This window comes from Nomascus leucogenys, chromosome 22a (assembly GCF_006542625.1).
Source record: "Nomascus leucogenys isolate Asia chromosome 22a, Asia_NLE_v1, whole genome shotgun sequence".
NCBI lineage: Eukaryota > Metazoa > Chordata > Mammalia > Primates > Hylobatidae > Nomascus > Nomascus leucogenys.
The window spans coordinates 137889438-138011333 of record NC_044402.1 but is presented as its reverse complement, the minus strand read 5'-3'; the positions used below and the strand labels follow the sequence as shown (position 1 = coordinate 138011333).

Genomic DNA, 121896 nt, shown 5'->3' with positions numbered 1-121896 from the left:
AGCCCCCCACTCCCACAGGGCGGAGGAACCACTGTGATGGCGGAGTTTATTTCCCAGCAGCCCCGTGGGATGGGACCCAGACTAGAAGTTAGGGTGAGTTTGGAGGACATAAAGTGAGCTGGCTTCCCATATACTGGCTGTGTGGAGTGATGTTCACGGCAACAGATTTCCATCTCCTCAGCCTCAGGCCCAACCCTGCTACCCCAGCCGTACTCAGAGGCTCTGGAACTCTTACCTGGAGGAGACTCTTCCGTTACCACCAAGCCAGGACATTTCGTGACTAGAGTCTCCTGAGGAATTTGGGAAGACGAAGAGGAAGTCCACCTCCCTCTCTCCTGCACCTGGAGCGTCCTATGTCCACGGAGGCCACGCCCACCCCGCCCTCAGGTGGCGTCAGCCCGGGATCTGACCCCGGACTGGCTCACACCGAGTTGCCTCTGGCCAGTGCAGGGCTCAGCCAGGGTTGGCTTCCAGCTGACAGTGGGAGGAATTAATTCATCTGACGGAAATATTCTTTTCTCTTCTGGGCTGTTGGTTTTTCAAGTGCAACAAAGATTCAATACAGCTCCAAGGAAAGAGCCAAGAAAAACATTCCGTGCCAAAGTGAGACCCTGGAAGTGAAACCCCGGAACAAAGCTGAAAAACGGGCTCCAGTTGGGTGCCAGCAAACGCAGGACTGGAATGTAACTTCCTGCAGCACGCAGGTGCTCCCGGGTCACCTGCTTTGTGGTCCAGCCTCCTGCCCTGCCCCAGGTGACCACATGACCACTGTGGACTTTACCCTGACACCTTCTGGGAGGAGAAGAGGCCTGACCTTGGGGCTGGGGTCCAGTGGGCATTGCCCTGGTCCAAGGCTGCTGCTCTTGACCTCTGCTCTGCGGCTGTTTTCCATTGGAGCAGAGGCTCCTCCTGTCCTGCCTGTGGAGGGAAGCAAACCTTCCCCTGGACCAGAGAGAGGAGAGAGCGGAGACAGGTAGCAACGCTGTGGACTGGTGATGGCAGGCTCTTCAGCTCCCTGCAAGTGACCGGGCCTGGGGAACAGGTGAGTCACTGTTTAAACCTCCGTGCACTTTGCGGAGTGCCTGCCTCTGTGTGTGTGTGTCTGCTTCTCTGTGTGTGTGTCTCTGTGTGTCTGTGTGTGTGCTCACGTGTTTGTACCCATGTCTGTATTTGTTTGTGTCTGTGCATGTGCCCATGTGTGTATAATCAAAGGACAAAGCTGGGGCGGAGACTTCCTAGTTCAGATTTCTGATGGCTCACCAAGTCAGATTCCCAGAAGGAGATTCTTATTTGAATTTTTCTTCGGGAAAGTTCCAGTTTTAAGGTCTTGGAAAAAAGAAAAAAAAAAAACTTCTGGTAATAAGAACTCTTCAAGGAATCCATTTCAAATGACATCAGAATTTCCAATTTAATACCCAGTGATATCTAGGAAGCTTGTCAGGTTTTCTTGTAAACTCCGTTTTACAATCTACATTGTGTTTTCTGTATCAGATGGCTGCATTCTGAATGCAATGTACTGGTGTACCTCTCGTAATCTCAATATTCTTCACAGGCCCAGGCAAGGGTGACACAGGAGCACAGTTGGCAATAGGTTCATCAACCAGACCCTTCCCTGGAATGGCCCCTTCCCCACAAAAAAAACTAATGTGGGATTTGCTCTCCGTTTTTTTCCTTTAGTGGAAGGGAGGTGCAAGAGATTAAAAAGCCCCAAGTTAAGATTACTGGAGAAGCTCCAATCTTGAATATGGTGTTCCTGAAAACATCTTTGTCTTCAATAACCTAATAACGTCTTTGACTGCTAATAACCCCATCTTGATTAAATTCTGGAGGTGGGGGTCAGGTGCCACACTTTTAATTTTCTCTTTGGACAGAAGGCTCCAACCTTTCATTATTGAAAGCTTACAACACTCAATCACACAAAAAGTTATATAAGAAAATGTTTACTGCAGTCTTATTACAGAGAAAAAATTAAAACTAAGTAAAAATCCAGTATTAGGAAAATGGTTCAGCAAGTTGAGATAGTTGTAGAAATGTTATATGTCCATTAAACATGATTTTGAAGCAATGTGTGAGACTGCCTTTGGTATTATTTTTTACACATAGGATAATAATTTTATGTTAAAACTATGGGTTTTGGTTTGTTTTTAGGAGTCATAGAAAAAAACTAGAAGTAGGCAAAAATACCATTTGTGGTTGTATTGGGGGGTGGAGTTATGGGTAGCTTCTTCTTTTGTATTGACACTTGTACGTTTATAGTAAAATAACTTTTTTTTGTTTTGTTTTTTGGAGACAGAGTCTCGCTCTGTCACCCAGGCTGGAGTGCAATGGTGGGATTTTGATTCACTGCAACCTCTGCCTCCTGGGTTCAAGTGATTTTCCTGCCTCAGCCTCCCGAGTAGCTGGGATTACAAGCGTGCACCACCACACCCAGCTAATTTTTGTATTTTTAGTAGAGATGGGGTTTCACCGTGTTGGACAGGCTGGTCTCCAACTCCTGACCTCAAGTGATCCACCCGCCTCGGCTTCTCAAAGTGCCTTTACAGGCATGAGCCACTGTGCCCAGCCCAAAAATAAAATAACTTTATTAAACAAAGAGACATATCATTGTCAAAGGAATGAGACGCTGGCATCCCAGTAGTCACAGTGCATTCCTTCAGAGTCCACCTGTTTCAGTTAATTCAGACATGTTTCAGGCCACAGATTTTTTGACTTAGGAAAGGTTTTATTAACCTGTGCAAATAAATAGCAAAGAGAACTTGAAGGGTTATCTCTGTTTATTTTTAATTATTTTTTTATTTCAATAGATTTTAGGGGAACAGGTGGTATTTGGTTACAGGGATATGTTCTTTAGTGATTTCTGAGATTTTGTTGCACCCCTATACCAGAGCAGTGTACACTGTAGCCATTGAGTAGTCTTTTTTCCCTCACCCCGCCCCCGCTACCCTTTCCCCTTCCACCAAAGAGTGGAAAGTCTGGGCTGTGCCTTGACCTCTGAGAGCCTGTCCCCAGCTGACTTGAGCGGATCATCTGCTGGACTAAGTTCCCACCCCAGGCACTCTCACTTTGCCTCAGATGCTGTCTTAGTCTGTTTGTGCTGCTTTAACAGAATTCCTGAGACAGAAATGTATAAAGAACAAAGATTTGTTTCTTATGGTTCTGGAGGCTGAGAAGTCCAAGGCCAAGGGGTCTACATCTGTTGAGGGCCTTCTTGCTGTGTCATCTCACCGTGGAAGGTGAAAGGGCAAGAGAACACGCAGGCTCGTGGACGTGCAAGACTGCAGCAGTGTTAATCTGTGCTGGGCGTGGATTAACGAGGGCAGAGTCCTTATGACCCAACCACCTTCCATTAGGCCCCACCTCCCAGCACGGTTGCACTGGGGACTAAGTTTCCAAATCTGCTTTTTGGAGGATCCATGCAAACCATAGCTGGCCCCAAGAAGTCATCCTCAATCCAGGTGGAAATTTCAAAGCACAGGTGCTGTGTTATGTGCTCTTCATGCTTGGCCTCATTCATTCATTTCTTAGGAATCTATTGAGTACTTACTATGTGCTAGATACTGTTCCCAGCTCTAAGGAAAACAGAATTCTAGCAGTGATTCCTTGTCTTGGCTGCATACTGAAATCACCTGGGGAGCTCTTCTTTCTCTTTCTTTCTTTCTTTCTTTCTTTCTTTTTTTAAGGAACACAGATAGAAAACTTAATGTTATGTTTTTTATCCATCTCTGAAGCCAGCATCATACTTGATGGTGAAACTTGAGTATTTCCATCTAAGATGGGGTTCCAGGCATGTTTGGGATAACCACCCGAGACTACTATGTGGAACCCTTCTTCTCTGACAGGTAGAGAGCCCTAAACCCTCCTGTTCTGGACTCCATGATTCTCAGTCACTTTCTGTCTGGAACGATCTTCTTGGTATCTAGGACTCAGTCCTATTTGTTTTGAGATTGATTCCAAACTTGATTCCCTCCCCTCTTATCCCTGCAGGGCAGACCAGACCAGTCTGTGGCCGTGGCTCCTTACTGGGGGCAGTGAGGGCATGTGGGCTGCTTCCAACCACTCCTGCTTTTCTTCTTTCCTTTTCAAAATTCCTCCCCTTCCCCGTTTAGGGAGCCCCCCTCTTGCCCACTGTGGTGAGGAAGGGAGATGAGACTCTGATCCCAGGACCAGCTACCCCTGATGGGTTTCATATTGACTGTGGGGAGCTTCTCTTCCTAGATAATAAACACAAAGTGATAACATTAGAACATTATTAGAATGTCACCATTTTGCAACCCCCTAGTGAAATAGTGGGTCGAAGTAATAGTCTTCAATGACTGCCAACATCACAGAGACAACTGGACATTATTTGCCTTCTGCGGGAAGTGCACACACACTCTCATGGCAATCTTGCCAAAAAATAGCCTGTGTCTAATCAGGTTTATGTCCTGAACCACCGTGGTATCAAAAATACAGAGTTCACAGGACTCTATTCAATAACATAGGAGTGCAATCAGCAACATCCGTACTGGAAATCTACAAGACAACCTGATTTCTTCAACACGTGAACTGCAAAGAAAAAAAAAAACCTGTATCTATACTGAGATTTGCAGATGATAGGATGCCTGGGATCTGCTTTACACAATACCCTGCTGGGGGGAGGTTTGGGAGTATGAGTGATACAAATGGCTGAGCTGATTACCGGGGAAGTGGGAGGTGGGTCCATCGGCCCATCAGACCATTCTCTCTATTGTGGTGTGTACATGAAAGTTTCTATGATGAAAAGATACATAGGGGTCGCCCACATTTATTTTGATCACAAAGTTGGTTTTCTCTGGGGCATACTACTGTGGGTTCTGAGGCTTTAGACACAATGGGAATGTGTCTACGATGTTTTGAGATCATTGAGACACCAACCTTTTTTTAGGTAGATTTTTTCTGAAGCACAAACTTTAATCCATGAACAACCACCCAAGAAATGCTCAGATGCTTTTTACCTCTCCTTGCATTAGATACTTTGGGGACAAGTAATAGATTTGTAAAAATTGAAAGTAATGGAAGGAGGACAATAAGCCCTGAGACCGTCACATGTAATCATTGCTTTTCAGGGTCTGCAATGACCTGTGCCTGGAGCTTTCCAAGCAAAGCTCCTTTTGTTCCTTACCCCAGACCTAAAAATGGACCTAAAAATTGCAGATGGGGAGATGGGGCATGGGGTGCAGAGGGGAGCGGGAGTGTGGACCCAGGTGGCCTCTGAGTTGGGAGCTCTGTATCGGGCCATCTGCTCCTGACTGAGAAGCAGCCCCGGGTTGAGCTTGCTGAGATGATGTGGCTCAGATGTTCCACTTGCTTCAGACGGTTGTGATTCTTTGCAGGGCATGGCGCAGGCACACAGGACCCCCCAGCCCAGGGCTGCCCCCAGCCAGCCCCGTGCGTTCAAGCTGGTTCTCCTGGGAAGTGGCTCCGTGGGTAAGTCCAGCTTGGCTCTTCGGTACGTGAAGAATGACTTCAAGAGTATCCTGCCTACAGTGGGCTGTAAGTGAGGGCAGAGCACCCCTTTGTTGGTCTTCGGTGCAGAAGTCTGGGCTGCTGACCCACACCTGGGGCAGATGGGGACGAGGCCCGCCTAGGAATCCCCATGCTGGGACCTTGAGCTGCCTGTGTCCAGTGCGTGAGGGGAGGGGGTGAGGTCCGTGAGGGGAGCCACAGAATCTACAAAGACAGGAGGTGCCCTTGGCTCTGGGTCAGGTTTCAGCTCAGCTGGAGTCTGCAGGGGGTGGGGATTCTGGGGTAGGACCTCTGGCCCCGAAGGGTTGGGCTGGGTGCGAGGGATTGTGCTGGTGGCAGGGAGAGCCCGGAAGAAGCCTCCTGGGCCCTGGGCACTCAGCGGCCTAACCCAGCTGTCCTCTCCCAGCACCCAGGCCGCCCTCCTGCTAACACTGCTCCCTTGCTTTATTTACCCCACCAGCATCTTCCTTCCTGCCTGGACTTGGTTTACCAGCCTGGCCTGATTGGGGGTGGGAGGGTCATTGTTGGGGGTGGGCAGGGAGGGAGACCTTCTCGCTGTGTTTCTTAAAAAGTCTGACCTGTCATGAAGCTCAGGAGTAACTGTATGGGGCATCTGCAGGCTGCTGGCCTCCTTCCCATCCTGCTGTGGGCACAGCCTGCCTAGGCAGTGAAACCCAGTTTTCACCTGACATGGGGAAAGCCAGCGTGTTCTTTATGCCCATCCCCCCTGGGGAAGCACATGTAGAATCAGGGCCTCGGTTTCAAATTTGGACTCTGACATGGATAAGCTGCGCATCTCCAAATTCACTCATTCATTTACTCATGTAACAGGCATCTGTTGAGCATGAACCCTTTTGCAGGCCTGCGTTAAGTGGGATGGATTCTATAACCGGCTAAACAGATGCACCAAACACAGAAACACAATTGCAAGATGTGGCGCATGATGTTAGCTATTAGGGAGCCCTTCCATTTTCTCAGGGGGGTGGTTCCTGAAGGATCCCCAGGGGATACAGGGGAATTGGCAGGAGTCTGCCTGGCCCGACTCCCAGTGCTAGTGGTGAGAAGGGCCAGAGTGACAGTGAGAGGCTGTCTGCAGAGGGGGATCCTGGGGAGAGAGTCAAGTTTAGCCTGGGGTGAGCAGTACAATCCTCTTCTCCATTAGCAAGGAGATCTGTACCCCTCATGCCCCAAGTCCTGATATTGGACTTGGCTCCCTTTACAAATACATCAAAGTGCCAAGGCTGGCCTGAGGGTGGCCTCAGTTGAGAATAGAGAACACAGATGGGGGCCTCACCAGGCCTGGATGTCGAGAGCTTTGTACCTGGGTGGCTGGTATTCAAGATGCAGAGAGAGGCAGCCGGTGTCAGGCCAGGTGAGCTGGACTAGGGATGGATCTCACTCTGAGACGGAGGTCTGCACACTGTGGCTCTCTGGCTGTTCTGGTTGTTTTGTGAGTAAGGTTCTGTGGAGACACAACTCTACCTTACATTACAGGTTCTTACCCTCTGTAAATGATATTCTTGCTGTTCCTCCTCCTCTATTCACTCTAAAATGGCAGCAGGGTTGAGTGGTTGCAGCAGTGACCCCACGGCCAGTAAAACCTAAAGTATTTGCTACAGGGCCTTTTACAGAAGGACTCCGTGACGGTGCCCTAGCAGAGCCTTCAGGTGCCAGTGCCCACAGGCACTCACTGGGTGAGCGCAAGCAGGGCTGAGAGATTCCGAGATGCCCGGTTGGAGTGTAGGAGGGTGCTTTGGATTCATTGAGACGCGCTTGGATGTGCTCAGCCCACAGACAACTGTACCCACAGAGCACCCACCTTCCTTGGGTGGGGGTTGGGGGGGTGATGTGTGGGGTCCGTGGAGCTTCAAGGTGGTGCTGGGCATTCTGTATTTTACAGGTGAGGGGGATGGAGGCCCCGACAGTGAGGGGCGAGGCCCTAGTTCCTCTCATTCCAGCAAGCCAGGGTCCAAGCATCCCCCTCACACCTGCCCTGCCTGTCCCAATTGCCCGCCCTCTCTTCAGGGGGCCTACCAGGATCAGTGGGGTGAACAAAGCTGGGCTGGCTGGGGAGTCCTAGGCCAGGTTGGGGGTCTTTGCTTGGGGGGCAGGCCTGTACGTCTCACTCTACTCCTGGTCCTCTGCCTGGCCCCTGAGGGGCCATCCCCCTGCCGGCAGCTTTCACATGAAAGCCAGGGCCTCCCTTCCTCCAAGCCCCTCTCTTTCAGGCCCGAGTTTGTCTCCTCTCTCCGAGGGGAAGGACCGTTCTATAGGCTGGGCTCTGCCTTTCACCCAGAACTGGTGTGTGGAGTCTTTGTTCCCACTCTGGGTCTCTGTGATGGGGCAGGGGTGGGAGGCTGTGGGCTGTGGCCCGTGGCACAACGGGGAGAGGAGGAGAACAGCCGGATTAGGTTAGCCTATGGCTCACAAGCTGCTTTCATCCCATCAGCCTCCAACCCTGGGGTCCGCACTTTTGTGTTGAGCACCTCTGTGTGTGGGCAGCCGTGCCAGGTTGCGGGGGCAGAAATGTGGAAGCTCCTTCCTTTGCTGTTGGCTGAGTCCCCTGTGGGAATGACGGTCTCCTCTGCTTCCATCCGAGTGTCTGCGTCACACCTTGGGATAATATTACAGCTTTTGGAGGTAGATATTACTATAACTATGGATACATGTCATGCAATTTATTATTAAAATTATGTTAATTTTTTTGAGACAGAGTCTTGCTCTGTCACCCAGGCTGGAGTGCAGTGGCTCATTGGAACCTCTGCCTCCTGGGCTCAAGCCATCCTCCCACCTTAGCCTCCAGAGTAGCTGCGATCACAGGTGCACACCACCATAGCCGGCTAATTTTTATATTTTTTGTAGAGATAGGGTTTTGCCATGGTGTGCACCACCACACCCAGCCTATGTTAATTATTTTATTTTATTTTATTTTGAGACAGAGTCTCACTCTGTCGCCAGGCTGGAGTGCAGTGGTGCGACCTTGGCTCACTGCAACCTCCGCCTCCTGGGTTCAAGTGATTCTCCTGCCTCAGCCTCCTGAGTGGCTGGGATTACAGTTGCGTACCACCATGCTGAATTTTGTATTTTTAGTAAAGATGGGGTTTCACCATGTTGGTCAGGCTGGTTTCGAACTCCTGACCTCAAGCAATCCACCAGCCTTGGCCCCCCAAAGTGTATGTTAATTATTAATCATCATCATAATCATTACATGATCATATATTATAAATGTGGGTATCGCCACTTTTAGGATGAAGAGATGGGATGTGCTCATTCCTTTAACTTATGTGCTTTGGGGGAAGAGTGATCTGTGTTGCACGAAAACCCTTTGAGAGCAGACACTCCTGCTTCTTTTGTCACGTGTGGCTTCAGCTTTTATCAAGAACACTGGGCTCCTGCCCAGGGGAGAGGGTGGGCCAGGAGCAGAGCCTCAGAGGAGAATGGGAGCGCTGTCCTCACAGGCAGCCTGGAAATGCAGGAGGCAGCACGCCCAGTGCTTGGCTGCAGGAACCCCGAGGGAGGGACGGGATGGATGGCCGCAGGCATGCCGCTCCTTCCCTCCCTCTGGATTTTTTCCCTGTGAAATGGGAGTGTAAACGCCTCCCTGGAGGGGGCTCTCCATGAAAGGTTGCTGTTACCCTGGGTGGCTTAAGGTCACCAAGGCTGGCCCTGTCCGAGGGGTCAGCCTTCAGGAGGACTGCCTCAGGTCCCTGGGGCCCTCCCGAGGGTCTGGTTCAGTTGACAGGTGTGTGGGGTAGGGCCCACAGCAGGACATGACACAGGCGGTGGGCTCAGCTCCTGGCAAGACACCACCCATCCAGAGGAAGCAGGAAGCAGAGCCAGAAAGGGACACAGACTCAAGCTCTGAAACTGGAAAACCAACGTGCTGGCCGGTGCCACAAGAGCAGGCAGGAGCAGAGGCAGAGGGGACGGGAGTCCAAGTGAGCGCAGCCTCCCGCCCACCCCTGCCAGGGCCTGTTGCGGAGGTGGCAGCTTCAGGAGCCCCTGCTGTGTCAGGGATGGGGGCTGGCGCTCCCCATGGACTGCCCCCACCGTCCTAACGGGCCACAGCAGGGGAGATTCTGGGTGCTGCTGACTTTCTGCATGACATCTTTTGGAAGGATGGTGACATCTAGTGCTTGTGTGCACATTTGCCAGCTGAAGCCACGACTAACCCCAGACTTGTTGGGCTTTTTGTAGGAAGGGGATGGTGACAAACTGGTACTGAGCACATTCAACTTGGCACCAGCTGACTTCCCTTCTAAACTGAGAACGTGGCTGGTGTCCTAGATCCCCTAGAAAATAAGTTTCCATTTCATGTTCCTTTCAATGTGTCATCAGCTCACTATCTTTACAAAAAAGCCAAGTGCTACAGAGAGGGCTTCAATGAGCAGAATCGGCTGTTTATTTAAATTAAAAGGTAAAAAAGCAAAACCACTTATATCATGTTAACATTCAGTAGAGCAGCTGGGTGCAGTGGCTCATGCCTGTAATCTCAGCACTTTGGGAGGCCGAGGTGGGCAGATTGCCCGAGCTCAGGAGTTTGATACCAGCCTGGGCAACATGGTGAAACTGCGTCTCTATTAAAAAAAAGATTAAAATTAAAAAAATAAAATTTAGTAGAGGAACTTTTTTTTTTTTTAAAGATGGAGTGTCATTCTGTTGCCCAGGCTGGAGTGCAGTGGTATGATCACAGCTCACTGTAGCCTCAACCACCTGGGCTCAAGCAATCCTCCACCTCCGTCTCTTTGTAGCTGGGACCACAGGTGTGTGCCACCGTACCCAGCTAATTTTTGCATTGTTTGTAGAGACAAGGTTTCACTACGTTGCCCAGACTGGTCTTGAACTCCTGGGCTAGAGTGATCTTCCCTCCTTTGCCTCCCAAAATGCTGGGATTACAGGCATGAGCCAGTGGACCCAGTCAAAACTTTATTTTTTAATTACATTTTGGCTTTAGCCATGGAGATATAGAAAATGTGGTTAGTGGGTTTCTGAAAAAGGATATGGCAATAAATTCATGCTGTCTTCTGGGTCAGAGCCAAGGAGTGCACGAGACTAGGTTGCCTCAGATACCTGTCCAGGGGCCCACCTGAGGGCCTTACATCTCTGCAGGGAAGGGAAGGGTCTGTGTTCTGTAAATAGCCAAACATTGACTATTATTACGCATTACCATTGCTTGGACTAAAACCCATGCCCTCCTTGGGAATTCGCTGGGATTTTACATTAGTGTCAATTCAACCACCAGCCATCATTTTCTTTTCTTTCCTTCCCCTCCTCTCCCCTCCCCTCCCCATCCGTTCCCTTCCCTCTTCTTTCCTCTTCTTTTTTTGAGGCAGAGTCTCACTCTGTCTCCTGCTGCCCAGGCTGGAGTGCAGTGGCACAATCTCGGCTCGCTGCAACCTCCACCTCCGGGGTTCAAGTGATTCTCCTGCCTCGGCCTCCTGAGTAGCTGGGACTACAGGGGTGCACCAGCACACCTGGCTAATTTTTGTATTTTTTGTAGAGACAGGGTTTCACCATGTTGGTCAGGCTGGTCTCAAACTCGACCTCAAGTGATCCACCCACCTCGGCCTCCCAAAGTGCCGGGATTACAGGCATGAGCCACTGTGCCCGGCCTCCAGCCATCATTTTCAACATGGAAAAGGAAAATATGAGAGGCTAAGATTGGTAAATGGAGGGAGCAAACCTGAGTTTTATGCTCACGTGTCACCCTGCGCCAGCTTTTAAGATAAAACCAAATTCAAACTGAGAAATGTGATCTGAAGTGATGGGAAACAGAAAGATGTTGATAAAAGGCCCACGTTTTAAGACAAGTCCACAAAGAGCAAAGAGGACAGAAAGAAGAAGCAAAATTAATGTGCCCTTTCTCTCCTTGCCCAGGCGATTTAACAGCCACCCTGGGTGAAGGGCACCATTACCTCCTGCTATGATGAGGAAGCTGACTTAGAAAGTTTAAGCAAGCTGCCATCAGATCAGCTGATGGGTCTCCATTTATGGCCTGGGCACGGTCTTCCTTCTGGCACCATTGTCAATCCACTGGAGCATCTGGTGTGTTCAGAGGTTTATAGCCAGTTCAGTCCTGACAGTTGCCCCATCCAAGCTGGAAATCACTGGTCCTACTGTGTGGATGGAGACTGCAGCTTTGTTTGACCCGGGGAGTTGGTCTGACTTCAAGTTCCTGGACCTGCAGGGAACTGCAGGACGTGTGGGCAGAAGAGCCCAGGCAGTGGCTTCCGTTTCGGAAGAGGTTGTCTCATGAGAGAGAAGCATGGTCTTGCTGCATCATGCTGGAAAGCTCTGTCTAGCCTCCAGTTCTCTGTCTAGTGGGTGAAATTGTGTTTTTCCCACCCGTAAAGAGGCGATTAAGTCTTAATCCCCGGAATCCGTGAGCGCGACCTTATTTGGGCGAGGGTCTTTGCAGATGTAATTAATTAAGGCCAACAAGCTGGAACTTAGGATGGCCCTTAAGTCCAGTGACTGACGTCCTTATAAGAAGGGGAGAGGACACAGCTACAGAGGGGCAGCCACATGAAGACAGAGCCAGAGATGGGGGTGATGCGGCCACCAGGAACACCGGGGTTGCCAGCAGCCCCTGAAGCTGGAGGAGGCCTGGAACGGATTCTCCTTCAGTCTCCGGAAGGAATCAACCCAGCCAACGCATCAGTTTTGGACCTCTGGCCTCCAGAACTGCAGGAAGAAATCTGCTAATTTGAGCCACCAGGCTCATGGGACTTTGTTTTGGCAGCCGCAGGACACCCATGTGCTGTCCTTGGAGTGAAATTTTTTATTTTAAACATGTGGCTCCATTTGCCAGAATCTCCCCAACAGACTCCAAACCCAACCCAGGGTCTAGGCAGGGTAGCGGCTTTGACAGGAGCCTGTCGGTGCCGGTGGCTCCTCCATGCCCCAGACACCTTGTCTTCCCCCGCCCCGTCTGTGTATAACACATCCCTGGCAAGCCACACACGATGGGACAAAACATTTTGGAGATCTATAAAATAATCATTTTAAAATCATATCACTTTGGAAAGCAAAGGGTAGAAAATCTTTAAATGAACAGTGCATTGCCCAATATGTTAAAGTGCTTGGGGGTACTTTTGTGTGTGTGCATGCGTGTGTGTGTTAAGCAGGTACATGGCTGAGTAAGACAAAGGCCCTGCCTTCCTGGGGGAGACAGGCGGAGAACACAGGAGGCCTCGCCTCTGGGTGTGTATGGGGTGCAGGGAGGCTTCCGTGGAGGCACGGACCCAGCAGCCCTTCCGGGGTTGCCACTGGAAGATCTCAGAGGACGCCGAAGAGTTTTCTAGGTGAAGAAGAGGAGGGACACCATGCAGAGGGGACAGTAGAGAAGGGGGTTGGTGGGGAGCAGCATTGGGAAAGTGGGGAGGTTAGCAGGAGGCGAGGAAGGCCCTGGAGGAGCCTGTGCAATCGTGACTGTCTCTGTGCTAGATGGGTCTGGCAGGTGAGGGGCCAGTGGGCTGGGGGTACCCAGGGCTCTAGGGGTCCCCAGAACCCAGCTGCATCGCTGGAAGCCGGCAGGGACGCGTCGGACTCCCGGTAAGTGGAGATCCCTTCCACGGCATATGTAGCCCAGAGCTTTTGTGTTAGGTCCTGGAGAGATTTATCTTCCCATCCAAAGCCTCTCCAAAGACCCCATAGCAATCACTCCCAACACTTTGCTGGATGTGGAAGGCTCCATCTCCCAGAAGAACTGTTTGCTCAACCTCCCGGCCATGCGGGCATAGGAGATGCGTGGCCAGCTGTCCCTCTGAGCCCATTGCTGTGCCTGCGGCTTGCCGTGGCCCCACCTGAGCTGCACGTGGCAACCTCGTCCTCTGAGTAAGCCCTCCGGGCCTCCCCGTTTCAGGTGCGTTCTTCACAAAGGTGGTGGATGTGGGCGCCACCTCTCTGAAGCTTGAGATCTGGGACACAGCTGGCCAGGAGAAGTACCACAGCGTCTGCCACCTCTACTTCAGGGGCGCCAACGCTGCGCTTCTGGTGTATGACATCACCAGGAAGGTAGGGCCCACCTTGAGGCACATCCCACCCTCCTTCCCAAGCACCTGCCTTCTTGTTTCTCCAGTGCAATGATGCCATGGTGTAATCACAAGGAACAGAGACCCCATTAGTGAGCACCAGTCACCTCCTCCAGGATGGCCTCCTGACAACCCCCCATCCTCCTCCACAGTGGGGTTCTGCTCCTCCATGGTCCACAAAGAACATGCCGCTGCCATCTGCCACTCAGTAGTTCCTAGTGCTGCATTAGGGTCAGGGTTTGGGGTGGTGGCCTGTCCCCCAGACTCTCTTGCACAAAGTGGTCCTTTGAGGACATCGAGGGATGGAAGATTCAGGAGCTCAAGGCCTGACCTGAAATACCCCATGGCTGGCAGTCTCTGGGCCTGGTCAGGGTGAAGGATCTGATGTGTGTCGCAGCAGTTTTCTGCCTGGCCGCACAGGTCACCCAGGACAGGACTGTGCCCTCCTCAGAGGAACGGAGCAGCCCTGCAGGTGTGTCCATGGCCAGTTGGAGTCTGTGACATTTTACACCACGTGACCGACAACACTGGCTTCCCCCCCAGAATAGCTAATGACCGCCTATAAGTTTTGTTTGACGTGACGTTTTTTTCTTATTTTCCAGGATTCCTTCCTCAAGGCTCAGCAGTGGCTGAAGGACCTGGAGAAGGAGCTGCACCCAGGAGAAGTCCTGGTGATGCTGGTGGGCAACAAGACGGACCTCAGCGAGGAGCGGGAGGTGACCTTCCAGGTACCGCCCAGGAGACCCTGCTCTTCTCTTCCACAGGAGGAGAGAGCCCTGCCTGCCTGTGTCAAGACCTTGGCACTCACACTTTCACACACGCACACCCACACCCGCACACACTTACACATGTGCACACACACCTCTACACGCCCACATGCATTTGCATACACGCACACCCCCCACATTCACTCTCACTTGCACCCACACACATTTACAAGCGAATACACACACACATGCACACACACACACACAACCTTCCACCTGAGTTTCTCTTTTAGTCAAAGATTTCTGGTCTTTCCTGAAAAACTCAGGCCCAGCGCAATGGCATTTCAAGCCCAGTGGCAGAGGAGCAGGCACAGGGTGGCCGGCAGAGGGAAGGGCAGGGCGGCGGCTGCAGGGTGGGCTCGGCTGGAATGAGAAAAGTGATCTAGTTCCTCAGCAGGGCTCCCTTCCCCACACAGTTTCCAGAAGGGGCTTCTGTGCAAATGTAGCCTCCCTCAGCTGAGTTTTGTCAGTCCTCCTTCCAGGCAGAGGCAGCGGTCACCCAGGTGTCGCTGCTGTCTCTCTTCCACGGCATCCCACCTCCCCCACCACATTTAGGACGAAGACCATGTAAACAGCTGCAGACAAGTGGCCGATGGGGAGACCCCACACACACTAGAGGCTGGCACAGGGGAAGACCCAACTCAGGGCTTAGACCGACGGGCGCGCCTCCCAAAGAGAACAGGCCCCAGCTTCAATGGAGGCTGTGCAGAGATGGAGAAGCGGGGTGACGATTTTCGAGAATCTCGGGGGAGAGCAAGGGGAGCAAAGGGAGACAGCGTCAGTCTGACCCCTCGTTGCAAGCTGGGGTGGGGGAGGAGAGGGTCCTGGCAGCAGAGCTGTGCCCTCTGAGAGTGGCTAGATGGGCTGCGTGCTCAGGCAGGCACAAAAACACGGGCGCGAGGTTACTCAAAGCCTGGAGGGGCAGCTGGCGGCCAGGGTGGGTTTGGAGCGTCTGTCTGGGGAGCTGGCTGAGGGGCTCAGTGGGGACAAATGCAGGGCCGGCCGAGGGATCTGTGGACCAGGACAGGAGGAGTGCATTCATGCTGGTGGATGGTACAAGAGCTGGGGGCATGGCCGGCCACACCTGCTGCCAGCTCCATGTCCCGCTGGAGAGTCAGGAGCCTGAGCTGTGCCCTCTGGGATCCACCACAGGCTCCTCTTCCCGGGAGAGTCCCGGAGGCTGGGGGAGGGGCCTGCACAGCAAGGCCCCCAATCCTCGACCACCCCCGACTCCTGGGCAAGGCTGTGGCCTTCCATGAATGCTTCTCTCCTGGTCACCCGTTGCAAGCCTACTGTTTTCCAGTTTGCCTTTGCTCTGGGATATCCATTTCTCCCCAGAGGAGAGCTGTGTTGGAAAATGAGGGTTCCCCAGAAGAAGGCCCACGTGGGTGCCGTCCAGGGGCCTCCCTCTGCCTCTTATGTTTCCTGGGTTCTCAGTTGGTTCTTTGCCCAGCATCAAAGCCCACAGGTGCCAACAGGCATGGTGGGAGGGGAGCCTGGGGGTGGGGACTTGGCTTTCCCGGCCCTGCAGGAGGGGGAAGGCCGCCCCTGGCCAGCTAGAGGAAGGGCCTCTTCCAGGGAGCACACCCGCCCCTCCCCAGTCCTGGCTGCTCAGGACTGCCAAGAAACACAACTTGGACACGAAACGTGGAGGAGTGCGGGCTCCACGGCTGCGGCTTTCTCAGGTCTTACTGTTGGAAGTGAACCAGGTGTCCTTAGGAAACTCTCTTATAAACAACGCTGGATTTTGTGGCTGTTTCCTTCAGGAAGGGAAGGAGTTTGCCGACAGCCAGAAGTTGCTGTTCATGGAAACTTCAGCCAAACTGAACCAGCAGGTGCGGGAGGTGTTCAACTCCGTGGGTGAGTGGCGTCCCCGTGGGCCAGACAAGGGGGACGTGCTTGTCCCTGACCAACTTCTCTGGGTCCCTGTTGCTGGTGATGCGGGATCCCATAGAATGTGTCTAGGGACTGGATGGTGACCAGGAGGGACAGGAGGCCCTTGTTCTATGGTTCTGGGTAAACACAGGAGAGGTGGGTCCCGGGGGCGCTGGTCTGCAGGGCTGTGCTGGGCTGGGTGACTTCCCTCTCTAGCCAGCCCCCTCCTCTTGCTGTTCACAGCCCAAGAGCTACTGCAGAGAGACGACGGGGAGGGCCAGGCCCCGCGGGGGGACGCAGCTGTGGCTCTGAACGAGGGGCCCGCGAGGCAGGCCAAATGCTGTGCCCACTAGGTGCAGCCACTCCAGGGGGCTGTGGGGGGACGCCCCCTGCCTGGGCCATGGCCAGCTCCAGGTGGATTCTGATTCACTGTCAATGCTGGGTTGCTCCTGAGCCCTAGATGTTCCTGGAAGTTGGCCCCCTTTATAAAAACCACTTCCCATAGCCAGTGGGAACCGCCAGAGGAAGATCTGGCGTCAGATGGCTCCCAGGAAAGTGCTGTGTCCCATCCCCACTGATACCATCTGATTCCCCGATGCCTGTGCCTATCCCACCTGGACGGTGGCCCCCTCAGCCAGGCAGCCTCTGGACAGAGAGGAAGGAAGGATTGCAAAAGTCCCCGGAGCACAGCGACAGTGGGAAGATGCCTTACGCCTGATCTGGGTGGGGGCACTGGCCCGGAGCCTGGGCCCACCTGCTTCTGGGGAGTTGGGGAGCAGGCCCAGATGGAGGTGGTGGTGCCAGGAAGAAACGGAGCAATGACTGTGGGGTGGGCCCAGGATTTCCGCATCTTGGTGAAGTTGCCCCTGGGAAGGGGCAGTGGCGCCAGTTCCCTTCCATGGTTTCCTGGCTGGCAATGTGGTGAAGCTGAGTTTCTGTCCAATGAGTAGGAAGATTCTGAGACATTTCGCCTGAAATGTAAGTTGTACTGCGTATGCATTTTTTTCTCCAAAAATTAAATTGCTTTTGACAATCTGGCTTTTCGAAGTTTCTGAGGACAAGGCAGGGCACTGCGCCTGGTGGATGGTCGTAGGTATTTCTGTATAGATTCTGGGAAGGCTCCTGTTAAGTAAATAAGGAAGCAGGCCCACACGGCAGCCTGTGACTAACGTGGGCCTGGCCCAGCTCTGGATGGGATGCATTCCCAGCTGGCGACACTTCTTCATCCTGCCTGCCTCCCTTTCCAGAGAAACCCATGTCTGAGTCTGTTTTTGTGTTGCTGTAAAGGGATACCCGAGGCTGGGTGATTTATGAAGAAAGAGGTTTATTGGGCTCACGGTTCTGCAGGCTGCATAAGATGCACGGGGGCCACTAACTGTTTCTGGTGAGGCCTCAGGCTGCTTCCACTCATGGCAGAAGGCAGTGAGAGCTGGCGCGCAGAGGTCACACGGGGAGAGGAAGTAGGAGAGGGGAGCAGGGAGGTCCCACTCCTTTTATCAACCAGCTCTGGGGGAACTCTTACAGGAGCTATGGAGTAAGAGCTCCTTATTACTGCTAGGATGGCACCAAGCCATTGATGAGGGACCTACCCCCATGGCCCAACACCTCCCATTAGGCCCCACCTCTCACACTGGGGGTCAGATTTCTTCTTTTTCTCTTCTTTTTTTTTTTGGAGATGGAGTGTCACTCTGTCATCCAGTCTGGAGTGCAGTGGCACGACCTCAGCTCACTGCAATTTCTGCCTCCCAGGTTCGAGCGATTCTCTTGCCTCAGCCTCCTGAGTAGCTGGGACTACAGGCGTGCGCCACCACACCCATCTAATTTTTGTGTTTTTTAGTAGAGATGGGGTGTCATCATGTCGGCCAGGCTGGTCTCCAACTCCTGGCCTCGGGTGATCCGCCCGCCTCCGCCTCCCAAAGTGCAGGGATGACAGGCATGAGCCACTGCGTCCGGCCCTGGGGGTCAGATTTCACCATGAGGTTTGGAAGGGACAAATATCCAAACTGCAGCAACCCAGACCCTGTTTTGGGAGGTAAACCCCACGTGATGTTTTCCTGTTGGGTCTCTATCTGGACACCTGATGTGGTTATCTCAAAGGTGGCCACTTTTTGGAAGGTGATACTGGTTTTCATCCTTGCCCCTGGGACTATGATAAGCAGGTGTAAGTTTTAAACGATAAGACATTGTTATCCACCTGGAAAAGGTGGCATCACTGTATTGGCTGCTGTAAGGATCAAGGAAGGAGAAAGCAGAGTACTTCCCGTTGGACGCTGAGCTTCTCATCACGCAAAAGGGGAAAGGTCTGTGTGCCTGGAGCTTCCCCGGCTCCTCCGGGCTTCCTTCTGCCCTCATTCGCTTTGCGTAGAGATGCCAGGCCTTGACCTTCAGTGGGGCCCAGACCATGGGAAGCCCTGGCAGGGGATGGGGGAGGGGCACGGAGGCCAGCCATTGCCTAGGGCCTGTCTGGTGAGGCTGGCTGTGTCCTGGCCAGAAGCCACTGCCCCCGGCCAAGAGGCCTCTTCCTCCTGCAGGTTCTGGTGACTGCTCCCTCCCCTCATCCAGTGGGCCTAGGGTGGGCATAGCCCTTCCTTGCCAGCCTGGGTTTCTCAGTGTTCCAACCACAGCTTCTTAATGGCTCCTCCCTCGTGATCTCTGGATTTGTTTTCCTAACTGGAGGAGCCACCTGGGTCCACTGGGCCTGTGGCAGATCCAGCTTTCAATCTTGGGGACAAGGAAACATCCTGGATCTTCCTTGGAGTCTGGCTTTCCTGGTGCTAGTGTGACCTGAAATGAACCCCTCACGTGATCTTTACTAGACAAACGCAGAGCAGATTTCACACACCCCTGTCATGACCTCCAAGAAAAGCTAGAGGATAAACAAAGAAAACAATAGCTTCCGAGAGGGCCTGTTCCCTTGATTTTCACAAGTACTGTCCTCGTTTCTTAGACAATTTCACAGGTGAAATCTGACACTGTATTATTGCTATGCACACTGCAGTTTCCGGCTGCGAGTAAAGTTGGACCATTTTTCAGGCGATGATTCCCTTGCCGATGAAGAACATGAAGTGTGAGTCCCTAGTGTGCTAGGCTGTGTCCTCGCGCCCTGTGCCCCTGCAGCCGGCCCTGAGCCAGGGTGGGGACCCAGCTTGCGGGCGGCAGGAGGCTGAGGTTGCCCGTGGCCACCAGATGGCGCTCCAGCATTGTGTAAGGCAAGCCCCACAGTCCTGGCGTCCTGAGTGCTTGCTCTGCTGAAGGGCGAACCAGGAGGCTCTCAGAGGAGCTACAGAGGAGCGGCTTGATGACATAGAAGGGGAGGAAGAGGAGGGAAGTTTGTAGGATGCCTGTATGTCTGACTGCCTGCTTCCCCCTCTGTCTTGGCGACCTACTGTGACTATGCCAGCATTTATTATTAAAATGTATCCTTTGACTCCTTCAGGCATCATTTCATGGCCTCCCCAAGAGTGGACAGATCTGTGGTGGTCCTAGAGCCCTGGGTCCCCCATCTCCCGGGACTGTGACTGCCCCTTTCCCCTCCTCCCTCACCACTAGGCAGGCGGGGCTCAACCCTGTGCTGGAGTCACCTGGGGAGCTTCGGAAAGCCCCACACCCAGGCAGGGCGCGGTGGCTCATGCCTGTAATCCTGGCACTTTGGGAGGCCGAAGCGGGAGGACCACTTGAGGCCAGGAGTTTGTGACCAGCCTGGGCAACAAAGGGAGACCCTGTTTCTACAAAAAGCAAAACAAAAAATTAGCCGGGTGTGGTGGTGCGCACTTGTAGTCCTGGCTACCCTGGAGGCTGAGGTGGGAGGATTGCTTAAGCCTTGGGGGTTGAGGCTGCAGTGAGCCATGATCAAGCCACTGCATTCCAGCCTGGGCAACAGAATGAGACCCCATCTCAAAAAAAAAAAAAAAATGGAGCGCCACAGCTGCATATCACCCAGAGGTTCTGATCCCATCAGACTGCACAGGGATTTCTAAATCCTTCCGGGTGAGCATAGGTGAGGCTGAGAACCTCAGTGAGAGCAGGGCCTCTGTCTGCCCTGATTTCTGTGGGATTCCCAGGGTCCTCTACACTGTCTGGTACACACCAGGCACTCAACACATGTGTATCCAACAAAGGGAGGAAAGCATGTTTTTTTCCCCGGAGACCTAAAGAACAGGCAGGCTTCCCTGAAAACAGCCCCCGCGGCCCGGACACCTGCATGTGGAAGGCTCACCTGTGTCAGTGCCCCACCACCTTATCTTCCTGTCCCGAAACGGGGCTGGGGTGGGGCAGCAGGCAGGAAGGCCCCATTTCTGCAGGCACACGGGGAGAGGCCCCAGCAGTGCCGGAGACATTTGTGTCACAGGTGATTCAGGATAAATGGGTCCAGGACCCCACTGGCCCCAGACCCTGGGGGAAGCTGGTCCGTGCGCCCACTGTCCAGGCTGCTGCTGGGGAAGCAGCTCCAGCCCTGCTTAGCCTGAGTTTGATCCTGGGTCTTCTCGTGCGCTGTTGTTTGCCTGTGGGGGGTGGTGGTGGAGGCCGGAGGCATGGCAATGTTGATGAGTGGCCTTGGGAGCCCCTGCCGTCCCAGCCTGTGATGCTAACCTTTTCTTCTCTCTCTGTTTTTTTTTTTTGTTTTGTTTTGAGACAGAGTTTTGCTCTTGGCCCCTAGGCTGGAGTGCAGTGGTGGGATCTCAGCTCACTGCAGCCTCTGCCTCCTAAGTTGAAGTGATTCTCTTGCCTCAGTCCTGAGTAGCTGGGACTATAGGCGCCTGCCACCAGGCCTGGCTAATTTTTGCATTTTTAGTAGAGATGGGGCTTCACCAGGCTGGTCTTGAACTCTTGACCTCGGGTGATCCGCCCATCTTGGCATCCCAAAGTCCTGGGATCACAGGCATGAGCCACCGTGCCCAGCCTGTCTTGTTTCCCCTTGAGTATGTTCCCATCCCATTCCTCCGGATGGATCTGCGTTTCCCAGAGGGGCTGACTCACAGACCTATTCTCTTTAATTTTTTTAAAATTTATTCCCTTTTTAGGACTCCCACTGGCCAAATTTAGTCCAATTTGAGTGTCAAAAATTATAAAGTTCTGAAAAAAAAAGAAAAAAAAGAAATATTTTCTCTGGAAGAATCCAGCTAATGACTGTGGAAGGAATTAGAGAATCACCATGGTGTGGGGGTGACTGGTGGTGCAGCAGCTGAGCCTGGCATGAGTAGTCAGGGGACACTGACATCTCAGGCTGCAAGCTGGCTGGGAAACAGGATACGGCCATGGGGCCCTGGCCCCAGCACAGATTTCACATTCATCACACAGGAAAAAAACCTCTTACAATGAAGAAATCTGTCTCTACCTCAGGGTCAAATAGCACTGTCAGAGAGGGAGCCCGGGACCCCATGGTCAGATGTGATGCAGTGGGAAGGACACAGAGTGTTTGGGTCCACGGTGCGCGACCTGAATCCAGGCAAGACCCTGGATGCACCTCTCTGATGACAGGAAGTACAGGGAACGGAAGAACGTACATCGCCGTGGCGGAACAAATTACAAATCACACAGGTGGAGCATTTTCCAAGACAACTCATCTGGGTGCTTGAAAAAGTCAACACCAGGACACCATAAAAAATTAACTGGTCGGAAATCAAAAAGAAACAACTGACTGTGAATGCAGATTGGAGCCTGGTGGGGGGAAAAAGGAGACCGTCTTGCTACTTGTGGGGATTTTTTTAGATTGGAGCCCGGTGGGGGAAAAAGGAGACCGTCTTGCTACTTGTGGGGATTTTTTAGATTGGAGCCCGGTGGGGGAAAAAGGAGACCGTCTTGTTACTTGTGGGGATTTTTTAGATTGGAGCCTGGTGGGGGAAAAAGGAGACCGTCTTGCTACTTGTGGGGATTTTTTAGATTGGAGCCCGGTGGGGGAAAAAGGAGACCGTCTTGCTACTTGTGGGGATTTCTGAGTACAGACTAAAAACTAGATGATATTGTGAAATTCTACAACAGTTTGTTCAGGTATGATAATTTTATGGCTATGTAGGAGACTGGCCTTATTCTTGGGAGAAGGATGCTGAAAATATGCTTTTAGTACATTCACTCTGTTCTTCAGCCACCGCCGTGGTCTAGTTCTAAGACATTTCATCACCTCCAAAAGGGAACCCCCATATCTATTAAGCAGTCATTCCCCACACCCCTCTTCCCTATCCCCTGACAGCCATGAACTACTTCCATAGAATATGCAATGTCATACAATCTTTTTATATAAACAGAATCACACAACATTTGAATTCTTGTGCCTGGCTGCTTTCAACTTAGCATGATGCTTCCAAGGTTCATCCGTGTTGTGGCATGTATCAGTGCTCCATTCCTTTTCATGGCTGAGTAATATTCCATTGCATGGATAGATCACACTGTGTTTTTCTATTCTTCTGTTGATGGGTGTTATGAAATTGTGTCCCCGCCTCCACCGCAAATTTATATGTTGAAATCCTCCCCTGTTGTGGTGGTATTAGGAGACGGGGTCTTTGGGAGGAGATTAGGTCATGAAGGCAGAGCCCTCATGGATGAAATTAGTGCCCTCATAAGAAGAGGCTAGAGAGCTTGCTTCCTCTTTGCGCTCTCTGCCATGTGAGGATACAACGAGAAGACGGTGTCTGTCAACCAGGAAGATGGTGTCGGATCAGCCAGCACCTCGATCTTGGACTTCCTGCCCCCAGAACTGTGAGGAATAAGTGTTTACTGGCTAAGCCTCTGTGCCTATGCTATCTTATTAGAGCAGGCCAAACTGACTAAGGCAATGGACATTCAGATCGTGTCCACCCTTTGGCTACTGGGAAGGGTGCCGCTGTAAACGCTGCTGTGATGTGCTGAGCACCTGCCCTCGGTTCTCCAGGGTCTACACCTGGGGTGAATTGTTGGGTCATTTGATAACTCCATGTTTAACTTTTTGAGGGCTGTGGCCTCTTTAAGGCCTGACCCAGCCCCTGCTGGCCTAGTAGCAGGCCTTGCCCCCCTTCCTGTTCCCACAGGCTCACTCTACCCTGGCGAGGTGCTCAGGGCTGGAGGGGCTCCCCTGTAGCTGGGGAGGTGGAGTCACCCCAACTCAGCCCCGTGCCGGTGCTCTGGGCCTTGCCACTGGCCCCTCTGAGCATGGATGGCCAAGAGGGCTGTGGTCAGGGTGGGCTCCTGAGATCAGCATCTGCAGGCAGGGTCCAGCAGAGTCCAGGCCAACCTCTGGGTTGGAGGGAGTTGGTTAAGCCTGTTACATGGCTGGGTGGGGGGTGGGCCCTGGGGAAGGGGCTTGCACTCACAGAGCACCCACCCTGTGCCGGCTGGCATGCAGGTGCCACGCCCACCGAACTCAGGAATGAGGTAAGTGTTGCTGTTCTGTGGCATGCAGATGTGGAAACTGAGGCTCAGTGATTCAAGGGATGAACTCAGTCTCCCAGTTGGTGCAAGTGTGCCCCCAATGCCAACCTAAGCTACACCTGAGGCAGGACGTGGAGACATCCCCGTGTGATTTGAAAGGGATGCACGTGGCACGGCAGCAATCTAGGTTCAAGTCTCCCTGCCATGGGTCAGAGACAATCCATGATGCATCTTCCCTGAGTAAGAGGGAGGCAAGACAGACTGTGATAAGATGACTAGCAGTTGTAGGGGTTGCGGGGGTGCGGGGATGAGTAGGTGGAGCCCAGAGGACTTCTAGGACAGTTAAATGACTCTGCGTGATGCCACATCATGTTGTTGTACATTTGTGCAAACCCGCAGGATACACAGCGTGAAGAGTGGGCTCTGACATACACTGGTTGGGGATGGGGATGGGGATGTGTCAGCATGGGTTCCTCGACTCGGACAAAGGCACCGTCAGCGGGGGTGTTGATCTTGGGGGAGGCTGTGCGGATGTGGGGGAAGGGGCGGATGGGAACTCTCTGTACCTTCTACTCAATTTTGCTGTGAACCTAAAGCTGCTCTGAAAAATAAAGTCTAAACAAAAAAGGACTGGGGTTGAGGGGCTGCCCAGGGCTCGGGCTGGGGGCCATGCTACCCTCCCATGGGGACAGTGTCCTGCAGAGTATGACGCGTGGCACCTCCTGGCCTTCTGCAGTGGACAGCCTGGGCAGCCACTCAGGGCAGCTTGGGTGTGGGGGTGGCTGTGGGCTGTTGGTGACCAAGGGTGGTCCCAGCTCCCCAACTCAGCGCCAGGTGCCCTCTGCCAAGTCACAGAGCCTTTTCTTCCAAAGAAGTTGCTGGGCTCTGAGGCTCTTTCTAGTCTGACGTCCCAGGAGGGAACAACTTCAGAGTCACCACCACACAGTTGTGAATGTGCAACTAAACAAGACCAGAGCTTTTATTAGGATTGAAGGGAAAGGAGCCCGAAGGAGAGGGGAGGGCAGGGTGGGGGAGGTTCCAGAGTAATTTTCTTGACAAGCTGGCTGTCACCCATCCTGGGAGGACAAAGCACCGCCTTCCAGGGGGAAGCAGGTCAGCCGGGGTCGCAGGCCAGGCTTGGGGACGTCCCCCAGGGCTGCCCTCCTCCGACCGAAGCGGCCCACAGGCCTGATCCCGCGACTGGCGTACCAGGCAGGATTGATGTCAGGGGCTGGAAAGGAAAGAGCTGGAGCAGACCGTGGGCACGTGTTCCCAGGGTGTGCTGTGTGCTCCCAGAGGCAGCAGGGCAGAGTGCACAGGCAGGGCCTCTCAGCCCAGTCGCCAGGCCATGCTGGGACCCGCCCGAGGAACAGGCACCCAGAGGTTCTGGCGAGGTCATTTCTGGGCGTGGGCTGGCTTTGGGAAGCAGGAGTTCAAAAAAGCACCAGGACTGACTTCCCTTTCCTCCCGCGCACCCCGTTCCTGCCAGGTTCTCGAGTGACCAGGCTGCACCAGGTTCTGGGGTGAGGCAGGGTGGGGTATGGGAGGCTGACAGGGGTCCAGGCACTCACTGTGGATCTCCATGGAGTGCCGATGGGTATGACTTGCAGCTCCCCGCAGGGCGAGGCCCAGCATCAGCAGGCACAGGAGCCAGGCCCTCAGCACCTTCATCCCTTGGCTCCTCCGAGGAGGCCCCGCTGGAGGGGAGATTCAAATGTGGAGGATGCAGCCTGGGGGAGAAGGGGCAAGAGCAGCGTTACACAGGCATCAGGGTGCGTGTGCAGAGAGCCGGGACCTTGGGTAGAGTGAGCACTGTGTGTGTGAGAGAGAAGTATGTGCATGAGCATGTGAGTGAGTACACAGGTGTGTGTGTATATGTGTACAAGAGGGTGTGACGTGTGCACATGGGTGCATGTGAGTGTATGTGTGTAGATGTGTGTGTATGTGTGTAGATGTGTGTGAGTGTATGTGTGCAGATGTGTACGTGTGCATATGTGCAGATGTGTGTATGTGTGTAGATGTGTGTATGTGTGTAGATGTGTGTGTAGATGTATGTGTGTAGATGTGTATGTATATGTGATGTGAGTGTATGTGTGTAGATGTGTGTATGTGTGCAGATGTGTATGTGTGTAGATGTGTGAGTGTATTTGTGCAGATGTGTGTATGTGTGTAGATGTGTGTGTATGTGTGTAAATGTGTGTGTAGATGTGTGTATGTGTGTAGATGTATGTGTGTAGATGTGTGTGTATGTGTGTAGATATGTGTATGTGTGTGTATGTGTGTAGATGTGTGTGTATGTGTGTAGATGTGTGTGTGTAGATGTGTGTGTAGATGTGTGTATGTGTGTAGATGTGTGTGAGTGTATGTGTGTAGATGTGTGTGTATGTGTGTAGATGTGTGTGTGTAAATGTGTGTGTATGTGTGTAGATGTGTGTGTATGTGTGTAGATGTGTGTGAGTGTGTAGATGTGTATGTGTGTATGTGTGTAGATGTGTGTGTATGTGTGTAGATGTGTGTGAGTGTGTAGATGTGTGTGTGTGTGTGTAGATGTGCACGTGCACATAGCCACATAGATCTCCACGTGTTCCTCCGATCTGTGCTGGGGTGGGAATAAACACAGAAATAGCAGTTAAACCTGGCTCTCTGCATGGTCCCCCACCCGCCTGTGATCCCATTCTCTCTTCTGTGCAATGAGATGTTAAGTGAGATGCTTCTGTGCGCATCAGCCTCTGACGGGATCGGTCACATGTACATTGATGCTCATGATCAGAAAGCCCTCAGGAGGTGTGTGAGCTACGCGTTAGAAAGGGGGGCTATCATGGAACAGACTTGGGTCCGTCTGTCTGCCTGTGTTAGGGGATCAGAAGGTGCAGCAGGCCTCTGCACGGCTGTGCATGTTGCACACCTAGGACAGCAGGTTCGTGGGGAGGGGCCCAGGGAGCTGCACAGGTGGAGGCAGCCCCTTGCTCCACTCAGACATGGCTGGGGAGCTGGGGAGCGCCAAGCCTGGACAAGACTCAGGGGCTGGAATCCGGTGCACGGCCCTTTCCCACATTCATCTCAGGGCCTCCTAATGCCTGGTTCCAGCCTGCCATCCCAGCCCTGCTGAGGGATGTCAGCCAACAGCTGCGTGTTGTAGAATGAGTCTGTATCCTCTGCCCTAACCAAGCCCACTAACCCTTGCCATGACGCTAGATCCAGTCTTCTGAGGCTCCAAGGTAAACCTGCAGCATCTGGGACCTCTTTTCACAAGGCAGGGCCACTTCCTGTCGGTGATGGGAGGAGGGGGCTGCCGTGGATGGGACCAGGTGCATAGAAAGCCCCTTCCACCCCACTGGAGTGGAGGTGCTGAAATGCCTAAACAGCATCCATCGTGGCAGACCTGGAAACACCTGCTGCAGGCACCCCTCCTCCTTCCTCCACCTGTGGCACTTTGGGTGCCATGGGAAGATGCCCGACAGCTCCATCTTACTCTGGGGAGCACCCCCCTGCTGACCTTGACTTTCCAGCCCCTCCCTGAGCCCCACAGAAAGTGCTGTCCATCAGAACAATTTAAGATGCCTACCCCTTTCCTTTTTAGAGACCTGGCGGGGCGTCCCATGCCAAGTGGGGTGGGGGGTTTCCCAGTCTAGAGGAAATGGAGGTGCCACCTTGAAGAGTGATAAAGAGATGCATTCCAGCAGGCTGGCTGTTTGCATTTCCTCTGGCACAGGACCCACACCACGTGAGGGGTGTCCTAGAATGCTAGCCATGCTCACTTGGCTCCTGATCCCCAAAGACCTGCCTCCCTGAGAGGTGGAGACTTTGGCTGGCTGCCCCGTGGGATTTCCTGGTCAGTGGAGGTGAGTGGGACGTCTTTGCCTGGAGTCTCCACCATGGACAGCGCCCGAGCCTTGGTGCCCTAGGAGGGCAGGGTGGCTTTGGATGCAAGAACCCAGGAGCCGGCCTTCTCTGCCTCTCCTGCTCAGGGCTAGCCTCAGCTGCCAGGAGAGCAGGCAGGGTCTCAACCCGACCCACACTCAGACAGCAAGGGAAGATTTTACCAAGCAGCAAAGCAGAGGGCCCAAGCTGCAGCGCCTGGATGTGCAACTCACCGTTCTCGAGTGTGGTAGAGGCGCTGTCCTGGCTACCGGCGCAGTGGGGCTGAGGAGGCGGGAGCCTCTGTCACCCTTTTATAGCCCCCGAGAGGACGAAGCCGGCACCCCCAGGTGCCCTCCCCCAAGCCAGCCTGTCTCCCTCATAGGGCGGCATCAGGAACGAGCCTGTGTCTTTTCTCGTTCCTTTATTAAAAAAAAAAGAAAAAAAAAAAAGCTCATCAGCGACGCGATTTGTTCCTTCCTGGGTTATATAATTTCATTTGGACCAAGTGGTTTTAAAACACATTAGCTTCTCTCCTTCGTGCTCGCCTTCGGGCAGATTGCAGAGTCAAGTGTCCGCTGGGCCTCACAGATGGGGCTCCCGGACTCCTTCCAGTCCTCTCTCCCTGCCTTTAAATCACCGCGTTCAAGGGAGAGGTGAGAAGGGACAGTCGCCAAAGCCCAGCACTGCGGCTTTGTATCTTTGTGATCTTCTCAGTCCTCGTTCATTCACCTGCCTGACTGTCCTACCTGTGTTTGTCGTATGCACACCATGTCTTCCTCATTCTCTAACTTCTGCGCAAGGGCCATGCTAATCTCTCTATCGGTCCAATTTTAGTATATGTGCTGCGGAAGCAAGCACTCTAAACTTACAATAGGTGGTTTCTAGACTTTTACAGTCTTTATAATTAATGTTTAACATAAACAAGTTCATTATTCTCATAAGACAAGCTTATTTTTATTATAAAAGAAACAAATACATTTTTATTATTAAAGCAGTTCATATACATTTGGAAAAATATTAGTGCATACAACAAAATAGAAAAATAGCACTGATCATGTTAAAGGAGCCTGTCCGCGGCCAGGTGTGGTGGCTCCTGCCTGTAATCCCAGCACATTGGAAGGCCGAGGTGGGTGGATCATGAGGTCAGGACTTTGAGAGCAGCCTAAACAACATGGTGAAACCCCGTTTCTACTAAAAATACAAAAATTAGCTGGGCATGGTGGCGCACGCCTGTAATCCCAGCTACTCAGGAGGCTGAGGCAGCAGAATCACTTGAATCCCCGGGAGGTGGAAGTTGCAGTGAGCTGGGCTCCTGCCACTGAACTCCAGCCTGGGCGACAGAGCGATACTCTGTCTCAAAAAAAAAAAAAAAAAAAAAAAAAAAGCCTCTTGCTTCTACATTTGATGCATTTTCTTCTAGTGAGCTTCCAACATATTTTCTGGGTAGATTGATCACATTTATACATGTTGAATTTCATTCTTTTTCACTTAACACTGTAACAATCACGTCCTCAAGTTGCTAAAAAGTCTGTAAGTTTGTGCCATTTTAAGTAACTGTGCAATGTTCTACCATTTAACGTGGATCTAAATCATTCATGTTCTGAATAATTATAGGTTATACTCATGACCACTTATATGCAGTTGAGTAGAATCTTTTTAAGGAAAATTTCTGGAGAGGAAACTTGGCACGTGCTTCTCGTGGATTGGTGGAGATGGTCAATGTGCCGCTTCCATCCTTTAGGAAAAGCTTCTGGGCAGCACTTTCCCCTTCAGGGAACAGGACACAGTGGACTTCTTCCTTGCCTCATAGTTGTTTTTCCCAGTGACACAGGTTTGTGGCTGGGGGGCTGCCTGGGAGCTCTGGAGCCCAGGGGTAGCTGGTGGCGGGAAGTGGGGTAAGCAGCGCGGGAAGGGTGACGGGGTGGGGTTCGCAGCTCCCAGCTTGGGCTGCTGATTAGAGTCACTTGGGAGCCTTAAGAACTTCCCAGTGCCTGGGCTGTACCTGGAATGAATTCCATCAGAATTCCTGGGGGTGGCTCAGGCATCAGTGATGGCGAAAAGCTCCCCACCCATAGTTTTTACCCATAGTTTTTTACAAATGTAGGTTGAGTATCCCAAATCCAAAAACCCCAGATCTGAAACGTTTTGAATGCTGAGCTGATGCTCAAAGGAAATGTTCATTGAGGCATTTTGGATTTTAAATTTGGGATGTTCAACTCCTGAGTATAGTGCAATTATTTCAAAATCCTCCCCCTCAAAACCCTCAAAATCCAAAACAGTTCTGGTCCCAAGTACTTTGGATAAGGGAACTGGACCTGTAGTGGTGACAGTGATGTTAAGTATCACTGTCTTGGAGGTGGGTTTTCTGTCCAGTGCTAGGCCTGCCTGTAGCAACAGAAACTGAGACCCCAGGACCTGGGGGCAGCTTTCTGGGCATCCACCACTGGAGTGTGTGTGTGTGTGTGTGTGTGTGTGTAAAGCAGCTCTATCAGTGTGGCACTGGCATCTTGCCACTTTGGGAGTCCACCAGTGGGAGGCAGCAGGCGGGCTGGGCAGTAGCACAGGCATCAATCCTGCTTACCCCACCCCCACGTGGAAACTGATGGCGGCCATCAGAGACCTCAGAACTGCTGAGAGGCACTGTGGCTGGCTGGAGATGCTGTGACGGTGAGTGAGGTGTGGGCTGTTCTTGCAGTAACGTCACAGAACTGCAGGCCTGGCCTGGGGCTCTCAGGCTGCACATGGCTTCAGTGTTCTTTGAGAAATGAATCCTACAGATGGGGTTTGACCACAGGCAATCAGAGAGCTTCTCCCCATCCCCTATTTAACTGCATCATGGGCCTCAGGACAGGCAGAGCCAAGCATTCTTGGTCCAGCTTCCGTTGGTCAGTATTTCATCCAGAATGTGATGTGGCCACTTGAGTTGTGGCACATACAAACTAGAACCTGTGCAGGAAAGTCCCCTCCCTGGGGAAAGTACGACTGCCTGCCACGCTACCCTCCTGGAGGCCACGGGGATAATGAGAACAAAGATGCTGACGGAGGCCACGGGGATAATCAGAGCAAAGATGCTGACTGCCACTCCTTCCAGTCCTAATTTTCTAAGCTACTTATTTATTTATTATTTTATTTTATTTTATTTTTTTGAGACTCGCTCTGTCGCCCAGGCTGGAGTGCAGTGGCACGATCTTGGCTCACTGCAACCTCCCCTTCCCAGGTTCAAGCGATTCTCCTGTCTCAGCCTCCCGAGTAGCTGAGACTACAGGCATCCACCATGACGCCTGGCTAATTTTTGTATTTTTTAGTAGAGACGGGGTTTCACCATGTTGGCCAGGCTGGTCTCCAACTCCTGACCTCAAATGATCCACCCACCTCGGCCTCCCAAGTTGCTGGGACAACAGGCGTGAGCCATCGCGCCCGGCCAGCTACTGATTTATTCTTCTGTGCCTTTCTTCATTGAGTGAAGTGATCACAGTGGTTTTCTCATCTACTCTGTTAACACAGTGGACCACAAGAATATATATCTTTTTCTAACATTAAAGAATTCCTGGCTGTCTTGGGATGAACCTTGCCTTGTTAAGATACAGTAGGTTTTCTAATAGATTCTGGGATTTGTTTCATTAATACTTTATTTAGAATAGATCTTTAAGGCTGTGCTCAGTGGTTCACACCTATAATACAAGCACATTTTTGGGAGGCTGAGGTGGGAAAATTGCTTGAAGCCAGGAGATTGAGACCAGCCTGAGCAACATAGCAATGCCCTATCTCTACAAAAAAGAAAAGTTATAGAATAAATATGTTAAAATATGTTGCCTTTACTTCTCCTTCCTCACATTGCATTTGATAGGAAGGTCTTACCAGCCTTATGAATGAGGAGCCACGCTTCCCCTTTTTCCTGTCCTCTGGAAGAGATCTGGTAAAGACAGGAATTCCAGAGCACTCCGGGAGATATATGGGGTAGGGCTTGGGCTGAGGTGAAGGGCAGAAAAGGAGTGAGCTGGGAGGTCATGAGTCGGGGGTTTCCAGACTGAGAGCTGGGGGGCTAAGATGGGAGCCTTGGGGATGGGGAAATGCTGAGGTCAGTCATGGGCAGGTGTTTGAGGAGCCCTAGAGGGTGGCCAGGTGGCTGCTTGCTGGGCCTGCAACGCTTTATTTCTTTATTTGCTTACATTTGAGACCCCAAAGAAGCCCAGAGCTCTTTAATGAGGCCTCAGCCGTAAACCTGAACATGGGTGTGGACAGAGGACAGGTGGCTGTGAACAGCCAGGGAAAGGTGGGTACACCTGAGAGAAGGCACATAGAAGACAGGTGGCAGAGGGTGGAACGGGAAAAACAACTCAGTGAAGGACCCGGAGAAAGTACCAGGGAGGAGGGTCTTGCGGGTAGAAGCGGGGAGGAGTGAAGAAGGCAGAGTAGCCCCGCAGCAAAGAAGGGATCATCCGAGTCAGGGACTGTATCACGGTGTTCACCTGCGGGCTCCTTTGCTTGCCACCTGCCGGCTCCTTTGCTTGTGGTCTGTAGGTGACGCTCCAAATCCAATCTTGAACACGGGGCTGGCAAACTTCTTCTGTCATGGGCCAGAGAGTAAACATGTCCAGCTTTGTGGGTCATAGGATCTTGGTGGCAGCTGGCCAAATCTGCTGTTGTAGCAGAAAAGCAGCCATGGGGAAAAGGCAGATGAATGGGTGTGTCAGGGCTCCCATGAAACCTCACTTAGGAAGATAGGCCGCAGCTGGCTTTGGCCCAGTGTGCTGTTTGCTGCCCTGGGTCTAGGTCTCCAGCTGGCAAACTGTTGTAACAGGTGTGCACTCGACACCGTGAGAGCCTCATGCTCTTGGGCAGTGACCTGTTTCTGAAACCCATTGTGTAAAGTGGGAGAACAAGAGAATGCGCTGTGTGGGAGTGTTGTGCTGTGTGAACGGGTTGAAGTTACCTGCTGCCCTGCTTGTCTGGGCAAGGCGACCTCTCCTCTGGCACACGCTGTCTCTAGGTTGGCCAGCAACTCGCATGTACATGGCCCTGCCCATCTATCTCTTGGGCATCTGGAAAAATAAGTAGTGGCCCCTGGAGGGAACTGTCCCAGAGTTGGGGGTTGGAGAGGCCATTGAGAGAGGCCACCTGCTGAACAGGCCAAGGAGCAGTTCATGGTCAAGGGGGAAGAGAAGGGCACAAGGGGGACCGAGAAGCCTTGAGGCCGTGGCCACTGCAGAGCCACCCCGCCCCTGTGGCTGCTGCACTGGATCGCTGGGTTTTCCTGGGTTCCCAAGAGAAGGCTCTGTGTTCTTTTCTCACGCTTGCTATTTCACTTGGGCTGGTTTCAGTGGATTTCTGCTCTTTGCAATTAAAGGAACCCCAAGGCCAGGTGCGGTGGCTCACGCCTATAATCCCAGCACTTTGGGAGACTGAGCCAGGTGGATCACAAGAGGCCAGGAGTTCGAGACCAGCCTGGCCAACATGCCAAAACCCTGTCTATACTAAAAATACAAAAATTAGCCGGGTGTGGTGGTGGGCACCTGTAATCCCAGCTACTTTGGAGGCTGAGACAGGAGAATCACTTAAACCAGGGAAGCAAAGGTTGTAGTGAGCCGAGATTGTGCCACTGCACTCCAGCCTGGAAGACAGAGGAGGACTCTGTCTCTAAATAAATAAATAAATATATAAAATAGAGCCCCAAGTTAAGAGCCTCCCTCCCTCCTAGTCTTTCTTCCTGTACTCAACATGGGGAGAAGACCCTACTCTGGGGTGCATTTCAGTTTTGAGATCTTTGAGCTTTCACCCCCAACATGGTAAATGTGCAGCCTGTAGCAGGCACTTGGTAAGTAGCAACAGCACCATGATGGACAGTTGGTTTGATGGATAACTGGTTTGGGTTTTGGTTCTTGGACCATAATGGTGCTCTGTAGTGGGTTGGAGTCTCCCATCCGGAATCTCAAATATGACCTTATTTGGAAACTAGGATCTTTGCAGATGTAATTAGTTAAGATGAGGTCATCCTGGATTAAGGTGAACCCCAAATCCAATGACTGGTGTCCTGATAAGAAGAGGACAGACATGCAGAAATGCACAGGGAGAAAGGTGATGTGAAGATGGAAGCAGAGACTGGAGGGAGGCAGCTACAAGCCAAAGAGCACCAAGGATGCCAGCAGCCTCACAGCTGGAAGGGGCCAGGAACTGCCTGCCCTCAGGCCCTGCAGATGGAAATGACCCTGCTGATGCTGTGATTTTGGACTCTGGCCTCCTGAACTGTGAGGGAGTAACTTTCTGTTGTAATCTACCAGTTTGTGGGGCTTTGTTATGGCACCCACAGGAAACTAATGCAGGGATTCAAATGTGTGCCTGAGTGGAGTGATGAAATGTCTCTCCTTGTGCTTGTTCCCAGAAGAAACTGGACCGTGGCTATGGCCCGTGTGTTTCTTCTGGCCTCCTAGGAAGACACTACACAGCCTGATGGGAGAGGTAACCTTGGGAATTGGAAGCCATCGAGTTGCAGCTGTGGAACAGCCATGGCAAGAGCAATATTCAGTTACCAGAAAAGCTGTTTCTGATGTAGATGGCTTCTGAAAATCCAGACTCCTGTGAGATTTTAAAACACTCCTCTTTGTAAATTAGAAAGCTGCTTTTGAAGTGTGAGTCATCCAGAAAGTGGCGTCTCTGAGAACTGAGAGAGAAAGTGCTAGTGAGAGTTGAGCAGCGGAGGAAGGCTTCTCCTACCCCACGTGGCCACGGCTCTGGAACCTTGGCATTGCATTTGTGATAAAAATAAACGGTGTTCCCCGTCCTTGCACATGGCTCCCATCTAACCAGTTTACAAGTTTCAAACACAGACTCAATTGAACATCAGACAAGGCTCTTATATAGGGACTGGGCATTGGTCAAGGCTCTTCAGAGAGGCAGAGCCAATAGGGTTGTGTGTGTGTGGAGAAGAGAGAGAGAGAGGAGAGAGAGGAGAGAGAACAGAGAGAGAGAGAGAGGGAGGGAGAGAGAGAGAGGGAGGAGAGATTTAGTCTAAGGATTTGGCTCATAAGATTGCAGGGCCTGGGAAGTCTGAATCCTGCAGGACTAGCCATCAGGCTGGAGATCCAGGGAAGACGTGAGGTTGTCACTGGAGTCTGAAGGCTGTCTGGAGGCAGAACTCCTTCCTCCTCAGGGCACATCAATCTTTTCTCCTAAGGCCTACAACTGGCTGGGTAACGCCCACCCACTTTATGGCAGGTTATCTGCTTTAAAGTCTACTGATTTAAACCTTAATCACATCTACAGAATACCTTCATAGAAACATCTTAGCTGGTGTTTGATCAGACATCTGGGCACCACAGCTGAGCCAATTTGACCCATAAAATTAACAATCATAGATTGTTACAAGCATCTGTAGTGATGTAGCAAAATAATTCTTTCCCCAGCATGGCCATTTCCTTGGAATTCTGAGCCCAGATGCCACTGAGCTGCAGGTGTGTTCATTGGAAATAGCTGAGCAGTTTGTTCATTTAGGTACCAGCAAGGCTGTCTCTGGGAAGACTTTGCTGTAGATATTTTCAGGGGAATATGGGTAGCATACAGGGGTAAAATACTTATTTCTGGGGCTGGCTCTTTCCTGGGAAGATATAGGTGTGCGGTAATGTTTGGAATGGGCTTTACTCACCTACTAGTATATTAACTTGTGGGAGTTTTAATTAAAAGCTAATATGTGAACGAATGTCTGGAAGGACTTAACAGTGGTTGCTAGTGGGTAGATGATTCTTTTTCTTTTATGTGTCTTTTTTTTTCTTTTGCATATCTATCTTTTCTGTTTTATCCCAATAAAATAAAAAAATTCATATGTAATAAATATTCTCTATAAGAATAACTTTGAAGTTATGAGCATTGTGAATATGTGAGGATTACTTGGCTGTCACCAGCATGCTAAAGTGGAGAGCTGGGGTCTCAGAAGCCCCGTGAGTGACAATACCATTACTATTACTCTTTTGGGGATGGGGTTTTGGCCCCCAGTAAAGTAGGTTCTTTTGGATAGAGCTGTTGGAAAGTGAAAATCTTTGGAACTTACAGAAACAATGGCTTGATATAAAATCAGTGAAACTGCAACACTGTAATGCATGGTTGGTTTGATCCCTGAGAGCTGGGAGCTACACCTGTCAAATTGTGTTTCACCCCAATAATCTGCAGTGAGGCAAGGTATCCCTTGGTGATCTGGGTGCTATATTGCAATATGTTGGATACTGGATTATCTGGGGAGTGCAATTTTGCTGCACACTCACAGCTCATTTGTAAGAAGCATCTTTGGGAGATCTGTGCATTCAACTCTTCCTAAAACTTTTTTCCTTTTCCCCTTATAAATAAGACTGTTGGAGGATAAAACTTTGGAGAAATCTTTTAAATGCTTGTCTCTAATCTCCATCTGGAGTCATAGAGAAACCATTGACTTCTGTCAATCTTTAGCTGGAAACAAAGAGCCAGCAGCTGTACTGGTTGGGGTACACCAGCCTCAAGGATCCCTGACCTGCCTGTATGCAGCTTCCACTACATGACTCCAGAATAGCCATCTGCTAGGAAAGGAACTCTGAAGAATTATTTTCATTTATTATTAATTTTTTTAAGAGACAAGGTCTCACTGTGTTGCCCAGGCTCGAGTATAGTGATGTGATCATGGCTCACTGCAGCCTCAACCTCCAGGGTTCAAGTGATCCTCCTGCCTCAGCCTCCTAAGTAGGTAGGACTACAGGCATATACCATCATGCTTGGGTAATTTTTTTGTTTTGCTTTTTGTAGAGATGAGATCTCACTATGTTGCCCAGGAGGTCTCGAACTCCTGGCCTCAAACAATTCTCCCACCTTGGCCTCTCAAAGGGCTGGGATTATAGGTATGAGCCACCTTGCCTAGCCTGAATAATTTTTTCAAAGAATAGAATTTATAAGCAATGCTGGGAATTATATGGAAAAACTCCCACATTTTTATCTGATGCCACAAAGAGTCAGAGAAACAGCTGCTAATGTGTGCTCACAGGTCTCCTGAAGATGCAGGAGTATCTGCCTCCCAGCAAAACACTTTGAGATTCAAACCTTAGTTTTAAGTAAGAGATTGGAGAGCTCCTGGAAGTGTCTTATTCAGAGAGGGCAGGAAACACTTAATTTGGTCAACCCTTGAAGACACAAGGCTTGACTCTTGTCTCTACTGTTTGATTCCAAAAGAAGCCACTCCTCTCAGCACCCCCTCTGACAAAGGCAGTGCAGCCACTGGGTCCTGTCTAGAGTGAACTTCAGGGAGGGGGAGATGTGATTACTGTTAGGATGTTCAAAGGCAGCTCTGGAGAGTCTCGGAGGGCTCCACTTAAAACTGGATGGGGCACACAGATACTAGGAAATAACTCTGAGTCCCAGGCTGTCTGAGGGGAGATCATCTATGTAACCAGTGGGCGAGTGGCAAGCTGACTCTTGTGGTCTCTGCACCCCCATCCTTGGCAGACATCCCTCATTGGTTGTGACCCTCTGTCCTCTGCCCCACTGGATCCACTGCAGTGAGTGGCAGAGCCAGGCTAGAACCAGGCCTCTTCCCTGCCCATCTGGAGCTCTGCCTGCTGTCTCTCCCTCTCCTAGCAGGCTCTCTGCACTAGCATCTGAGCATCTATCAAATGCTCACTTGCTGTCATGTGCAGGCTCTGCCCTTGACCACAGTGTAATTTCCCCTGGTTTACAGATCACATGGGAACTTGCAGAGCAGGTGCATGTAGGGTGGGGGCCGGGGTGTCTATTCCTCCTTCATTATTCAGCAGATCATTAGTTCAGTCACTTGTCTGGATGCCTAATTTCCAATCACACCCACAAGAAATACGCAAACATCTGCTCACGCCCTGATATAGATCATCAAGAATACACATATGGCTGGTGCCGTAACTGAGTCATCTCTTTTTCCATTCCATTCATGAAAGCAACATAAGAAAGCCAAGAGTGAAAGGGGTAAAAGATCACAGTATAAAGGTCTTCGGTGTGTCTTTCAAAGATTTACACAACATTGTCCTAAAGGGAAGTCACAGCAGCTTAGCTGTTTCTCACAGATCAGAGAGGCTGGTGGGGCAGCCAGGAGTCATCAGTAAACCCAGGTGAGCAGTGCAGGACTGAATGTTGCTGTCCACTTGCAGGTGGGAGTCCACGTGGAGGGCGCTCCTTCTTGTCTCTCACTGGGATGGTGACTGTATACAGTGGAAAGTACAGAGCCAGTGAGGGACAGGATGGCTGTGGTGGAGGGAAAAGAGTGCAGGGCTGCTCTGTCCTGTCCTGTTAGGGCTGGTGGGCCACCACAGGTTTCTGTAAAGTACAAACACACATGCACATATAAGCACACACATACACAGGCATGTAACACAGACACACATGGGCATGCACATACAAATACACAGGTGTGTACATGGATGTGCACATCGGTAGACACAAATTTAGATTATACATTTGTGCACACATGCACGTGAGGCAAGAGAATAGGGTCTGGAGGCAGGGAACCTAAGGCCAATTTGTGCTGACTTCCTAGAACTGAATCAAAATGAAAACCCCACCTCTCCACGCCTGAGGAACAAAAGGTTCAGCAGCTACTCCCTTTGCTACGCCCCCTTTCCGCTGCATCTCAGATGAAAATGGAAAGTACCTCGGATTTGTCCCCTCCCGCAACCAATCAGACTGGTCATCGGCCAAGCCTTCATGTGTAACTTTGTAACTTCCCTTCAGCCTCTGATTGGTTGTCTCCTGCGACCGATCACACTGGTCAGGGCTACTCCTTTATTTGCATAGGATGTAACCAAGTAACCAATGGGAAACCTCTGGAGGGCACTTAAACTCCAGAAAATGCTGTAACCAGGCCCCTGAGCCACTGGCTCTAGCCCGCGCCCACTCTGTGGAGTGCACTTTCTTATCAATAAATTTGTGCTTTCATTGTGGTAACACACAACTTGGGTGTGTATGCAGGTACATACACATGGGTATGCACAAACACACAGACATGCACACAGTACACACAAACGCACACAGGAGTGAACGCAGCCACACACACACGGACAAGTTGGTCAAACCCTGGGTTTGCTTTCTTCACAATATTACATGAACTCTCTTGGGATTTTTTACTTAACCTCTCTCTGCCTCTGTTTTCTCAGCTACAAATTTGGGTCAGTGACACAGGTCCTCATCCAATGGGGTGTGTGGACAGCAGGTATTTGAAAATTTAAAGCTCTAAAACACTAGAAGATATTATTCTAATTTCAAAGTATTTACATTTTCAAGCCCTCGTTGGCAAAGATTTTACTTTACTTTTTGCTTTGATTCTCAGGTCTGAATCTTTGTTTTGTTTATCTCCATTTTCTTTGCTCTGGAGATTTAATATTAATACGTAAATCTGACGGGTCACTGAATTTTAAAAACTCCTCAGAGAATGAGAGAAAACTTTACCGCGAAGGTGTGGCTGGCCATTCCTTTCCTCGCGTTGGGGTTTCTCTGTGTCAGCGAGCCTCGGTACACTGATTTCCGATCAAAAGAATCATCATCTTTGCCTTTGGGGAAAACAGGAAGAGGGATGGTGCTTTATCAATCACATACTTAGCCCAAACAAGTGCCTTGGCCTCCTTAGAAATTCAAAAGGTAGAATAAAAATGGACACATCCCCACATCCCCTTTTAAGAAGTTTCCACATCACATATTTTTTAAAAAGTATTTACATTTCAGCTGTCATGCAAGTAAACAGTTTTGCCAACTTCTTTCTCCTTTGCTTTGGTGCAGGCATTAATATTCTACCTCACTGTGGCCCCAGAAATACTCACACTAATGAAACAGCAGAAAGGCCCGTCGCACTGCACTGGTGTGCGATCTCTGCATTGCCTTGCCTTTCTTTTCTTTTTTGTTCTTTCTTTTTGGAGACAAAGTCTTGCTCTGTCACCCAGGCTGGAGTGCTGTGGCGCAATCTTGGCTCACTGCAACCTCCGCCTCTGGGGTTCAAGTGATTCTCCTGCCTCAGCCTCCCAAGTAGCTGGGACTACAGGTGCGCACCACCATGCCTGGCTAATTTTTGTATTTTTTAGTAGAGATGGGGTTTCACCATGTTGGCCAGGCTGGTCTCGAACCCCTGACCTCAAGTGATCTGCCCGCCTTGGCCTCCTGAAATGCTGGAATTATAGGTGTGAGCCACCATGCCCGGCTTCCTTGCCTTTCCTTTGTGAGACACAGCAACAGCCCAAGGGGTCTCAGACTCTGACCCTCAGCAGGGGGCCCCCCCGGGGCCGTGGCTGTGTAGCTGGGGGCATCTGGCCTCACATCCTAGTTGAGTGTTGGTGTTCAAGTGGCTGGTGCAGGCACCCACCCTTCTTCACTTTTGCATGTCTTCTGTGGCCTGCCTGACTGGAGCCAGTTGTCACGGCTCCTGAGAGCTGACTGTGTGCACATCTTCCTGACCCCACGCTCGGTGACATCAGCTGGGAGCCTGCGATCAGCCAGGGTGGGAGCATTTACGCCACAGAACCTGGCACATGCTACAAGCCAGGACTTTGTCCTTTTCCTTTTTTGGGAGTTAGCTTCTGTTGTCCTGTTCTTCTCTCTGCAGCGTGATCCTGCAGTGGCTCACTGCAAGCTCCGCCTCCTGGAGCTGTGCTGTTGTGCTGTTCTTCTCTCTGCAGGTTCCTCTGGCCTGGCCTGCCGACCCTCTGTCCCTGCTCCAGGACTAACCTCTGTGGAGGGAAATCACCTAACTCGAGGGATCACGCCTCCTGAGCAGTGAAGTCGCATGAGGGCCTGCGGACCCAGGACGGAGGCCGGAGGACCTGCCAGTGTGCAGGGCTGGCCTCTGTAGACAGTGAAAAGCCCCCTTGGCCACCTTGGTGGAGGCTGGTGACGATGGCGGGGAGAGATGTGAAGGGTCAGGCCTCAACTTTGCCATTCAGACCCCAAAATTCCTGTGAGCTTCAGGGAGCCGGGGGTGAGCTATTCTGGCCTTGGACTGGACGTGAGTGAGGTCTCTGGATAGGACAGAGTCTATCCTTCACAAAACCAGTCATACAGAGGACACAGGGAATCGCCCTTTGTCCTCCTGCTACAAATATGAATCTCTTGGCTGGGCGCGGTGGCTCACGCCTGTAATCCCAACACTTTGGGAGGCTGAGGCGGATGGATGACCTGACGTCAGGAGTTCGAGACCAGCCTGGCCAACATGGTGAAAACCCCTTTTTTACTAAAGATACAAAATTAGCCTGGCATGGTGGCGGGCACCTGTAATCCCAGCTAGTCAGGAGGCAGAGGCAGGAGAATCACTTGAACCCGGGAAGCAGAAGTTGCAGTGAGCTGAGATCACGCCATTGTACTCCAGCTTGGGCGACAGAGTGAGACCCTGTCTCAACAAAACAAAACAAAACAAAACAAAACAAAACAAGAATCTCCACCTGGATTTCGGCCCACGAGATGTGCTGGAAACTCCCCTCAGAGCCAGCACATGGCTCTCCAGGAGCCCCTGCTGGCAGCTCCTTAGCGGGTCATCTCTGGCAAAGTTGCCCTCCTGGCTGGTGACCCTGAATCTGGGATTAGCCCCAAATGGCCCTGGGCACCAGCTCTTTTCCCAGGATTGACCAGAATGTGTGCTGGGAGCTCAGGGCGTGCAAAGAGCGAGCTGGCATGGAGGTGGGGTGGCTGACTGACCAAGGAGTGAGCTGGCTGGAAAGAGGGATCAATGTGCCGGGTGTTGCAGGGAGGCGGTGGAGAGCCCCGGGGGAGAGGCTTCATACTTGGCCCTGGAGGACTTCACAGGACAGAGGCGGGCAGGGAGGGGGCACACCCAGGTGTGGAGGCACGTGCCTGCTTGGCGTGCTCGGAAACCAGCGTCCGCTGTGTGTTGTCCTACGCACGGGAAGGAAGTGCATCCTTGGGTGGGCGTAGTAGGGGGCAGGCTGGCTCCAGTGTGTGACAAATGGCCAAAGTCTGCAGGGCTATGCTAAGAAATCTCACTTCATCCTGCAGGCAGTTGGGGGCCAAGGATTGCTTGCAAGCAGAGGAGGGACACACACTGTCTGCTAGGACTGCAGCTGTGGCAGAGTTTGAACGATGGTGTGTGTGAGGACAAAGCTCAGAAAACAGGGACAACAGGAGATCAGTCCAACAATGCTTGCGGGCCTGAAAAAGCTCGACAGCAGAGGGATGGGACTCTGAATGGGGAGAGGAGCTACCAGCCTCTGGTGAGCAGTGGTTGGGTCACAAGGTGAGTGAATGAGATGAGCACACAGATACCCCGAGAGCCCGGCCACATGCTGGAGAGGCCTCACATCCCATTTGTCCAGGACAAAACTAATGTCATTGTCACCACCAAGCCTTCAAGGAAGGCTAAATGATGACCCGTACTTTCTGTAAGAAGGCCAGGAACTGTGTAACCACGTTAGGACAATTTATGTAGAAAAACATGGAAACATCACCACCATCACCGCTGCCACCAGGGCCACCTTTGCACGCTTAAAGCAGCAGGTTCCAGCTGTCCGGAACACCAACTCGCTGGGTCCTGAAGGTGGCCTGAGTGGCACTGGGAATGTTTTTTGGGAGTCAGGACATGAGATATGTCCCACAGATTATGAAGAAGCACACAGAGCTGTGACTGGTCATTTTCCTCCCCGAAGCTCATTTCCCAGGCCCACGGGGGTGCGGGGAGGAGAGGGCTCTCACCTTGACTTTTCAGGGAATTACTGAACTTTCTTCTCAGAAGATAGGGCACAGCCGTTGCCTAGAAGAAACAGAGTGTCTCCAGGCTTCATCAAATTGTGACGTTTAGGAATTGTCAACTAATTTTGGATTTCTTATTGTTCTTCCAGCTTCTAATTAACCAGGCCCACTGTTTTCTGCTCTCTAGCAATATATGAACTTTAGCAACATTAGAATGGACATTTTCAATAAATTAAGCATGAAATGCCTGAAATAAGAGATGCTCAGCTTTGGGGAAGCTGCCACATTTGGGTGGTAGGGCAGAAGGAGCACACGTTTCTGCCCTGCAGGTCTGGTTCGAATCCCAACACTACCCCCTTACCACTGTGTGACATGGACAATTCACTTCTTTTTTTTTTTTGAGACGGAGTCTTGCTCTGTCACCCAGGCTGGAGTGCAGTGGTGCGATCTCGGCTCACTGCAAGCTCCGCCTCCCGGGTTCACGCCATTCTGTCGCCTCAGTCTCCCGAGTAGCTGGGCCTACAGGCGCCCACCACCACACCCGGCTAATTTTGTTTTTTGTATTTTTAGTAGAGACAGGGTTTCACCATGTTAGCCAGGAAGGTCTTGATCTCCTGATCTCGTGATCCGCCCACCTTGGCCTCCCAAAGTGCCGGGGGTACAGGTGTGAGCCACCATGCCCGGCTAATTCACTTCTTACCCTCTCTGAACCTCGGTCTCCTCCTCTGTAAAATGGGCCTGTAGCTCTCTTTACAGGGATAATGGAAGATCCCTTGTGGCTAATACGATTCCCAGGTCCCCGTGACTGTTGGTCCTCACACCTCTCCTCCTGTCTCTTTTCCAGTTGATTACCTTGCTACCGTGTGATAAGAAATCCATTCTCTGTTTGGCTTTTCAGGGAAGTGAAGAGACAGCCAAATGGCCTAATTCCCCTAGAAATTTCTCCTGGTGTCTGGCACCCTGGGATTTTGCCTGGCTTGGTTTGTGGGCGGCTCCCAGAGGCGCTGCAGAAGCTGTCAGGCTAGGCTTCCGGGGACAAAAGTGGAAGCACCCCCACCAGAGAAGAGTGTGGGTGTCAGGCATGGCCTGGGCTGAGACCCCGCTGTCACTTCCTGTCTGTGATCTTGATCAAGCTCACCCACTGCCCTGAGCCGGCTGGTTTGTTCATCAGTACAACAGGGTTAACAGCACTGCCTACCCACTGGGTGCTGTAAACATCATGTGGAAAGATGGACTTTTGGAAACACCGCGTGTCACCGTGAGGAGCTGCCAGGGTTGTGAAGAGGAGTGGCTAGATGTTCCTGCAGGCTCCCTGTGGCGCTGGGCTGCAGGTAGGGCCTGAAGCTGAAGCCCATTCCTCCTGGGGCGCTGTCCATGGCACCCCTTACCCTACTCCTAACCACTCCACCTAAACGCAGGGAGCTCCTCCCTCCCAGGCTGGCTCCGCCCTCTGTGCATTGCATCTGTGGGTCCCGCTCACACCCCCCGAGTCCCTGTGCCATTTTCGAGCACACTGGCTCCTGAGTGTTTTCACCTCTGGCAGCCAGCGCCTCTGTCTCCCAGATGGAGGAAGTCCCCAGGCCACGGGCCCGCTGTGCCTGTTCAGGGAAGGGCAGAAGTGCCTGGGAATGTGTGTGGCCCAGGGCCTGGCCCTTACTCAGGACTGACAGGTGTGGAAGGGATAAGTGCCGGCGGCCTTGCTCCTACGCGGAATTAACTCTGGGGTGTGATCTGCATGGTCTCCAGAGCCCCCAGGAGGACTGAGCCACAGTCGGCCTGTGTGGGTTTGCTTCATGTCAGATGCTTGCCTCCTTCCTTTCCCGTCTCACTTTCCCACTCCCCTACTGGGCTTTCTTGGATTTTCAACAAATGCATCTACACAAACCCAGCTCAGGTGTGTGCCACGGAGGAAGCCAACACACAGGAGTTGCCACGATGCTGTGGCAGCGGTGTGGGCATTGCTGTGTGGGCAGCTGTTTGGACATTGCAGATCCACCACCCCGTGGACTTGCCACACTGCTGGGAAGGGGTGCAGTCTTCCACCTTCGTCAGGTGTCTGGGGCTTGGATGGAGTAACACATACCTTGGCCTCACTTGAAGGGTCTGCATTTGGGTCTTCTGGTCTCTTGCCAAGTTTCCCAGCCACTCGAGGGAGAAATATCTGGAGGACAAAGGAGAGACTTTCCGTTATTGTTGAACCTCCAGCCACAGGGAGGAGCACGGGCATGGGTCAGCTGGATGTAAGGATGGATGCTGTCTATACACGCTGGGTTGGGGATGCTGGGACTGCACAGCCACACCCAGTATGCCGCTCCAGGACTCTGGGACTAGGGCGCCAAAGTGTGCAAATTAAAATACAGGATACCCAGGGAACTTTGAATTTCCAATTGTGAAAAGAAAACAAATCTTGGGACTCCACAATCACGAAGCTAAAGGGAAAAGTCAAGCTGGGAATTGCTTAGGGCAAACCTGCCTCCCATTCTATTCAAAGTCATCCCTCTGAGGCTCACCTGCATAGCTGATTGCTTCCTCTCCCCTATCGCTTATGTAAAAATGCAGACTCACTGAGCCAGACTAAATTGTGTGTTCAGTGGAAGGCTGATCAAGAACTCAAAAGAATGCAACCTTTTGTCTCTTATCTACTTAAAACCAGAAACCCCCACTTAAGAGTTGTCCCACCTTACTGGACCAAACCAAGGTACATCTTACACCGACTGGTTGATGTCTCATGTCCCCCTAAGATGTATAAAAGCAAACTGTACCCCTAACCACCTTAGGCACAAGTCTTAGGACTTTCTGAGGCTGTGTCATGGGTGTGTCCTTAACTTTGGCAAAATAAACTTTCCAAATTGACTGAAACCTGTCTCAGATATTTTGTGTTCACAAGATCAACAGCTAATTTTTTTCAGCGTAAGTCCTAAATGTTGCATGGGGTATACTTATGCTGGATTATTAGTTGTTGATCTGAAATTTAAAGCTAACTGGGCGTCCTGTATTTTCCGTCATGACCCTATCTGGGACTCTCCTCAGGGCGTCTTTCATTCTTTCGCCAAATGTCCTCATCAGGGCGGTTTTGTCTGAAGATTCCCGAATGGGATCAGGAGAGGAGGATGTTGGCCTGACGCTGATGTGAGCCTCCTGCGCCATCCGTTCTAGTCACATCCATCTTCACGTGGCAGCGGACTAAGGCTTTCAACATGAGGCAACATGATTCAGGCGGCTCCTTTTGGATTTTACACTGTGAGTGTGTGAGTGTTTCAGATCCTCAGAGCAGAGGCTCAGAGTCCCCTCATAAAGAGCCTTTTTATGGTAGAAACAACAAATAATAAACAAAAATGAACCCCAACAAAGGCACAATTGGTAACCGGCTATGAGGAAACTCAGGCCGGATGTTCACAGGAAGGGAGGTGAGGGGCCCAGGATCCTGCTGTCAGGCCCACGGTGGCATGTGTGCTGTGGGGAGGCCTCGGGGGGCACCAACTCAACTGGGGTTGCTGTGTCCCCCTCGCTCACCACTGTGCCCCGACTCACCACTGTCCCCCACTCACCACTGTCCCCACTCACCACTGTCCCCACTCACCACTGTCCCCACTCACCACTGTCCCCACTCACCACTGTCCCTCACCACTGTCCCCCTCACTCACTGTCCCCCACTCACCACTGTCCCCACTCACCACTGTCCCCACTCACCACTGTCCCCTACTCACCACTGTCCCCCTCACTCACCACTGTCCCCACTCACCACTGTCCCCCACTCACCACTGTCCCCTACTCACCACTGTCCCCCCTCACTCACCATGTCCCCCCACTCACCACTGTCCCCCACTCACCACTGTCCCCTACTCACCACTGTCCCCCCTCACTCACCACTGTCCCCCGACTCACCACTATCCCCACTCACCACTGTCCCCCTCACTCACCACTGTCCCCCCACTCACCACTTTCCCCAGTCACCACTGTCCCCACTCACCACTGTCCCCCATCACCACTGTCCCCACTCACCACTGTCCCCCACCACCACTGTCCCCCCTCACTCACCACTGTCCCCCATCACCACTGTCCCCACTCACCACTGTCCCCACTCACCGCTGTCCCCCTCACTCACCACTGTGCACCGACGCACCACTGTGCCCCACTCACCACTGTCCCACTCACCACTGTCCCACTCACCCTGTACCCCACTCACCACTGTCCCCCACTCACCACTGTCCCCCCACTCACCACTGTCCCACTCACCACTATCCCCCCACTCACCACTGTCCCCCACTCACCACTGTCCCCTACTCACCACTGTCCCCCTCACTCACCACTGTCCCCCCACTCACCACTGTCCCCCCCACTCCACCACTGTCCCCACTCACCACTGTCCCCCCTCACTCACCACTGTCCCCCCACTCACCACTGTCCCCACTCACCACTGTCCCCCCTCACTCACCACTGTCCCCCACTCACCACTGTCCCCCACCACTGTCCCCACTCACCACTGTCCCCACTCACCACTGTCCCCCACTCACCACTGTCCCCACTCACCACTGTCCCCCACTCACCACTGTCCCCCCCACTCACCACTGTCCCCCACTCACCACTGTCCCCCTCATCACCACTGTCCCCCCACTCACCACTGTCCCCCACTCACCACTGTCCCCACTCACCACTGTCCCCACTCACCACTGTCCCCCCACTCACCATGTCCCCACTCACCACTGTCCCCCCACTCACCACTGTCCCCACTCCCCCCCCCACTCACCACTGTCCCCCCACTCACCACTGTCCCCACTCACCACTGTCCCCACTCACCACTGTCCCCCACTCACCACTGTCCCACTCACCACTGTCCCCCCACTCACCACTGTCCCCACTCACCACTGTCCCCCCACTCACCACTGTCCCCCCACTCCCCCCCCCCCCCCCCACCACTTCCCCACTCACCACTGTCCCCCACTCACCACTGTCCCCACTCACCACTGTCCCCCACCACTGTCCCCACTCACCACTGTCCCCCACTCACCACTGTCCCCCCACCACTGTCCCCACTCACCACTGTCCCCCCACTCACTGTCCCCACTCACCACTGTCCCCCACTCACCACTGTCCCCCCACTCACCACTGTCCCCCACTCACCACTGTCCCCCACTCACCACTGTCCCCCACCACACTCCCCACTCCACTGTCCCCACTCACCACTGTCCCCCCACTCACCACTGTCCTCCCACTCACCGGGAGGTTTGACTTCCTCCGGGGCTTTCCCGAGGGCTTCACTGTGAGCCCTGCGGCCCTCAGCGCTGCAATCCGGCATTCGATGTCTGAAACCTGCGAGGGGACAGCAGACAGAAGGCTCGTCAGACAGACGCCCGAGGTCCCGCCTCAGAGTCATGGACAGAAAGAGCAGCTGCCCCCAGCTCACTCCTGGAGCCAATTTTACTTGTGTTTTCCCTTAAGATTGGCGTCCCAGCCCCATGCCCGTCTTGGTGGTCTCCTTGGCATTTATCTTCCACGGTTGTTGAGAAGGGGGGATATTTCTTGTGGGTCACCCCAGGCAGGAGGAAGGCAGGACGGGTGCATTTTCTAGAGTCCCAGGGAGTCTGGCTCCCATGAGGGGCTGGAGGAGGGGCTGTGACTGGCAAGGACAGTAGTGGCTACTCTTCACCTAGCAGTCAGCCACCCCCACTGGTGTCATCCTTGCCTGGCCCCCCTTCCACCCCTCCCTCCTTAGGCCCCTCCTCCCACAGCAGCCGGGGGCAGCTTCTGGAAATTAGAAGCAGGCCCCATCACCCCCTACTCAGATCCTTCCAGCGGCCCCCAGGGGCCTTTGCCGTCCACCCTCCTCACACTCTCCCCTCATCACTCTGACCTGGTGTCAGGGTTTCACGGCTAATCCCTGCAGGCGCCAAGCTCACTGCCACCCCAGGGCCTTGGCACACGCTGCACCCTCCACCCGGACTCCTGCCCCCTGGATTTGCCAGGCTGCCTTACTTTCCTAGTATCCCTCCTGACTGCCTTATCTCAATCGCCCTGCCCTGAGCACTCTAGGGGCTCGTCTTCACTGATTGTCTTAATCACACTTTTCATGAACCCAAATGATCTTGTTTGTTTGCTGTTTATCTCCTTCCACTAAAAATAAGCTCCAGGAAGGCAGGGGCTTTGTCAAGACATTCGCGCCGGATCTTCCATGACCTACACAATGCGGGCTGCATTCTAGGCATTTAAAGCTTGTTTGCAAAGCAAGAAGGAATACATGAAGGTGAAGTCCAGAGCCTGACTCGCTCCCCTTGAACAGCTCTAGGGGATGTGCCCTTCTTCCTCAGGGAGTGACAGGCACCTGCTGATGAGAAGGGAAGTGGAGGAGGGCCGTGGGGCCTGGCTGTCCCCACAGTCTGAGAGGCAGACCCTCTCCTCTCTGTAGGTCTCCAGGGAGGACAGAGTCCAGTGCTGAGGTCTGGGGCTGTCCTAAATTCCAGGCCTGCTTCTAGGCCCCCATCCTGGGTCAGGGATTGTGTGTTTAGCACCTTTTTCTTGGTGAAAACCCTGTCTGTCCCTCACCAAGTTGAACAGGAAAAAGGGAAGGGGTGGAGGGCTCAGGGGGTGGCGGACCAGGTGAGTCCCCCAGAAACGCCCAGGTTCATGCCTGGCCTTCAGAGCCCTGCGTGCTGGGCCAGTGGGGAGGGTCGGTGTGAGCTGGCAGATGTCAGAGCTGGCAGATATTCAATGCCTGGGTGTGGTCACCGTCTGTGTTTGCGGAACCCAGTGCTCCCCTGTGCTTTCCGGGTTACCTCGCTCTCTGCCCGCTGTACTTCTGAGGCTGTCACTGCCACTCTGTCCTCCAGCTCCGACAGCTCCTCATCTGTGGTCCTGTTGTGCTGGACGGGTTGCCCAGGGCCCTGGGGGCTCTTTTCCTGTCTGTTGGTTTGATGCGCAGCCGTGCCCACCTAGGAAAGAGAAGGACAGGGGCTGACTGGCAGCAGGAGGGGGTGTGGGGTCTCACCCAGATGGGGACTCGCCAGAGAGGATGTTGCTCTCCTCTCTGAACCCTGGGAGCTGGTTGGCCAGGAGCCGGCCACCAACTGCAGACCCCATCAAGGGCTCTTGGTGTGCCCCTGCCCGTGCTGCCTCCCTGGGGAGGGTGGCGGCCAGCTGGGAATGTCCATCCCTGCCCCTACCTCTGCATGGTCCTTCTGAGACCTCTAGGGGGTAGTCTCACCTCTGGGTCTGCCTGGGGGAGAGCCCCAACTGATTTGCCCCTGTTAGACTCTGCCTTTTCATCCTTGGCTTCCTCCTCCTCAGACGAGGTCCCCTGGTCACTGACGTTGCTGGTCAGCTCCTCCAGCTTCCTCCTCAGGGTCTCCTCCTCTACATCGGCCTCCGTGCGCACTCCAGCACCTAGACCCTGACAGAACAGGCCAGTGGATTTGGATTCGGCTAGTCATCTGGAGCCATGGAGCTCCAGGGCTGGCTCTGGGAGATGGGCCAGTGCCCCGCACACCTGGGGTTCCGGCTGAGCTCAGCTGCCTCCCTTCTCCATGCCAGCTTGTCCAACATGCCCCACTGGGGCCCAGTCCCAGACTCCAGAAGCAGGCTCTGCAGAGCTGGGGGTTCCACCTTTTTTTTTTTCTCCCTTCTCATCCCTTTCATTTAAGGGTGCCATTTGTTTATTCCAGGCTGATGTCCTTACTCTAGGGATGGGGAGAGAGGGGTGTGGAGTCATGGATCTCTGCCCACTCTCTCTCAGGGAAATACATAGACAGCCTTGGTCGGGTCCAGCTTCAGGGGCTGGGCTCTCCCCATGCTATGGCCAAGGATTCATTTAGCAGCTGCTGTGGGACACCCCTCTGTGGCACACTGCTCCTGATCACATAAAACCAGCCACTGTACTGCGAGTTCACTTGTGGCTCCCCATCAGCCGTGTGACCTTTGGCAGGTCACTCAACCCCTCTGCATCTCAGTTTCCCTCAGCTTTAAAATCGTGGTGATAGCAGTATCTAATCTACAAGTTATCATAAGAACTCAGTTCAATAGTCTATGTAAAGTCCTTAAAGGGTCTAGTTCCACTGGCCGCCTTGTCTGTGGGCAGGAGGCAGGGAGGTTAAGGGCAGGCTTTGTCCGTTGTGGACGCCGGCCTTTCATGAAGGGTTTTCGGTGCCAGCTCCGAGAAGGTAACAGAGTTATACGATAAAAACACAAAATTATCCCAATTACCTCTTACAGCCAACATGGTGCTAAGGTAGGTGATGAGATTTAAGTGTCACTCACACTTTAAAACTCACATTTTTAAAGGCAGCTCCACCCTTTAAAGCTTGCTTAGGCCAAGAAACTTGCAGACATCATGACCCCTCTTTTTCTCTCGTCCCAAATATCCATTCCTGTTGGCTCTGCCTACGTGAGGCCCCTGGGATCGGTCTGCCTCGCACCACCTTCCCTGCTGTCCGGTTCGACCACCGCCTTCTCCCAGCCGGCCCTGCTGTCTCACTCCCACCTTCACAGCCTGTTCTCAGGAGGGCAGCCAGAGCAACCCCTGTGCCCTCAGCCAGCTATCTTCTGCTCAAGCCTCCCCATCCCTCCCACAGTAAAAGGCAGAGCCTGGACCATGGCCTGGGAGGCTCCGTTCTGTCTGACTCTGCCACTACATCCAGCTCCAGCCTCTGCTCCCCCACCCGCCCCTGCCTCGCCCGTCTCGACCAGCTGTCTCCTGCAGCAGCTCCCTCCTTGGACCTAGGGGGCTGCACACTTGATCTTACCACACAGCGCCCCGCACCTCTGCCAGCTCCAGCCTCTGCTCCCCCACCCGCCCCTGCCTCGCCCGTCTCGGCCAGGCTGTCTCCTGCAGCAGCTCCCTCCTTGGGACCTTAGGAGGGGCCGCAACACTTGATCTTAGCCACACAGCGGCCCCGGCACCTCTGCCAGCTCTTTGGGCAAATCTCATGCTCAGTGGGGTGCCCTGACTGTCCTGTTAGAAATGGCACCCTCACCCCAAGGACCTTCTGCCTTGATTTATTTTTCTCTACCTTCCTCCACCTCCTGACCTGTGTTCCACTTGTTGGGTTGTGAAGGAAACCAAAATACACCACCCCAGAATAGACTTCTGGGATGTATTTCCAGCTGTTTATTCAGAGAAGCTGCAGACGGGATCGCTCTGAAAACCTGTCTTTTTGTGTGTGTGTTGGGGGCGGATTTCGTCTGTGGAGGAAAGCTATAGGGGTGAGCTGAACACCAGGCAGACGGGCTTTCTCTGAGACCCCCTCAGCGGCCTTAAAAGGACACTGATGCCTGACACTGACACATCGGACAGAGATGCCGCCAGCATGGGCTGCTGCTGATGCTTCGAGGGCAGCTCCTGGTTACCCGAGAGATTTTTATCTGCATAACCAGAAGCCTTTCCTCCCCTCGCCCTCCTGTGATCTTGTCACCCCTGTAACCCCTCAGGAAGCCCCAAGCCCCATCCATCCTGTCGCCTTGGGTGTAAATCTCAGTCGTCTGTCCCTGCTTCGAGTCCCACCTTTGCGGGACCCCCGTGTTCATGTGCACGGTAACACATCGTTGGCCTTTTCCCTGTGACCCTGTCTACGCTGAGTTCCCGTCAGCAGATGCAGGCCCCACCCTGCCGGGGGAGAGCTTGATGTTCCTGCAGTTGCGTGTTTCCTGCCTCTCCCAAATGCAGTGCAAACCCCACGAGGCCCGCGTTTTTGTCGACTTTGTTCACGGCCACCTCCCCACCGTCAGGAGCCGGCGCTGGGAGCAGAGTGGCTCCCTGTGTCTCCTGACTCTTCCCAGGTGACGAAGTCACACAAGTTAGCAACGTGGCCAGGAAGACGACGCCCATTCACTTATCTGCCCGTGCACCTGTTCGCTCACTCATCCATCCCACATTCCGAGGGCTTTCCCCCGGCCCCATGAAGTCGATTTTGAAGTGTGAGGCAAGGGCCGCGCAGAGATGCCGCCTGGGGAACTTCAGTGCCGCCCTTCGTCCCTTCCTCTGGGAGCCATCACCTCCACTGACACTGGAGGGCTGCGGGGGAGGGAGGGCAGGCGCCTCCACCAGGAAGTTACTCACAGCTCACGGCGCCCCTGGGCTGCATCGATCCCTCCCTCACCCATCAAGCCGAGGATATTGCGCCCCATCATTTAATTTTCTATTTGGACGAAGCCTATTGAGACAGATGGACAGGGCTGGCTGCCTGGGGTCTCAAAGAGGAACACCAAGGGATGATTAGATTGAGTTGATGAAGAAGCCGCATGTTTTAGCCAGGATGCTTTTCCATGAGGCTCCACTTTCCTGACAAAGCCTCCAAATCACAGAGGCCCTCGGTGGAAAGATCGGGAGTGACATTCAGCCTGTAAATGCCATTGGGCCTGATATGAGCTGAACTTCGTCCCAGAGTGCATGGGGCTGAGAAACTGCAGGATCCCCATGAGAAACGGAAGCCCAGCGCCCATCAGGCAGGACGCAGCAGAGCGACGGGGTGTGGGGGTGGAAGCCGGTGGATGCCTGGGAGAGGCAAGGATTGTCTTCGCTTTGTAAGCCAGTAAATAAATTCACACACACACACACACAACACATGCACACATATACACATGTACATATGGAAAACACATGACGACATACGTGTGTGACAGGGACCTGAATCAGCATGACGGGACACAGCCAGGGTGACTAACTCGTCCTTGTTTGCCAGGGATTTCCAGGTGCAAAAGCCCTGAGAGCCCCTGACAGGACACTGGCCGCCCCAGATCCAGCCCCTCAAGGTGGAGGGCCCGGCTGCTTCTCAGGTCCAGCTCCTTGATGGCCCAGAGGGCCATTCCTGCAAGCAGTGTCCCCACGCGGGGAGTGTGTGGGCAGTGCAGGTCCCATGTGGAATCTGTTACTTCTGACTTACTAGCCCTGGGCTGAGATTTGTATGAGCAAAAGGCCAAAGCCAGGAGGTACCAGCAAGAGCCAGAGCGAGGGTGGCCGCCCTTTCCCTCTGCAAGGGTAACCCGTTTCTGGGTGGGCTGGAGCCAGGGCCAGGCAGACTACAGGACAGCGGGTCCTGAGTGCTGCTGAGGGGTCAGCAGGGTGGGGAAGGAGTTGGGCAGGAAGGCGGTAAAGGAGGTGAGTGACAGATCTCCAGTGTCCACCTGAGAGGCAGAGCCAAGGCCCGAGTGGGACCTAGGTCAATGTTCAGCAGGGGCCTGGGGGCTGGATGGCTGGATATGGACGTGGGGTCCGATGGGGCGCTGGAGCTTGTGTTGGGGCCACTCTGACTCCAGTGCAGGCAAGGGCCCTTCCAGAGGCATCCCGTGGGAAGCAACGCTCTCCCTAACCTCCCTGTGCCTTCAGCCAGTGCTCTCCGGCCAGTGATGGGCTGAGTCTCACTCATGAGAGCCTGGGCCTCAGTTTCCTTGTCTATAAATGAGGGAAAGAAATGTCTACCTTGCAGGGGCACTGCAGGATTAAATAAAATTATGGCACATGGTCAGCCTGGCTCTAGTGACCCATAAAGCATAGAGCACAGTAACCCAACCCCTTATAGATAAAGGCAGCTGTGGTCCCTGCTGGATACATGGCATGTGGGCTGGGCCTCAGTCTCCCTCCATTCCGGCCGGGGCCAGAGCCTGTGCAGGGGTAGCCCTTGGGGTCTAACTTGGGGCCTGTGTGCTCTGCTTCCCACTTGGTCTCATGCCCCCAGCCTGAGCTTCACCCACTTCTGTTTCTCCAGAGCCCTGGCCCCAAGAAAAATGAGCAGCTGCAAACCTAGGGTGCTGCAAGGAGCATCCTGTGGAGTGAAATCATTCAAACTTAAAGCTGCTGGAACTTTAAATGATTGGGAGCCTCGAGAGGAATGTGGCTATGTGGCCTGAGTCAAGTGGCATGCAACTTCAGTTTCTGCTTTTCTCTGTAGACGATTAGGAAAGACCAAGTGGCGCCAGAGATGAGACCCCTCTCAAGATCATTTCCCCTACTCATGGAGTGTTAAAGCAATCTTCCTCAGAATTAGTAAGCTGTAACCTAGTGAATTGCTACAATGTAATTACAGGCCTTGTATGGAAAATGCTGTAACACTGAGAAACTTCTCTGTTTCTGCCTATATAAGTGAAACTTTAAATTCTCCACTTTGGAGCACTGATCCCATTCCTTTGGAGTCTGTGTGGCCCAGAAGGCTATCCTCAAACTTTGTGCTCAAAGAAACTCAATACTTAATCATATTTGCTGAATCTCCTTATCTCAGTGCCCAGGTGCTAGATATGTGGCTATGACTCAGCTGGAATGGAGGACTGGGTCCCCACTCCCTCTGCACCCCGGCTGTCTCTCTGCCTATCTCTCAGACACAAAAGCACACACACACACATGCACACACACACTCCTGCAGCAGGCCATGGTTTGTTTTATTTACTCCCCAACAGGTTGTCTTGGTGTGCTGTTGTGGTTTGAATGTGTCCTCTAAAGTTCATGTGTTGGGAACTCAATCCCCAGTGCAATAGTGTTGAGAGGTGGGACCTTCAAGAGGTGATTAGGTCATGAGGGCTCTGCCTTCATGAATGGATGAATATCATTATTGAAGGAATGAATTTGTTATTAATTCCAGGGTTGTTATTATAAAAGCAAGTTCAGCTCTGTCTTGCTTTCTGTCTCTCTTGCCCTCTGTCACCATGTACCATGTGGTGACACAGCAAGAAGGCCCTCACCAGATGCCACCCCTTGATCCTAGACTTCCCAGTCTCCAGAACCTGAGACAAATACATTTCTGCTCATTATAAATTACCCAGTCTGTGGTATTTTGTTATAGCAGCATACAGCAGACTAGGCTGTGCTGATGATACATTCACAAACATGGTGCGGAAGGAGACTCTACCCTGGTTTGGTGCCTAGACCTCAGAGGCTGTAGGGCCAAGCAAGTTTCCTCCCATCTCCAGTTATGTCTCCTGGGAAGGCTGTTACACCCGTGTGCCCTCCAAACATTCTCTCCTTCAAGCTCCGGGCATGACAGGTGGTGGCAGGCCTGGATGGGACAGACGACTTCACTCAGGCTATGTGGTGGGAACTGCTTGGCTCTCTGAGAACTGCACACAGAACTTAAGCTTACAAACAGCAAAATCTCAAGAAACTCTTCCCCCAAAATCTCATGTCACACCTCAGCCTCCTTTAAGGAGCTGTGGGGGCCCTTTCTCTTTGCCCAGCCGCCGGTGTTACCTTGGCCAAGGGAGGCACAACTGTGTTCTCCAGGTAGGTCAGCAGGCATTCCACAGCCGAAATACGCTTATTCAGCTCAAAGATCTGTAGCAGAAGGAGAGAAACAGTGGGCAGAGGACCCAGCGCACTCCCACCAGCGAGACACTGGCACCCACCACCTCAGAAGCACCAAATTCCCAAGAAGTGGAAGGAGCGCTAAGGCTACCACCCATGACATGACCTGGGAAGGTTAACTGTGAAACCCATTTCGGACACCAAGAGTTCTGGAACACCAAGCAAAATCTTAGAGCAGAACAAAGAGAGGGGAGAGTGGGGAGGGTGAAAACGGCAGGAGAGGAGCCGAGTCCAGCAGGACAAGGAGCTGAATCTGGAAGGCTGTGATGGTGTCATTACTGTGGACAGCCACTGTCACTGCCGGTACTGAGCAGCACAGGAAGACATCAGTTAATTATGCCACAGTGATCAAACTCACAGTCATTAGCTAGCAAGAGCCTGGGGTCACTAGTGGGCTAGGAGGCAAGGCACTTCAGGGGACAACCTAAAGGGACCAGAAGTACAACTTCCTCATCCCTTGAGTCACCAGACTCTTGAGTCACCCAAAGTCTATTAGCTCCCGGACTGAGACATGATAAATCAATTTTCTAGTTTTCTTCCTCACCCAGCAGATGCATCTTTCCTGCCATGATCTCATTTACGGCTCACCTGGCTTTAAAAGAGGGAAGTGGTGCTGTGGAGTGTTAAGATGCTTTTGTATTGTTTCGTTAGTAATTAGTTGAATCATCACAGCACCAACGGCTTTGAGTGGGCAAATCTGCCCAAAGAACATGATTGGCTGAGAAATGTCAACACCAGGATTTCGATTAGACCTCAGCCCACGCCTTGAGTGGCCACTAGTAACTGAGTCACCCTCTGGTCCTGTTGAGCATCTGCAGAAGCAGAGATCAATACCCTGAGGAGACAGCACTCAGCACACAGCCTCTGTCTCCCGGAAGCAGTGGGCTTGGGGACTCAGGAGAGGGCAACAGCCCCCCAGCCAGTGCCTGACACCATCACTGGGAAATGTCACATCGAGTGGAAGAGAGGGGAAAATGCCCACGAAGAGAAACTGAAAGCTGGGTGGAGGAGGCTGGGATTGTGGGAAGTGGGTAGGAGCTATAGGTGGGTGGGGGCGGCAGGGAGCCAGGGAGAGGCCAGCGGGGAAGAGTGGGAAGTGAGCTCAGGGCGACTGAACGCTGCTTTCCTACAAGGCCCTGGCTGTGTCCAGGCTCTCTCACTGAGGAGGTGACCAGAAGGGACACAATGAGTATGACGCAACCCCGGCTTTGGGAGTTCCGGGCCCCTTTTAGGCAAGCCCACATGCAGATACAGCAACTCCTTGGCTACTCCTGAGTGCACAAGTGGTGTGGGGGCAAATGCAAACACACTGGAAAAATCAGGTTCTCACCCCGCCTGCTGAAAATAGGGAAGAGCCCGGGCGCGGTGGCTCACACCTATAATCCCAGCACTTTGGGAGGCTGAGGCTGGCAGATCACCTGAGGTCAGGAGTCTGAGACTAGCCTGGCCAACATGGCGAAACGCCATCTCTACTAAAATACAAAAATTAGCCAGGGGTGGTGGCTCATGCCTGTAATCCCAGCTACTTGGGAGGCTGAGGCAGGAGAATCGCTTGAACCTGGGAGGTGGAGGTTGCAGTGAGCTGACATTATGCCATTGCACTCCAGCCTGGGCGTCAAGAGCAAGACTCTGACAAAAAAAAAAAAAAAAAAGAAAAGAGAGAAGAGACTTCCCACTGCCCCCTTGTCTTTCAGAGCTTCTTCCTCTGCTTTTTCCAAATACATATAAATCTTTAAAATGCCTAAAAAGCCTCTCTGCAGTCTCAAAACTCCACCTAGGAACAGTGTTTTTGAAATGGATACGTCCTTGGCGATAACCCCAGCTCCCACTCCCCAAGAGAGGGTGAGGAGGCTAATGTGGGTGGGTGCCTTTCTCCAGTTTGCAAAACTAGCTCCCATCTTAAAGACGTGTGAGAAGGTTGCTTTTCTTCGGGTTAAAGCCAACACAAGTGGTCTCCCGGTTATGATGCTAGAGTGAGGATGTACACTGCGATCAAAGGCGCCATCAGGTCCTCTCACTGGTGAGGACTGGTGATGGTTTGTGCTGAGAACTGTGTGGAATGGGCTGGGCCTGCCGGGCTGCAGAAGGGCTGAGAGGCCTTCCTGTCTTTGCAATCTCTCAGCAGATTGCCTGGGGCACGTGCCATATTCTGGTTTGATGCTTGTTCAAGAATAAAACTGTCTTCTTTCTCTGCTACCCTTATGGAGAGACTTTCTGGGTAATGAAAAGATTTCGTGTTTTTAAAAAAATTATATTTCTCCAACAGTAGCAACTGCTCTGGTGAGAGTAGCCTCACTCAGACGTGGGTGTCTGACCCTGTGTGGGCACCAGTCATCAGGATTATCACGTTACTTAGATACATATGGACGGAATACTAGGTATGAACCCCTCGAGCTTTCAACTCGCAACAATACCAAAGTTTAAAATTCACAAATGCAATACAGACACTGGCTAGGGATGAAAACAAACCAACAAAATATGTCACTGGTGACACTTTTATAGGAAACCGTCAGTGTCTGTAGCCCAAGCACACATGAATGGCCCCAGGGCCGGCCCTCGGGAGTGAGGGGGTGGAGGGTGCGTGCCAGGGCCATTCTCTCCCATCTCCCATCTCGGCCCCGTGGAAACTTCCTTCCTACCACATGCTTGTACCATCTTGGGCCTTGTCTGGGCTTGCACAATATCTACAGTGAGTCTTTTCTGATTACCCCTCATCTGGAAAGCTGTGACTATAAATGCAAATGCAAAGGCAGGCAATGCACAGCTGCCTGACCCCTCAGATGAGCTGTGGTAAAATATGATTCCTGAGAAAGCTCAGGCCCTGAGGGCATGGCTGGGAGTCTTGGGGTTGATGGGCAGATTGAGAGGGCTTCCTCCTGGGGTCCCACGGCAGCCACTTCACAAAGGCCCCTCTAAGAGTCTGCCTGGGTTTTCTCTGAAGTACAGGATCGCTGCTGCATCTGGAGCTTCTTTCTGCTGCTTAATTTCCTCCATGTAAAGATGCATGGGAAACAATCTGGGTGAAATATTAGTTGAGGTTGTGACATTAAATAATTCAAACAAAGCTGCTGGAACTTTAAATTCTGAGTCTTGAGAGGACATGTTTCACAGCTGAAACTTCTACCTTTTTTTTTTTCCCTGTAAATAATTAAGACCAAACAGGATTGGAGATAAGGGCCCCAGGTCACGGTTCCTCCGCAAGGTTGTGATCCTGCTAAAATTCCTACATAGGTGAAACCTTCACTAGTCACTTTGGGCCCCATTTGTTTGAAGTCTGTGTTTCTGGGTGGCCACTGTCAAGCTTTTGTTCTGATAAACTCGATATACTAATACTTATTTATATTTTCTGAATCTCATTATTTAGGGTTGACAAAGTAAATACAAGTTAATAGAAATAAATAAAGAGAAACAATTCCAGAGGCAGGATGTACAAACATGAACTAGAGAATAATTCCAAGCAGGTATAAAGGATAATTGGTTTCAGCGGGGCTGGATACCACGCTATGTATTTTACTAAAGGCTACTAAAGTTGCTAGTCTAAAGGTTTACTGAAAATAGACAACTTGATTCTCCTCTTCATCCCATTGTCTTCAGGCTAGGAAACTAGGAGATGCCCAGCCAGCCAAGGATCTGCCATGGGTCTCTACCTGGCCACCCTGGGAGGTCTCTATGCTGGCCTCACCCAAGAGGTCTCTATCCTGGCCACACCAGGGAGGTCTCTATCCTGGCCACACTGGGGAGGTCTCTATCCTGGCCACACTGGGGAGGTCTCTATCCCGGCCACACTGGGGAGGTCTCTATCTTGGCCACACCGGGGAGGTCTCTATCCTGGCCACACCAGGGAGGTCTCCATGTTGGCCACACTGGGGAGGTCTCTATCTTGGCCACACTGGGGAGGTCTCTATCTGGCCACACTGGGGAGGTCTCTATCCCGGCCACACCTAGGGGAGGTCTCCATGTTGGCCACACTGGGGAGGTCTCTATCCTGGCCACACCGGGGAGGTCTCTATCTTGGCCACACTGGGGAGGTCTCTATCTTGGCCACACCGGGGAGGTCTCTATCCTGGCCACACCAGGGAGGTCTCTATGCTGGCCACACTGGGGAGGTCTCTATCCTGGCCACACTGGGGAGGTCTCTATCCCGGCCACACCGGGGAGGTCTCTATCCTGGCCACACCAGGGAGGTCTCCTCATAGTCCTTGGCCACACTGGGGAGGTCTCTATCTGTTCTTGGCCACACTGGGAGGTCTCTATCCCGGCCACACCGGGGAGGTCTCTATCCCGGCCACACCGGGGAGGTCTCTATCCTGGCCACACCAGGGAGGTCTCCATGTTGGCCACACTGGGGAGGTCTCTATCTTGGCCACACTGGGAGGTCTCTATCTTGGCCACACTGGGGAGGTCTCTATCCTGGCCACACCAGGGAGGTCTCCATGTTGGCCACACTGGGGAGGTCTCTATCTTGGCCACACTGGGGAGGTCTCTATCTTGGCCACACTGGGGAGGTCTCTATCCTGGCCACCGGGAGGTCTCTATGCTGGCCACACTGGGGAGGTCTCTATCCTGGCCACACTGGGGAGGTCTCTATCCCGGCCACACCGGGGAGGTCTCTATCCTGGCCACACCAGGGAGGTCTCCATGTTGGCCACACTGGGGAGGTCTCTATCTTGGCCACACTGGGGAGGTCTCTATCTTGGCCACACTGGGGAGGTCTCTATCCTGGCCACACCGGGGAGGTCTCTATCCTGGCCACACGGGGAGGTCTCTATCCTGGCCACACCGGGGAGGTCTCTATCCTGGCCACACCAGAGATGTCTCTATCCTGGCCACCCTAGTCCTCCACTGTCCTCTGCAGCCACAGGTCCCCGGATGGACTTGGCTGAGTCAGCTCTTCCCCTTTTCTCAGAATAACTGTAGAATGTGTCAAGAAAGCCACTTCCTGATGTAAGGAAGAACTGTCTGGACTGTCTAGAGCCTGGGCTCTAGAACTGGATATCCTTTGGCCCAGAGATCCCAGTTTCCCAGGGTATAAGACTCAGAGAGGAGTGCTTTCTGGGATCCCCCAGCTGCCGCATGATATAGGACACCTGCAGCCGAGACTCCACCGCTGCCTGACTGTAAGTAATGAAGTGGCTCTGCTCGACTTGTGTGTGTTCCGTGTTGCAGAACTAGACCTGCGAATGCAGGTGGTGGAAGCTTGACTGCTGCGGCACCGGGTCTACTCTGAGTCCCTGCCAGAGCTCAGCACACCTGCAGCTTCCAAGTCCTCTCGGGACACAGAAACTGCAGGGGCCGAGCCAGTCACCCCCTAGTCTGAATTAAAGGACACTTCCTTGCACTAGGGTCTTGCTTGCTGTTACGTAAAAGGAGTTCTATGCCTCAGGAATTGTGGGCCCCAGTGGGTGAAGTGGCCATGAGTAGTCTTCATGCAGGCCTTCTCAGGGCCTTTCATGCCTGGCTATGCTCAGGGGCAAGGGTGCTTCTTTGAGACTAAGTGGGCCCTCAAGGAAGTTGGTGCAGGAGAAACTTCCACCCAGGGTTAAGGAAGCTTCCAGATGACGCTACAGTAAAAAGTCAGCTGAGGACACTGACTCAGGAGAGATGCTGAATTCAGAAACTGCACGCTTCTGCCCCGTGGACACTAGCCCAATTTTAGAACCCAAACCCCTATGATTCCCCATACTGCCATGCTAAGAAAGGCTCTTTTTGAAATTCAGGTGCTCATTTTCGGCAGATCATTTCTCTGGGTGCAGAAGCAAAGTGACAGGATGTTGGAGGAGCCCCTCACCTATCATGCGCATGAAGGTTTGGCCCCGTGAGAACAGCCACGGGACAGATTTCCTGCTGAATGAGGGCCAGAAAAGCCCGGGGCCCACTGCGCACTTCTCCTTGTTGCCCACTCGTGAGCCAGTGCTGGTCTAGTGACTGCCACAGTGTAGGCCAACGCCTTGGGAGAGGAATCTGCAGCCCTGTGGCTGAAGAGCTGGGTGATGCCCCATCTCAGGTCATCCTGTGCACCGAAGGGCCAGGGCGCTGGAAAAGCCCTAGACCCTGCAGAGCAGCTTCCGTGTGTCCCGCCCACCTCGCCTGCCCCTTGAGAACCCCAGCCATGCACCACCTACGTCCTTGCTGCTTCCAGGCCTTTCCTGACAAGGCTCAGCTTTTGCTTAGCCTCCCTCCTGACAGCCCAGAGCCACAAGCTCGAAGGGAAGCTCCGCAGGGCATTCCCTTCCCCAGCTCTCCCAGGAGGAGGGAGGAGGGAGGAGGGGCTCTGTACCAGGCATCACCATACCCAAGGAGCTGGACCTACATTCATCCAGGCTCCAGAAGATGCGCCTGAGACCAGCCTTGGCGAAACTGCGGTTCCGGTCTCCATTCAGAGCAGCCCCACTTCCCCTTCTCTGGGTTTCGTGCCTCAAGAGCCATCAGTTACAGAACAGCCCCCCATCCTGTGATTCCATTGCTGGAGTCAAGGCTCTATCAGAGACATTAATAGCCTGTGTCTTTCACTGCCTTAAAGAACCTAGTGGTCATGATGTTCTCAGAAGAAACAATATTGCCTTTCTCCTGGTGACATGAACTTGCTCAAATTGAAATCAGCTGACTCAACAGACTCATCATTTAAATGCAGCGAGCGGAACTCAGGGTACTTAAATCTTGTGATGAATTATTTCGTAAGTTAATGCCTACAATGTGAGTGACTCTACTAATTTAACAGGTGTTAAGTATTATGAGCAGAGTTTCTTAATGCCTATATAAAGCCTGCTAAGGGGCTGGGGGTAGTGGCTCACACCTGTAATCCTAACACTTTTGGAGGCCAAGGCAGGAGGATTACTTGAGGTCAAGAGTTCGAGACCAGACTGGTCAGCATGGTGAAACCCCCATCTCTACTGAAAGTACAAAAATTAGCTGGGCGTGGTGGCGGGCCCCTGTGAACCCAGCTACTCAGGAAGCTGAGGCAGGAGAATCACTTGAACCCAGGAGGCGGAGGTTGCAGTAAGCCGAGATTGCTCCACTAAACTCCAGCCTGGGTAACAGAGCAAGACTCTTTCTAAAAAAAATTATAATAATACAGCCTGCTAAGGGTTTCACATAACTGACAGATTATTTCCTCCTCTTGTAAAATATATCATACTTGATCGAGTATAAAATATGTATTTTCATAAAAAGGAATGAAGCACCCATATGTACTACAGCATGGATGGACCTCAGAAGCATTATGCTCGGTGAAAGGAGCTCATGACAAAAGGCCAGATGTCCTTCCATGAGTCCATTTACATGAAATGTCCAGAACAGACAAATCCATTGAGACAGAAGGAAGACTGGTGGTTGTCAGAGGCTGGGGACAAGGGAGACTGGGGAGTAACTGCTTCATGGGTATGGGATTTTTTTGGGGGGTGAAGTTGTTTTGGAATTAGAGGTAGTGTAAATGTACTGTCACTGAATTGTACGTCATGGTGGCTCACGCCTGTAATGTCAGCACTTTGGGAGGCCGAGGTGGGGGGATCACCTGAGGTCTGGAGTTTGAGGCTAGTCTGGCCAACAAGGTGAAACCTCGTCTCTACTAAAAATACAAAAATTAGCCAGGCATGGTGGTGCATGCCTGTATTCCCAGCTACTCAGGAGGCTGAGGAGGGAGAATCACTTGAAGCTGGGAGGCGGAGGTTGCAGTGAGCCCAGATTGTGCCATTACACTCCAGCCTGGGCCACAGAGGGAGACTCCATCTCAAAAAAAAAAGTAAATTTTTTGAAAGACTAAAGATTATTTATTTTCTCCTAAATTCCATAAAATATTACTTTTTTCCATTATAAAATACATATAAAAATTTACCCTTTTATCCATTTTTAAGGTATTAAGTATATTCACATTGTTGTATAACTGTCACCACTGTCCATCTCCAGAGCTCCTTTCATCATGCAAAGCAGAGACTCTGTGCCCATTCAACACTAATTCCCCATCCCCCTGACCCCAGCCCCCGGTGACTACTATTCTAGTTTCTGTCTCTATGAATTTGACTAAGAACCTCAAATTAAGTGGAACCATACGGTATCTGTCCAGAGTGACTGGTTTATTTCACTTAGCATCATGTTCTTAAGGTTCATCCATGGTCTAGCATGTGTCAGCATTTCTTTCCTTTTTAGGGGTGAATAATATTCCATGTTGTGTACATGCTGCATTTTTTTATCCATTCATCTGTCGATGGACGCTTGGGTAACTTCTACCTTTTGGTTATTACAAATAACGCTGCTATGGATACGGGGATGCAAATATCTTTTTCAGTCCTTGTTTTCAATTTTTTGGGGTGTATACCAAGAAGTGGAATTGCTAGATCATATGGAAACTATTTTTAATTTTCAGGGAATGGCCATACTAAGACGGTTAATTTTCTGTTATGTGAATTCACTTCCACAAAACATATTGTGATGACATATCTCCATTAAGTAGGCTTGTGCAATTTCATAGTTTGAAAGTATTAAAAGCTGTAATTTCTCTAAAGTGACTTGGTGTGGAGGTAAAAAGACTCCACCCGAAGAAACGACAAGATGGCAGTCTGTCCAGCCACCGTTACCTGACTCTCAGAGGACGCCCGGCCTCTCCGCTTGGAATGATGGGAGGCCATCACGTGAGCCTGGATGCTGTCTTCATCAGAGGTGTCCACATCAGCCAAGTACTGCAGGGGCAGCTGCTCGTTCCTGATGACATTCGACCCTTCAGAGCGAGAGTGGGTTTGAATTACTTGGAGTGAAAAGCTGAAAGCTGATGGACGTGTTTAGTCCAATGAAGAAAAATGAGACTCAAAGAAAATGAAGACATAAGGATGTTCATGTTACAGGGCTGAGGTTCCAAAGTCACAGTAAGAATGGGGCAGATTCCACAGCCACACACAAAGATCTTCAGGAAAAAAGAGGACCCTGCCTGGCATTGTGGGTGGGGGTTAAGAGTGGACATACTTTGCATGTTTGCAAAGTAAATGTAATATGATTCCCAATTTCAGATGGCAAATAACACCAGATTCCATGATGAGATCATACACATGTTGTTTCCAGCCACATTTGAGGTTTGTGGTAATTTGCTATGCAGTCAACAGGTTCAGCCATCTCATTTAATCCCTGTGACAATGGGATGAGTTAGACCTGGTTAACCCCTTTTGTACAATGAGGTTAAGCAATTTGTTCTAACAGCACAGCATATCTCATTGAATCTCAGACTTTGCAGATTGGATGTTGCGCTACTGAGAGACAGTGCTGCCAGTGAGTCTCAAGCACACCCCTTTCTTACCACATTCACTAAGACTTTCTTCCCGCATTCACTGTAAGACACTCCCCGTTTGAGAGGTTGATGTGTAAAAAGAATGTGTGTAAGAACCAGTGAAACAGACTGGCAGAGTGAGGCTCCAAACTCCGAACTGCCTGACTCTGAGGCAGCTCTCCCAGCACGATGCAGTCTCTCCTGGCCTCCCCTCCAGACTGCCTCCTGGCCACGTGCTCAGGGGACTTGAGATCACAGAGGAAATAAAACTGCTGTCCAGGTCTGCATCCTGTGGCTTGGCCAAAGTAGATTCATTTATTCATTGTTTTTTGGGGAAAGTAGAGCCCTGCCTTCCTCCCAAAGCCTCCAAGATCCCCGTCAGCATGAGATTATGGCCCCTTCAGTACAATGAAGAGGGAAGCTGGAGAGTAGACAGTTTTCCCGCACGCAGCCACTCGCCGTGGCTGGGGGAAGCTGGCTGCTGCTGTGATCTTACTTGCTCCTGCTCTGATGGGACATCTGAACTCCTGGACCGACGGTACATACACCCTCGGGGTACCAGAAAAGACAGAGCTTTGGGGATTTCATTTCAAAGCAAAACTGATGACAGTTAAGCCGAGCAGATTTAGGTTCTCAGTGCTTAAAGATCTCCTGATCAACAGCCTTGAACCGACGGTGGGCCAGCAGCGGCAATGCCCAGATGCCCATCCTGCCCAGACCAGGATGGTTGGCCGGTTGACCAGTGGTTCTACTCATTTCAGGGAGGCCTGCATGTCCCCACCCGAGGCCGGCAGCAGGGAGCTGTGGCCTGGCCACCTCCTGTGCTGGAAGTTCCAAGAGTTACAGGGAAGCACATATCCCGGTCCCGGGGAGGGCAGGTGTCCACGGCGTTTGCTGGGACTGCACATCCTGGACAATCACGCCAAAGGAAGGGGCCTTTCAAATCAGCCCGTGTGTCAGCATAGGTCAGGGTGGTGGGGTTGTTCCTCAGTGTCCCATTGCCCCATGCCGAGCCCATCAGGAAGACCCTGGCCAAGGGCACCTACCGAGTGCAGCAGTGGTCCCCAGGGCCATCCCGTGGGAGCCTCCAGGCGGGCAGAGCTCAGCCAGGGCGCGGTGTCCGGAAGGCGAGATGCTGGTCCGCTGCTCTTCCGGATGGGAGTGGTACCCAGAGGCCCCAGTGTCAGCCTCCTCCAGGCCCTCAGCCCTGTGGGGGGCTGCCTTCTCCGAGCAGGACTCATCTGTGAGGGACTAAGCACATGGGGCTGTCAGCCTCCTCTGCAGGGTTTACTAGGAGAGGCCGCTGCCTGGAATGTGGGTCTTTCAATCTGAGCCCTGAGGCTTTCCAGGCACTTGACTGACCTAGCACCAGACACCCATCTGCACTGGCCCCTGCTACCCGGTTCTCTTTAATTTGAAAGACTGTACCTAAAGCATATATTGCCTATTTGTTGCCTACTGACTGCCTGTTGCATGTGTCTGTGCAATGTTGGGGCTCCCAACGACACCCTGGGCCAGGCATGACACAAGGGGACCAAAACTCTCCTGACACAGCCTCAGGGGCTCAGACTCACCCAGAGACCAAAGCCCTGAGGACGTGGGCAGGGAAGTTATTTTTGGGAGAAGGGTGCACTGTTACTAACTATGTACACCTCAATCTTTGAACATCAGAACAGTGGGTTGGGGCTTCCTGGCAGCTCCTTGGCTGTAATCCAGACATCCCTCCAGCAGAGGGCTCTCTGTGTTATGTCATTGTCCCCAAGGAAAGGAGATGCTGAGGGCTTCAAGAAGCAATATGCCACAGCGCCCTTCCAGTTTGACTGTGAGTTGGGGGTGGAGGCCAGAGGAAATGCACACTCAAGTCAGCCTCCAGTAGGAGCAGGACCTGTGGCCCAGAAACCAATTGGCTGCTGGCTTCCAGGACCCACCCTGCTTCCCCCTCCTCCTGGAGGGGTCTTCAGACTGGCCTGGGTGGACCCAGCCCCACCCCAGCTCTGGCTCAGCACTGCCTGTGCCCAGGGGATGCTGGGAATGGAGTTCAGGAGTTCACTATGAAGCCGGCCTTGGGCCTGGGCCTGGCTCTGTGCCCATAGTTACCTTCACTGCCTGCCTGTGAGTCTCATGCCTTCCAGGTACAGCATCTATGATTATTAGTAATGAGTGTCAACTTGATTGGATTGAGGGATGCAATATTGATCCTGGCTGTGTCTGTGAGGGTGTTGCCAAAGGAGATTAACATTTGAGTCAGTGGGCTGGGGAAGGCACACCCAGCCTTAATCAAGTGAGCACCATCTAATCAGCTGCCAGTGAATATAAAGCAGACAGAAAAACGTGAAGCAACAAGACAGGCCTAGCCTCCCAGCCTACATCTTTCTTCTGTGCTGGATGTTTCCTGCCCTGGAACATCCGACTCCAGGTTCTTCAGTTTTAGAACTCCGACTGGCTCTCCTTGCTCCTCAGCTTGAAGACAGCCTATTGTGGGACCTCGTGATCATGTAAGTTAATACTTAATAAACTCCCCTTTATATATATATTCTATTAGTTCTGTCCTCTAAGAAAACCCTAATACAGCATCCTTGAAATGATCCTGTAGAGCGGAAATAATCACCTTGACACTAGCCCTAGTAGCCGACACCTTACTAGCCCTATTACTACTAATAACCGCATTTCAGCTCCCACAACTTAATATTTATATAGAAAAATCCAGCCCCTATGAATGAGGATTTGACCCAATAGCCTCTGCCTGCCTCCCCTTTTCCATAAAATTCTTCCTAGTATCCATCACATTCCTCCCGTTTGACTTAGAGACCACTCTACTGCTACCCCTGCCATGAACTATTCAAGCAACCCACCTGACACTAATAATTAGCACAGCCCTTATACTAGTTACTATTTTAATCCTAGGCCGAACCCTATTACTTACCCAAGGCCTTCAAACACTGCTCCCAGTAATAGCCTCTTGATGACTTCTAGCAAATCTTACTAATCTTCCTTTACCTGCTATCAGTAATCTAGTAGGATAACTCTTTGTGACTATGGCCTCGTTCTCCTGATCAAATATCACTATTATGCTTATAGGACTTAATATACTAATTACAGCCCTTTACTCCCTATATATGCTAATCATGACACAACGAGGGACACTTGTATATTAACCGTATAAACTGTCTTTACACGAGAAAATACATTGATACTTATACATCCTGCACCCATCTTTCTATTATCCTTAAACCCTAAAATTATTATGGGGTTTGCATGCTGTAGCTATAGTTTAACCAAAACATTAGATTGTGGATCTAACAATAGAAGCCTGCAACTTCTTATCTACCAAGAAAGTATGCAAGAACTGCTAACTCATGACCCTACGTCTAACAACATGGCTTTCTCAGCTTTTAAAGGATTAGAGTTATACGTTGGTCTTAGGAACCAAAAACATTGGTGCAACTCCAAATAAAAATAACAAACATGAATTATTCCGCTGCTATAACAGCCCTAATCCCCTTAACCCTACCAATTACTGTTACCTTAGCCAACCCCTGCAAAAAAGCTTCATACCCAAATTACGTAAAAACGTCTATCGCATGTGCCTTCATCATTAGGGTCATCCCTACAACAATGTTTATATACACAGACCAAGAAGCCATCATCTCACACTGACAGTCCAGACTCTCAAACCCTCACTAAGCTTCCAACTAGACCACCTCTCCACAATATTTATCCCAGCAGCACTATTCGTTATCCGATCTATTGTAGAATTCTCAATATGATATATAAACTCAGACCCTAACATTAATCAATTTTTCAAATACTTACTTTCCTCATCACAATATTAATTCTGGTTACTGCCTCTTTCAGCTCTTTATTGGATGAGAAGGTGTAGGAATCATGTCTCTCTTACTAATCGGCTGATTGTACCGCCGAGCAGATGCTAATACAGCAGCCCTCAAGCAGTCCAGTACAACCGCATCAGTGATATTGGCTTTATTTTAGCGATAGCATGGTTCCTCCTGTCCTCAACACTGAGAATGTCAACACATATTTATTCTAGAACCCACCTCCAACCCCTTCCGTTAATTAGCTTTCTCTTAGCAGCAGCAGGAAAGTCAGCTCAATTTGGCCTCCATCCCTGACTCCCATTCGTAGAAGGCCCAACCCCAGTCTCAGCCCTACTCCGCTCCAGCACTATAGTTGTAGCAGGTGTTTGAAGGCCTAACCCCAGTCTCAGCCCTGCTCCACTCCAGCACTACAGTTGTAGCTGGAGTTTTCCTGCTCATCTGCTTCTACCCTTCAATAGAAAATAATCTATCAATCCAAACCTTTACATTATGTCTGGTGGCTGTTACTACCCTATTCACAGCAACCTATGCTCTAACACAAAATGAGATCAGAAAAATCGTAGCAGTCTCTAACTCAAGTCAGCTGGGCCTTATAATAGTCATGATTGGCATTAATCAGCCACACCTAGCATTCCTTCACATCTGCACCCACGACTTTTTTAAAGCTATATTATTTATAGGTTCAGGGTCCATCCATAACATCAACGATGGATGGATGAACAAGACACCTGAAAAATAGGAGGGCTATTCAAGACTCTACCCCTCACCTCCTCCTCTTTGTTATCGGCAGCCTCGCACTTACAGGCGTGCCTTTCCCTCATAGGCTTTTACCCCAAAGACCTCATCATCGATACTGCAAGCCCGTCATACACCAACGCCTGAGCCCTTTCTATTACTCTTAGTGCCACCTCCTTAACAGCTGTCTATAGTACCCATATTATTTTCTCTGCTCTAATAGGACAACCTCGATCCACAACTCTGGTTACTATTAACAAAAATAACCCCTTCCTAATTAACTCAATTAAGCGTCTAACGATCGGCAGCATATTTGCCAGATTCCTCATCACCAACAGTATCATTCCTGCTTCATTCCCCCAAGCAACCATACCACTCCGCCTGAAGCTCACAGCCCTAGGTGTAAACACCTTAGGCTTCTTGCTAGCAATGGAGCTTAATCTCATAACTAATCACCTTAAACTAAAATACCCATTACAGATATTTAACTTCTCCATCATACTAGGATTTTATTCAGCCACAATTCACCATACAACCCCCAACTCAAGATTATTCACAAGCCAAAATCTGGCTTCACTTCCAGACCTAATTTAACTAGAAAAGTCTATACCAAAGACCTTTACATAAACCTAAATTTCAGCCTCCATTACCGTATGTACTCAGAAAGGCCTAATGAAACTCTACTTTCTCTCTTTTTTTATCCCATCCCTTCTAATCCTACTCCTAATTATCTAATCTATTATCTTGAGTAATTTCAATTGCAAAATAAATACTAACAAATAATAATCAACCAGCAACTACCACTAATCAGCACCTCGAAGAGGTTCCAGGGACAAAGGCCACACAGCTAATGAGTAAGGTGGCCACATGTCCTGTTCCCCTGGACGGCCCCTGCGCATGCCCTGTGTTTAGGTGTGATTATTAATAGCTGCCAGTATCACAGGACTGTCCTAGTTTGGGCAATAAAGTGTATGTTCCCCTCCCAGTAAGACAGAGATGCAGGCATCACAGCAGGCTCTGCCTGACTCCACCTCAGATGCCCTTCTCTGTCCTGCCCTCCTGAGTCTCAGGGGTTCTGCCTTATTTCTGTGCCAAGCACTGATCCCGGGGCCCCAACTCATCCGTCCAGCCTCAGGGCCCTGCATCGCCCCCTGCTTCTTCAAGCTGCCTGCTCAGTATTTCCAGACATGCTAATCCTGGGGGAGTGTGAGGTCTCTGGATCCTGTCTTCCCACAACGGTCCCCTTCCCTGTCATGCCTTGGGAGCCGGGTGGGACTGTGCGGCCATCAGACACTACTTCCAGAGTGCTGTCCCTCACCTGGGGCCTGAGCACCTGCCACCTAGGTTTCTGGGAGGGGCGGAGGAAAGACATGGGGATCCACTGACCTGTGGGCTGTCCCTGGCCTCACGGAATGAGGACAGGTGCAGGGAGTGACCTTGAGGCTGAGTGGAGTCATCTGAGTCTCCCTCGAAGTCGAAGTCGTGGACGGAGAGGAGGCGCTTTTTCTTAGCAGGCACAAGACAGGGCGAGACTCAAGTCAGGGCTAGCTTGAGGGAGAGGACCAAACACCCTGCACCTCCCCAACCCCACACTCAGCCCCCAGGGTGGCGGGGCAGGCTCCTCTCCCAGCACATCCACCTCCTCCACTAGGAACGAACCTGACTGAGCTGATTGGGGGACTGGTTGGTGCTCATGGTGCCCATCCCACCCAGGACACAGGATCTGCATCTCCAGAAACTTGGGTGAGCAGAAGGAACACTGAGCTGAAGCCATGCCCTTGCCCCAGGGGCCCCACCTAGGGGGCAGACAAGCTGTTCCAGGGCTGGGAAAGGGGAGGGTCCCTGGGGCCTCGGATAAGGGGGGTGCAATGGCTGAGTGAGGCAGAGGTGGGCAAGCTCCTGATAGTTCCTTGTTCTTTAGATGTAAGAGCCTGAATTTAGTTCAAAACCCCTATTTCCTTATAATTCTTTTGATCCTTTAAACTGCTCTATCATGTAGGGAATATTCCAGGCACTGAGAGCATTCTGAGAACTTCATAAATAGCATGAATCAAATGTTCTCAGACGAAAGGTGATGATGTTCCCCTCACAGCAGCCGCAAAGACCTGGTTCATGTTGAATGTCACTGGCCCATTTCTCTCCAAGCATCTAAGTCTGAACCCCTGCTCACCTACCCAGCCCCTTCTTTCAGCTGCTTCCCTTTCTTGCATCCCACCCCAAAACCCAGGGGTTACCTTGTTTGTCTCGCCCACCCAAAATAAGTTGAACAATACGTGAAAACAGAAACACAAGGCTCATGGTTGGCAAAACAAAACAAAACAAAACAAACAAAACCCAGGAGGAGAAAAGGTCTCAGAGGAGAGCCTGAGGGTCTACTTTTCTGAAAGTTGCAAAGGCAGCTGCTCTCAGGACCCTTGGGAGCCCTCCAGGACCCCTGCCTGTCCTACAGCAGCCACCTGCACTCACTGCACCTGTGTGCCCCCAGACTCTGGCCACGCACGCAGCAGGCTTTGCCCATCCCACAGATTGCTTTTGAGGTTTCTGATGGTGGAAGCACTGCTCCTGCCTGGTGCCCAATGATCTGAGACTAGTGAGGCCTGGGAAAGGGCAGCAGATTCTTGGTGCTCATGCAGCAGGAACTAGTGGAGTTGTGGAGGGGCCATCAAGGTTTTTAGGAAATCAGAACCTGATGTTCCAGCTGCGGGCTGGAATCGAGGTGGCTGAGGAGGGGGTGACTGGAGATGACTTACTTTGCTGCCAAAGGCCTGGGCCTGGGCCTCTGAGTCCCGTTCTCCATCCTCATCTGTCTGGTCGCTGTCTCTACTTCTCTCTTCAGAGATTGGTTCAGGCCCAGCTGCAATAGATACCTGCATGACTCCACCCAAGGACAAACAGTCTGGGAGCAAGCCATTTGTCAGCGCATCCACCCATCCATCCACTAATCCATCCATCTACCTCCTCCATCCATTCACCCACCTATCCACACAGCAGTGTATCCCTCCATCTACCCATCTACCAATCCACCCATACCCCTGTCTATTTATCAATCTATTCATCTATTCACCTACCTGCCCACCCATTTATCCACTCATCCACTCACTCAATAGGCAGCCCATCCATCCATGCATCAATCCATCCACGTACCTACACACCCACCTATCTATCCTCCACCCATCTATTTATCCACCCATCCACCCACTCAATCAGTGGCCCATCCATCCTGTATTCACCTATCCACCCATCCATCCTCCATCCATCCATCCATCCATCCATCCTCCTCCCTCCATCCCTCCTTCATCCACCCACTCATCATCAATCCATCTATACATCCATCTACCCAATCAATCAGTGGCTCATCCACTCACCCACCCAGCCACCCCTCCCTCCTTCATCCACGCACCCACCCGTCAATCGATTTATCCATCCATCCACTCAATCAATCAGTGGCCCATCTATCCATCTACCTACTCATCCACCTACCCACCTACCCACTTATCCACCCACCTATCTGCCCATCCACCTACCTATCCATTTATTCATCCATCGATCCACCTACCACCCATCCCTCTCTCCTTCATTCATCTACCCATCCATTCAGCTGCCCACTCATCCACACACAAATGCGCCCATCCACCCAGACATGTATGTATCCATCCATCATCTATCCATCCATCCACCATCCACTTACTTATCCATCCATCCATCCACTCATTCACCCATCTACCCACTCATTCACCTACCCATCTACCCCTCCACCTGCCTATCCATCCATTCATCTATCCATCCACCCACCACTCATCCCTCCCTCCGTCATCCATCTACCTATCCACTCAGCTGCCTACCCGTCCACCCACCAATGCATTAATCCACTCAGACATCTATTTAACCATCCACTCAGACATCTATCCATCTATCCACCCATCCACTTATCCATCCATCCATCCATCTACCTATCCACTCACCCACCCATCCATCCATTGACCCACCTACCACCTTATCTGCCCATCCATCTACCTATCCACCCACTTATCTATCCACCCATCCACTTACTTATCCATCCATCCATCCATGCATGCATCCACCCATCTATCCACTCATTCACCTACCCATCCACCCCTCCTCCTACCTATCAATCCATTCATCTATCCATCCACCCACCACTCATCCCTTTCTCCTTCATCCGTCTACCCATCTACCCAGCTGCCTACCCATCCACCCACCAATGCATTCATCCACTCAGACATCTATTTATCCATCCACTCAGATATCTATCCATCTATCCACCCATCCACTTACCCATCCATCCATTCATCCATCCACTCACCTACCACCTTAGCTGTCCATCCATCCACCTATCCATCCACCTATCCATCCACCTATCCATCCACCTATCCATCCATCCATCCATCCATCCATCCATCCATCCATCCATCCATCCATTCATCCTACCATCCATCCATTTATCTCTCCCTCTCCCACAATCCATCTACTCACTGAGAAACATTCAGGGAAGGCTCTCTGCTGGCCTTTCATATACCTATCCAAACATCACATACAGCTGGTCTGAATAAAAACCAGTACTCTGCATCAATGTTACCAATCAGTTGCCAATGTTACCAATCAGTGTTACCAACAGGTCTGACCATGTCTGCAGGATTGTGCTTATGGGGCAGTAGGAAGACCCTGGAGCTGTGGAGTGTGAATGAGGCCTAGAGCTAAGTCATGTTCTCCCAAACACATGGCTTCACCTGCAGGCTCATAGCATTTGCTGGTCAGCAGGCCTGACCCCATCACTGCAGGAAGGGAGGTGAGGCTCAGCCCTCATGCCCCCTCTGTTTTTCTGCCCCCCTCCCAGGGCTCCTTCCTCACACTGAGCTCCTGGGCCTGGCCTCCCTAGCACAGCCCCACCGTCTCTTTCTCCTACTCACCTTGGCTTGGCCTGTGCTGTGGCTGTGGCAAGTGATTTAGGAAAGGGACTCCAGGGTTTAGAGCTAGCAGGCCCCGTGGACTATCCACATTTCTACTCCAGGGGCTGCTGAGGGCACAGCTGGCACTGTGGAGGTCAGATCCTCTGGGCCCAGCCAGACCTTGCTGCCCCTGGACACCCTTGCCCTGGGGCCTGCCCCTTGCTCTCTGTGCCTCAGGGGTCACAGGTGTGAACAAGCAGGCATTGGTGCATTGGAGTGTGCAGTGTCAACTGCAAAGGGGAGTAGGACTGCGGGTGCAGGGCCCGGGGTGGCCTCAGAGCCACCTTCACTTTCTGCTCTGCGACGTGGGAGCTGGCCCTGCACACCGCAGCTCTGCCTTGCCTGCTGCTCTGTGAGGGCTCAGCCCGCAGTGAGTGGGAGTGGGAAAAGGAAGGAGAAGGAATGTTCCCCTTCCTGTGGCTTCCAGCACCACGCCCTTGACCCTGACAGCTGGTCCAGCTTCATCACAGTCCCTGAGACATGGGCACCAGCGGGCGGCACCCCTGCCTTGGAGGGCTGGGTCCCACCCCTGGGTGGCCTCCTTGGAGCTGCCTGTTTCTATTAATCCCAGCCTCTGTCCTTTGCTTGCACCCCTGGTGGTTGTGGGGGATGCAGGCACTCCCGCAGTTATGACCTCTGATACCTCAGTATCTCCTTTTCCCATTCTCGGTTGACAGCATTTGAACCAGTTCCTTCTGTGAAATGACCCTGTGGTTTCTGTTCTAGACATTTCCCTGACTGGCCCACCTGTGATCCCCGCAGCTCCTATCTTCATCTCTCGGGCCTGGGGCCCCTTTGCAGGAAGCTCCTCCCTTGTGGTTTTCAGTCCCAGAGGCACAAGTGTCCCTATTCACTGGACTGGCTGTGCTGACTGTCCCCAAGTGGGGACAGCAGGGCCTGGCTCTTCCACAGCCCTACCCTCAAGACAGCCCAGGACCCGGCACCTGGCGAGCATTCGGTGGATGTATTGAATCAATCACCGACACATCTTCCGAAGCCTCCTGCGAGATGGAGACCTCACTGTGCACCTCCCTTCATCCACCCCCGAGTGCCGTACGCCCTCCTTCGTGATGTCCGCACCAGCTTACAGTTCTGCCATCGACTGGGCGTTGGGCGGCTCTGGGTTCTCAGGGTCTGTCCTGAGCCAGCAGTGATCTTTTACACGGGTTGGAAAATTAAGTCTCATTGTCCAGTTTTCCATTTATAATACAGAGATAGAAACAGTCAACCAATTGGCAACACTGGAAATCTGAGCGAAGGACTTTATAACAAACAGCTGAGATCAGGTGACAAGCACACGCTGTCCCTGCCTGTCCTGCCTGAAGCTGCCACTGCCATTCACCGCTTTGCTGCCTATTTAGGAATGTCTGGGAAGATGCTGGGGTGAGTCCAGGGGACCGGCCGCCTGCCTGGGCTCAGAGGGCCTCAGTTTCCCCAGCGGAAGGAAAGATGGGGGAGGCAGCCTGGTACATTTTTTACTTAAATCTTTCTCTTAAAGATAAAAGCTGTCAAGGGTTTTAAAGGGCCTGCAGGTGCCCATGTCTGAGCTCTGACAGGTCTATTTTTATACACTCAGTGGATGCCTGCCTGGCTGGCAATGCTGTAGGGGCTCAGAAAACAATACCCCCAAATGAGGGCCTCAGCAGCAGCCTGAGAAGCAAAGTTTCTCTCTGATCTTCTCCTGTCCTCTTGTCTCTCAGGCCCATTCTTCCCCAAGGCCAGCCACAGAAACTAGAATCCTTCTTCCCCAAAGCAGGACATAGAAACCAGTATCCCTTTCTCCCAAAGCCAGCCATCAAACATACAAATATCACTCTTTCTCTCTACTTTTCTGTGTAAAAACTAGCCATAAAGAAATTATCTGGCTGGGCATGCATGGCTTATGCTTGCAATCCCAGCACTTTGGGAGGTCGAAGCGGGAGGACTGCTTGAGCCCAGGAGTTCAAAACCAGCCTGGGCAACATAGTGAAACCCCATCTCTAAAAAAACATTAAAAATAAAAAAAGAAATTATCTGACCTTCCTTGCTTGACTTTAGGTCATAAGACCCCCATTCCAGAGAGCGTCCCACCCCATTCTCGGAGGAAGAAAGGCCAAGAAGAATCCAGGCAGACAGACCTTGCTAGGTTCCCTGCTCAGCCTATCAGCAGCAGGTCCGGCCTTGTTATATAATCCTCTTTCTACACGCTGTCCACCCTTTCTTGAACCTAAGCATAAAAATGGACAATTTCCCTGCATCTGTGGGTCTGCATTCTGAAGGCTCCCATGTATATATGCTAAACACATATATCTTTTGTCCAGTGAATCTGCCTTTTACGCGATGATTTTTCAGTGAACTTTCAGAAGGTCAAGGCTTTTGGCTCCAAATGTGCCCAGATGACAGAGCCAGAGAGCAGACCTGGTTTTATTTTTGTTTTCTCTGGACAGTGAGTGCCTTGAGGAGACGCATCCCAAACCAGCAGGCAGAGACCCCAAGACGTGAACTCCCCCTGCACCCAGGGATGTGGAAATGGGCTTTCTGGGGCCTGGGGACCCACCTGGCAGGGTGATGTCCCCGGCCCCCACGATGAACATGAAGAGGAAGTACCCCGGGATCTCAGGGATCCTTTTAGTGTTGGTCCCTTTTGTCACTCTGCACTTGGGCCAAGGGTTTGGGTACCATTATCCTACTTATCTGATCAAGTCATGCTAAAAAAAAAAAAAAATTCCAAAAGATTTTCTGTGTTCCTGACACGGAACAGAGATTTTCTGACCACTCTTGATAGGAGAAAACAAAAATAAGACCACATGAGCATAAAGAACCTAGTGTTGACGTCAGGCGAGGTCTGCACTGTCAGGCAAAGCTAACGCCGAGGCAAAGGGGGAAAGGCACTGGGAGGGAAGGCATGGGGGTGGGGGGACCATGTGCCCAGCGACCAGTTCAGGGGTTTTCCCTTCCTTTCCTGGCCATCCGCCCTCAAGGCTGCTTCCTGCAGAGCCTGCCGGGTTCTCTATGGAAGGCCTTGGTGATACAGCAGCACTCTGAAGGTTCACTCAATGAAGACCCTCAGCGGCCCACTTACTAGCTAGATAGCTAGACAAGGTCTGCATTAGGCCCTGGCTGGGTCAGGTTTCAAAACATTAAGCTTAAGCTTTTTTACTCTCCTTTTTTTAAAGGCACAGCTTTCCCAGTTTTTGTGTTCCTTGCTTGCACCCTGTTTTAATGTTGTAGTTACAGGTGTCCAGCAGGGAGGAATGCAGCCCCTGTGGGTGCTGGGGGGAGCTGCTGGGAATCCAAGTTCAACGAGCAGCTGTTTTCTGTTTTCTGTTGCCCCACAGCGCCACCTCCTGGCCCTTGGTGGTGATGATTTTGAAGTCGGCAGGTTCTGGCGGGCCGTGTGAACTCCAGCAGCTCTGGGCTGAGCTGTGGAAACACTGCATCCTTTGAAATAATACAGCTTCCCGAGCCCACCCCAGTCCCTAAAGACTGCCTCTGGGGTTGAGATTCTCAGATGCTTGATAGCATGGCTTTTTCCGGTGTTACGTGTCGTTTCCATCCCTAAGCCTGGTAGGGGTGGACCGGAGGCTGGACCAAGCTCCATCGGCTGCAGGAGGACCCTTCTGTGGGCTCCAGGCTGGCCGTGTGCATGTGGGGAGGTGGGATTTGCTGCTAGGCTTCATGATCACTGTGAAGAAGCAGCCCCCAAGAATAGGGTGATAGGCTCTCCCCATGTCACCGGCCAGTCCTAGTCACATCTGTTGTTGCAGCATGTTATCAGTAGAGCCTCCTTTTACGCTTAAACATGCCCTGGTTTGGATGATTGATCATACCTGACTCCACCCCACCCCCGCCACCCAGGAAGTGCAGCCGCCCTGTGGTGAGCGGTGCGCTGCTCCAGCGGTGCCTCTCCGCGGCCTCTGTCCTAAATTAAACTATGTGCTAAGATGCCTTGAAATGCCTGCAGCAGGCCCAGCGAGGGCTTGAATGCTCAAAGGTGTCTATGCCAACTTCTGCTTCTCCAGTCAAACTTGAGGCTTTAAGGGACAGGCACGAATAAGGTGTCTCTCCAGAAGGAAGGCCTGGGGGAGATGCCCCAATCCAGAAGCACGGCCTCTGCCCTGGATGTGCCCAGCTGCCGGAGGCAGGCAGCTGCTTCGTGGCCCTGGAGAAACTCACCTTGGTCTTGCAGATGGAGTCATCCAGGACACTGAGACACCAGACACCTGGCTTGGTGGGGGCTGTCCCACCCGAATGCTTGGCCAGGCTTAGTGGCAGAAGCCTTGGACTCCAGGTAACAGGGACAAGGTGAGCTTTCTCAAAAACACTGTTGGGTTAGCTCCCTTCAAACTCAAACACAAAAGACCCCCCAGCATCCTCCCGCCCTCCCCGTGAAAAGATCTCTTCCAAATGCCTTATGGGGGATCTTACAGGCAAACACACTGTTTAGTTTAAGACTACTGCCTGGATTTCAAATTCATCAGGAAATAAATACTTAGATTCAAAAGATGAAAACAACTGAATTACAACAGATTTCTCCAAATCTTGATAATCACCAGATTCATGTGAAATGTTTGTTGAAAAGAGAGAGCCTAGGCCCCAAACCAGATGTCCCAGGGAAGAAGGGCTTGGAAAACACGCAGTATTAACAAGCACCCTGGTGATTCAGTCAGCAGCTGGATTTCAGAAACTTGGCTTTGAGTTCTCAGCTTGCTTTGAAGATTTGAAAACAATATAATTTCAAATATTGGCAACTTCAACAGCACCCAGGACTTCTGAGGTGCTCAGTCCAGGCCAGTGGGATGCAGAGGTTTGCACCTCACATAAAAAGGAGCCAATTTCACAGGGCACAGTGGCTCATGCCTATAACCCCAGCACTTCGGGAGGCTGAGGTGGGTGGATTGCTTGAGCCCAGGAGTTCGAGGCCAGCCTGGGCAACACGGTGAGATGCCTGTCTCTACAAAAAATAAAAAAAAAAAAAAAAAAGCCAGAAGCAGAAATTGACAGAGAGGCATGTGCACGCACACACATGTGCACACACACATGCACACACACATACACACACACATGCACACACACATACACACACACATGCACACTCCAAAGGAAACTGCTTTAATATTCCTAAAATGCCTGGGAACAAAAAGCCCTTCTTACTCTCCACTCCTTACCTCCACCCTGCAGCCGCCCATGGAGGGACCGGATGACCTTGGCACTTCCGAACCTCTTGAAGCGGGCTTTCACGTGCTCATAGTACCACTCCAGTGAGCCGATCTTCACGACTCTGCAGAGACAAGCACAGGCCCATGACACTGTGTGAGTGCTATACACAGGCCTGCATAAATCACACACACATGCACACACACACACACGAGTGTGTGCGTGTGTGCGTCCACCCTTCTTCAGCTAGCCCCACGGAAGGGACGTGCCAGATCCAGAAACTATCAAGGTCATTTTACCTCAAGGCCTGGGCTCACCTGGCCAGATGGCAGGGGTCACAGAGCCATCCCTGCTCCTCCGGGTGGACGTGGCCACAGCTTTTGCAGGTGAAGAGGCCACATTCCAGGCACTGCCTTTTGCTATTCACAAGCATCCGGTAGGGCTGCAGGCAGTGGGTACAGTGGGTCTCGTTCAGATGGGCAGTGTCTGAAAGCAGCTCCCTCTTGGAGCTTTCCTTCTTAATCTTGCCCTTCAACCCCCTTGGAAAAATATCAGAAACAAGAAATATATTGGGCATCTTGTTTTTGCAACAGGCTTTAAGTGTGTACATGTACATACACACACACACAGACACAGACACATACACACACACAGTAACTGTCTCCTGTGCAGGAAACAGTGACCCAAAGTTGGGCAAAGGCACACAGGCATCTTTGAGTTGAGGGCTGAGCTCAAACAGGCAATTTTGGTGGCTAGAATGGAATGGAAACATGTTAATTTCATAGAAATGACATTGCATTTAAGATTTCTGTGGCTGTTTACAATTTTACCAATTTTGGTTGGCAGGTCACTGCACCCTCCCCAGGGTGGTCACAGAGTCCTGAGGGCAAAGCCAGATGGTGTTCACTGATCAAGCATTTTTTGGTCTCCTCCAGCAGTGGGGCAAGAGTTGAGCTAATGCCCCAGGTTTGCTCCTCTAGAGCGCAGCTGAGATGGCTCAGTGAGTTTCCAGAGCAGGAATCATCCAGGACCCGGAAGTCTACAGTTCTCCTAGACCATCCGAGTTTAAAGAACACAGCTTCCTGGTGAAACTGCCAAGTTGAACTGATTGGAAAATGCACCCTTAGATGATAATGAACACATTTCTTTTGTTCTAGATTTCAGAGAATGTCTGCCAAACGTAATATTTTCAGTTTCAGATGAGATAAAATTAATCCATTCCTAGTGACAAAAACAAGAAGGACACTGGGTGCCATTGTCTTCTGAGAACTCTGAAGTGCACTGATTTGGAGAGGGACACCCAGAGTGCAGCAAATGTGAGAAGAGTGGAGGAGTCCCACAAGGCAGTGCGAGGCCACCTCCGGTTTCAAGTGCAATTGGCTGAACTTCACTGATTTTCCTCTCTCCACTATTTACAAAAATGTTCACTGAGATGGACACAGAATCAGGCTCTTGTCATAGCTTCAAAAACCAAGAGAAAAAGGGTCAAGCAGTTGTAGGAATCTAGGGGGATACCGCCATCCACAGACTACAGTTCAGATAAAGCCACACTGACAAGGTAAAGTCTTTGCCCCAAACAGAGGAGCACAAGACCCCTGGAGCCAGATGGGAAGGGCCTCACTCCCTGCATTTCCACCCTTGCCAGCTCTGCATCAACCAGAAAACCTGGAGGCCACCCCTTCACCGGACAGGGCTTGTTCGCCTCTGTCCCAGGGAGTACCTCTTCTTCTGTATCCAGGCAGAACGATACCCCGAGGCCCAGCACAGCAGGAAGAAAGACAAGGACATGTGCACTGCCCTGCAACCCAGGCTGGAGGAGTGCTCTTAAATAAGAGCCCAGAAGTGTCCTGGGGCAGCAGCAGCTGGAGTTGATATATTTCAGGGGCTGACATTGGGGGAAAGGAGAACTGTATTGTGCTTTAGATTCTTTAAAACATAACTTCCCTTCTTCATAGCCAGAGACCAGGAAGAGGGGGCAGAGAAGACTCCATTTGGGAAGACCAAATGACACCTGCCAGCCACTCCAGGACATATTGACCAGACCCGGAGCTTCAGCTCCTGAGGGGTGAATGGGGCCAGAGCACTCCACACACTCTGCTTATTGGGTTGACCAGAAGCCACTCCTCAACAGGCAAAAGCCAGGCACGTGGCTCCAAGTTAAAGTTAGCTTCAGGAATAAAAGACCCTCCTGAATATGACCTACCATCAGAAACAGACTCGAAACAAGTCAGCTTGGTGTGCTGAATGGGGCGTAAGCAAATACGTGTGGTCTCAACGAGAGAGAGAGAAGAGACATGGGAGGAAACCAGGCTGAGATGGGAGCACCACTGGCTATGCTGGTGGAGTGGAGAAGAACTGGTTAAGACAGAGATGGTGAGGAATCACAGCTCACAATGGAGGGGGAAATGGGCACAACTTCTACAGTGGAATATTAGATCCAATGATTTCAAAGAGTGATCTTCAAAGTGTGGTCCAGGGACCTCTCCTCTGGAGGTTCCTAAGATCCTTTAGGGGGTGGGTCACAAGGCCAAAGCTATTTATGTAATAATGCTAAGATGTCATTTGCCTTTTTTTGCTCTTTGACGCCTGCACCGAAGGTGTAAAAACAATGGTGGGTAAAACCCACTGGGGCTTTGGCAGGAGTCAAGGCAGTGGGCCCAACTGCACTGGCAGTCACTGTATCCTTCATCGAAAAAGAAATGGGCCGGATGCAGTGGCTCTGGCTCACGCCTCTAATCCTAGCACATGGGGAGGCTGAGGCAGGTGGATCACCTGAGGTAAGGAGTTCAAGACTAGCCTGGCCAACATGGTGAAACCCCGTCTCTACTAAAAATACAAAAATTAGCCAGGCGCAGTGGTGCACCTGTAATCCCTGCTACTTGGGAGGCTGAGGCAGGAGAGTCGCTTGAACCAGGGAAGCAGAGGTTGCAGTGAGCCGAGATTATGTCACTGCACTCCAGCATGGGTGACATAATCTGTCTGTCACAAATAAAAGATTCTGTCTCAAATAAAAGAAAAAGAAATGAGAAGAAAAAACAGTTTCATTTAAGAATCACCTTGATGAAACACTGAAAGTTATGAGTCTTTTTGAACCGTGGCCCCCAGTCCATGTCTTTTGAGTATTCTGCATGATGAGCTTGGAGGAGGACAGGAAGCTCTTCTGCCCGCATGTTGAAGGTGACAGATATTTCTATTAAAAGGATTGGGCAATTGTTCAGATTGCAACCTGAGCTAGAAACTTTTCTCATGAAATACCATTTTCATTTGGGAGAACAACGGACAGATGAACTGTTTCGATTTGGGTACTTGGCAGATATCTTCTCAAAAATGAACAAAATGCGACTCTCACTTCAAGGAAAAGAAGTGACAGTATTTATTGCCAGTAATAAAACAGAAGCTTTCAAGCACAAACTAGAATTTTGGAAAACATATACCGCCTGCTGTGAGCTTGACAGTTTGCAACACTGGGAGACTTTTGATGAGCGTTTCCAACATGGGGAGACTTTTGATGAGATCGCTGGTGAGAGTAACAGAAGTGGTTCTCCTTTGGTGTGCATATGACATGTGTCAACATTTGAGAAGTCTGCATCACTCAGTGAGCCAGTGTCTTCCAAATGATTAATGCACGGTGTTACAAAAATCACACAGGGGTAGAAAATCCACTTCAAGTGCAAGAGAGACCAATGGATTTTAACAAACAGAAAAGGAAAGGTTCATTAATATGGTGTCAGATTCCACATCACAACTAACCTTTAAGAAACTACCAACTGCCCGGGCGCAGTGGCTCACGCCTGTAATTCCAGCAATTTGGGAGGCAGAGGCAGGTGGATCACCTGAGGTCAGGAGTTTGAGACTAGCTTGGCCAACATGGTGAAACCATGTCTCTACTAAAAATACAAAAACTAGCCAGGCATGGTGGCACACACCTGTAGTCACAGCTACTCAGGAGGCTGAGGCAGGGGAATCACGTGAACCCGGGAGGTGGAGGTTGCAGTGAACCAAGATTGCACCACTACACTCCATCCTGGGTGGCAGAGCGAGACTTTGTCTCAAAAAAAAAAAAAAAAAATAGAGAAAAGAAAAAAACGACCAACTCCAACTGCCGGGTTTTCATGTTGTAACAACACACAGTGTTCATTATTGTCTACAAAGGCTATTCAAGTACTCCTTGTTTCAATTATGTATCTGTATGAGCCTAGATTTTCTTCAAATACTACAGCCCAGAAAACATGTGACGACCCACTGAATGCAGAAGCAAGCGGAGAATTCACCCATCTTCTATTGTTCCAGATAAGGGAGGAGACCACCCCTCATATTGTCTTATGCCCAATTTCTGCCTCCAAAGAAAAAAGAAGTAAAAATTAAAAGGCAGAAATGAAATCCACGGGCAGACAGCCCAGTGCCACACCCTGGGCCTGGTTAAAGATCGACCCCTGACCTAACCGGTTCTGTTATCTATAGATTACAGACATTGCATGGAAAAGCACTGTGAAAATCCCTGTCCCGTTCTGTTCCGTTCTAATTACTGGCGCAGGTGCATGCAGCCCCCAGTCATGCACCCCCTGCTTGCTCAATCGATCACGACCCTCTCACATGAACCCCCTTAGAGTTGTAAGCCCTTAAAAGGGACAGGAATAGCTCACTCGAGGAACTTGGTTTTTGGAGACATGAGTCTGCTGATGCTCCCAGCCGAATAAAGCCTTTTCCTTCTACAGTTCGGTGTCCCAGGGGTTCTTGTCTGTGGCTTTTCCTGCTACACAGACATTAAAGGGATTTGCAAAAACAGAACAACACCAATCACCTTACTCATGCTCTTATTTTGGGAAAATCTCATTTTTTATAAAAACTGTATTTATGTTAACATGTAGGGGGTTTACTGGTATTTTTAAATGAGTGAATAAATACATATTTTTAACTCCCAGTTTTAATTTCTGATGTGGTAAATATTAATAGATACGACCCATATGAATAAAACTCTTTGGGGTTCTCAGTAATTTAGGAAATGCGAAGGGGTCCTGAGGTGCAAAGGTTTGAGAACCACTGATTTCGAAGTCAAGTTTGCTCTCCCTCCCAGAATGTGGAGAAAAGGGACTAAGCGATGGGAGAGAGTGGGAAGATGATGGTAAAGGCCGAGAAAGTGAGCCCCCAAGGGGGACAGAGCCCTGGAGATGGGGATGCGTGGGGTGGGAGGGAAGTGCTGTCCTCATCCTCGGGCCAGGGGACCCACATGACTGTCCTCTGCAGTCCCACCTCCAGAGGGCCCTGGGACACGCATGCCAGAACTGTGACTGGTGGGGCAGAACAGAGACAAGGGGAGACTCCTCTCCTCAAGGGAGGCCCGGCGGCCTCTGAGGAAAGGGCGCATACCAGGGAAGCAAACGCTTCCAGGACGGGAGCAGGAAGGAAAGGCCACTCTTACGATAGGGTCTGGACAGGAGAGGTGAGCCACGCAGGGTGAAGGGGTCAGACCTGTGCCCTGCTCTGCCCCTCTTGGGGTGGAATCTAGACAGGGGTGTGGTGGTAACATGCAGGAATACTGGGGAGAGCCCAGGATGGCGGGGCTGGTGGCCACCTCTGCAGGCACAGCAGGGGGAAGCTCCCACTGTGGCCGTCCCCAAGGTCCAGCACACAGGCGGGGGAAGAGACTGCATGAGGGGTCCTGTGGGCCTCCACTTGCGTTGGGTGCTGGGGTGGTGGGGAACCCACATCCCTGTGATCCTCAGACCACGGTCCAGCAGGACTGCATGCGACGAGGAGCAGCCAGGGGACTGGCAGAGGCTTGGGGTTTGTGGAAGAGGCCACAGCATGTGGGTATGTGGCTGGGATCAGGGTCTCAGTGGTGGGTGCCCTCTGCATCTCAGTGCCCGGCCAGTACCCTTCATGTACCAGCCAGTGGTTCCCCATCCTGCAAGCTGACCTGCCCTCCACTCTGCATCAGGACCAGCAAGGAGGTGGGGACAGTGTGTGGAGTCAAGACCCCATCAACCTGGCCAGCAGGAGGGTCATGAGCCCTTTTCCCAAGGCCCAGCTGCTGGCCTGGCCAAAAGCAGGGGTTGGGGAGCAGAGGTGGGGTTGTGGGGAGCTCTGGAAGAGAAGCTTAGCCAGGAACAGAGACTCGGTAAGTGAGCAGAGTCTGGGAGATCTGAAGCCCTGAAGCCTGCACTGTCTTGCTGCTCAAGGGGTGGGGTCTCACAAGCAGGAGCAGACGGGAAATAAAAGGCCTGTGTTTCCTTCGCACAGCTTGGTTGAGCATGAGTGAGTTTTTGACCATGCCACCGAGGCAGCCGTCACCCTAACAACACACGAAAACTCTCCTAACCAGAGAGAAGAAACAAAGAAAGAGCCGAGTCTTCAGATTAGAGGGGTCGCTGGATGGTAGGAGACGCCTACAGAGACTGACAAGACCACTCGGTCATAGGGTGGGCAAAACCCCTACCAGCCTGGTGGACAGAACTGGTGGCCTCCATCGGAGCGGAGCTCATGCAGGGGTCCCTTCTGCAGCGCTGAGGGCTGGCCATGGGGCAGTGGCTCCCGTCCTACTGCTGCGGTTTCAGAGCTCCACCAACTCCATGGCTTAAAACAATGCAAATGCTGGCCAGGTGCGGTGGCTCACACCTGTAATCCCAGCACTTTTGGAGGCCAAGGTGGGTGGATCACCTGAGGTCAGGAGTTCAAGACCAGCCTGGCCAACATGGTGAATCCCCATCTCTACTAAAAATACAAAAAATCAGCCCAGTGTGGTGGCGGGCACCTGTAATCCCAGCTACTTGGGAGGCTGAGACAGGAGAATCGCTTAAACCCAGGAGGTAGAGGTTGCAGTGAGCTGAGATCGCACCACTGCACTCCAGCCTGGGCAATAAGAGCAAAACTCCACCTCAAAAAACAAAATAAAATAAAATAAACACAATAAAAAACAATGCAAATGCATTACCTGACAGCTCTGGAGGGCAGAAGTTTGACTCAGGATTTACTGAGCTAACGTCAAGGTGTTGGCAGGAGCCCCCGGGGGAGAGTCTGCTCTCTGGCAGGTCAGCTTCTTGAGGGCTTCAGGTGTGTGGGCTCCTGGTCCCTTTCTCCATCTTCAAAACCAGCCATCCCTTCTGCTTCCAAGGCCCCTGTGGTGATATTGGGCCCACCCAGGGAACCCGGGATCATCTCCCAGGTCCAGGCCAGCAGGTGGGCAGCCTAAAATGCATAATCCCTTTGCTGTATAGCCTCACGAATTCACAGGTTCTGGGGATTGGGAAGTGGACATCTTTTTGGGGGGGATTATTCTGCTTACCACCGGTAGCAGCATCCCCACAGCCTGTAGGGGAAAGTGTGTGAGCTCAGATTGTACTCCCAGCCAAGTGGGACAGATCCTCAAAGACAAAATCCACACTCCATGCCATGCCTGAGAAAACAGCCTGAGGACAGGCCCCAGGTGATGGAGAAATGATTCCCGAGGGTGACCCTGAGTTGGGGGCTGGAGCACAAAAGACCCAGTGAGTCACGGGATGGAGGGGCCAGATGACTGAAAGCACGGCAACCGAAGTAAACCTGACGTCAGGGCTAACGGCTGGCAGAGGACGGAAAGACGGCAGCGTTGCTGAGGAGCAGCGCCGGGGACCCAGGCTCCCCATCCTGGGAACGTGTGTCGGGAATTACCACGAGGGAGCTGGAAACTCACTCAAGTTCCTGGAGATCCTCTAAAGGGGAAGACCAAGATGAGGATAAAAATGATGAAGAGGAAGTGAGTGGTGATGTGAGAATGGCAGGTGCTGAGACATGGAGCCTCAGAGAATCTCATAAAATATCTCAGACCAACGTTCCCCTCCAGGCCCTGCCTTGGCAGATGATTCCCTGTTTTAGCCCCTGTTTTTTTATCTCTAGAGTTGCCTGTGTCAGTGATTCCAACCAGTCTGGCTAAGGGTGATTTCAAATTCCTTATGATCAAAAAATGGATTTTTATTATTTATTTATGTATTTATTTTTGAGATGGAATTTCGCTCTGCCGCCCAGGCTGGACTGAAGTGGTGTGATCTTGGCTCACTGCAACCTTTGCCCCAGGGTTCAGGCGATTCTCCTGCCTCAGCCTCCTGAGTAGCTGAGACGACAGGCGCCTGCCATATGGCTGGCTAATTTTCGTATTTTTAGTAGAGATGGGGGTTTCGCCATGCTGACCAGGCTGGTCTCGAACTCCTACCCTCAGGTGATCCACCTGCTTCGGCCTCCCAAAGTGCTAGGGTTACAGGCGTCAGTCACCGAGCCTGGCCAAAATAAATTTTTTTTTAAAGCAAGCTACGGTTTGCCCATGTCTCATACTGGGAGACCCTTCACAGATTCTCTCAGGAACCTCCTCTGTTTGCAGAGATCACAAATCCACGTCACTACCTATTTGCCTTTCCAGGGCAGGTTGGCAGGCCTAATATTTGATTTGTAGGCTGTGTCCTTTAAAACAGGGTGTTCCGTTTGGGCTTCAGCCTTTCCCCCAGGGCATGAGTCACCCAAGTCCGGCTATGCATGGTCTCCTAGTTCTTCCTGGGTTTGGAGAATATCCATTAATTTCTACCATAACCACAGCTGAGGGGCTACCCCAACAAATGCAGAAAGCAGTTACTGGAAGAACTTGACACAAGCATGACATAAATCAGCACCAATGCAAGCTCAAGGGTGCTCAGGAGGAGGCCCGCTCCTTTTGTGCACAGCCCCAGGTCCCTTGGGTCCAGGACAGGTATGGGTGCCCAAGAAGTTCTGGGCTCTTCTGGGGACAGAGGGAGTTAAAAAGCTGTGACTATTAACCAATGTTCCCTTCAAGAAGGTTTACTTTGGCCCTACTTTGTATTTGTAAAACATTAAAAAATAATAACATGTGATAATCTTTTCTGTACTTAAAACCTTCTTAATACTCAAGTGATATGAATGAATCTAAAACACTCAAGACGCGAGCACTCTGAGGTCCACTTCTATGGAACTCACCATCAGATTACAGGAAAACAGGGACAATGGAACTTTGGTGCAAACATCACGAGGATATCCTCAGCTAACTCCAGACTGTGAAAAATTCCACAAAAAGTAAACAGCTAGCTTTCTTCTACACATAAGCTTCAAATTAAAAAAAACAGAGAGCTGAAAAGAGATCTTACAGATTTAAAGAGACTTAAAAGATACAGCAAGCAAGTGTAAGGTCTGGACCTTATTTGGAGATGAGCAGAAAAGTTTTAACACACATTAGATATTTAAGGAATTAGAGCTAATTATTTTATCTATTTTTTTTTTTTTTTTTTTTGAGGAGTGCAGTGGTGCCATCTCAGCTCGTGCAACCTCCACCTCCCAGGTTCAAGCACTTTTCTTGCCTCAGCCTACTGAGTAGCTAGGATTACAGGCACCTGCCACCATGCCTGGCTGATTTTTTTGTATTTTTTGTATTTTTTTTTTTTTTAGTAGGGACGTGGTTTCACTATGTTAGCCAGGCTGGCCTCGAACTCCTGACCTCAGGTGATCCACCCTCTTCGGCCTCTCAAAGTGCTGGGATTACAGGTGTGAGCCACTGTGTCTCGCCTAGAGTGAATTATTTTAGATGTAATATATATTTATGGGGGAAATAGGAGATGAGAGGAACAATAATACAAGACAATACACCAATACACAGCAAGCTCTCACTCACTGCAGACAGATCTGCAAATGCTAAAAGTAAACATTTACCAGATATTCATCACAGCTGGGTAACCCGCCCCAGACTCAGTTTCTCACCTGTGCATGGGGACAGTAAAAGTAACCACATCACAGGTTAACATCTGAGGGTTAAAGGAGACAACAGAGATGAAGCTGAAAGAGGTTATCATCCAACGTGAGCCCAGAGGGCTGTGGAGTCGTTCCATGGTCAGTACCATGCTGGGGGCTGGTGACGCAGCAGCCAAAGCAATAGAACCCTCATGGGGCTTAGATGCCGGCAGGGATAAGACACTAACAAGGAAATGACTCACTGGGCATTGGAGAAGCGCTAAGGAGGAAATGGAGGAGGGAGTAAGGGCCCATGGCGAGCAGGGGTGAGGAGGGCGAATTTCATCATAAATGCGATGGAAGCTCTGTGGGAGTTATGAGCTGGGGGATGACCTGATCCACATTTTTAAGGCATGAGTCTGGGGAACGCGAGGAGAATGGACAACAAGACAGTGAGGGTGGAGGGAGAGAAGAGTGAGTGTGTGTGTGGGGTGGATTCCTGTGGTGTCCACAAGAAAGACAGTGTGGCGTGACCTGAGGCCGGCATTGAGGGTGGTGAGCAGTGGCTGTATTGGTTGAGCCACGGGACTGGCTGAGTGTGGGGTGTGGGGTGACAGGGAAGGAGCAGAGACAGCCACGAGTCCTGGGAACTTAACTTTGGCAACCAGCCTGCGTCCAAGATGGGGATGGGGTGCTTGGAGGTGGAGGAGAAATCACAACTTCTGTTTTGGACATGCTGGGACAGAGATGCCAGTGGAACACTCTGGCCACAGTGTCGTGCAGGCCTTTGCCTACGAAAGTTAGAGTTCAGAGGATGCGTCTCTGATGTGGGTGTAAACTAGGGACTCATTGTTTAGATGTGTTGTCTAGCCGCTATAGTAGCTCCTAGCTGCTAGGGCACATGCAGCTGCTTAAGTTTAAATTAATTAAAATTGAATACGATTAAAACTTTTGTTCCCCAGTTGCATCAGCCACACTTCTGGGGCTCCATAGTCTTGGGTGGCTAGTGGCTGCCTCATGGGGCATGCAGATACGAACATTTCCATCACTGCAGAAAATTCCATCCGGTAGTGCTGGTCTAGAACTCATTTAAATCCTTGGGGCTGGACAAGGTCACTGGAGAAGTGAGTGACACAGAGCAGAGAAGAGAGTTGAGGCCAGGGCCCTCGACCCTGCACAAGGGAATATTTAAAGAGTCCAAGAAGTTCCAGCAGAGGAGACAAAGAAAGGGCTAGACTCCAACACACGATGTAGAGCCACATCCAGAGAGGGCTCAATGAGTGCTGAGCTTCTGCTACCATTATTGGATTTTTCTCCATATTTTTTAAAAAAGTAAAATGTGGCTAAGTGTAGGGGCTCACATCTGTAATCTCAGCACTTTGGGAGGTTGAAGTGGGAAGATCACTTGAGCCCAGGAGTTCCAGACAAGCCTGGACAACATAGAGAGACCCCATCTCTATAAAAAATTTAAAAAATTAGCTAGATGTGGTGATGCACGCCTGTAGTCTCAGCTACTCGGAAGACTGAGATGGGAGGGTTACTTAAGCCTGGGAGGTCGAGGCTGCAGTGAGCCATGATCACACCACTGCACGCCAGCCTGGGTAACAGAGCGAGACCCTGTCTCAAAAAAACAACAAAAAAAGTAAAATGGGATAAAATTACATTTTCACAACTTGCTTTTTCTACTGGACAATGTCTTGTGAACTATTAATGTCAATTTATTTCTATAGCATTATTTTTATTGGGTGCTGAGCAACCCATTGTTAAATCCATTGTTAAATTTGGTATTTAACCAAAGCCTGAACATATGGACATTAGGGTCTTTCTAGTTCTTCTCTCCTATAACCCTTGTCTGATTCTCTCCTTATGATGACTTTCAGCAGAGGACCTGCTGGCTCAACGGGTGAGCATACTTTTAAGACTTTTGCTACCTTGTTCCAAATGGGCCTCTGCAAAGATGTGATGTGGTGGCCACTACTCACATGTGGCCATCAAAAACCTGCTGCAATATGACTAATAAGACTGAAGAGCTAAATTTTATTTAATTATAATTTTTTTATTTTATTATAATTAATTTTAATAGCCACTAGTGGCTAGTACCTTCTGTCCTGGACAGTGCAGCCTTAGGTCTATTTATATGATGATTTAACTGGGCTATATATATTTTTTTCTTTATCTTCATCAGTATGAGGTGTCAGGGTGAGGCCAGTGAACACTCTGGTATGAAGCAGTTTAAATCACACAGGATTTATTTGTTCTTTGACTATATGAAAGATCCGTCCATAAAACATATGGACCCAAACCCTCCGGGAAGATCTGTCATTGGCAATTTATTCCAATAATGGGCTAGCAGGAAAAAGAGGAGGCTTCAAACTAACCACAGAGAAAGGTCAAGAGAGTGTGGGGAAAGGAACACCCAGGACAAACAGAGGGTCAGGAGGGACAAAGGCTGAGAGGGGCTGCTGATCGGGCAGCTCCTGGGATAGGACGTGGGTGTTAAGTTAAATCTATCCTAAAACTCCTGTCTGATGCCAATGGTGCTAACTTCCTAATTTTGTACATCTTCAAGTTTTTGATTCTATGGTGCACAGCAGTGTGTCCTCGTGGGAGGCAGGAACAGCTCTCCCACTCTATATAGCAAACAGCCCATTCCCAAATCCCTAGTGGCACAGACGACTTCAGGGAGAGATTATGCCTGCCTGTTCCCCTTCCTTCTCACCGATCCCTCCTAAGGGCCAGCAAGGAGAGCCTTGTCAGGGGTGTGAGTCACTGAATGTCCACAGCACAGCCTGGAGGGAGGGGCAGGCCTGGCCAAGGGAGCAGCAGCTTCCGTGGCTTGGGGACAGTACGCTGCTCAAGGGGGTCTCAGGGTCACATGCCCTCCTTCCTCCAGCATATCAGGAATCTGGACCAGCTTGTTTGTCCCTGCTTTGACAGAGGAGAAATCAAATTTGTGTTGCTCTGACGCTGTGGGAAAGGGTACAGGAGTCACCTCCAGACCCTGCCCAGCGTCCTTCAACATGATTGATGCTCACATCTGCGGAGAAATACTGAGCAGGAATCCATCTGACACACATCTGCTAATTTTAAGAATGTTAAAAGAAATGCATTTTCTTTGGTTTGATAATTGGTGCATTAAGTGAATCAGATCTTAAGCAAATCAACCCCCCAGCAAACTTGTTTCTGGAGCACTGGCCTTGAGTCTGCACGCTGTGTTCCCCGATGCATATTCTGGGTAGTAAAGCTCTTTCCAAGAAATGACGGTGTGTTTCTTGGTTTCACAATTCCCCCACCCCTGTCCTCTCCTCTCTCCTATCATTGGCCTTGAGTTTCCTCGGGCTGGGTCGTGCCCACGGGCATCCCTCTCAGAGTATGTGAGACACACTGGAAACTGCTGGGTGGTTCCCGAAGTGCTACATTTGTTACTGCCACCTACTTAGTGGTCCCTTGAGCACCAGTTTCTTCATCCAGCCTCTTGCTGATTCAGATATTTAAGACTTGGTGACCGGGAGCAGACATGAGGACCCCGAGGATGTCACCCAGAGAGACGCTACAGAGAACGGGATTCTGTGGCGGGAGCACACAGATGCTGTTCATGTTGAAATTGGTTAAACGCACAGACTAACAATGATGAAAGACGGGGAAGAGAGAGGTTCATTATTGTAAAAGTTATCTTCCGTTTCATCACGGATTTCTGGTATTTTCACCAGCTCCTCTGCAGAACCAATTTTGGTGCCAAGAACCAGAGCCTTTATTCTACGCTTGTTTCCTCTGTGGCCTTGCAGAGCGTCCACACCGCCCCGTTTGAGCAGAGCACACTGCGAGGTGTGTTTCGACCTTGCGGTGCTCACGGCACGTGCACGTGACACGTGCCCACACGCCAGGGCCCTGCCACTCCCCAGGGCTCATGAGGCACCTGTGAAAAGGCTTCTCACAGGTAGAGGCAGCTCTCCTTTTAGTGACATATTTAACCAATAGGGCAGTCAACAAAAGACAACCACAAATGAAACAATAAGAAACTCGAAAACCTCTTAACTACTTCTGCCCCCACACTGTTTACATCAGGGGTCCCCAAGCCCCGGCCGTGGCCCAGTAAGTGTCCCTGGCCTGTGAGGAACCGAATTGCATGGCAGGAGGTGAATGGCAGGTAAGAGAGCATTTCCTGCCTGAGCTCCGCCTCCTGCCAGGTCAGCAGCAGCGGTAGATTCTCATAGAGCTCCCGTAGTTCTCTGCTGTGAACTGTGCCCGCGAGGGATCGTGTGCTCCTCATGAGAATGAGAACGAGGTGGAACAGCTTCATCCTGAAACCATCCCCAACCCCGCCCCCGGCCCCCTCCCCCCACCCCTCACATCTGTGGAAACATTGTCTTCTATGAAACCAGTCTCTGGTGCCAAAAAGGTTGGGGACCACTGGTTTACACGATTCTTTGCCTCCCAAATGTGTCACCTGCTGAAATGTACTCTCATAGTAAGACCCATCACAGCAATGCCACTTGGGGCTTCAGTATTCTCGACCTAACACTACCTTGACACAGGCTTTTCACAGCACTGCCTCTCTGCACACTGACGTTTTCAACACGGTACTCTACGCTCATGTGGCCCCTCCCCATCGGAAGGCATTTGGGGATTTAACAAGCCCACCCCCTAATCACATAGCAGGCCGAGAAGACTTAGCAGAGTGGGCCAATTAACGCCCCCACCACTGGCTCATTCTGAGCAAACAGCCTCAGGCACAGAATGAACAATGCATAGAACGAACAATGTGACCTCGGCTGTAACCAAGTGGCCATCAGCGGCCCACCAGGCAGGGTCATCAGAACCCATATTCTTACAAAAGTCCTTTCCTAAGAGTACTGAGAGGCGACCTGGGTGCGTCCTTTCCTAAGAGTTCTGGGAGGTGACCTGGGTGCGTCCTTTCCTAAGAGTTCTGGGAGGTGACCTGGGTGCGTCCCTTCTTTGCAATGTGGAATGATAAAAAGAGCATGAAATAAGGAAAGACGGGTGTCAGAAGGGGGTGAGCCACAGACAGGAAACACATGGGATTTTCTGCTAAACCCGCTTCAGATAAGCCTGGACTGGAGCAGGGCGGACCATTCAGCAGTCCCCTGGAAGACAGTGCCTGCCCGGGACCCCCAGGCCCCACTGGCTCCCTCCCTCTGCTCCTTGGAAAACATCATTCTCCCCCCTTTTCCTTTTCTCTCCATTCGTCTATACTCAGGCAATGAGAAGTTACAAGTTGCCATTTGAAATAAGGGCTGACAATAGCCAGAGCTGCCCTGGAGACAGGGCAGGATGCACCTAGGAAGGATCCACCCAGAAGGGGGTTCTGCTAACGAGAACGATGCTCTGCCCTTGGCACAGCCTGAACGCCAAAGCTGACGCAGGGAGAGCTGCTCTGGTGAAAACAGTGAGAGAACATTTGAGTTTACCTAGAGAGAATGGGAAAGAGAGGGTGAGGGACTTCAGAATGTGGAAATGGGGGATCTGAGATTCAAGAGAGAAGGGGTGAGGACAGGGCCCTTGAGACCGCATTTTCCTGCCAGCGTAAAGGGGACAGGGTGGCAGCCCTGGGGTCAGCTGTGTGCCAGTCGGCAGCCTCTGCTCAGGCTTTAAGTCGGTCGCAGCCGGGCATGGCCACCAGGCTGGTACTGGCTGTACCAGGGCCAGAAGGATGGGCCCTCTCCCGAGACCAGCGGTGAAACCTGGGCTATAATGAAATCCAAGGGTGACTGGTGGTCCAGGGCCGAGGGAGAGTGGGGGATCACACGGCGGGGAGGCTCTGACTCCAGCCCCTCGCCACCAACACGGGCGCCTCCTGCTCCATGTGGGGCTGAACTGCTCTTGCTTCACCTACAGGTTTGTTGCGGACGCTGTTCAGCATGGGGACCCAAAGTCCCCCTTCTGCTGCTCCTTCTGTCTCCTTTCTTGGTGCTTTGTCTCCTCAACATGCTTGAGCTGACGTCCCCGGGGCTGGTCCCTATCCGGATTCCTTTCCAGTGTGGTCTCCTACAGCCCTGCCGCTTTAAATGCTGAGGTCAGCTGAACAATGCTGCCACCCCCCGCCCCAAGGCGTTCATGTTCTAGTCCCAAGAACCTGTGAAAATGTCACCTCACATAGCAAAAGGGACTTTGCCGATGGAATGACATTAAGGATCCTGAGATGGGAAGAGGGTCCTGGATGATGCGGGCAGTCCCTAAATGTAACCACATTTCTCCTCACAGGGGAGAGAGGAAGGCAGGAAAGTCAAAGAGAGAGATGTGAGCACAGAGGCACAGGTGAGAGAGGGAGAGGGTGAGAGAGAGGCAGTGGCAGAGGGAGACATTGTTAGATGTTGTGCTGATGGCTTTGGAGGTGGAGGAGGGGCCAGGAGCTAACGAATCCAGGAAGCCTCTAGAACCTGGAAAAGGCCGAGAGATGGGTCCTCCCTCGAGCCTCCAGCTGGAATGTAGCTCTGAGGACACCTTGATTTTAGGACCTCTGACCTGCAGAACTGCAGGAGAGCTGTGTGCTTTAAACACTAAATCTGTACTGTACAAGCCACATATGCAGCAGTCCCAGAAACGAATACAAATACCTTTCATCTGTTTCACCATATGAAGCTTCACCATTACAAAGCTCTCATAACGCATCTCCTCTGAGCTCCAGACTAGTGTATGTGTCCAACACCCGCTCAACACACCTGCGTGATGTCACTTCAACATGCCTGAAACATTTCCCCCAAACCTCTCCATCTGTGGCCTCTCCAGCAGAGCTGACCTCAACTCTGTCCTTGAAGTTGCTCAGGCCACAACCTTGAAGTTGCCCTTGACCCCTCTCACCCTGGAGACCCCCCACCTGATCTCTGGACAAGCTTGCTGGCTCTGCCTGCAAAGTGCATCTGGCCACTTCACAGAGCCCACCGCTGTGAAACAGAAACCAGGACTTGCTGTTGCTCCGCTTGAAGGCCTGTGGTGACTCAGGGGAAGGCTGAGGCCCTGTGAAGCTCTACAGGACCCCCATGACTGGCAACAGATCCCATGCTCCCCACCTGTTACATCTCCAACTGCCTCTCTTCCTGGCCCCCTCATTCACTCCACTCCAGCCTTGCCAGCCTATGCTCTCCCTGGGGCACACCAGGCTCCCTCCTGCCATCTTCAGTGGGGCCCTCTGCCCTCCACCCTCTGCCCTCTGTCCTCTGCTCTCTGCCCTCCGCCCTCCGCCGGGAGCATCCTCTCAGCTTTTGCTTAACTACTTCCCTCATATGCTTCCTTCTCATAGGGTGACCCAATCCACTAAAGACATCAAGACAGGATAAGGGGGCCCAGATGATAGAGGGGGGAGGAAGATGTGCAGTGGATGGAGGAGTGAACAAGGATCGGTGGATTTTAGCCCAGTCACTGGGCAGAGTGGTACAAAACTGTGCTGGGGTCACCCATGGTGAGGACGGGATGCTGCCTGGCATTGCTGAAAAGAGAGGTGGAAGGGCAGTCTGTGTTCTAAAGACTTGATTCCGACATCTAGGTGTTTCAGAATGGCATGGAGACTTTCCCCATGTATCACCTTTTGCTCTGTTCTTCAAAGATGTGGCCTAAGTGTCATCTGGCTTAGCAGATATCACCCTGGAAGCTGGATCAAGTTGAAATAAAACTATTCAGAGAAAAAGTGAATGTCAGTTTGGCAAGTCAGATCTTCTCATTGAGAAAACCAAGGCCAGAAAGAAGAGCTGTGTCCCAGACCCGGCTTCCTGTCCATCACTCTTCACCCTGCACGTGGCCGTCGACCCACCCAGACAGCACCCATATGATGGCCCTGGGGGTAGATCAGGGACCCCGGGCTCCTTGGGCTCAGCACGGCACACTCACTCTAGTCGTTCCTCTTCTTTCCTTCGGAGGTCAAAATCTCGTTGAACAACTTTCAAGACATGCTGGGCCTCTTCATCAGTGAGCTTGGAAAGATCCAGTTTCTTCCCCATTTCTGCTTCTTGTCGGGGTCACACCTGGAATGTCACAGGATCACAAGTCATCAGTCCCAGAAGCCTACCGATGCCAACCAAGTCACAGAGTAAGAGACAACACAGAACGCCGCTGACTTCTCAGGACATCTGTCTGTACTTGGGTTAAATGGTTTTCTAATGCTCATCTGGAAACTTGTGTAGTTTAAGGAATTTAAGTGAATCTATGCAAAATTCCCACATTCGAATTTTAAAAGGGATATACTTCCTACTCTCCCAAACACACTCAGCCATGGGTCCCTCCTTCTCTTTCCACTGTGGAATAAACGTCAGTGTTCTCCCCATCCAGGGGCATGGCTCCTCTCCCTCACCTAGGGTTGAGCTTTGCAACAGAAAACCCTGGGAGAAATGCTCCATTCCTGAGGCTTCTCGCCTTAAGTTTCTTGGGAGAGGGAACAGCACAGAAAAGAGGAAACTTCACAGCAAATTCGTAGTCAGCTCAGAGTCTCCTGTTCATTTCCTAGACCTCCTAGAATGATGCTGCAGGCTCCGTGTGGGCAGGGACGCCTGGATGGCTGACCCACTAGGTGGAATAGTTGGGACACTCCACAACACTTGGAAGGTTTCACCATCCTCCGGGCGTGGGGGGCTGTTCAGGTTTGCCATGTGTGTGTTTGGGGGTGGTTACAGGGGGAGGTCATATAAGCCTGATGCCTGTGAGGGCGATGTGCTTGTGCTGGGAATATCCACATAATTTCCATGGGGAGGCAAAAGTGATGCAACTTGGGAGAACAAAACATCTGGGCAGGATGAGCAGTGGGTGCTGAGCCTTATTTACTTGAGAGGTCAGCTATGGGGCTGCCCAGCAGGGATTCTCAAGCCTGGGGTGTATTAGGACCACCTAACACTACTGGTGGCTAGGCCCCACCCTCAGCAAATCTAATTAAATTTTTTTAAATTTTACTTAATTTTTTTTTTTAGAGACAAGTTCTCACTATGCAGCCCGGGCTGGTCTTGAACTCTTGGCTCCTGGGCTCGAGTAATCCTTCTGCCTTGGCCTCCCAAAGAGCCACGGTGCCTGTCTGAGAATCTGTTGTGACTCAGCTGCTCAACAGAGCAGCAGCCCCACCTAATGCACTGTGTGATGCTGTGTTTGTAGGTAACCTGATGACCAAGAAGTCAAACCTCAGATGATCTTATGCCCTTTTTGAAGATCATCAGACCTGATCCCAATCAATGTCCAAAGGACAGAGGAAGGAAAATCCAAATGTCAAAAGCCAAGATAAGCAGAACCTTAGAATCTTGCTTGCTACTCAAAATGTGGTTGATGGACTGGCAGCATCCCCTGGGAACTTGTTAGAAGTACAGACTCTCAGGCTTCACCCCAGACCTACTCATTCAGAATCTGCCTTTGAACAAGATCTCCAGGCAGCTCGAGTGCATGAGTTGGCCCATGCTGCTATCCCCAGAGCCCTCTGAGTAGCAAAGCTCTAGGGCAGACTCATTCACTTGGGTAGTGGGTGAGTCACCGGGGACCTTGGCCTGTACATCCTGTCAGGTGGTTGATGGGTGTGAGGCAGGGGACTGATACAGTGGTGGTGGCTGAGCAGAGAATGACAAATCCACTTGCTGGCTTTTCTATGGCAATATCACACAGGCCTAACAGCTTATATTGATGTGGACATTACTGCTGGGTATAAAATTGGAGGAACAATTATACCAGGGAGAACCTCACCACCAATGCATGCACACTGGGACACTGCAAAACTGTGCGTGCTCCCCACAGAGGACTTCCCTGATCATCCTGTGGTTTTTACTCCTTCACCTGTCCCCATCCCTTTAACGTTTCTTTATACCCCTTAACAGTTGGTGATGTCCCATTAGTTATTGTTAAGCTCCACAAGAATGGCACCTCTGTCTGTTCCTAGCACATGGCAGGTGCTTTTGTGTGCTTGCAGCTCCCTGGTGTGCAGCAGGCTGTGCCAGGGAAGCCCTCGGCCCTCAGATGCTGCAGCTACAGACAGACCAGCTCTGCTCTGGGCACTGAGGCTTTGGGGAATGGATGACTGGGAGTTCTGTTGTGAGTAACTGAAAGTTTAAAAACCACCTCGTGATTTCAATAAGTTTTCCTTGAGGACTTGAACCTATTTTCTCAGGAACATTAGAGAAGGGGTCCAATCTGTGTGCTTTCAGGGGGAAGTCTCAAAACCACCAAAAAGACTCAATTTTGCTTCTGAATTCTGAGAAGCATCTCCCGTCAGTGCTGCTGACCATTTGGAAGTGTTTATCAAAAAATACTAACAAAACTCCCCCTGTGCTAGAGATGTACTTCGATTTTGTTGCACAAGAGGTTAATTACGAAAAGGGACATTTTCTGGGCAGATACCATTTAAAATAAAAATGTCTACAGAGCTCTCATGGAAGTCAGCCAAAATAGTCCCTGGCTTATGCCATAAAAATGGGGAAGGATAATTCATTGAATTTTTTTACACCCATTCCTCAACGTTTTCACTCTCAAACGTAAAAATGAGTGTTTGCAATACAAGAAGAGATTGCCCCAATGCCCTGGGAGCATTCAAACTCTGTTCCTTTACAGTCGGATTTAGGTTCTGATCAAGAAACCCTTACTACAGAACTCATTTTTGATGCTCCCACAGAGCACACACTTTCTGGTTTCTAAAGAATTGGAACAAAAAGTTATTATTTGATGCATGACTGGAGTTCATTCACTTTTATTTTTCATGAGTTCTGAAAAAAAAGGGATCATAAGAAGAGCATTCACCGAAGTTCTATTTTCAGAATGGATGGACAGTGTGACCATCAGCTGAGGCATTATCATTCCCTCTCTTCTCCTAACATAGAAGCCAAAATTCCAGGCCTCAGTTTGAGAAACTTGAATCATGATGTGTGAGGAAGAAAAGCAAAACAAAAGGAAAAACCTGCTTTTCTTATCTTGCAAGCTTCACATTCTTAGAGCACAGTCAGTGACCAGTAAGTGAATGGATAAAAAGATCACAGAGCATCACAGCAAATGTCCTAGAGGCTGCCTGGATATCTGTCCCTCCCCCATTCTATCCCCTTTCAGATGGTTTTGTTTCTTATTTTTTGAGATGAGGTCCTGGTCTGTTGCCCATGCTGGAGTGCGATAGTGCAATCATGGCTCACTGCTGCCTCGACCTCCATGGGCTCAGGGAGGTGAGGGCAGAGAACATGCTAGACCCATGAGGAGTGCAGGGCTGCGCTGTGCCTGCCCTAGCTGGGTGGGGCGGGGGCTCCCAGAGTGCATGTGTTGAGGGAGGGCAGATGCCACCCTGCTCTATCTGCTCCTTGTTCCATTTCTGTCTAGATAACGCCTGCTCACGAGGTTCCTAAACAAAACACTTCCACTTAGTGCCTGTTGCACTGCTCAGATTCGATCATATTTTAAACACTGGAGACAGCCAGCCTTCCCCAGTGGTTGAATAGCCATAGTGGGGCAGAGGGAGGGGACACAGGGATTGATAGGCAGGGAGGAAAGGGTGGAGCTGGTTTTATAAAATGGGCATCGCAGGTCCAGACTGCTGAATTCCAGTGGTGTGTCATCTTTATTCACTAAAGAGTTGAATTCATTTTTTGGCCAAATTGAAGGGAAATCGGGTGGGGGTTCCTCCTGGATGAAGAATTGGCTTAACTAGCTCTTGGCTGGCTGTTCTCGGAGCCTTGGAGCAATGGTGATTGTGGGTGATCACTCGCCTGGGCAAACAAACTGTCAAGCTAACAACAGCAGGAACGCTCTCTCTGACTCAGAGCCAAGGCGTGTCGTGTGGTGTTATTCTTGCTGATAAAGGGGAGGTGGCAGAAACGACAACTGTGGTGCCCTCTGCCTTAATCCTTTGTGGCTGTTTCCCGAATGCTGCCGTCCAGGTCGGCCTGTGTGGTTATTTCTGTAGGCGGGGCCCATCAGTAGGCACTGACTCCCAGCTCTCATCAGTGCCTAAATGAGCACATTTCCACCCAGAAGGGCCACTCCCTTCCCTACAGGTGAACCAGGCACATCTGTGCTGTATGTAGCCACAAGGGTCTGGAATGGCTCCAGCAGCAACAGCACTGGGAGGGTGTTCTGCCCCTCAGCCACCTGCCCACAACCTGCCATCCCCTCTGCTCTCCCAGCTCTCTGGGGAGTTGGTGGTAAACCTCATTTATAAGTGGACATGAGTTCTGCATTTGCACCTAAAGCCTCAGTGCTGGTCTCTACAGCAAGGATGGGTCCCAGGTGAGGCTGCAGAAGGAGGAAGGGGCTGAGAGGTGGGAGCTGGGTTCCCATCCCAATTCAGGCACAGCCAGCCTGGCCGCCTGGGACAGATGCCCCTCCTCTCAGGGTCTTAGTTTCCCCATCTGTACCAGGGACAATGGCTGAGCTCCAGGACCTCTCTGGCCCTCTCCAGCCGTGGATGATGCCAGGATGTTGAGATTAAGAGAGGGAGTGATGGCGTGGGCGTAGTGGGGAGGAGTAGGGGCAAGGGCTGTTCCTCCAGAGGTTGCTTCTGAAAAGAACACGACGGCTGGCCCTAGAAGGCTGCTCCAACCCCTGAGACTGGGGCTCATTTGAGCCATTATTGCATAGTGGTTGAAAGGCACCAATTTCACTCTTCCCATTAGCCCACAGGGCTCTGGGACACTTCCACCACCTCCAGCCCCTCACTGCGCACACATTCAGCTGGTTCGTTTGAATTTTTTCCGAGTCACTCATGTCGTACTCAGTAAGACCGACTGACTCCCCATGTGTGTGCCAGGCACCATCCCATGTTCTCTAAATGTGTCCTCAGCCAATCCTCTGAGGCACCTGCTACTGTTCTCAGAGGCTGAGTGAGGGTCAGGAGCACAGTGACCCGTGCCTGGTACTTAGATACTAAGGAGCATGGCTCTGGGCCCAGGAAGGCTGAGGCCTTGCTGAGGTCAACTGAGTCCTGCCAATGAGCAGGTGGAGGGATGGGTTTCCTAGGAAAGATGCAGGCCAGCTGAACCCGAGGTGTCAATGTCACTGCTCAGCAGCGCGGTCTGCAAGTCCAGGAGCCTTTTCCTGAGACTTCACAGCCCCCAGCCATGCTGGCCTTTGCACCTGTTGGGAGCCTTGCTCTCGGCCGACTGTCATTTCACTCCCTCAGAAAGAAATATGTGAACAAGATACCAGCCACACCACCTAAAAAAGGACCTGTCCCAAGTTCCGTGTGGAGGTGAGGTGGAGTTTCCGGCGCCAGTTAATGTCAGTGGGACGCAGTGTCCAAGCCTGTGGAATCTTCAGGGATTTACAAGTGAGATTCCGTTCCTGTATGGACTTGGGGCCAGTGGGGACGAAGCCCACAGGTGCTCACAGCTCACAGACCCTTCCCACATCTCTACTTCCCACATCCATCTCCCTGGTGGGCCCAAGGAGTCTGTCTGCAAACAAAAGGTGATTCCAATAAAACAGACTTTTAGACTAAGCCCAGAGGAAGCCGGGTGCCTCCTCCCACGCCAAGCTCATCCGGCCTCTTCCTCACCCCAAGACCAGCTCCTGGGCCGGGAGGAAGCCTTTCCCCTGGGACCAGCCTGCTTGGATCAGCAGCCTTGGCCCAGTCTGCATGGCAGATTCGCGATGGAGGCAATGGAGCTTCTGATTAAAACCAACCGTTTTGCCCAAAATGGGGATCCCCCACCACCTCACTCCCACCCGTGCCCGCACCCAGACCAGTCTGCTTAAAGAATCCAGGTGAAGCCTGGGGACTAAGGCTGGGTGGCTGGGAACGCGCTGTCCTCACCAACCTGGACCGAGGCCGAGAGGCTGGCGGCTGGGGGCGTTTTCACACCAGTGAGTCTGCAGGCGACACCGCGCACCCCCAAAGCCTAAGCCCCGAGTCCTGGGCGCCACCCTGGCCCCTCTGTTCCCCCTTTTCGGTGCACTCACCGGACCCTCTCCGGGGGACGCTGAGTCCCTGGTCCAGCACCTGGGAGACAAAGGAGGCAACGAAGCAGGGCGTCAGGCCAGGGCGTCAGGTGAGGGCGCCGGGGCAAGGCTGGATAATGGAGGCAAGCAGGGCGCGGGGCGCAGAGCGGCTGGCTAGCGCCTGGCTGTCCGGGGCAGGTGGGCAGCTGGTCAGGTCCTGGCGCCTCCCGCCCGAACCACGTGGGCTGCGCCACGCTCCGCCCAGCTCCGGCAGCGGGGACACCTCTGGATGCCCTGCCAGGCCAAGGGCGGGATTGACACCTGGGGCGCCCGCGCGGGAAGCGCCAGTGCGGGGGAGAGCCCCGGATACTCGCCCCCAAGCCAGTTTGGGGAGAAAGACGCCGGCGGGGAGGGGAAAGTTGAGCACACAGCTGAGATTCTCGTGAGTTGCGGCGACTTTGCATGGGTGACATCGCGCCGCGGTCCTGCCTTGGGCACGGTGGGACCCGCTTGCTGAGCGCGCTCTAGAGCGCGCGGCACATCGTCGAAATTTCTAACTCTGCAGGGAGAGCGCTATGTACTTCGGCTTTACAGATGGGGAAACTGAGGCTCAGAAACGCGCCCTACCAAAGTCACGGACCAGTAAGTGGCAACGCCAAATAACAAGTAGGACTTTAAGCCCAGGGCTTTCTGCTGCAGAGCGCGTACCCTCACCCCTTCGATTCTGCCAGGCATCAGGACCAGGAGGGTCCCGCAGCCGCGGGCAGCCCTGCTGCGGGGAGGAGACCGAGGCCTTGCCCGCCAAGAAAAAGTCAAGATCCGCGGGCAACTGGGGCAGATGTGGAAGCCAGGACGCGCGGCGCGGCGGTTCCAGGACCGAAGACGCGCTGCGGGGAATGCCTGGGAGCTCCACGCCGCTGCGCTCTCCTCCTGGACTCTAGGGCCGGCCTTTGGGTGCTCAGCGGGGCCGGCAAGCTCAGAGGGTCCCAAGGCGAGCCGCCGTCTCCAGTCCGCCCGGCCTGCCTGTCCTTCCGAATGCCAATGGACATTAGGGAATTGCCCTCCTCCCTCATCCGCCAAGACTGGGCGCTTCAGAACTTTCTCTCCCTCCCCCTCCCTCTCCCTTGTCATTTAAAAACTCACATTCTCTCCTCCAGGAACTGCTTTTGCAATTCAGTTTTCGTGTCTGTAAAATGATAGGAATAAAGCCATTAGGTGAATAGATACTACTATCTCCATTTAACAGAAGAGGAAACGAAACCTTATAGGATTGTTGTGATATCACATTAGATTATTTGTAAACAGCTTTCAAAAGGCTGCAAAAGAACAAAAAAGAATGGTGTTGCCTGCTGAGCCCAGGGGAATACTGTAGGTGAATCAGGGTATCTCAGGCCCCCGGGCTGCCTTGGGACAGGCGCTCTCACCAAACACCATCAAGTGTTGAGTGTGAACCCTGGAATGGGGTGAAGCTTACACTGAAGCCAGCATTTCTGCATCCCATATGATCTGGTGCTTATGTTTTTCATTTCCTTACCTCCTTGCCATATACTTTACTGTTGCTTGTAAGATTAATAAATCCCTTAAGAGTTGATGTAGGGACTTAAGTTCCTTAAGGGCAGAAGTTTTTAAAAATGTTTTTAATACTTTAGTGCTTATTTATTTGAACTAGTGGTTCTAAAAAATATACAACTGACACATGCTGAATATAAGGTATATAGTAAAGAATATAAGGAGTATAAAATGAAAAGCCAAATTCTCTCTTATTCCATTACTAACCTCCATGACCTGAAAGCAATCATTATTAATGGTGTCTTTTATATTCTTTCTGAAGTGTGTGTGTGTGTGTGTGTGTGTGTGTGGTTAAGCATGTGGGTTCAAACCAACTGCAAGAGTCAGAATTCCAACTAGGAGTGTGGCCCACAAGCTGTGTCATCTTGGACCTGTTACTGAATTTTTTACTGACTTTTTTCTCTCTTCTCCATGATGAGAATAGTAATGAGAGTTACACATAAGGGTGTTGTGAATCAATATCCCTGCAGCTTGGGTGAGACACCATGTGGTGAGTGCTTGGTAAATATTAATTACTATTGCTGTTGATCCACTTCATACTTTTTTGGTTGCAGAGTATCCATTGTGTGAGTTACCATAATTACTTAACAGTCTTCTATTGATGGACAGTTAATTTTTGATTTTTTGCTATTTAAATGATTCTGCCATAAATATCATCCTAGATAATTCTTATTGACACCTATCATACATAGGATGACACATAAATACCATTGTACATACATACTGATATATCTGTAGACTAAAAGCCTACAGATTTGGATTTTCTGAGTCAAAGGATGTATACGATTTTGAGAGAAAATTCTAGAATTATAAACTTTTTTTTTTTTTAATGGAGATGGAATCTTGCTCTGTTGCCAGGCTGGAGTGCAGTGGCTTGATCTCGGCTCATTGCAACCTCCGCCTCCCGGGTTCAAACAATTCTCCTGCCTGAGCCTTCCCAGTAGCTGGAACTACAGACACACGCCACCACGCCCAGCTAATTTTTGTATTTTTAGTAGAGACGGGGTTTCACCATGTTGGCCAGGATGGTCTCGATCTCTTGACCTCGTGATCCACCCTCCTCTGCCTCCCAAAGTGCTGGGATTACAGGTGTGAGCTACCACACCTGGCCCTAGAATTATAAACATTTAAAATGGTTAAACAATCCCCAAATTACAGAAAGTTTCAAGTATAACACAAAGAACCCTCCCTTCCCCTAGCCATTTGTGAAGTTTCTGACATGAGAGTTTCGTGTATTTTATACAAACAAGAACAACCTTCTATTAAACTGCAATCCAACCATCAACATCTGTAAATGATACGTTGCTATCATCTAATCATCGGAGTCCTTTCAGATGCTGCCAGTTGTCTCTGTAATGTTTTGTTGCCAAAGGATCCAGTTCAGAATCTCATGTTGTGTTTAGCTGTCATTTCTAAGTCTCCTTCAAATCAGATCAGTTCCTCTGTCTTTGACTTTCATGGCTTTGCTATCTAAATATTAAGCCACTTATTTTTTAGGCTGTCCCTAAATTTGGGTTGGTCTGCTGTTTCCCATGATTATACTCAGGTTTTGCATAGTTGGGAGAGTCTTGCGGAAGTGAGGCTGGGTCCTCTCCCTGTGTCCTGTCAGTTGGTGCATGGCTGCAGTGTGTCTCCTTACTGCTGCTGGGATCCCCGGACTAAGGTGCTATCTTCCAGCCTTCTCCACGGGCAAGTTACTCCCTTCCCCTCTGCAATTAATATGTGTTTTTGGAGGAGGGGTGTACACATTTAAAATTTCCTAAGGCCGGGCGCAGTGGCTCACGTCTGTAATCCCAGCATTTTGGGCCGGGGTGGGTGGATCGCTTGAGGTCAGGAGTTCGAGACCAGCCTGGCCAACACGGTGAAACCCTGTCTCTACTAAAAATACAAAAATTAGCCGGATGTGGTGGCGCGCGCCAGTAATCCCAGCTACTCGGGGGGCTGAGGCAGGAGAATCGCTTGAGCCAGGGAGGCAGAGGTTGCAGTGAGCCGAGATTGCGCCACTGCACTCCAGCCTGGGCGACAGAGCAAGACTCTGTCTCAAAAAAAAATTAAATAAAGGATAAAATTTCATAAACAATGACAAATGGTAGGAGAGAATAGATTTTATGTCTTTGTATTCCTGCCTCCGCAGCTTCTCCTCAGGGCTTCCCAGAGTGCCCATCGGTGGTACCCTCTACCTCCCTGACGTTTTACCCTGCCCTGAGACCTACCCTTCCTTGTTCACTTTCTAAAGGAGGAAACTGATACCCGGAGAGTCAGATGGTGTTTACCCAGGATCACACAATGATTCATAGGCAGCCGATCTCTTCAGCCCTGAGCCTCACCAGCCACACTGCTGAAGTCTGGGTTGGTGGGTGGACACCAGAGGGCAGCAGAGAGTCCCCTCCCTACTGGTCTTAATAGTGGCCATCTGGAGACTCAGCCTTTGCTGGGACTTAGTGGCTGGAATGAGAGGGAGGAAAGGATGGTTCACTTGGCCATGCCAGCAGGAAGCTCACCACGGAAGATGAGCTTCAGAGAAGCACCCTTTAATTTCACTGCCTGGGCATATCCCACTTCCAAGGATAACTGGTCAGGCAAGTCCCACTGAGGGGTGGCCTTGGGCTTAGCCTCCTCTCTGCACGTGGATAGGGGACCTTAGGGGAGAGATGGTTTCTGGCTCAGCAAGGAGCCTCACAGCGTCTGGACGTGCCGGCTTCCTTTGCAATGGCAGAGTCCAGGATTAGCGCTGAAAAGGCCCGCAGTTCCCATCCACTGACCCTCTGGGGTGCTCCAGCTCTCTGGCAGGCAGTAGTTAAAACCCGTCCCCCTCAGCCTCTCTGTCTAAACCCTCTGGGCCAGTATGGTATGGGGCTAACAAGGGTGTCTGGATTTTTCAGATAACCATCCAGGAAACAGAACACATGCAAAATATTGCCCCAAATCTTAGCCATGTCCAGTAAACTACTTGTAAATTACAAGAAAATATGTTTTCATCAGACACTGAATCCTTTTTTTTTTCTTCCAATAAACGTGGAAAATTGAGGGGGGAACCCCATTTTTGGAAGCATTCTGGCTTTGCTATTGTTCAGCTGGGTGGGGGATCATGGGTTATGCAAGAGTGCCCCGGGCCTTTAAAGAGCTGTCACCTGACTCTGCTCCTGCCAGTTCATCAGCACACAGGCTCATGTGACTGCCCTCCAAGCAGCTGAGCACACACACAGCTCCCTGGGCTCACATTGGTCTACTTGCACAGCCCCACCCTGGCTGCCTCTGCTTGCTCTCTGGGCTCCAGCTCTTTTCTGAATGACCCCGCAACCCAGCCTCCCTTCATCTGTCCAAGTCCTGCTCCCTGTTCGGATCACCACTCAACTATCCTTCCCTCGGAAATCAGGTCCTGGCCATGCAGCCCTGCCCACTGTTGGCTTCCCTGTGGTTCCTGCGTGTTCTTGCAGACCAGGCCCATAGTTTATCTCCCGTGCTTGTGTGATTATCTGGTTAGTGTCTGTTGATCCCCTGCTCTGAGCTCTGGGAGGACAGGGACTGTGATGCCCACTCTGATGTGCTGCCTTCCATGGTGCTTGGTGCATAGTAGGCTCTCAACAAATACGTGTTGAATAAATATTGTTCAATAACCATAATATCATATTTTGATGTTGCCCTTCATCTTAACTTTGACTGAAGGGCATTTTCCAAACAGAGCTAGCTCTGCCCTCCACCATCCAGGTGGCCTGAGCTCACAGCACTTCCCTGGAAGAGCAGGGTCCCTTGGGAGATGACTTGATGGGACGACGGAATGTGGAGCTGGGAGACGGAGGAGGGTTGAATTGGCCTCACAGGGATCTCTGCTGGCTTGGGGGCCATCATTCTTCTCTTGCTGTTACCATTCATTGGCCCTTACTGTGTTTTGAGATGGTGGCCACCAACTCAGCTCAGCCTCTTTCTCTTTCTTGTGTTGGTCCGAGATCACCCTTTGTTTTCTCTCCTAGGATGCATGTGCTACAGAGTAAGAAGTAATCCCCTTTTGCTCAAAGCTTAGCAGAATTCCACTTAGGATTCCTAGATTCCTACCCCACATGTGTGAGTGCTCGGAAGTGCAGGACTCTCACACTTATGTTGGCAATATGCTTTCCCTCATCTGCACACATAGAGAACTACATTTTGATGAGTGCTTGAAGGGAGCTCTAATTAACCAGAGAGGCCAGCCAAGAGGAGTGAAAAATCTGAACAATGAAGTTCTTGAATCTAAAGCCATCAGAAATCTCAGGCTTCTGGGGGTTCTGGAAGCTTCAGCTCATGTTGGGGCATGGGCCAATGAGCAGTTCTCTTTACCTAAATTACTTTAATTAGGAACTTTAACCATCAAGGATTCAGGAATTAGGCAGAAATGGTCCATATTGAAGGGAATGAGCTCAGGCAATAAAATTTCCAGACCCACTTCTGGAAATCTTGGTCATGTGGTTATGAAGGAAGACAGCAGGAAGGGAACCAGTCCTCACTGAAGGCTACTGTGTGCCCAGCAAGTGTGGTTGGGGAGCCTGGCCTGCACATTAGCAATTGGGTTGGGCATCTGAGCTCCCCAGTGTCAACTGGGTTGTGCAGATAAGGAAGCTGAGGCACTGGTGCAAGGTCACACAGTCAGAGAGGGGAGACCAGAGGCAGACCCAGGATTAAGGGCCTCTGAGCCTAGACTTCCCCAGCTCCTGGGGCAGGCAACAGCCACAGCAGGGGTGACTGGTTCATGGGGCCTGGCACAGCCAGAAGCAGGAAAGCTGTGAAGAGCAGATCTAGAAATTCAAAACCAGAGCCCCTCTCATGGGCCCATGCTGGGGAAAACAGTGGCAAGCAGCCCTGTTAGGCCCTGAGTGCATCGTGCCCCACATCAGGTAGGTGGTGGGCATCACCCCATTCCCAAATCACAGTGGTCGAATCAGGCGTTACAGGAACAATTTTTTTGCTTCTTCTCCACTTCCATAATTTATAGCGATGGCCTAATTTCAGTTTCAACACACAAGCCACACTTCATCTCACGTTAAACTCTTGTATGAATGTTGCAGAATATTTGCAGTGTCGCTAATGCCCTCCCCACAGTGAAAGTTGTTACAAGATCTCTCACTTGAGCTGCTACCATCTGCACCTCTCAGGTTGGTCTGATGTCAGCACAGGGCTTGGCTGAAACCACCCCAGAGCCAGCAGCAGGAATCCAGCAGTATCCCCGCCCCTAGGCCTCCCCCTCACTCGTGGCCAGATTCAAAGCCCATTACCAACTAATAATGTACCTAGAGCCAATTCCTAACCCATGAATCCCCACCTTCACCTTCCCATTCCCCATACTCACCCCAGTCTTGCCCTTCTGTGAACTACAGTTTTCCAAGCTTGCCACTACCTGAACTCCAAACCCAATTAATTTCCAGCCCTGTCTTCCATGGCTTCCTGACCCCACAAATCCAAATGAGTCCACCTATTCCTGGGAGCACGTGTGCCTTCAGTTCTGGGGGGAAATACAATGTCAGGCTGTGTTTTGTGCCTTCCTGTTTTCTCCTACAGTTATCCAAGGTTAACCCTCAAGACAGGCTCAAATCCTACCTGCTCAGGTGGCTGGGCTAGGTCACTGGTTTTGAAGTTCACTTTGTAAACATATTTTAGGTTCTGAAAATACTTGGTTAGAATTTTCAGGTATTTAAAATTATTTAAAAACTATCATAACAACTTAACACATACTTGGGAAATGGAACGACAGGCTCAGGTCTATCTCCCCAGCGCATACTGTGAGAACCAGAAGGCCTCTGTGGCAGTGTTTAAAGAAATACGCATCTCCTGCCAACTTAGTGCAGACTGTGCTGAAAATCAGACCCAGGATTTGATTGTAAGGGTGCCAAGAGTAAGGTTTCCAGATGAAACGTAGGCTTTCCCGTTAAATTTGAATTTCAGATAAACACTGAATAATTTTTAGTATAAGTATGTTCTAAATATTGTATGGAGCATACTTGCTTACACTAAAATATTATTTGTTGCTTATCTCAAATTCAAATTTAACTGAGCATTTTGTATTGACATCCTGCAAATCTATACTAGAAATACAAAGGGAACACCGTGAATATGTTTTCTGTGCTTAAGTCAGGGCATTGATAGGGTGGTAGAATCCTGTGACCTGGGAGGAGGACATTTGGATAGATGAGTCTAAGCTTGAACACCTAGATTCCCAAGAATCCTCTTGGGAATAGCCCTTTCCCTTTTCCCAAGGATGCTGATACCTGGATACTGTGCAGAGTCTTCATCTGAGATGGTTGACTTCCAATGTGATGCTTGTCCTTCTCAAGATCTGTCTCCATCTCTTCTTATTTCCTCTACACCAATAACTAGGGCCAGGTCCCAGTATAGCCCAAGTGGGAAAATAAAGTTTCTTTTCTAGGAATAAACAGCATCTAGTGAACACAACTGCAAGTCTTGGCTAATATATGTCACCAAGCAACAGAGAGAAATGTGTCTGAATAAGCCATGAAGATATTGAATTCAGTTTCTTGATTTGGAGGAACTTGTCTATGTCTTAGAATTTGACTTCCTGGCAAGGATACTTAGAAATCATTCAAATACACTGCTGAGATGGCTCTGCGAAGCTTGGGCATAATGTAAATGAGGTGTAGATGTTATGCTTGCCTTGGCAGAGTATTGAGTTAGAGCTTAGAAGGCTTAGGGAGGCAGGAATGTGAGAATGGATTTATTATGTAAGATCAAAGACTCTACCATTTCACTGTGTTTCCTGGGAGGGCCCAGAGGACACTTTCTTTACCAAAGCAATAAGAAATGTACCAGTGTGGGGAGTGTCTGCATCTTCTGGCAACTCAATACTGGCTGTCCTCTGAAACTGGTATTAACAGTAGGAAGTTACTCTGTGGAACTACACTCTGTAGTGTCATAGAGGATGCTGGGATTCTGAAATAGAAGAGTTCAGATAGAGATGCTCGACTATCAGAGGCAGGGTGGACAGAATTTCCATAATGGCAAACAATCCAGAAAAGCAACCAACCGTAAGTGTCTACGGGATGGCTGGTAGACTATGGTACTCCTTGGGGGTCAAAAAATTAGCAGACAACTAGGGTACTGGTTGATTGTGCTCACAGATAATTCAAGGACTGGTGAACAAAGGCTGATATCAGATGCTGCAATGAAAAATCACAATCCCTCACTCAGTTTCCATATCTAAACAAGTTTTTATAGACCTAGACCCCATCGACTAGAGGAGAAGCAAGATCCCTTCAAGGAAGGACTTTACAATGTCACTACAATATATACCATAAATATTGTACATTGTTTTCCCCAAAGGGCCCATTGTTATTTACCAGGATAACTGTACATAGGGGAAAGGGAAACGCTCAAACTTTGGAGGGTGATTGGATACAGATTCTGAGCTGACATTAGTCAGGGGAGCCATCACACCATCATCAGAAAAGATCTGAAACAGCTTTTACTTGGGAAGGACAACAGTACACCTTCTCTCTATTGTCTGTCCCAGGGCTATATCAAATCTCTGATTACTGTCACAATATAATCCTCAGGAACCTTGAGCACACTGGTGCAACATATGATGAAATTTTCGAGATTAGACCTGGTGAAAAGGAGAGTAGAAGGATACCCTGGTAAGACCTATGTGCATTGGGAGGCCAATCTTATGATGTTCCAGGGATATAAAACTTTGGCTAGGTTTTTAGGGGACTGAAGATGTAGAGTGTGCTGGGACATACCTTCAAAAGTATAGGGCCAATTATTCTCTTTGCAGGCGCTATGACAAAGACAGAGACACAGCACTAGGTGGAACTTTGGATTTTGGAGGCAGCACATGGCTCACTTGGGAATACTGCTCCAATCCATTTGGGAAGTGATTTGGAAGGCTGGCAGGTTTGAGTGATGCTTAGAGCAAGAGAAAATTCTGTAGCAGGTCCAGGTATTAATGCAAGCTTCTCTGGTTGTTCAGGGAACTGGAAGAGAATAAGGTTGAAAGACTGGAGACAGAGAGGTATGTGCAGGGATCTTGGGAATAGGCGCCATGTGTGAATCTTCTATCTCATGTCAATGCTCACCAGAGGCCACCTAGTACAAAAAGGACACTGAATGAATGGGTATACTGGGTGATTTACCCTATGGAGTCAGACTCTGTCCTTGATCACCTCAATGTTCATGCCAGGGGTCCATGAGGGAGGCCATATATTCCGACTACGTGGGCTTTATCTCACCAAGGCTGATCTAGCTACTTCTGTTGCTGAATATCTGACTGATGCTGAGCTCTTTACATGGCACCATCCCCTGAGAAGACTAATCAATCCCTTGGAGCTGGAATAGATTTGGGGTATTTAGTGGGAGTTGGTGAGAGGTAGGTTGGAATGTGCCATTGAAAAGGATTTAGGATTTTGGTTCTGAAACAAAATGGGTAGACTCACTTTTCCCTATTCCTCCCTTCTAAAAACTAAATACCATGGAAATTATTTAATAGACAATGATTAAAGGACTCTGAAAGTTGGGTAGAAGAAGGTAGACTGGCCAGAGACCTCAGGACTGGAGGAAAGATAATATGGTGGGTTCCTTAGACTTTTCTTTTTATCTCCCATGTAGCCTGGACTGGGTGTCAGAGATGTCTGCAACCAGTATCTCCAACAGGAGATATTCTTTAATATTTTGTAATAATCTTTTATTATGTTTCAACATAATAACCAAATGACCAGAATACAATACAAACCCACTTGTCATACCAAGAACCGGAAAAAAACCACCCGAGTGAGAAAAGACAATAAATAGATGTTGATACTTCGATGCATCAGATGGTGGAATTATCTGGTAAGAATTTTAAAGCAGTTATTATAAATATGCTTCATAAATCAACATCAGCGCTTCAAAACCAATGCCATAAAAATGCCTCAACAATCAATGTCAAGTCACTGACTTACAGAACATTAATACTTAGAGTCAGGAGACTGGGATGTCACACCCACTAGCTGTGTGACCTTGGACAAGATTTCCAGCATTACTGGGCACTGATTTCTCTGTCTCCAGAGTGGAGATTAGGTAGGCTATGCAACAGCACACTGGCAGGTCCCGTTAGTTGTCCACTCAATAACCATGTCCCTCGTATGCTAACAGAACCTTGACTCCAGGTAGAGGAGCAAGGACTTCAGCTAAAAATAGGCATTTTCCAGCCTCCCTTGCAGTGAAGATAATCTACATGGACACTTCTGGACGATCGAAGTGCAAGAGGTTCCTGTCCCTTCCAGAATAAACAGGAAATCCTTGCTAGGAGAAAGCCCTTTACCTCCTGTCCTTTCCCCCTTCTTCCTGCCTGGATCTTGAATCTGAGATCTGCAGCTACAGCAAGTATCTGGCAACCAGGAGGAGACCAGCAATAGGATGGTAAGGATTGGGGATGGAAAGAAAGCCCAGTGTCCTGACACATTGCTGAGCTGTGCTCCCAGGCTGACAGGCGACTTCTGAACTCCTTGTTAGGGGAGAAAAAGACACCTGCACATCCAGGCCACTGTCAGTTGCGTTTCCTGAGCTTGCAGCTGAATGCATTCCTAACTGATTGAATGAGGAAGATGAGGAGGGTGCCAGCTACAATCCTTTCAATGCCAGGTGCTGTTCTAGGGAGTTTACGAGTTCAACCACATTTAATCCTCACACCTACCAAATGAAGCAGATGCCAGTACGGTCCCCACTTCAGAGAGGACTGAAGGGAGGCATGGGTCCTCGTCTGAGAGACAGGCACAGTGAGTCAGGGGTGGAGTAGGAGTGTGTCCACAGCACTTCCGAGTGCCGGCGTATTCACAAATGGCTCACAGGTTCTGTTGTTGTGGTTACCTTAGAGGATTTGTGTGCGCGCGCGTGTGTTTGTGTGTCAACACCTCTAGGATGGTGCTCATGGCGTGGGAATTCCCTTCCTCGCTTCCTGCATCCTTCCCCTGGGTCTACTAACTTTTGCCAGGGGCTGGGGACATAGGAAAGGATAAAGATCGAGGGCATCCTCCAAGGCTGATCCCGACATCCCCAGGACTGACGTACGGCCTCCAGACCAATGTCAGGATCCTCTCTGCCAAGAAAGGGGGTCCCCGGGAGGGCAGCGCGGACCCCCTCGGGGCCCCGCCGGCTTCGGGCTGTTTCCCGCCATGACTCCTCCGCTCCGGGAGGGGGCGACAGAGGCCGAGGGCTGCAGCCGGGCGCGCCGCCAAAGCTCCTGCCTGCAGGGCGGGCCGGGGTCCTGGGTCTCCGGGTCCTGGGATCGGGGGCGGTCCGTCCGCGGGAGGCGGTGACACCGAGCTCGGCTCCTTCCCGGCGTGGCCTCCGTTTCCCAGGCCTCTGAGCTCAGGGCCCCGGCCGCGCTTCGGGAGGGTCCTGCGCCGCCTTCCCGGAGCCCCGTCCTCCCCGCGCCGACCTGGCCCTTCCATCCGCCCCCAGCGGCCCGGCCCCGCCTCGGAGCCATTCTGGGCGCGGCCTGGGCGGCCCTGGGGTGATTACAGTCCCGGCCGCAGTTCCGCGCGCCCCCGCGTCTGCCGTCCCCGGACCCCGAGACCCGAGATGTGCGCCCCCGGCCCTCCAGCCCTTCCCGGGGACCCCGGGGCCTCGGAGCCCCGCGCCCAGGCATTGTCTCCTGGGAACTGGCGCCCCCCAGCCCCACGTCATGTTGCCGGGAGCCCCTCGTTACAGCAAGCGGCTTCCGGGAGTCAGTTTACCCCGAACGCTGCGCACCCGTGGGGCCGCGCTCCTCCCCGCCCTTTTGTGGGATTCAAAGTCAAACCACACAAAGCCATAAATAAGTGGTTGTGGGAATCCGGCGCTGGGCCCCTCCATCCAACAGACTTTATCCACAAATTACTTGAATGCCTTTTTGTGTGTTTAGTATCAAATTAAAAAAATTCTCCACTCTTAATGCCCTGCCTGGCGTATCGGTGGCCCAAGCCTCTGCGTGGTCAGCCCCTGGGGAATGGCTTTGCAGGGGGGCCTGCATCGCATTGCACCATTGGGCTTTCTGCTCCCTGAGTTCTGCTAGGGGAGTCCCTGGGGTCGGGGAGCCGGAAGTGCTGGGATTTCCCACCATCCTCAAATACAAGGTCAAGATCCCTGGACCGTTGCCCATCCAAGCCCCAGGAACTCCAGGCCTGCAGAGGCCTCCAGAGACCCACCCACAGCCACCTGGGGCTCTCCAGCCGGGGCTGCGCCCCCTCCCCAACCCCAACCCTAACCCTCTCAAGCACTACTGCTTGGGAAGGCCAAGCTCCCAGCTCGTCCCTTTCTGGCCTGAGCTACCCCTGGAGGCCTGGCCCCTGCCCCGCTCTGGGGCCAAACTGAAGGGGCATCATTTCTAGCCACAGTTGCAGGGCAGAGGCTGGGGGCAGCCAGTGGGTGGGCCAGGTGGGCCGGGAGTGCCAGGGGAAGCTGCCAGGCTTTGTTTCTAGCTGAGGGTAGGGGGGTAGATGAGCTGGACCTGGGCCTGCCGTTTCCAAGGAAACAGTGGGAAACTGTGGGTGTCTCTGTCTGCGGCTTCCTCATGTCATGGGGTGTGTGGTTTCTGGAGCTGCCTGACAGCCTGACCAGCTTGGGGCCGCTGTGGCTGTGGGAACATGTATCCTAAGTTCCAAGTCATTGAGTGAGGAAGCTGCAGAGAGGTTGGGAGGAGGTTTTTCTCACCAACCGTTCTCACCCAGCACCGCCTACCCGAGGGCACCTCCTACCCGAGGGCACCTCCTACCCGAGGGCAGCTCCTACCCGAGGGCAGCTCCTACCCGAGGGCACCTCTTACCCGAGGGCTTCCCTGGTGCTGCTGCCTTACCTGGGTCTGAGGTCTGAGGTCTAGACGCTCAGCCGTCAGCCCCGATGGCCTGGGTTTTGCCCCATCTGGTCTGCCTGGTGCCCTGGCTCCACCCAACAGGACCCTGAAGTGAGGGCATTGGGCTGTGAGACTTGGTAGCTGAAGGGTTCCAGGCTGGGAGCTAAGCCTAAGCTCTTTCCTCCTGGTTTGCAGTGGTTCCCCTGCGTGTCCTCCTCCTGCCAGCCAGGGGGGCAGGAGAGAGGTGGCAGAGTTGCTGCCGCGGGGACCTCTGACAAAGGTGTGGGCAGAGTTAGGAAACAGTAAGGCAGGTGACGTGCCTGGGGAGGGGCCGCAGTAAGAGCCATTGCTGCCTCGGACCTGAAAGAGGCACATGAGGGCTCGGTGTCTGGAATGTGGAGTGTGGGCCTTGAGAGAGGTGCCCCCAGAGCTGTGGGGTCCAGGCAGCTGCAGCCACTGCAGGCAGGGAGGGGGACGGGGTCAATGCCAGGCTTCTCTCTTCCTGCTCCCCAGGCTCCTGCTGGGCCCCTCTTGGCTGAGCCCACTGGGAAGCTGGTGCCAAAGGGGCAGTTGGTGCAAGCCCTGGTGGCTGGTGTTCGGGGTAGAGCAGGGTGGCAAAGGCAGGCAGGGCATCGGGAGGGGCAGACAAGTGTCCTGCTGGGGGCCGCCACCACACTGCGCGGGTGGGTTTCTGAGTGTGCAGGAACCTTCTCTGGCCCAGGCTGCTGGGCTTTTGGGGCGTCATAAGTGCATCTCAAGGAGCAGCAGCCGGTGGTGTGAGGCTCTGCTGCACCCCAGGCCATCTGACCACCCGGGCCACGTGGGCTTCTGGGCTGGCCATCTGGGAGGCAAAGGGAGTCTGGGGAGCCTCCAAAGAGGAAGAAGTGCTCAGTCCCTTTGCCTTCGACACCCAGGGTGCCCAGCCTGGTGGTGTTCCCAGCGGTAGCCCCAGCGCCCAGGACCATGTCTGCATGTGGTTGCCTCAGCAAATGCTGTTGTGTAAGCGATGGCCTGGACCTCCCTGCTAGTTCTAAGAGAAAGGCCCATCTTCGGGTGTGGGGGAGCGCACCTGGGGCTCCTCAGGGGATGGGGTGCAGCACCCAAGGCCCTGTGAGTTGGGGGCCCTGCCCTGGCCCCAGGTGAAGCCCAGCCTCTGTCCCAGGCCCAGACAACAAGCTCCTGCCCCGTCTGCACACTGAGCGATAACCACGTGATGCTAATACGGCTCCCCGATATTGAGCCCTTCCACGGTGTGCAGCCCTGCACCCCACGACAACCCTGGGGGACGGGCACTGTTATTAACATCCCCATCTGATAGAAAAAAAGACTGCAAGGGAGGCTGAATGTGAGTTAGGTGACTTTACGAAGGTCACTGGACGATGCCGGTGGAGCCGCGGCTTCTGCTCAGGCCTCTCTGAGAGCAGACGTTGGCCTCTGTGCCTCTCTGCTTCTCCTAGAAGGCCACCAGGCAACTGGGGTCCCTGCAGGGGCCCTGGGGAAGAAATGGCTGAGCCCCAGTTTGATGATGCGCCAGTCCCTTGGGCAGAGCCACCCTGGCTGCCTCATGCACCGGGACAGGTGCCTCTCGAATACCCTTCCCTTCGAGACCCTCTTCTAACCGCCACCATAGACCTGCCCCAGGCCCCCGTACCCCTGCCTAAAATGCACCTCTAAGCAGTCCTGACAGTCTGCTGTTCAGGTGGTCTGTGTCTGGAATGGGCCCCTGAACAGTCCCATGCCTACAATGAACCCCTGAATGGTGCCGTCCCTGGAATGCACCCATAAACAGTCCTATGCCTGGAACGCACCCCTGAGCAGTCCTGTGCCTGGAACGCACCCCTGAACAGTCCTGTGCCTGGAACGCGCCCCTGAGCAATCCCGTGCCTGGAACGCACCCCTGACAGTCCCATGCCTGCAATGAACTCCTGAACAGTGCTGTGCCTGTAATATACCCATAAACAGTCCCATGTCTGTAATGCACCCATAAATAGTCCTGTGCTTCTGTTCTCTCCCCTCTGGCCAAACGTCCACCCCACCCTGGGGACATCCCTACAGCCCTAGCTCTGCTGCGCTGAGCTCTCAGTTCCGGGTTCCCCTCTCATCCCTCGGGTGGCTCCTTTGGCCTTGGAGTATAACAGAACATCCTCAGGAGCTGGCTTCAGGGCAATGGTGACAGGTCTGACCCTGCATTCAGTGCTTTCTCAGGGGGCTCATTCAGGAAGGGAGAGAAAAAGCATTGTCCCAAAGGGCCAATGTTTCAGGAGCCGATGACCCTGCAGGCCTCTGTGGCTCCAGCTGCTTCTCTGGGCTCCTAGGAGCTGCTTCCTTCTGAGCCTGGGGGCGTTCACCCAGGAGGCCTTAAAAGGCAGGTCTCCCAAGCCAGCTGGGGTGGGGACTGCTTGTGCTACCGGCTTGGTCCCTCGGCCCTCTGATTCCCTCTGCTGGCCAGAGCATGTTACTGGGGCTGACCCTGCAAGCTGAGGGACCCAGAATCACACACACACACACACACACACACACACACACACACACACACGACAAGAGCCATCCAGGGCCAGGCCTGCACGCCAGCTTTGCAGCAGGGGGACTGTCCCGCCAGCTTTGCAGCAGGGGGACTGTCCCTGTTTTGAACGTGTCCATCTACCCGGCTGTGCTCTGGAGCCCTCCCTGTTTCTACCTCGATCAGCTTGAGTGACTGCCGGGTGGTCCCATCTGACTTCCCATAGTGTCTGAGACGCGCATAATCACAGATTTCTTCTGAACAGACCTACGTGGCATAATTTAATGCTCTAATGTTTACATTGTTTTGCTAAATGGCTTGCCATGGATATGGGTATATGGTTTCCAGCCAATGGTCTTTGGAAGCTTGTAACGTCTACGCTTGATTTCTCAGGAAAAATGATTTCAGACGTCTGGATGCTGGAGTCAGCAATGGTTCTGCCAAAACATCTGAGTGTAAAATCCGGATGGAAGTTTGCTGGTCTGGGGAGCCCTCCTCCTGCATGGGCTTCCCAAGTCAGGGGGCATTAGCCCACCAGGTGCACCCATGCTCAGTGCAGAGCCCTGATAGGGCAGCCTGGTGCGTGAGCTCTGTCCCAGGGGAGGCTCAGCTGTAGGCACTCACCTTGCACTCACTCTCAGACACAGTTGGAAACAAAGATCTGGCATTGTTTAGAATCTGAACAGTAGCTTACCTGCTAAGAGGATTTCATTCTAGGAAACCTAGAGAAGATGATAAAATCCCGTAGCTACATGTCTTCTTTAAGTTACCATCTTGAGTGAAGCATTTCTAGTGTTATGAGTGTGTTGTTTAATTTGTCTCTTTTCCTTTGATACTCTGAATGTTGATCAAAGTGGAAGATTCTCTCCTTCTGGCCTTTCTAGGGATTTCCATCATTGTCTCAGTTGTATTGCTAAGGAGACTTATTGCTAGTGTGACATTTCTTCCTCTCCTCTTTCCCTCCTTCCTTTCTCTTCTCCTCTCTTCTCCTCTCTTTCTCATTTTTATGACAAGAATCAAACAGCGTTCAAGTCATTGCCCCTTCCTCAACTATCTGGATAGCCAAAGCTGCAGCTGCAGTCAGCTGAGTGGGGTTATTTCCCATGAGAGCCTGCATTGCCAGGGGAGCAGCTGGTAGCAAGGGTGCAGCCTCTTGCAGTGAAGGCAGTATGGACACCAGTGCAGATGCAGGCAAAGGTCACCCAGGTGGAAGTCAAGGGCCACCTGTGTCTGTGACTTGTGGCCCATTCTTCTTCCATCTGAACCAAGGTTGTATCAGCGTCATCAAGCCAGTTACTCCTGGGCTGGAGCTCTCTCTGTCCTGCTAGGAAGCAGGGAGGTGAGGTCCAACTGGGTTGAAGAAACTGGGATTTTATTCACCTATGCCCTGCTTGTCATTGACTGAGGCTGAGTGAGCTCCTGCAGTCGGGAAAGATGCCTAAGACAGAGTCTGAGTGTTACCACTCAATAGCCTGAGTCACCTGTAGGACGTGTAGGAGAAATGCAGTGCTGACAACATCCGTTTGCTGCAGCTCCTCCATGTGCCTCGTGTCCCTGGGGCCGCTCCAGCCTCCTAGGCAGGGCCTCTCCTGGAACGTCTTGCCCTGTGTGTCAGATGCCCTGCTCCCTATGATGAGAGCCCTGCTGCTGATACCCCTGACCTGTGAAAGGCAGGAACCTGCTGAGCTTTTTCTATTCCCTTCCCTGCTGCTCGAGGGTCGAGCCTCACCCTTTGTCTCTCTCTAGCAGTGGTTGGGTTCAGGACCACCTGCTGTGAATTTCTTGATGCTGATTTGTACCGGAGCTCTCACAGGATCTTCAAAGGATGGGTGATATGGTTTGGCTGTGTCCCCATCCAAACCTCATCTTGAATGGTAGTTCCCATAATCCTCACATGTTGTGGGAGGAGCCAGGTGGAGATAATTGAATCATGGGGGCAGTTTCCCCTATCCCGTTCTCGTGATAGTAGGTTAGTTCTCACGAGAGCTGATAGTTTCATAAGGGGCTTCCCCCTTTGCTCAGCACTTCTCCTTGCTGCTGCCATGTGAAGAAGGACGTTTGCTTCCCCTTCTGCCGTGATTGTAAGTTTCCTGAGACCTCCCCAGCCATGCTGAACCGTAAGTCAATTAAACCTCTTTCCTATATAAAGTACCCAGTCTCCGGTATGTCTTTATTAGCAGCATGATAACAGACTAATAGAATGGGAGATAAGTTAAAAATTTAGTTCAAATTATTTTGTTTTCTTAAAAATGAATGTTTTATGACATTAAGGGTTACTATATAGCTACAGTAATCAAAACTCTGAAGTACCGGTAGAGGGATAGACATGTAGTTTCATGGAATAACATAGAAAACCCAGAAACAGACCTACACAAATATGCCAAACTAATACTTAACAAAGGTACAAGGGTAATCTGATGGAGGAAGTGCTGCCTTTTAAACAAATGGTGTTGGAGAGGGGCAAAAATATAAACCTCAACTTCAACCTCACACATTATATAAAATTAACCCCAAATGGATTACAGACTTGCATTTAAACCGTGAAAGCGCTAAACTTTTAGGGAAAAAAATAGGAGAAAATATTTTGGACCGAGGGCTAGGTGAAGAGGTAGTTGCCTGACTTGATACCACAGGCACAATTAAAAAGGCACAATCCAAAAATGGATGAATTGGACATCAAAACTCACAGGTTTTGCTCTGTGAAAGACTCTGTTACAAGGCTGAAAAGCAAAGCCACGTCTTGGGAGAACATATTTGCAAACCACATATCCAACAAAGGATTAGTATGTAGAATATATAAAGAACTCTTTAAGTTCAACAGTAAAAAAATCCATTCTGGCTAACACAGTGAAACCCCGTCTCTACTAAAAATACAAAAAAATTAGCCGGGCATGGTGGCGGGCACCTGTAGTCCCAGCTACTCAGGAGGCTGAGGCAGGAGAATGGCATGAACCCAGGAGGCAGAGCTTGCAGTGAGCCGAGATTGCGCCACTGTACTCCAGAGCCTGGGTGACAGAGCAAAACTCTGTCTCAAAAAAAAAAAAAAAAAAAATTCCAAACAATTCCATTAGAAAATTGGCTAAGTACATGAACAGGTATTTCACCAAAGATAATACACAGCTAGTAAATAAGCTCATGAAAAAATGGTCAACATCATTAGCTATTAGGCAGAAGCAAACTGAAACCACGATGAGCTTTCAGTATGTACCCATAAAAATGGCTAAAATAAGAAATAGTGTTAACACCAAATGTTGGCAAGGATGTGGAGAACCTGGATCA

The 121896-nt window shown here is 51.4% G+C and overlaps 3 protein-coding genes across 8 annotated transcripts; 1 reads left to right on the top strand and 2 right to left on the bottom strand.

The window, feature by feature from the left end:
• The first annotated feature begins 425 nt into the window (after positions 1–425).
• Positions 426–17192, top strand: RAB17 (RAB17, member RAS oncogene family). Its single transcript, XM_003277477.3, has 6 exons — positions 426–1042; positions 5352–5511; positions 13349–13500; positions 14120–14245; positions 16051–16144; positions 16403–17192. Exons 2-6 carry the CDS (start codon positions 5355–5357, stop codon positions 16510–16512), a joined length of 639 nt encoding a protein of 212 aa, XP_003277525.2. The 5' UTR covers positions 426–1042; positions 5352–5354; the 3' UTR covers positions 16513–17192.
• A 7375-nt stretch (positions 17193–24567) lies between these two features.
• On the bottom strand, positions 24568–25171 carry PRLH (prolactin releasing hormone). Its single transcript, XM_030803107.1, has 2 exons — positions 25072–25171; positions 24568–24731 (listed from the first exon to the last, which is right to left on the bottom strand). The coding sequence occupies exons 1-2, from the start codon at positions 25169–25171 to the stop codon at positions 24568–24570; spliced, it is 264 nt and encodes an 87-aa protein (XP_030658967.1).
• A 10739-nt stretch (positions 25172–35910) lies between these two features.
• MLPH (melanophilin) lies at positions 35911–103800 on the bottom strand. Of its 6 annotated transcripts, XR_004027872.1 has the most exons (17): positions 102779–102965; positions 96767–96900; positions 79540–79761; positions 79234–79346; positions 71870–71973; positions 70506–70625; positions 65595–65799; positions 63869–64008; positions 55185–55268; positions 49221–49406; positions 48793–48948; positions 47240–47332; positions 45141–45322; positions 44106–44183; positions 42026–42083; positions 38786–38886; positions 35911–37657 (listed from the first exon to the last, which is right to left on the bottom strand). XR_004027872.1 is itself a non-coding variant. In XM_030803103.1 (16 exons), the coding sequence occupies exons 2-16, from the start codon at positions 96874–96876 to the stop codon at positions 37631–37633; spliced, it is 1797 nt and encodes a 598-aa protein (XP_030658963.1). In that variant the 5' UTR covers positions 96877–96900; positions 102779–102965; the 3' UTR covers positions 37236–37630. The 6 variants fall into 6 exon arrangements, 5 of the variants coding, with proteins under 5 accessions (XP_030658966.1, XP_030658963.1, XP_030658964.1 ...); XM_030803103.1 differs by lacking the exon at positions 45141–45322 and having other exon boundaries at positions 37236–37657; XM_030803104.1 differs by lacking the exons at positions 45141–45322; positions 55185–55268 and having other exon boundaries at positions 37236–37657.
• Positions 103801–121896: the final 18096 nt, after the last annotated feature.

What these genes read in the sequence shown, in the direction of transcription:
- RAB17 (XM_003277477.3), top strand. Translation starts at nt 5,355, where the DNA reads ATGGCGCAGGCACACAGGACCCCCCAGCCCAGGGCTGCCCCCAGCCAG. An exon ending in TATCCTGCCTACAGTGGGCT is followed by an intron (nt 5,512 to 13,348) that starts GTAAGTGAGGGC and finishes TCCCCGTTTCAG; the next exon opens with GTGCGTTCTTCACAAAGGTG. An exon ending in AGCGGGAGGTGACCTTCCAG is followed by an intron (nt 14,246 to 16,050) that starts GTACCGCCCAGG and finishes TGTTTCCTTCAG; the next exon opens with GAAGGGAAGGAGTTTGCCGA.
- PRLH (XM_030803107.1), bottom strand. Translation starts at nt 25,171, where the DNA reads ATGAAGGTGCTGAGGGCCTGGCTCCTGTGCCTGCTGATGCTGGGCCTC. An exon ending in GCACTCCATGGAGATCCACA is followed by an intron (nt 24,732 to 25,071) that starts GTGAGTGCCTGG and finishes TTTCCTTTCCAG; the next exon opens with CCCCTGACATCAATCCTGCC.
- MLPH (XM_030803103.1), bottom strand. Translation starts at nt 96,876, where the DNA reads ATGGGGAAGAAACTGGATCTTTCCAAGCTCACTGATGAAGAGGCCCAG. An exon ending in GGAGGAAGTCAAACCTCCCG is followed by an intron (nt 44,184 to 47,239) that starts GTGAGTGGGAGG and finishes TTTGTCCTCCAG; the next exon opens with ATATTTCTCCCTCGAGTGGC. An exon ending in ACCCTTCAAGTGAGGCCAAG is followed by an intron (nt 42,084 to 44,105) that starts GTATGTGTTACT and finishes TGTTTCTTCTAG; the next exon opens with GCAACGGCTGTGCCCTATCT.